Source organism: Patella vulgata, chromosome 8, assembly GCF_932274485.2.
Source record: "Patella vulgata chromosome 8, xgPatVulg1.2, whole genome shotgun sequence".
In the NCBI taxonomy this organism is placed as follows: Eukaryota; Metazoa; Mollusca; class Gastropoda; family Patellidae; genus Patella; species Patella vulgata.
Genome location: NC_065886.2, coordinates 7,238,764 through 7,378,426, shown reverse-complemented (window position 1 = coordinate 7,378,426; position 139,663 = coordinate 7,238,764). Strand labels below are relative to the sequence as shown.

The window sequence follows — 139,663 nt, the reverse complement described above, 5'->3', positions numbered from 1 at the left end:
TATTTGTCTTTATTCCACGGATGTTTGTTTCTTTCCATATTCGCACATATCGGTCCGTAACCTCCTAGATTATGGACCCTGGGTGTACCAAAAATTACAGTTTATACCCGATTTAAAAAACCGTTTAAATATACACCGTTACACCCTGGGTTTGAATTTTGTGATAATCGGATCGAAGGCTGTGGTCCCTCTAACGATTTGTATCCGGTTTTGAAAAAAACTTAATATTATATGTTTATGTATCGGAGATCTTGGTTTGATGTTCGCGTATAACGGGCCTAACTCCTTGTGACCCCTATTGTACGAGAAATCGTGGGGTTTTTTTTAGCTTGTCGGATTATATGTTCATATCCAAAAGTTCTGAGTTCCTGTCGATACTTCAGACCGTGTCTGCCTGGATGATGACCTCATTTTTTAGCTTGTTCTCTGTCCATCTCTTCCGAAATGTGGGCGTCTCTTGCATGGCAACCGCTTTTTTCAAATATATTTCATATTGAAATTCACACTGTATATCAAAGTAGCTAAGTCTTTAACTCAATATCATCCACAGTCTTCCGGCATTGAAAACACGAATTATTTGTCAATTTAAATGAACTTTGATGTCGTGATTTTACCAGGAAAAGATAGGCCTATGCTTATGATATCCAAATTGTATAGAAGCCTATAACTACCGTTCATAATTTCTACTTTTTGTCTCTTCAAAACGCGAAAGTCAAAAAGTAGAAGTTACGACAAAATGAGAAGGGCTGATTCATCTTCTTAACAATGAAGGGTTTTCTCTGGATCCGCTCACTGCTAAAAAAAAAAAAACACTGTGCAAGAAAATTATTGCGTTAAAAATGTAGGGTATGTTGGTCCAGAAATGACCTAGTTTGTGTTGAGTGGAAGTTAAGTCTCAGTTCTCTCTCACTTTTTTCTCTCTCTCTCTCTCTCTCTCTCTCTCTCTCTCCATTTTATTGGGTATAAAGTAAGAAATATGTCAGTAAATGAGGTCAGTGTTTAAGAGTATTTTGTTAATGATCTGTTAACTCACCTGACCGTTATAACATGGGATAACTTACAATAGAATGATAAACAGTATGATATATAGATTATAGCCCTCAACTTCGTCACTCCTGCCAACTTTTAACAGCAAAATCACTAAAACAAAAGTCTGCCATTGAAAAAACGAACAGTCACCATCACGTACTTACCCCACACCGAACAAAGTTATGGGCTTCGTCTGTACTTCCTTTTTTTTCCAGAACAGATCTAATAAACCATTTAAGATATGTTTATGAAACTTTGTTCCCATCATCCTATTATAGTATTTGTGTCATTTTTTTTATACGCCCACATTGAAATGTGGTCGTATATTGTTGTTAACTATTATAGTGAGAACTGCCAGCTCTTTATCTAATCTCCCATAATGTATGTTTAATAGTGTAAAACATAGAATATTGGAAATGAAATGAAATGGAGTTTAACGTCCTACTGTTCTGCTCCTAACCTGGGCTAATGAAGACGGGCATACGCCATACAGTGTGCTATGAGAGAAATTTTGCCCGGACAGCGGCACTACGGTCTACTCTTATATCGAATTCCAACTGCCAAGGGATCTTTTACGTACACGCCAATGTGTACACGGGACCTCGGTTTTTCTTCCCATCCGAACGACTAGACAGCTTTCCTTGTCAGCCCCTCCGTCCTGCATCAGTGACAAGGGAGAACCACGCCGGAAAATATGGATAACCTTTCTCGGCCAATGCAGGGATCGAACACCCGACCTCCAGGGTAGCGAGCTAGCGTCTTACCCACTTAGCCACGTGATCCCCCTAGAATATTGGAGACAGGTGATTAGGGAAATATGATATAGATATAAATGGGGGGTAATTAAGGTGGATTCATTAAAATATAGCTGACTGAACTAAGTAACACTGTGCGGATTAGTACGACGTATTAAACATTTACTATTGGGCTGTAATTATCAATTGTAAGAATAATGCATATTTATAAACGAATTTCACCCTACTACGAGTTCTTGATGTGGAAATTTACACGGAAATATTTATTTATGGCTAGGGATGTGATATCATATCTTTTAGATAAGAGGGTGTGATATCATATCTTTCTTATCTAAATTAGATCCTGATTATATATATATATATAAGCAGGATCTAATTTAGATAAGCAATATATATATAAATAAATATTTCCGTGTAAATTTCCACATCAAGAACTCGTAGTATATATATATAAGCAGGATCTAATTTAGATAAGAAAGATATGATATCACATCCTTCTTATTGTTGATATAATATATATATATATATATATATATATCAACAATAAGAAGGATGTAATTTAGATATCATATCCCTAGCTATAAATAAATATTTCCGTGTAAATTTCCACATCAAGAACTCTGTGGTGACAGAGAATATAAGTAATATTGTTATAATACATTATTGAAGGTGTACTGTTTTGTTGACATTGACAATAAATTCACGTTAACAAAATAGTCTATAAAGTCTAGTATTGATGGCGATATTAGCGACCTTTGATTTTGGCTTGCTGTCGTACTGTTGTCTTGTCGCCTCGGAAGTTGATGTAGTCTCTACTTTCAAGGTCACTTTTCGACTTTCGTGTTTTGAAGTGGCGAAAAGTAGAAATTATGAATGGTAGTTATAGGCTTCCATAAAATTGTAAGACAAAATAAACATTTTACCATTGGTTCACGAATACCTTTAAGTGCCATTTATAACAATGGACTCGAAGGACGAGGCTAGATATATTCCACAAGTAATTCAAAGGGTTACGTCATATTCCTATCTGGAGAGCATGCGCAATAAATACTAAATCGGTTTATGTACATTCATATTACATTATTATTTGTGTTGCGAACCATTTGTGTCAATTTCTAGATCCTAAATATCAGCGATTTAGCTCCTTTAAATAACAAATACATGTAGATTGTTTTGGGGTGACCTTTTCCCTGTATGTAAATAATCAGTAAATGTTCATATTTTTGCACCAAAATAGATAATTTTGGATCAAATTTTCTTTTACTGATAATTGATAAGTTCGTAAATAGTATTGTACGATGGATCAATAGGCCATTAATATTTCGATATTGACCCCTTTCTATAGAAATCAATATATAATTGGCAAGAGTTATACAATCGTAATGTGCTCAACAACCCTTGTTTTACTTATGAATATTAATCTCCACAAGAAAAAGTTCCAGTTCCAAAATCATTTAATTGGTTAACATCAAATTGGTCAAAGTATATGAGTAAAATAATGTAAGATATTTTATACCCTGGTTTAGACAAGCTGCTGTAGATATTACATCAAATTAATAAGCTTATTATTACATTATGTAATATTCGAATCAATTTTTTTTTTATTATACTAAATTGTTATTAAATTTGTTTATTTCTGTGTTTAATTTGATTAGTTTTTCTTATTCTCTTATTCAAATCTCATAGAATCTGATTCCAAACCCATCTAGCTTTAGTTTTACATTCTAAATATAGAGCAGTGTAATATGACACTTATACAATACACCATCTGAATAGATACTAATTGGGCTACAATTTATTGTCTTTGAGAGGTTGATGACAGGATTCTCTTCAACAAATCTTTGAGGTCACATTCCCAAACTTGAAAAAAACTGGCTGATTTCTAGTTGGTCTTAAGACTGAGTAGTGTAGCTTTACGGTTGTGCTAATATTTCTGGATGAAAAGATACAAGGTATGCCGACACAAACTGATTTCAACACTGGTTTAATAACATTTTAACATTTTAAAGTACTTTTCGTCCGTCTTGGGACTATTCATAAATAAATAAATTTCGCTCCTTCTGTCTGTATCAGTATTGTGCTTGCTCACGACAAGAGAATCATTGTTGAAACGCAGCTTTAATAGAAATATAGTAATTGTTATCCATAGAACTGTTGTGTTTATTTTAATGTGTCCAATTACTAAATGCCATTCCAACAGTATATTCATAAACAATGTCATTGTATAAAGATGAACGGTATAGTATATTTATACATATTTACATTGTAACACTGAGGTTTTAATTGGCAATAATCTACATTGTCTATGGTTACAGAGTATATCGTTAACTAATAGCAAACATGTACACACGTGTGTTAATCTGTAGTATATGGGTTTAATTTAGAAACAATGACTGGAAGATAATCCTGGGATAGATTTAAGAAAATTAATGAAGTTAATGGCTAATTGTTACTCATTGACTATTAAGTCAAGGAAAGTATTTTTTTTTAATAAAATGGTTTTCCATTCATTTCTTTTTCGTGGTGTCATCGACTTTCATTTTATAAAAAGGTAAAATTTGGAATTTTACTTGTAGGTGTTGTGCACATCTAAAGATATGTCTATTTACAAATAAGGGCCAATTTTCAATATTACAATCCCGTCGATGGTAATGGTAACGACAAAGGTAATGCTATTATCCGAACTGTCTTTTACTTTAGTAGTTCTCAATGTTTGGATATCAATTGCTAAAGCCTTGTTTATCCCAACTTCTAGTACCTCGAGGGGGTAATACTGTTTCAGTAAATACTTTTTAGCTCACCTAATCTGACAACCCGGAGGTCTTCATCTATCACAATGGTGCATATTTTTCTCGCAATGATTTATACGAAAGTCAGTTCTTGGTATCTGTTTCTTTAGAATACATATCCGTTATGAGGAGGAGCTCTCCCCATCGTTTCACTTGAACGCCCAAGAATGCGATTTGCAGATCGTTCGTTTCAATCATTCTAAATCATTCATTATTTGTTTCAAATCTGCAATGTGCCAATTCGTTCATTTCAAATACAGAATATATCGCCTAGGAATCGTTTCAGCTGATTTTTTAAATATAATCCGTAATCGACGCCATGTTCAATTTGTACAATTGAGTATAGTTTTTCCTCGAGAAATCCCATTGTTACCAAGAATTTATTTGTAGTCAGGATGATGCGTATAGCTTTTAGGATGAAGTTGTTTGAAATTCCCTCATGACTGTATTCAGGATGTTTATCCAACCAATATTCTATGGCCTGAAAGCATAGGTCATGGGAAATGTTGCCATGCATATTACAAACATCCATGGTTACGAAAACGTCGCCATCGTTCAGATTTTGGGACAGTCTATTAACAAAATCTATGCCATCCCGAATAACAGATTTTACATTTGGCACATACGGATATCAACAAGATTTGATAGTCTATTAGTAGGGCAGCACGGACCGAGAATAAATGGTCTGAATGGAAATCGTCTGGTGAATTCATCACTTTGGTGTTTAATAGACTTGTTTTATACTCGAATTTTCGGTGATATTCATGTTCGTTGGCCGTCAGTTCTTTTGTGATCTTGAATAAAGTCGTTTGTTAATCTCATTCTCCTTTTATCATGGTTCGAATCTGTGTGCGTGGGGGGGGGGGGGCGAATGGTTAACACGTGCGTGCTGTGTCACGAGGCCTGCCATTGTGTCAACTGGCGTGGTTTCGAATCCCCGGTTGTACGTGACAAGGAGTAGGGTCGCCTTCCAACCTCGTGGGTTTTCTCCGTGTCCTCTGGTTTCCTCCCACTAATAAAGACCCCTACGCGTAAGCGAATTATCGAAATAAAATTAAACCATATGTTAGTTCAGAAATGACCTAGTTTGTGTCGAGTGGACGTTAAACCCCATCTCTCTCTCTCTCTCTCTCTCTCTCTCTCTCTCTCATCGGTGATTGTATACATCCGTTTGTCTTCAAGTAAGTGAAGGACGTTTCTATCATAATAGTCTACATCCTATATAATTATATATATATATATATGAACAATATTAATTTCCCTGTATTAAACTACATCCGTCATCTCATTATATTGATACTATGTAATGTAATACTTATATACATACACATTTAGAATAAACACTTAATACATAATTAATCATTTTATTGAATTAATCAAAGTTGCCGAAAGCGAAACTTGTTCTATAACGGGAAAAAGACTGAATATGTTCCTTGTTACAGTTTATTTGGGTATTGTCACTTATAGTTTACAGGGTTGGGGCACATTGAATGGTCTATTCCCGTCTTTTTTTAGCTCCAGTCACAGCAACAGTAGGACGTTGAACCGCATTTCATTACATTTTTTGAACACTGAACACAAACCGGGCTGGTGTAACACGCCTTTTCCACTTCCATGCCTTACGTTAACAAAATGATCAGTGTATTTAAGTGGCGAGGAGGGCTAGTAGACATTTTCATTTCTAGATTGAGGTTAAAGTATTATTGTCGCTTCTAGATTGGGGTTAGATATAGTAACTTGTTAAGGGCTTTCGTTTTTTTTAGGATTTAATTAAAAATCTGAATATCCATTTGAAATGAAATGAAATGGGGTTTAACATCCTACTGTTCTGCTCCTATACTGCTCTAATGAAGATGGGCATACGCCATACAGTGTGCTACGAGGGAAATTTTGCCCGGACTCTTATATCGAATTCCAACTATCAAGGGATCTTTTACGTGCACGCCAATATGTACACGGGACCTCAGTTTTTCTTCCCATCCGAAAGACTAGACAGCTGTGCTTGTCAGGCCCTCCGTCCTGCATCACTGATAAGGGGGAACCACGCCGGAAAATCTGGATCAACTTTCTCGGCCAATGTAGGGATCGAATAACCGCCCTCCGGGATAGCGAGCCAGAGTCTTACCCACTTAGCCACCGTGATCCCCACATCCAATTGACGACATTGCGCGCGCTGTTTCATAAAGTCTGTCATTGAGTCGAACGCTAAAACCCCCTATGCGCAAGCGAATTATTGAAATAAAATTAATCCATATGTTAGTCCCGAAATGACCTAGTTGGTGTCGAGTGGACGTTAAACCCCATTCCTCTTAACGTCCTCGGCCAGGTGAACGCGAAGGGGGCCTTGAAAACTGATATCTTGCCCGGGCAGCGACAGTGCAGCCTACTCTTATTTCGAACTCCAACTGCTAAGGGATTTTTTTTTTTACTTTCACGCCAATGTGTACACGGGACCTCGTTTTTTTGTCCCATCCGAACGACTAGACGTAGCCCTCGCCAGGCCCTCGGGTTGATTAAAACTTTTAAGGTCATGAAATTAACAGAATCATTGACGGAATATTCATTATCCTTGAATTTAATCAGCTGTACTCATCAAACAGATCGTCAGAATTGATTTCATTCCATTTATATAAAAATAAAACCAAATGGAATAATAACTTATGGTATTTATTTTCAATAAATTACAAAAAATGTATGCTAAATATCGAAAATACTATTTTATTATCACAGAATCTGTCAGATATCAATATATTTATCTAGAATAACATCATTCTTGAATGGCATTTAGAATGACGTCATCCTTGAATGGAATTTAGAATGTCACCATCCTTGAATTGTATTTAGAATGACGTCATCCTTAAATGGCATTGAGTGATTGAGCACATCAAAAATACAAAAGTGTTGTTTTTCTTAAATAATTATCTAGATCGATAAATTATTACCACATAGACGATCGAATTCATTTTTATCGATATGAATAAAATAATATTTAAAATGGCATGCCATGATGTAAAATATCTAAAATAAGCATGAAAATCTAATTTGGAAACGAACTATACCAAATTGCCGCGTCACATTACCTTGTTGAGGTATATTACAAATATCAAAGTACGTTTAGCGAAAAGACAAATCATATAATTAACAAGAACGAATTACTGGCATCTTTCCAATTTCTTCCTTGAAACTTACGAGAGCTGCTGGGCAGATAGATGCTGCATGTACATCGGAGCGTATCATTGGTCCTTAGGATATGAATACTAATACGTTTATGCGGAAATGAAGACGTATACCCCGCCCTAACACTATCTGACAGCTGTCAATCAACATCTAATCGTGACTACGTAAACCATTGTAGTCTTCGTCTCTACTACACAGTTTGGATGACTGATCTCCCCTATATTCACAGTGGTACAATCGCGACTAATTAACAATCCTTCAATATCTCAACCAATGGCGTCCCAGAGTTTTATCTTGTCATGGTATAACGATATGTTTATAAAAAACCAGCAACAACAAAATTAACAAATAACATTTCAAACATAACAATTATATATAAAAAAATAAAACTATCACATAAGCTTATTAAAGATACATTATGGGAGATTAGATAAATAGCTGGCAGAACTCACTATAATAGTTAAAAACAAGATAATGTAAAGGGAATTTACTGAAAATTTCAGTCAAATTGATCCACTCTGAACTGAGAATTTAGCGAATGAAATTTGGGCCTAGGCTCGATCATCATTACTAAAGTCGGTACGATGAATATATAGTTTCGATTATCCATATTTTAATTTAATCATCAAAGAGCGTTGAGCAGCAGATCGGATTTTAATCCAATAAATATCGCAGGCTAGCGATCACACCGCGAGTTGAGTACGGTCTGGAGAAGTTAATTAATGTATAATTGATAATTTAGATAAAATTTCAAGCCTAAAGAAAGACCTGCAATAAGCAAATTTACCTCTTGGATAATGTATGTTTAAGTAGGTTTTTGTTTTTAACAAAATAGGATTTATTTGTTTATATCTTTGTATCAATACTTAAAATCGATCAGGACTTTACAAGATATCATTACGCGACCGCCATATTTTAATTGTAACTATTGGTCGCTAGGCGATATATATAAAATTGTAACTATTCGGGGCGGACAACAATACTAATGATAATAATATAATACATTTTAAAAAAAAACCCGGAACATTATATAAATAAAAGTGTTACAATAAAGAGTTTGGTGAATATCTTATTTTCATAATAACATGTATAATATCTGAAACGGTCTGACAATGACAGCGCCCAGACGTACGGTGGGATGAAAAACTGAGGCCCCGGGTACACATTGGCGTACACGCAAAGGAATAGGACGTAGCGACGCAACAAAATTTCCCTCGTGGCAAACTGCATGACGTAAGCCGTCCTCATTGGTCCATTCGTAGCAAACTGCATGACGTACGCCGTCCTCATTGGTCCATTCGTAGCAGAATATAGGACGTTAAACCCCATTTCATTTCATTTTTGCGTCGACAAGAATATTGAACCGACACGCGTGACTAATAAATATACCTCGACATTAAAATGGAAAACTATATAATATTATATCAAAATATACGTGTTAACAAAAAATACAAATATTAAAGATGCATTGTGTAGGATTTATATAGTCTCTGTATTATATTAAAGATGTATTATGTAGGATTTAGATAGTCTCTGTATTATATTATATTTAGATAAAGAGCTGACTGCTCTTGCTATAATAGTTCAAAAATAGGGGAGTTGGATGGCTGTATCATAAAGTCTGTCATTGAGTCGACTGGCGTGGTTTCGAATCCCCGGTTGTATGTGACAAGGAGTAGGGTCGCCTGTGCAACCTCGTGTGTTTTTTCCGGGTCCTCTGGTTTCCTCCCACTGCTAAAGAGCCCTATGCGCAAGCGAAGTATTGAAATAAAAATTAAACCATATGTTAGTACCGAAATGACCTAGTTTGTGTCGTGTGGACGTTAAACCCCATTTCTCTCTCTCTCTCTCAGTTCAAAAATAGATAATGAAATATGAATATATTGAAAACTTTATTCCAACTACATTTTTCTGCGCGAAGTTACGACAGTTCGAAGATATAGCGTAGATCGTTCATGATCGTCGCAAGGGTTCTTGCCAACCGAGACTTTTCCTCGATTTTCCATTTTATTAAATGTTTAAATCCATTTCAACCTCGTCCATCCGATGGTTTAGAAAGTTGATTATAAACCTGTCATATTAATAAATGTCAAAAAAATAATTTATAGAATATTTGAAGCCATTGAGTAGACATTTTATAGACAGACCTAGTTCGTATTTAATGCATCTTTTAAACTAACAATATATACCTCATGGTTAACTATCAATATCACAATTAATATCACTACTTGTGGTTAACTATCAATATCACAATTAATATCACTACTTGTGGTTAACTATCAATATCACAATTAATATCACTACTTGTGGGGCACTTTATACAAATATGTACATGTAAATCCAAATCAATTTATTAATCCTTTTATAATTTGTGTATCAAGTTACAGATCATTACAAACCGGACGACAGGGTTTAGACCTTCATTACATTAGCCCAGAAATGTCCAAAATATTAAAAACCGGAAGACAGGATAGTCACCTTATTTTTATATTAGCCCGGAAAAGCCTAAAATATTACAAAATATTCACTTTCTTTAAATTAGCCCCCCAAAAATCCAAAATATTATAAAACGGACGACAGGATTAACACCTTCCCTACATTAGCCCTGAAAAGTCCAAAAAAATTTGATAATTATAAAAGGTGACGCCAGCAGCATCTAAAACTTAATACAATCTCTGAATCAAGATCGAGATCGAGACTTCAATCAAGCAGGCAAGGGGTGTTAGGGGGTGAGGTGTGGGAAGAGGGGCGTTATTTACACCACCCTGCAAACCGATGACCAGCACCTCCTCTTTCTTTGATACCTGATTAAAAGTACCTCGGTCCGATTTGACGATTGGTACATTCTTCTGCTGATTGGACGGAAATTCTATCCAAATATCCGTCTTCACTGGTTTGTTTGTTTCAACGACTGTACGAGTTACATTGATGTCAGACAATGTCCCATTTTCCTTAACAGGTGTCACCTCCACGGTTGCTACAGACTCCGGTAAGTCGGGCATCGGGGGTCCATCAAGAGGGTTTCTGGTTGTTGGTGACAGTATTTCAGGAGGGATTTGATCCATTGGAACTTCAGCTGTATTAGAAAAAAAAATGATTAGACAATTTCAGATTAAACTGTTGTCATTTGCTTTGCTGCAACAAATACTTCAAGGCTATCAAAATAATGTTCAACCATGTATTAGTCCCGAAATGACCTAGTCTGTGTCGAGTGGACATTAAATCCAATTCTCTCTCTGTCCAACCTCTGACTGGTATACAGGATACCTATATATTTAATTCTTTGATTAGGTTTAGTTTCGATTTTCAAAATAAGAAATGTTTTTACTTACTGGGTCGGCCATTGTCACCCAATCTTTCAATGATGCCTTGGCTTTGGTTAACTTTGTTGATCTGCATGGGTGGACCGTCCACGTAGAAGATGGTATTTAATTCTATGTCTCTCTTCCGTCGCCGTCCGAATGGCCCTCTGGTTATGGTGGCGTTACAGGTTCGGTCACAAGGTCGCTCAGTCTTGATGCAGATAAATGCCTCACAGTGGAGGTAAACCAATGGGTAGTTGACAAACCTGAAGGACCGGTAGCGGAACCCTGCCCTTTTGTCAGACAAGGAAACTGTAGTTACTGTTTTCTCAACAGGACAACTAAAAATATAATTTATTTAATTTGTAAATTATAACAAAGAGATAGAGAAATGGGGTTTAACGTCCACTCGACACAAACTGGGTCATTTCGGGACTAACACATGGTTCAATTTTATTTCAATAATTGGCTTGCGCGTAGGGGTCTTTAGCAGTGGGAGGAAACCGGAGGACACGAAGAAAACCCACGAGGTTGGACAGGTAACCCTACAACTTGGCACGTACAAGCGGGGAATCGAAACCACGCCCATTGACTCAATGATAGACAGCCCCCCCCCCCAACTATAACGAAGTACGTTAAATACCAGGTAAACGACTTCGGGATATTTTTAGTTGTTTAGATAAGGGAGCAAATAGACGGAATATCTTATAAGTAAAAGTGAGCGCTAGAAAGAAGATGGGATTTGTCGTCCACTCGACACAGACTAGGTCATTTCAGGACTAACATATGGTTCAATTCTATTTCAATAATTCGCTTGCAGCGGGAGGCCCAGAGAAACCCAATAAAGTTGGACGTCACAGGCGATCCTACTCCTTGTCACGTACACGCGGTGAATCGAAACCACGCCAGCTGATTCAATGACGGACATTATGATTTCACGTGCACTCGTCAAACCACTAGACCCCCACCCCCTCCTTTATAAGTAAATGGGTATATTTCATCAGTAAAAACCCAAGAAACGTTCGCTTGCATTTGCATTTTGAGGACACGTTCGCCATTTATTGATTTAATTTAAAAATGGCGATGCTAGGCAATGTCTCGAAAAACAATCTATGTCAAATATTGTCGAAACTTCATGAGTAATTTTCAATATATTCATTTTGCATTATCTATTTCTGAATTATTATAGCCAGGGCGGTCAGCTCTTTATCTAAATCTTACAACAAGAAATGGAATGAAACGGGGTTTAACCACGCGGGCTACAGTTCTCCTCGTTTTGGGCTAATGAGGACGGGTATACGTCATACGGTGTGCTATGAGAGTCAATAGAGACCTTTGGCAAGTGGGATTTTCCCTAACCGTATCACGTATCCGTATCGTCACGTGATACGTTGCGTCAATGTGGTTTTAGAGTTTTGGCAGATTTTCGCGCCGCGTACGTACATGTAGGCTATAGGTAGCTTCTACCGAACTTAGTTCTATTACAGCATATGATGGCAGTTATCTACCAAGATCAACATCAGTACTAGTCAGGTGCCTAGCCTACAAATTGCTGAACGGAGTAAAGTCGCTCGACAATCGCTGAGCTATTTAAAAACAATTTGAAAAAAACAAATAGTGTCGAATCTTATTAAAAATCTTCGACTTGGACTTGACAGCCTTTTTGGGTTTCACTATCACTAATGTATCATTTCAGAAAGTATATACCTCTTTTACAGATTTGCAAGGCCCCACCTCCCTAAATGTAGCACGTAGATCAGCCAGCATGCAGACAGACAGGCAAAATATGAAAATTCCGCGAAAAGCTCATAAAAAAATGATTTAATTCCAGTCTTTATCATGGTTAAAATCACATCAAATATATACCTTCGTGTTCTAGGATAAACATAGATTCATAAAAACGCTACGGCACAACATTTCCGCGTCTAACAATAAACAATACGGTAAAAAGACAACGATGTTATACGGACCTTTTCCGTATGAAAGCTGTTCGATACGTGCTGCCGTATCCGTGTGCCGTATCACGTATGAGAAATACACACGCATTGATGACGTCACGCGCAAAATCGATACGGATACGCGATACGGACCAGGAATTTACGCTTGCCAAAAGTCTCTATTATGTCGAGACTGTCACGGTTCTTTTACGAGCACGCAATGTGTACACGGGACCTAGGTTTTTCGTCCCATCCGAATGACTGTACGTTGTCCTCCGTCCTACATTACAGAACCTCAGTTTTTCGTCCCATCCAAATGACTATACGTTGTGCGTCCGTCCGTCCTACACCACGGAACCACGGTTTTTCGTCCCATCCGAATGACTATACGTTGTCACTCCGTCCTATTCACTGAGGCACCGTGGGCCATATTTAAGATAAAGCTTAACTTACTTTTCCTCGATTAAAGGGCATCTGGTAGGATCATTTCGGTCTGTAGACGGTGTAGCAACACAGTTTGGTACCAGAAGACGCAACCTTGTATCGTTCGTCTTGAAATCGACATCAACATGAACCCACTCCCCCAACTGGAACACGGCAGGGTATGCTGGTACTGGGATTCTATACGATGAATCGGTAAATATGGTCATATTCACAATAAACCGAGAGACATTTTTCACCATCTGAGTCAATTCCATATTGGTGACATTTCTGAAAACTGTTTGGTTTCGTGGCAAGCAGCAAGCAACCTTTATATTGTATGAATCCGATCTTTGTTTGATGCCACCGGCAATAGCTGGTTGTGTCACACCGTACATGAGGGTGTTGAAGTAGGTTATATGAGTCGCATTACCCTAAAATATCAAATGAAATGAAATGAAATTAAATGGAGTTTAACGTCCTACTGTTCTGCTCGGACTGGGCTAATGAAGACGGGCATGTACTATGTGGGAAATTTTGCCCGGACAGCGGCGCTAAGGCCATACAGTGTGCTATGAGGGACATTTTGCCCGGGTAGCGGCATTATGCCCTACTTTTATATCGAATTCCATCTGCCAATGGATCTTTTACGTGCATGCCAATGTTTACATGGTACCTCGGTTTTGTCAGGCCCTCCGTCCTGCACCACTGACAAGGGGAAACCACTTCAGAAAATCCCGATGAACTTTCTCGACCAATGCAGGGATCGAACACGTGACCACCAGGCTAGCGAGTCTAAAATACCAAAAAAAAACCCAACAATCAGCTGCTTTAAGGTTATCATCAAGACGCCCCCCGTTACGTATTTAGAGGAGGTTTAGTGTCAATTTAACCATGCTTGAATCATTAGAACAGGAGACGCGCCTTGATAATTTCGAGGGGTTTTACTGTCCATTCGACTACACTTTTCGACCAATCAGAATCGAGGAAATTTCTGATTTGCGCTACAATTTATCATCAAACCGTTCGCTATTTGTTGTGCTTTCCTTTTCTACCAACCCGTCTGCTAGTTCTTTCACAGTTGACATGCCCCACGCCGGATGCAAAAATACATATTGTGTTTTAAATGTTGTACTTAATGTCGGGAGGGGAGAGGGAGATTTGTTAGCGTTGTTTCATAAAGTCTGTCATTGAGTCGACTGGCGTGGTTTCCATTCCCCAGTTGTACGTGACAAGGAGTAGGGTCGCATGTCCAACCACGTGGGTATTCTTCGGGTCATCCGGGATCCGCTCACTGCTAAAGAACCCTGCGCGCAAGCGAATGTCTGTATTGAAATTGAAGCATATGACCTGGTTTGTGTCGAGTTGACGTTAAACCCCACCTCGCTCCCTCCCTCTCTCTCTCTCTCTCTCTCTCTCTCTACTTACTGTCACATTTGTACCACAGTTATTATAAGGTATCCGCAAATTAATATAACGAGGAGTTGCACTCTTCACAAAGTTACATCCAGGTAGCCTTTGGAAACTTGGATCCGCAAAAGTCAAATGTTGTACGTTGAGATTAGGGTCCTTAGATCTATCAAACTCGACCAGAATTTCATCTGTGGTACAAATGACTCTAGGCAATGGATCTGAAAGAAGATATCAGCGCAAACATTTTTATCCTTTTGAATTCTCCACCAATTATATATCATTTGTCACGATCAATATATGGCGACTACAAGTATTAAACAAGCGCCATGATGGTGGTTCATGGGACAGTCGTGAGTGTGGGGATTCGGGTTAATCCCTATGTATGCTAGATCCCGCTGAACCTTCTTGGCCAACACTCAGGTCGAACCCCAAGTCTTCAGGTTAGTCTCAGTGTCTTACTCACTGCGCTACCGTGGCCCCCATCTATAGAGGATTAAAGATGACTAGATCTATTTGTCAAGGCCAAATGCATATTGCCTTAAGGTAGTGAGATGTGAACAGGGTTAGGGCGCGTGATTGTTGGTGAGAATTATTAGAGTTAGAGTTAGCAACCCTGTTTCCCTCGTGACCTCGAGGAAAATATGCTTTTGGCAATGTCAAATAGATCTAACCATGAAAGATACGAAACTTTCTTAACTTACTTCCCTTAGGCCCTTCCGGTGGTGCGCAAGATAAACGCGCAATTTCATTCCGTCCACAGTTATGTTGATAATAGGGATCGTGTTGGCAGTTGTTGATGCTGTTTTCACTACCAGTACAACTCACTTCACTCAAGATGATGGGATTCGACCTGGGGATAACGGTGTAATTCAGTAAAAACTCGGGATGAGCATTTAGCTGTTGATTTCTGAAATATCGGAGAAAAAAAGTGAAATTGGGTTTAGTCTCCCACTTTTCTACACCAACTGGGATAATAAAGATGGGCATACGTCATACAGTGTGTTATGAGGATAGTGCACATACAGTGGCGGGCGCTGCACGCAAGTCGACTGACATAATTTTACTTGATATTGTAGAGGGACGTAACTAGCTCAGAGCAAGGAGGGGGGGGGGGTTCTCAGGAGGTGTTGTAAAATTGACGGACAATGTATATCTAGTGTTTTTATGGTCGACATTTTTTTTACAGTGGGTCCGAAACATTTTGCAAGGGTGGCGAACCCCCTTAGTTACGGGCCTGTATTGTAGGCCTATCCCCTTGGTTGTCCTGGCCATTTGTGTAAGTGATGTGACTACTGACTGCCAATGTATAGGGATTTGGTACAACATTCAAATATCAAAAGTGACCAATAAGCTCATGGGTTTGTATCAGCTCGTGGATCATCCCGTCGTAAGCTAGGTAGTCTGGCAAGGTAAAAAAAAAGTACGACGTCAACTGACAGACTATTGCCTGTATCATTGCAGGCCCGGGACTGTACAGTACAGTGGACGCTTACAGCTGGTCCCCGGAACCATTCATATGATTTGATATTTGTTGTTTATTGTTTGCAATGTCTATGTGGTTTGTTTGGTCCGCGGTTTTTTTTGTCGTTTTGTGTGTCGTGCAGTCCTCCTGCACTTACTATTAGTCAACACGGTCAGACTCGCGACGGGGGGGGGGGGGGGGACCACTTCATTAGTGGACACATGTAGATAAAATGAGAATGATTAAATCTCCATTATTCACGTGGAGTTAAAACTACACGGCATCTACATTTTCCAGTATGGCCAGATATTGGCCTTCTCATTAATTTCATCGGATTTTATAATGATTATTATCTTACGCATAACAAAGCATCCGACAAGCGACTTCGGCGTCTACTTTGTCCCAGGAATTGTCACAGACGTAGCCCCATGTATTATTATGTCGGACTTCCACCAGACCACGATGAGCAGCACCAACCGGTGTATGAAGACGGATTATATCAATAGCAGGAGCACCTGCAAAATAATTTAAGGCAATTGATTTAACGTTATGACCGAACTTTGTGAACCACGGGCCGAGTATGACGCAATCACAGCCATCTTGAATTTGTGACGTCATGTCTAAACTCGCAGTCCTTAATTCGATGCACAGTTTCCGGAAAAACAAGCTTGCAAATTTCATGTCGACCGTTGGCGGAACCATTGGCTTTTGTTTTGATTGAACAGCAGGAATATTACCAGGGGTATGATCGCTTAGAAAATGCATTGCCATGCTCGATACCCTGCCTTCATTATCTGAATCTTCGCCATCCGTCGCTTCTCCGCTGACATTTATATGGAATGTTATACATGCCAATAACATTTAGTAAATTAACTTGAAATACCTAGGTAACAATTTTATGGAATACAATTACTGCTCATTACACGGGTCTAAATTTATTATATAGTTTAGAAATACAATGATAATTACAGTTTGGTATCATCACTGGTATAAGAGGGTCAACAGGGCTACCACCACCAGGGTTTGGGTTGTGACCAGGTTCAGTAAAACATATTACACCGGCATCTTCATTGTGTTTACAATTCCCTAAACCGATGAAAGTATTCAATTTGCATTGGTCCAGGTTGGTTTCAGTGCCAACACACTGAACGTCATCTAACCATATTGGTCCGGTTCCTTGTCCAAACACGGCATTTCTCTCCGCTAACCCACCAAAACTATAATGATAAAGAAAGATAAAATGCGGAATGGTTGATATTTGCATGGATAATTATTTGGTGTCGAATGTTAAACATGCATTATGCAAGAGCAAAATCTGCTTATTACAAGTCTTTCTTTAGGCCTGAAATGTTATCTAAATTATCAATTAGACATTAATTAACTTATCCAGACCATAATAAACTCTCGATGTCAAGGCTATATAGCCTTCGATGTAGGCTGGATTAGATTCCTATATGCCGCTAACGGCCAAAGATAATTAAATCAGAAAAAAGTGGATAATCGAGACTATGCTGTTTATATTAATGATTTTAGTAATGATAACCGAGACTATGCAAAAATTTCACCGGCTTCTTTCTCGGCTCATAGTGGATCAATTTGACTGAAATTTTCAGCAAATTACCTTTACACTATCTAGTTTTTAACTATTATAGCGAGAACTGCCATCTCTTTATCTTATCTCCCATAATGTATCTTTAATAAAGTGAGTAGGAATATTATGTGATGTAAAGTCGGACACACACTGGTTCAAATAAACAAAACAGCATAAAACAATTTGTGTAGCTAGCGTTTCTTGTTACAAAATCATGTTACAAACCAAGTGACTCTAACAGTAACGTTATCTTTGATAGGACCGTGACGCTTATAGTGACGCTAATAAACGTTATCTTTGATAGGACAGTGACGTTAATAGTAACGTTATCTTTGATAGGACCGTGACGTTAATAGTAACGTTATCTCGCGTCTAGATAATTAGTAATTAGTCCGACTTCATCCGGGAAGTTGTAATTGGTGCGACTCCGTCCATTAAGATGCAATTTAAAGAACTTACTTGAATCCGAAAATTCGACAAACGGATCCCGTGTCTAGATGATTAGTAATTAGTCCGACTTCATCCTGGAAGTTGTAATTAGTCCGACTCCGTCCATTAGGATGCAATTTAATTAAAGAACTTACTGCAATCCGAGAATTCGACAAACGACTCTCGCGTCTAGTTAATTAGTAATTAGTCCGACTTCATCCGGGAAGTTGTAATTAGACCGACTCCGTCCATTAAGATGCAATTTAAAGAACTTACTGGAATCCGAGAATTCTACAAACGACTCCTGCGTCTAGATAATCCCATTGATCATCACATACAGTTCCCCAGGTACCATTTATCTGGACCTCCACTCTTCCATACGTATTGTTAGTAGGATCGTTGTTGACTATACGGGTTCCACTGATGATTGCAACTAGCGGGCTGCGGGTAACTGGCTGACCTGAAAGTATAGTATGTATAGGATCAAACAAGATTCTACGGTTACTCTATGAATAAAATAAACCCAAGTACGAACAATCCAAACCATTAGACAAAATAGACAAACGGTATAGGCAAAATAGTTTAAGCAGTAAATGGACTGTTCACCCTGTACAAAATAAACGACAAAAATAGAAGAACGGAGAGAAGAAATCTATGGAAGCCCATATAAGTGATATAGCATAGATATTTTTGTTGTTCAAAATATTATTTTTTAAATTTAACATGACAGTAGCAAATCTCTCTCATCGTCATCGTTATCTTACAACTTGACCACAGTTCAGTAAGTCACATTATTGTACATAATATAGTATACGTGTATGACTTAGGGTACACAATTTATTAAATAATACCCATGAAATGTTCACCTATTAGGATGTTTAAATGGTCTTGCGACTATTTCTTATTCAAAGGGTTAATCTTTGTAAATTTATCTATAATCCCCTTCACATGTTTAATTTCCAAGTAAACTTCTGAACTGATGATAAGGTTTGCTTTATATACGACAGAAGACAGTCGGTCAGTATTCTTACTGTGTCAGTCTTTAATAAACGTTTGAACCTTCATCAGCGTATATAATTTATTTGGAACTCTATATTATTTTTAGATTCCCCAGAATATCCAGAATATACTGTGAGAACGTGAAAGATCCCGAACTAATAGTACACTGAGCTACACCCCAAACTACATAACGTAAATTAACCAATTACTTAGCAAACGGATTCACGTTCTCATAAGTAAGGCATAAATTTATATTTTACAATGGCCTCACATCAGGTCATTATCTAGCATAAAGACGTCGATTTATGACAGCCGATAAATTCACATTCTGTCATGATTGCCTTACAAAGTGCGAAGACGCGAAAAATGACCCTAACGCGCCCGTTGCAGCTTCGCTTCGCTACGATTCAATTTTCAGCTACACCTTAATCAATTTACCTTGCGTTCGTATCGATATGAGGCTATCACCGGATTTCACGTCGCCTTCCTATCTGTATCTTTCATGCGCACTTCTATTGCGAAGGCAAGAATGAGCGTAAAAGGGTATTGATCGGCTTCCATACGACACGTATCATAATGGTGTTATTATATCGAGAAAATGATCAAAAGAAATAGCCGACATAGGTTAAGATTCAATCAAGAGGGCGGGGGGTGGGGGCGCTAATATATCAATCGCCATTTTGTCGACGGTGACAAGATTTATACTAAATCCACCATATAGCACCGTATATAAATCTTTTGTTTGAGAGATAATCTTGTCTACCATTTTAGAGAGAAGTTTGTCTGCTGTTTCACAGAGAATTTATGTCGACCATTTCACAAAGAATATTATGTTGACCATTTCACAGAGAATTTATGTCGACCATTTCACAGGGAATTTTTGTCGGCCACCTTTCACAGAGAATTTTGTCTGCCTTTTCACAGACAACTTTGTCCTGCCATTTCACAGAGAATTCATATCGACCACACACTTTGTGATAGGCTGATAATTTACTGTTAGTGATTGATAATGTTGTTTTAATTAAAGCATGGTTATCGTTGTTAGCGACGATGATAGAAATCATGAATTAAATAATGGTTATCGTTGTTAGCGACGATGATAGAGATTATGAATAAAGGATGCTAGTTCAAAATATTGTATTGAGGAGCACTGTGTAATGTTGAAGCACAATGACATTAAACATGTACAGTGAAACCATAAACGTGAATAGTCAAATACTTTAATACAATAATAACATGTAACCTATAGGTATATATTATACATTTCCATCCATCTCATTATATATGTATTTACACTTATATATGTATGTGTTTGTCATTTTAACTGTGTATATACACCCATTTTGTTCCTTTGTTTTAATACTATGTATGTATATTATCTAGGGAGAGGAGTTTTACATAGGCTAAGCCTGTTCGCCAATCTCATTCAGACATCCCGAATAAAAATATTGTCTATCAAAAAAAAATAAAAAAAATAATAACCCAATAAGGACGTTTTGATATCTCCACTATAGAAGATTTGTTACAATTTCAATAAAAGGGTAAGTTAGTGTGAATATCAAGTCAGTTATTGATTTAGTATCCGCGTCAGTTATTTCAATAAAAGGGTAAGTTAGTGTGAATATCAAGTCAATTATTGATTTAGTATCCGCGTCAGTAATTACGTTCAAAATTGTATATGACATTGAGCCCGCTGAATTGAGTAATACATTTCTCATTCGCCATTCACTGTAAAGTGGCCGACAAAGATACATGATGTAAGATTTAGATAAAGAGCTGGGCCCTTTTTCACAAAAACTTAAATCTCCTTAAAATCGTCTTAAACTAAAATTTCATCCTAACTTAAGATAGATGAGTTTCACAAAACGATTTTAAGCATTTTAGTTAAAATCCACTAAAATAATATTTTAAGTTAAAATTTTATCTTAACTTAAAATAGTGGCTTTTCACAAACATATAAGCTTGGTATATGAATGAATGTCTAAATGATAATCATTATGAGGTATTTGAAACAATAAAAAGACCAGAAATTGGTAGATTTAGCTCTTAGATAATACGTAAGTAGCAGACAGGAGGGCAAACATATTTTCTGACAAAATTCTGTTGAGAGGGCAGACAACAGGGTACACTGTAACAAAAATAAATCTGTGAAAACCCGTTAAAAATTCTGGAAACAAAAATTACCAGGATAATTTTATCCGTATTTGTTTCCCTGTAATTTACAGAAATTTCCTTCAATTTCCATTTTCAAATACAAAAAAAAAAAAAAAAAAATCCTGGTAATTTTTGTTTCCAGAACATTTTCCCTATTTTTGAAACATATTTCAAAATCCATAAACCACAAAATAGCCCCATTAATAATATTTTTATTAAGACAAACGAAAACAATACAAATATTACAGTCTTAGTCACTGGAACTCTTTGAAATCTCATCTGAACACGAGACATTTAACTCTTCGGAGGAGCCACGGTGGCTAAGTGGGTAAGACGCTGGTTCTCTAGCCTGGAGGTCGCGTGTTCGATCCCTGCATTGGCCCAGAAAGTTCATTGGGATTTTCCGACGTGGTTTCCCCTTGTCAACGATGCAGGACGGGGGGGGGGGGCTGACACGGACAACTGTCTAGTCGTTCGGATGGGACGAAAAACCGAGGTCCCCTGTATATATTGGCGTGCACGTAAAAGATCCTTGGCAGTTGGAATTCGATATAAGTGTAGGCCATGGTGCTGCTGCCCGGGCAAAAATTCCCTCATAGCACACTGTATGACGTATGCCCGTCCTCATTTTATTTCATTTCATTTTTTTAACTCTTCGTTTTCTTCACTACTCATCAGTGGGGCCTATTTCGTCGATGATGACAGATCATGCAACTTCTGAAGTTCAATTCTGGAGCCACAGTGGCTAAGTGGGTGTTGGCCGAGAAAGTTCATTGTGATTTTCAGGCGTGGTTTCCCTTTGCCTGATGTGAAAGGCAGGACAGCTGTCTAGTCTACAGAATTCAGATACATAAAAAAATGGACAATTTTATACAGTGTAGACAAATTCTCCGTTTTAATTGACCGACAAAATTCTCTGCAAATTGGCAGTAGTGGTTTAACGCCTGTTTCAACAGAAGTAATATTACATACAACGTAATGTGGCAGACAAAATTCCCTATCCATGGGTCGACATAAATTAAATAAATGATACAAACAATCGAATAAATTAAAGGAAAAACAAGGGAAAATCGATATTTTTGTTATGTCTGCCTGCAGGGTTTTATTTCATGACTTAACGGAGAACGCTAGATCGGAGACGGTCCAGGGTTAAGGTTAGGGGATGGGGTTTAACGTCCACTCGACACTAGGTCATTTCGGGACTTCATAAAACATGGTGTTTTCCCGTCTTCACTAACTAGCCCGGTTCATGCTTAACAGTAAGAAGTCAAACCAAATCAAGACTGTATTCTATTCTTGCTCGGGAAAGTATCAAATGTATCACGGCCAAATCCACGCTATTCATTTTATATAGCTGAATACATATATGGATACAAGCATAGCACAAATTACAATACTATATAGCTAAAACCACTTCTCCACCCTATCCAGCCTCTCGGCTGTCTAGGAACTCAGATGTACCCTCGATCTCTGGAATCTAATGCAAGTCTGACTTACAGGGTTCCCCGGTTTCTTTTAAAGGTAATTGAATATCATGCACAATAACGCGTGATCATGGCCCTGAACTTGTGTAATTAACAAACTGATTGGTTACTTTAAATCAAATGATGCAATTAGAATGATTCCACTCACGTGTAATTCTGGTGGTAAATGAGTGACATATGTTTTCGATAAATAACTCTTTTTTATGTAGCAACTGTCAATTACAGACTAAGTTGATTTAAGTATTTTAAGTACATATCACATATTATGCGAATATGTTATTTCTTAGGAAATATCATATCTATGTAAATACTGAAAGGCAATAAATTTAATCGGATTAAAACAGACCCAGCAATAAGATTTTGTCGAACGTAAATAAGAGTTCGCGAAACCTAAAGATAGCAGTGCACACCATTTACACAAGGAGCAGCATAAAAGTTTTCTGTTTTTTTATATTATTATTGACATTGTATTTACAATATATTTTCAGTTTATTTATGTACGTTGAAGTTTTAAACAGTGAATGACACTAATACATTTCATAGATAAGTAAATCTAAATTTCACATAACATATCAAGATTGCGAGCTTTAATAAAGTTCATATATTTAAATCTAAATTTCACATAAAATATCACCATTGCGAGCTTTAATACTGTTGTTGTTGTGATTAGTGTTTAACGTCCGCTTCCATCGAGGGTGATATCGCAGACAAATCTTTTTTGATAATCCTAGCGCACGCGCATGGGTCTTTCCTGTGGGAGGAAACCGGAGTAAGCCACGAGGTTGAGAAGATGCCACATATGTTCCACCGGGGATCGAAACCACAACCAGAAACAAAGGTGACAGGTCAGCTAGAAGTCGAAGCGCGAGACTCTAGATCACTAGACCACCCCACCCCCCTGGCTAGCCTGTCCCTTTCTGTGGGTTTTATCCACTCGCTACGACACCTTATGACCGTTTTCATACCATTTCAAATTATAAACAACAATAGATTCTAAGAAAATGGAATGCAATGGGGTTTAACATCCTTCTATTTTGCTCGACTGTTCGATTCCCCGGTTGTACGTGACAAGGAGTAGGCTCGCCTGTCCAACTTCGTTAGTCCTCCGGTTTCCTCCCACTGCTAAAAACAACCCTACGCGCAAGCGAATTATTGAAATAAAATTGAACCTTGTTAGTCCCGAAATGGTCTGGTTTGTGTTGAGTGGATGTTACCCTCCCCCTCTCTCCCTCTCTCTCCGACAGGGCTTATAAAGACAGACATACGCCATACAGTGTGCTATGAGGGAAATGTTTGCCCGGACAGCGGGGCTAAGGACAACTCTTATATCCAAATGCCACGGGTTCTTTTACGTGCACACCAAAGTGTACACGGGACCTCGGTTTCCGTCCCATCTACGTCGTCCTATGCCAGGCCCTCTGTCCTACAACACTAAATTCTAAGAAAATAAGAAATAATATATACCTTGAATAAGTGGAACCTCCTGAATCATGACAATAAGTATGATTGCCCCACTCAACATCTTGTAGCAGGATGGTGGCATGGGTTTGCCGTACACTATGCGACAGGTACACTATAATATCAGACTTTGCTGTAAGCGGACAATGTGACGAATAGCGCAGTCTAAGCCCACTAACTTAAACTAAACTGAGCTCGATAAACATCCCCCAATTAAACCATTTATATGAAATGGGGCTGTTGATAACACAACCCTTAGTTGCCGTAAAAGGAAATCGATATCGACCCATTCTAATTTAAAGAAAAGCGACATACACTAATGTCTGATTCAGGGGGCTTTATCACTCTTATGTACGTCCCAATAAGGGCATAGGTAACTCCCCTATAAGTAAAACCGTTCAGGTATGTGATCCTTGCAATGTGATTACGCAGCAAAATATCTAAAGGGGTAATGTTTCCGCCCTCCCTCTCCCTCTCTCTCCCAGGCAACGTGGTTATTTTAGAATGTCGAATTTATAACAAATACAAAACAAAGCTTGTTCATTGTTGAATTGTAATATGTATACAGATATATACTGACCCCCAGGGCCGTATTTAGCGGGGATGCAGGGGGTACATTGCACCCCCAGAAAAATAAGGCGCCCCGAGAAATTGCGCCTCCCACCCCATCCCAAAAAAATTTAAAAAATATTTGACAATCTTTCAATTATAAAATAATACAATTGATTATAATCACACAGTGATGCTCTTAAGGCACTGATCAGTCGATCGGTTTTAAGGGCGCCCACACGCCAATGGGTTCGTTTGCCCTGGTCGAAACTTTCTTATATCACATACGTGGAGGCTATGGCGCTCCACCACTCTGCTGCACCCCCACTTTTAAAATCCTACATACGACCCTGACTGACCCCCACTTGCTTAAAAACATGTATGACGTTCACCATGGAAACCGTGGGATACCGAACTAGTAAACAGACAACTGTACGTCCTACATTTCAACTCTTGTATCCTTCTGCCTCAAAATCATAAATGTTCACCAAAATATGACAGAAAATGTACATTCAAAGGTCCATGATTCAACAAATATCGTCAAAGGGGAAAAAGGAAAGGGGGAGAAAGACGAAAATTGGACGGGATTAAATTCTTAGTAACTAGACGTAAAGAATTGCCACGATGGCTCAATGAGTAAGACGCTGGCTCGCTAGACTGGAGGTTGCGGGTTCGCTCCCGGTGTTGGCCGAGACATGGGGCTTGGCAGCTATATAGTCTTTCGGATGGCATACACGTAAAAGATCCATTGGCAGTTGGAATTCGATATAACAGGTACACTGGATTTCGGTTTTACGTCCGAACGACAGGGCAGCTGTACTTATGAGGCCCTCCGACCTGAACCATCGACATTGGGAAGGTTAACTTACAATTCATATTAATAATTCCAGATTGAATAGACTGATAGAAGAATTATTTCCTTTTTGTTATCAAACTGAAACTAGAATTATATTTGTGTTTGGGGGAGTCATGGTTACATCACATATGAACAGCAACTCGTGTTCTATATGTGAAGGTCTGTTTTCTCCGGGGGTTTATACAGTGTTTTGAGGCAGTCATGGTTACATAACATGTATAAAAGCATTTCTCAGTGCATAAAAACCTAGTTTCTCCGTGAATCTAAACAGCGTTTTGAACAGTCATGGTTACATAACATAAGTCGAAAAAAACTTTCCTAGTAGAGTGTAAAGAAGACACACACCTGGTAAATCTTGGCCCTTTCCTTCTGCTCCCGTAAACATATATAATATATCATAAAACAGGGGAGAGAGAGAGAGAGAGAGAGAGAGAGAGAGAGAGTCTCATCTCGACACAAAATAGGTCATTTCGAGACTAACATGGTTCTATTTTATTTCAATCCATCGCTAGCGCGTAGATGTCTTTAGCAGTGGGAGGAAACCGGGGAAAATCCAAGAGGTTGGACAGGCTACCCTACCCCTTGTCACGTACAACTGGGGAATCGAAACCACGCCAGTTCACTCAATGACAGAACTTATTATACATCACGCATGGGCTAACCATTCGGTCCCCCATCCCTTTGAACCCATCCGATGTATAAAGGATTAAACAATATAATACATCAACAAAAAACAATAGATAGGATTTACGTCCTTACCCAATGACGGCTTTGAGTGATGACAGGTTAACGACATACTAGCCAGTTGATCTTAAAGTGGTTAATTTAAAGATACGTTATGGGAGATTAGATAACGAGTTGGCAGTTCTCACTATAATAGTTAAAAACTAGATAATGTAAAGGCAATTTGCTGAAAATGTCACAGTGAAATTGACCCAATTTGAACCGAGAATTTAGCGATTGAATTTTGGACCATGCCTCGATCATCATTACTAAAGTCGGTACTATAAAAAAAATAATCTCGATTATCCTTTCTTGATTTAATCATGGATGAGCGTTGACCAGCAAATCGGATCCTAATCCATTAAATATCGCAGTCTAGCGATGACATCGAGAGTTGATTATGGTCTAGATAAGTTTATTAATGTCTAATCAATAGTTTAACATTTCAGGCCCAAAGAAAGAACTGCAATAGGCAGATTTAGCTCTTGCATAATGTATGTTTAATTATCTTAAAAAACAGATAATGCAAAATAAATAATATACTGTATTGAAAATTCCATTTAAATCATATGCTATGCAACAATTCTACAGAATTTCTTTTTACCACACAGCAATATTGTCACCTCTCTCCCTACAGAAATATTGTCACCTCTCTCCCTACAGAATTATTGTCAGGCGATACGTTTCAAGTCAGTAGCTTGAAGCGTATATATGGTATTAGTGTCAGTGGCCTGTGGCACGAAGTAACAGTATATTGTCGCATACATAATATATTATGTCAACGCTTGGGCGATATAATATATTATGTCAACGCTTGGAACTAGGATGGAGGTGACTAGGCATGAACTTGCAACGATAGATTTAATTGGCGCTTTGATAACCAATGAATGCTTTGGAGACATATTTTGTCTCCCCCCAAATTCTTAAACCTAACCCTAACCCTAATCCGAAAGAAAAGTGCCCTTTTTTGAAATTCTGACATCACAGGTGCCCTTTTTCTGATAAGGATGCCCTCTTTTATTTACAGGGACACTTTCTATTGTTAAGGGGGTGAACCGGTCCCCATGGTCCAACCCCTGGATCCGCTCTGATGACGCGTACATTCCACTGAGTCTACAGGTCTAATATGCTAACACGCTTGGAGCGTCAACACAATATATTATGTAGCCCAAGCGTTGACATAATATATTATGTATGCGACAATATACTGTTACTTCGTGCCACAAGCCACTGACACTAATACCATATATACGCTTCAAGCTACTGACTTGAAACGTGCAGGGTGTTATTGTCAACTCTTTCCCTATAGAAATATTGTCACCTCTCTCCCTACAGAATTATTGTCAACTCTTTCCCTATAGAAATATTGTCAACTCTCTCCCTATAGAAATATTGTCAACTATCTCCCTACAGAAATATTGTCAACTCTCTCCCTACGGAGATATGTTTGTTTGTTATCGTAACAACGGTGCTGGTTATTCGAGTCTTGGTCTCGCTTCTCCAGTTTAAATTAAATCAATAAATGGCCAAACCGTTATAATCTACTTAAAATCGGAGTCAAGATTTTCCTTTTCATGGAATTGTCCATAGAAGGGACTGAAAGCTGTGTTATGTAGATGATAAAAAAACCCCTAAAAATCGCCGACGGTTAGATGTCATCTGGGAAATGAGTTATTGTTACAGTGAATGGATCCGGGAGTGGGGTTGTACAGTCCCGGGTCGGTAATGGTACAGGTTTTATTCAGAATGTAAAACCGATATATTTCCGGACTATTTGTATGTTTACAGCGTCCAGAAACGTGGAATTGCTTTGTTATTTTATTTGAATGCGATATAAGGCCCAACCCATATAATCCCTCACTTAGGCCAGACTTTGGGTAAAATAGACGTCGTTCAATATATAGCATGTTGTCTTTAGCGTACATGCATACTTTGTCCAATAGCCTGTTGTCGTTAGCGCGTGTTCATGAATACATCGCAAACAATATGACATGTTATTACATCATTGTATCCAAACCTGATAATCTTTAATGAATACTCATGCCGATCCCAAACCCCCATTATAAAGTAGATTAAGAATAGTCATCTATATTTGGTATTGTATACCCCATTATGATTTTCTTAATATTATATTGACCATTTAATGATATAAACGTGAGATTTTTACTTAGGGTTCCCGGAGAAGATATTTCGTCATTTGAGTTAAATCTGTTACGACTTGCTATGAATTAAAGGACACTGTTGATGTCAACCGGTATCGCATTTGTGATATAACTGGTTAAACACATTTCAAGTATAATTCAAACACTGAGATCATTGCTACGATAGATGCATAACGAAGATTTGAAAAAAAAGGGTGTTTTCAGCTCATATAACGACTTTTCGTCTTTAACGGAATTATCAGTGATTATCGTAGCAATGATCTGTGAGTTAAAATTATATTTGGAAAGTGTTTAACCAGTTGTATCACATATGTGATAATGGCTGACACCAACATTGTCCTTTACGTTAATGAAAATGTAAAGTTGAAGATAAGCGCTTACTAAAAGCAGTTGGCCCAATGGTTGACACGTGTAAGTGCGAAAGGGCTATAGTCAATACCATTATATTGTTATCGGATTATTCAAATCAAAGACTGTCGGTAACTGAGTACACCATAAATTGTAAAAGCCTAATCGATAGAATCCACATAATACGTATCAGGGCCGTATGTAGGATTTTAAAAGTGGGGGTGCAGCAGAGTGGGGGGCGCCATAGCCTCCACGTATGTGATATAAGAAAGTTTCGATCAGGGGTTGGGATGGCCTAGTGGTCTAGAGTGTCACGCTTCGACCTCTAGTTGGCCGGTCACCTCTGGCTTGCGGCTGTGGTTTCGATCCCAGGTGTGAGCGTATGTGGCTTGGAGATAGGGGCGCCTTCTCAACCTCGTGGGTTTACTCCGGGTACTCCGGTTTCCTCCCACAGCGTGCGCTAAGATCATTAAAATGAACTTGTCTGCGATATCACCTTCGGTGGAAGCGGACGTTAAACGCTAAGAACAACAACAGGGCAAACGAAGCCATTAGCGTGTGGGCGCCCTTAAAACCGATCGACTGATCAGTGCCTTGAGAGCATCACTGTGATCATAATCAAGTGTATTATTTTATAATTGAAAGATTGTCAAATAATTTTTGTTTGTTTTTTGGATGGGGTGCAATTTCTCGGGGCGCCTTATTTTTCTGGGGGTGCAATGTTCCCCCTGCACCCCCGCTAAATACGGCTCTGATACGTATTAGAAGTTAACTTGTTTATCAGTTGCATTGACTTTCTGTAATGTCATAAATGTCTACGTGCACATACAAGCAGTACGCACCAACTGTGAATCTATATTAGGATTAGAAACACAATAATCAAGTGAATGGATCCGGGGCCCAGCCGTGAACACATTAATCATTTGTTCTTGTTCATTATATTTTACTTTATTTCCTTTGATCAGATCAACAATCGAAATACTTCCTGCGAATTATTAAATCGAAACTAGTATTAATTTTTGAATAGTCGTTTCACGCCACATTGGTTAAATGTTGATAATATATAAACAGATATAGAGACGTCAAGTCCGTGCTGTCATGTTAAAATATCATTAATCATTTTTAAGACTTTTTCATGTTGTTGTGTCATGTTTCTTATTGCATTTTTTTTTTGAATATTTGAACATTATAAGATTTCCGTGTAATTGTCAGATCGAATCCTATCCTGCTATTGGTTTCATATACGGGGGCCACGGGTGCAAGACGCTGGCTCGCTAGCCTGGAGGTCGGGTGCGGGTGTTCGATCCCTGCATTGGCCGAGGAAGTTCCATCCAGATTTTCCGCCGTGGTTCCTCCTTGTCAGTGATGCAGGACGGAGGGCCTGACAAGGACAGCTGCCGAGTCGTTCAGATGGGAAGAAAAACCAAGGTCCCGTGTACACATTGACGTGCATGTAAAAGATCACTTGGCAGTTGGAATTCGATATAAAAGTAGGCCGTAGCGTCGCTGCCCGTGCACACTGTATGGCGTTTGCCCGTCTTCATTAGCCCAGTCGGGGCAAAACAGTAGGACGTAAATTATACGTAAATAAGTACATTTACAAAGCAGAATATATAAATATACATATATATATGTACAATGAACAATAGGGGAGGAGTGACCGAATGAATAGTGCGTGCGCGCTGTATCAAAAGGTCTGTCATTGAGTCAACTGGTGTGGTTTCGATTCCCCGGTTGTACGTGAAAAGGAGTAGGGTCGCCGATCCAACCTTGTGGGTTTTCTCTGGGTCCAACAGCTAAAGACACCTACGCGAATTATTAAAATAAAATTGGGCCATATATTAGTCCCGAAATGACCCAGTTTGTGTTGAGTGGACGTTAAACCCCATTTCTCCCTCTCTCTCGCGCGCGCGAACACAATGAACAGTAATCCTACAATCTCTATTCTGTACACAGAAAGTTTATAATCTGCTAGTTTCACATAGAGATGGGAAAAATGTAAAGATTGATCAATATGGTTAATGTATTCTGATTTAAGCACGTATTTATATTTTATTGTCCCGCTTGTGTTATTTGTCACTGATAATATAAAAGATTGTGCCCAACAGTTACACCCATATCCAATATAACATCACCCGTAAGGTATACTAACTCTTGGTTAATGTCGAGTCAGTAGCTAAAGGGACTAGGACTATCATATGTGAGCTACTCGTTTCTTATCTTTTCAATCAGATTAAAAAACAGATCCTATTTCGTTTCGTTTCTATAGTTCAAAATCTCGGTTTACATGTATTTACTAGACTAGGATCTGAAAGAGTTGTTATATAACCAGTTTTCTGGTTGATGTGAGGGATTAGCAAATGAAACAGTCTGTTAGGGCGAGTTTTTGGCGTGAGGTGCACGGAACTTTGGGTAAGGCACTAGAAACATCAACGCTGATCGGTTAATCAAATGTCTGTCGTATGACCTCGGACGCGACCTTCCACTACAACCAGTCAGATGTAGTAGAGGCCATCGAAATAAGTGTAATTTAATAGCATCGGAGGAGGATTCATCGGTTCCAGTTGTTGACAATTCTGATCTTAACTAAGAAATAATTACTGAAATTATTAGCCACTTCTGAGCCTGGACCACGTGGGCGCACAACAGTTTTTCCTAATATATTGTTCAATGTTGAGAAAAGGGCTTTAGGAATTTTCTTGATATAATGATCTGATTTTGTCTGGCTAAGACATTGGCTCGCTAACCTTGAGGTCGGGTGTTCGATCCCAGCATTAGACCGAGAAAGGTCATTCAGATTTTCCGGCTTGGTTTCCTCTTGTCGATCAGTGGTACAGAACAGACGGCCTGGCAAAGGACAACGCATAGTCGTTCGGATGGGACGAAAACCCGAGGTCCTGTTGACACATTGGAGTGCTCGTAAACGATCCCTTGACAGTTGGAATTCGATATAAGAGCCCCGCTGTCCGGGCAAAATTCCCCTCATACCACACTGTATAGGGTATACCCGTCTTCATTAGCCCAGTAGGAGCAGATCAGTAGGACGTTAAACCCCATTTCATTTCTTTATCTTTTGTGTTGTATTTTATATTTTATGCAACAACCATAATTTTTAATATGCCAATCTACAATGGTTCTGAAACTTATGTGTAGAACGCTTCAGAGCGTTGGTTAGCACATGCGCGTTGTATCATAAAGTCTGCCATTGAGTCAATTGGCGTGGTTTCGATTCCTCGGTTGTACGTGACAAGGAGTAAGGTCGCTTATCCAACCTCGTGGGGTTTCTCCGGATCCTCCGGTTTCCTCCCACTGCTAAAGAAACCTACGCGCATGCGAATTAGTGAAATAAAATTTATATTTATTAGGATGTTATAAACACGAATTTATGTTTTTTAAACGTTTAGTACAAAAGACAGTCGCGTAAATTCATTCATATTGAAAATGGTTGGTCTTCCCCTTTAAACTCCATATGTGTCTCTTGAAAGAAATTATTGCTAGTAATGCCTCAAGTTATGAATACATTTTTATAATCGTAAATTTTTATACATTTTTTTATTTACTTCTTTGGGCTAAATTTATTAGGGTATCTGGTGATAACAATCGAGGGGTCTAAATGGGTTCTACTCTTAGTGCGTGGACGTGTGCCGCTCTATCAGTTGGGGGCATACGCTCGACGTCAATCCGGTTCTTTACATTGCGTTCTTTACGTCGCAGTGTTATGGGCAAGGAAAGAATTCAATAATAAAATTTTTGTGCGACAAAGGCGTGCAAGGTTGGGCTAAGATAATATCTAAATTGAACAGTTCACCGGATTCTGTTGGTAAAGCTGGTAGTGCCCTCTTTGGACACATTTACGCTTGCGGTTCACAAAATTTAGAACGATGATGGCTGAAAAGAACCGGATTGACGTCGAGCGTATGCCCCCAACTGATAGAGCCGCACACTTCCACGCACTAAGAGTACATTTGCAAGTGGTCGTATGGGCAAAATTGGACGAATCTGCATTAGCTCCAACCGAATGGGGATGGGCGAGTGACAGTGGATCTTATGAGCCAGTCCGAACGGACTTTCCACCAGCTCCCGACTCGGTACTCAACTTTTTGAGGTGTAAATGCAAGTCGATCCGGAACCAATGCGGCACAAATATGTGCACGTGCCGTAAAAATGGTCTCAAATGTGTTGATGTATGTGGCGGTTGCCGCGGAGAGAACTGCAGGAATGTGGAAGCAGTTGATCTGGATGACGATGGGGACTAATCGGTGAGTCACGAATATTATTTTCCCGGATTTAATACCGTGTTAAATGAGTTTTTACTATGTTAATCGTACTCAGATGATATATAAACCTGTAAATAGAAATATAACAAGATATATTTAACTTGAAATTGATAACTTATGAGATAGCTGCATTTTGGCCGCCATCTTGGATTTCAATGATGACGTCATATGATTTCTGATTTTATTATCACCAAATATTATTCTCTGATCGTTTTGTGAATTGTGTGCGAGATTTTACCATGATAATTCGTCAGAAAATGTCGAAAATCTATTCATACCGAATTATCCCTCTTTTTATGTGATCACCGAAGGCCAAAATTTCAACCGGCCACAATTTTTTTTCCCCCAAACCGATTGACGGGGTAAATTTTTCTGGAATACTACACACCATACTGGTTAAGAATATATAACAAACATTCATTCCGCATTTAATTCCCAAGAACTGGGAATCCACTCGTTCCACTATTAGGCTATATAGGCTACTTTTGAAATAGAATGGATTTTAGGTGACTGTGCTCATATGAGAGAAATGGGGTTTAACATCCACTTGATACAAACTAGGTCATTTTGGAACTAACATATGGTTCAATTTTATTTCAATAACTGGCTTTCGCGTAGGGGTCTTTAGCAGTGGGAAGAAACCGGAGAACCCGGAGAAAAACCACAAAGTGGACAGGGATCCTACTCCTTGTCACGTACAACCGGGGGATCGAAACCACGCCAGTTGACTCAATGGTAGACCTTATGATTCAGCGCGCACGCGCTAACCATTCGGCCATACATTCCACCTCTATGCTCATATGACTTATGATTATATAAAACACTGTTTAATGACATTTACTTGAGTAAACCCGGGAAACAAGATGGTGGCATTTAGATGTGCAATCGTTTCATTGATAGCTCTGACAGTGGTGATCTATGGCCACTATCCGGGAAGATTGTTAAGGCAATACGTCGGCGCCATTTGTCCTGGTATAATCAACAATGGCTTGTGTTCTCCAACTTGGAGAGAACTTTCAACATGACCATCAACGACAAAGCGTGAGATATCACTCTGCTGTCGAGGTGAGTAGATATTACGATAAAGAGAGACGAAATTGAGATTTAACCTCCACTCGACACATACTATCATTTCAGGATATCATATATGGCTTAATTTATTTTTCATCGATTCGCTTGCACGAAGGTTTCTTTAGAAATCCACGAGGTAGGCAGTAAAGAGAGGGAATTGGGGTTTAACGTCCACTTGACACAAACCGGGTCAATTCGGGATTAACATAATAATATGGTTCAATTTTATTTCAGTAATTCGATTACGCGTAGGGGTTTTAGCAGTGGGAGGAAACTGTATGACATGGCGAAAACCAACCAGGTTGGGGGACCCAAGGTGACGCAGTGGGCAGGACGTTGGCTCCTTCACCTTGGGTCCCGTGTGTGATCCCTGGTAGTTGGCATTTGAAATAGGGTAGGCCTTAGCGCCGCTGTCCGGGCAAAATTTCCCACATAGTACATGCCCGTCTTTATTACCTCCCGACACCACTTCTTATTCAAGGAATTAACATAGCTAACTCACTTTGGTCCTGCTATTGTAATTCTAGATGTTTTGAATATAATAATACCACATATAATTCACTTTTGGACGCAGAATGTTTCATTATTTTGAGAAAACAAATAATTAATCAACGTTTTTCTATTATCTCTTTTGCACGAGTCTTATTTATATTTATCTAATCTGCTACTTATATGATGTAAAGAGTACAGCTATATTTTTGTGACTTGTAGAAAGAGACCAGTCGACATCTCGACGTTACGACAAAAATAACACGATGTTACGACAGAGTAAACTGTCGTGATGTCGTGTTGTCGCGTTATGAAAAGGGCGACATTTAATATGGCCACTATCAGCCACCATAATAGACATTTGTTATGTTCATTGCGACTTATCGGCGTGGTTTTATCTTTTCCGTGGTGGAGAATGACGGACCTGGCAAAGGATAACGTATATTTGGCGTTCACGTAAAATACCCCTTGATAGTTGGAATCCGATATAAGAGTCGGTTGACCGTAATGACCCTGCCCGGTCCAAATTTCCCCCAAAGCACAATATATGACGTATGCCCACCCGTCTTCATTATCCCGGTCGGTGCAGAACACCAGGGCGCTAAACTCCATTTCATTCGAGATGTAATTTGTACATCTTCCCACGGTAGGCATGATACATTCAAATATAATTGACTCATAGGTGATGTCTGTCGTTTCGATATCTGTAGAGAAGGGGCGACGTGCAGCAAATCAGTTGACACAACAGATTTTATGTGTGAATGTCCAGCCGGATTCAGTGGGAAAACTTGCAATGGTGAGTAAATTTAATGTAATAATAATAATTGAATCAAACAACTATTCAATACACTGGGGAATGCTCTAGGAACCCGAAAATGTTTTCACGTTGGATTATTAATGATAAACAAGTTTTAAATATTTATAGTAATCAGATCATTTGAGGCCTTGTCAGTAAATTTACTTTTTTAAGTATCTGTCTTCTTACAGAAACCTCAAAACTATTTTGAGGAACCGTCGAAATGATTTTCAGGTACTCATGCTAGATAAATTACACCCACTTACGACGATCATGAATAATGTTGTGCATTTTGTTTTACAGCGCGTGAACTTCCTTCCTGTGAAAATGACGGCGAACTGATACCTGGCAGTGATCCTTTGAAGTGCACGTGCCCGTATGGAATTATTGGTACTTTTTGTAGTTGTAAGTTTGGTTATTTTATCAAAGCTCTGTCTTTGAGTGGGGTGGATAATGAGCAGTTTCGGCTCGGGTAAGCGGAACGATAAACAATTTGATTGGTCGAGACTATGGAGCCAGTGGCGGCGCCAGGGGTGGGGGGGGGGGGGGCAAGGACATTTGCCCCCCCCCCCATTAATCTGGTCTGCCCTCTGTTTGCCCCCCCCCCCCCCAATAATTTTAGAAAATAAAAAAAAGTATTTGTGATACGTTTCGGTAATCAATACATTCTTCGGTGAATAAATCACACCTCCCCACTGAGTCATAAACTTGCATGTTGTAGAGCATTTCCGACAGTCTATTTTTCAAAATTTTCTTGGCGAGGTCCCCAATGGACTCGCTACTTTGGCGCTCACAAGGGGAATTCGTTGAGGTTCGCAAGTCCATTCGTTTGATATTTTGTTCTCTAGTCTGATATAAACTAGTGATCAGGCGACGAACGGTATCTGGGCAGATCTATTTATCTCGACGATCGGTGCCTGACAGAATACTGTAAGACAGCATTACCGGCAGTCTATTTTTCAAAATTTTCTCGGAGAGGACTCCCTACTTTGACGCTGGTGAGTGGGCTTCGTCGTGATTCGCAAGTCTGTTCGTTTGACATACTGCCAGGCTGCATTTCCGGCAACCTGTTTTTCAAAATTTTCTGGGGGAGGCCCCCTAACCCTAGTTGAAGCTCGTGCCTTTGCCCCCCTTAACCTTGGACTTTGCCGCCACTGTATGGAGCTCGAGAACTTTGATTCTAATTGAGTTAAAATGGTGAAACTTCGTGTACATGTATAGTTTCATTACATCAATACCTTAACAAAGTTCGATGCTTGGCATTTACTGTTGGGCAAAGTAGGGACTTTGGAACGCAATGAGGTAGAATGTCCAAGCTGGGTGTAGGTGTGTCTATTAGGTAAATATCTTGACAGAGTTCGTCATTCGTTCGTTTCTGGAGTTTAACGTCCACTTCCAATTTGATTGGTTGAAACTGTGGAACACGATAAAGTGGGTCCTAATTGGATGAGACCGATGAAACTCCGATTATAGATTCATGATATCAATACCTTGATTAAGTTCGATGATCAGAATTTTCTGCTTAGGCTAAGTCTTAGTAGCGATAAGCCGTTTGATTGGTCAAGACTTTAGAACATAACATCACTTATTTTAATTGAGGTAAAATGTTCATTAGGGGAATGTCTTGATTAACATTTCCCGCTAAATTTAAGCAAAGCTAAGCAATTTCATGTTTTAGGATAAGATAAATTTGATTCTCACTGATGGAGAGTGGTTAAACTCAGTGTATAATTTCACTAACGAGCAGTGGCGTAAATAGTGGGGAGCAGAGGGGGCACATCCGGTTGAGGTGGGTCGCCTGGCGACAAATAGTTAATAGTTAACTCCGTACCTCTTACCAAGGCCTTCACGTAATACCCGGCATATTTCGGCACTAATTTCGATTGGGTATTCATCAAGGTCTTGAGCTTTCCAGCTAAAATGTCTACCTGTGATAATCGAGTTGCAAAGTTCAAGGTTTGTTCAATGCCAAGGTTTCCGTGGAAGTAGCCATGGATGATTTGGTTGTGTTAGGTAACAACTTCTGATTGGACTCCATTGATCTCGTGTCTGCAGTGAAAGGGGAAGACGTACCTGTAAGTTAGGGAACTGCAAAGTAATCCAGAAACGTCCAGAAGTTATAAAACTCGCAGCCGTTGCTTCGGGAACATGGAAGGGCCCTTGAGCAACGCTGGAGTACCCCTTGTGAAAGTAATTGAGCCCATTCTACGTGTGGGCATAGAGGCCCACTCGTCGATTTATATCGGGCCGAATACTCATCTATATGGACCCAAGCGCCAAGGCATTACCATGGGGCCATTTCGTCCATCTTCGTTGGCCGGCACATGCGTCAGCAATGGGGCCTACCCGTCACACCATGTGCCGCTGCCCCTTAATCAAACCAGGACCATTTTAAACAGTATTGAAGCAACAGTTTACAGATTCCCATTATAAAAACCGGTTCCATGATGACGGCACTGATGACGAACCACACGAAATAAATGATCCCATATATGTTTCCCGAATGTTTCTAATTTATATAGAATATTTCAATGGTATCCTATTTATCTGGGAAGAGTCATCTACAACAAGAAAACCTTTTAAATTTTAGTGGTATCTTTATTATCTGGGAAGAGTCATCTATAACAAGGAACACTGATTTTAAAAGTTTAAGTGGTGAATTGTTTTTACGAAGCAGCAATAATCGCACCGACGGTTTTTAATATGTACATAATCCACGGGTCCAGCTTTTTGGATTTTACCGTGAGACCTTCGCTTTTCTACATAAAACAAGCGGATTCTTTTTGTTCAAGGTTTTTTTTTTCTATCTGCATTGATGGCACCCAAAATCAGTCAGCTGGGCCTCCTGTTTGAAACTTGTTATGATTATGACAAAGGGAGAAGATGACCCACCCTCACTTCTCACGGGCGAACTTTTAACACCGTGTTTTAAAGTGACATTTTGATATACAAGAACTTATTTTTGTCCCCCGCCTTTCAAAGAAAGCAGGGGACTATTAAAATGGGTTCGTCCGTCTGTCTGTCTGTCCGTCACAATTTTTGGGACACAATAACTCTCTTTCTAATTGAGCTAGAATATTTAAACTTGGTATAGATGTTTATTAGGTTGATGCCTTGATGGAGTTTTCGAAGATGAGCATGTTCTGATTAGGGTAAGCAGAGATAAGCAATATGATTGGTTGGTGCTTTGAGACACGTTAACTTTAGTTCAGAGTGATGAAACTTGGTGTATAGTTTCATTACATCAATACCTTGACTAAGTTCGATATTGAGCATTTTCTGCTCAAGGTAAGCAGAGCGATAAGCAATTTGATTTGTCGAGACTTTGAAACACAATAACTATCCTTCTAAGTTGAGGTAGAATTTTCAAACTTGATGTAGGCGTTCTTTAGGTTAATGCACTGATGGAGTTCGAAGATGTAGGCGTTCTTTAGGTTAATGCACTGATGGAGTTCGAAGATGAGCATTTTCTGCTTAGGGTAAGCAGAGATAGAAATCTGATTGGTGGATTCTTTGGGACACCGTAACTTTGGTTATAATGAAGTGAGAGTGATGAAACTCTTAATATAGATTCATTATATCATTACCTTGACTAAAGCAAAGGGACGACAAGCAATTGAGCTAGAACGTTTAAACTTGATGTAGTTGTTCATTAGGTGAATGTCTTGACTGAGTTCAATGATTAACATTTCGAGCTAAAGCTAAGCAGAGCTAAGCAATTTCATTGGTTGATGCTTTGGGACAAGATAACCTTGATTCTGTCTAATAGAGAGTGATGAAACTTAGTGTATAGTTTGATTGCTCGATACTTTTGAAAAAAAAACAAATGTGCGATTAATTATTATGTGTCATCTATTTATTTTTGGATTTCGGCTGGGGACATCAGCCTCACTGTTGGCTTGTTTTTTTATGTTTTTATCCTTGTGTAAATAAATTAATTAAATGAACATGTCTATAATATTATATCCTAATGTATTGCAAGTCAAATTTGTAATAAACAACAACAACGAGCCCGACGCAAGATGAGCGGAGCGGTCCTTCAGCAGGTTAAAGCTGATTTGAGAAGCATGATGGTTGAATGGGTCACAACGGGATGAAATTGCTACCACTGCCACTGAAAACTGGTCAAGCCACTGCTACCATGTACTTCAAAACCTTGACTGAGTTTGATCGTGAATATTTTACGCTTAGAGACAGTGTCTGATTGCTCGATACTATGACCGACATAAGTCATATGATTTCTATATATTAAAAACCAATGTTACTTTTCTCATTTTGGTAAACATATCTTTGACAACATTAATATATTTTAAATATATTTTATTTACCTAATTATTTCTCAAGTAAGATACGTGTTGAATTAAACAGACACTGGCATGAGTGATATATTGTTCTTATAAAAACACATAGTCAATTAACTCTTTACAACCAAATACCAACTGGCCCCTGGGTTACAGAACCTTATTAAACCAGCCACTGGCTATTACGCCAGATATAATACTGGCTATTACGCCAGATATAATACTGGCTATTACGCCAGATATAATTTAGACGAAGCATTACAGTCTAACCGATGGAGGGATTAAGTATTGGTCATTAACCAAACTCTCTATAGAATGAACTATTGTTTTAGATTTCAACTTAGAAGCAATATTTTATAGTTTAATTGTCAATGTGTCATAATTGTCTATTATATATTTTGTAGAATTGTATTTCAAACTGAGAGTGAGGTATGGTTTAGAAAGGATCGGATTTCTCTCTTTCTTGTAAATATTTGTTGATTTATCTATGTTTAATAAATCACATAGAAGTTACTTCGACTTAGGCTTAATTTTATAAGACCAGAAATAACGTGGTCACAATACTTTTGATAAGATAAATGTGCAATTAATCAATAGATGTCATCTATTTGTTTTGGGATATCCGCGGGGACATCAGCCTCACTGTTGGCTTGTTCGTGCAATGTCTGTGTATGTTGTCTTGTCCGTGGGTTTATCTTGTAGGCTTTGTTTTGTGTGTTGTGCGGTCCTCCTGCACTTATAGTTTTTCCATATTGTAAAAGATTTGAATAGTAAGTGAGTCTTTATAGCTGAAACTCTACATATGAATGAGTGTAAAATACATACTCCATGCAAGATGATGATGATTACTTGATAATTTCTTGTATTTCCATATAATTCTAGTGGATTTGTGTGCCTCGGGGCCGTGCCGAAATGGAGGCTCGTGTGTGCCAGAAGATGGTGGGTTTTCATGTACATGTGCCGATGGATTTACAGGTGATTATTTCGAGGGTAAGTCCAGTTTTGAATACTACTATAATATAACCAATACTATATCCTCTACATGTATGAAGTTTTGTTTTACGGGGGAATTTTAGAAAACTTATGTGTTAGTCTTACGCGTCACTTGCGTGTGTTCGGCACCGCAGAAAATCGCAGACTGGCTGTAGACACCTTTGTTCCTGAATATACAAAATTTTCACCCGGTTTCTTGCGGCTGATCTGCGAGCTACCAAACCCTACGACCTGTGCGTATCGAAACATGTACTGCGGGTTGTAGGCTAGGCTTAAGACATCTAGCAGTTTACCGGATATTCCAAAGAGATAGAGAGTGAGAGAGGGTGGTTATTTAAAGTACGCTTGCGCGTAGGGTTCCTTAGCTTGTGGGGTGGGGAGGACCTGGAGGAAACCCATGAGGTTATACAGGCGACCCTAATGGCATACCTTGTACTCAAACGCGCAAGAATTAAACCATTCAGCAACTCAACCCCTTTCACAGGTAAAGCCCTACAACGCTCCTGAAGCTAACTGCAAAACAACATTGTAATCGCTGGCTTTAGAGGGCCCACAAACGTTTATAATTCACAAGAAGTTGCGGCCTGAAGCAGACAAAAATGAATTGAACTCTCCAAACATCGCTTGGTCCTTAACAACATAAATATTAAGCTTCATTTAAATTGAACCAAAAATTGTGAGCTCTAGAGGTTCGTCATGAGAGGACGAACACGGTAGGGATTATATTTAAATTTGATTACCATGGAGACAAAGCTGTTGTTTGGGCGTGGTTATCATTGATGTATTTAACTATGGTAAATATACAGGTTCATGTACTTTGTTTTACTGTAAGCTATATCTGTATTGGTGTGCCGTAGCGGTGGTTCAGCTAGTAAGACGCTGACTCGCCATTCTGGAGCTCCGGTATTGGCCGGGAAAGTTCCACCGGATTGTCTGGCATACTTTCAATGCTTAGGAACAATGTATAGTAGTTTGGATTTGACGAAATCCGAGGTGCTCGTAAAAGATCCCTTGGCAGTAGGAATTATATGTAAGACTAAGCCGTAGTGCCGTTGTACGGGCACAAATGTCCCCCTTGGCACACTGTATGGGTATTAGCCCAGCCAGTGCCTACAAGTAGGACGTTAAACCCCATTTCATTTCATTGCATTTCATTTATATATGTTTCCCCCCAAAATAATGTTCATAAACAAATTATATCTATAGTTATAGTTGACGTATGTATGCCCAATCCTTGTAGTAACTGCGGAATGTGCAGACCTGTTACGGATTCGAGTGCGATTGTTTGGATCGCATTTCTGGGCCTACTTGTGACGGTGAGTAGATCATTATATATTTTAATATGACTATGGTTCTGGCATATACTTGATTATATATTTTAATATGACTATGGTACTGGCATATACTTGATTATATATTTTAATATGACTATGGTACTGGTATATACTTGATTATATATTTTAATATGACTATGGTACTGGCATATACTTGATTATATATTTTAATATGACTATGGTACTGGCATATACTTGATTATATATTTTAATATGACTATGGTACTGGTATATACTTGATTATATATTTTAATATGACTATGGTACTGGTATATACTTGATTATATATTTTAATATGACTATGGTACTGACAAATACTTGATTATATATACTATTCAAAAAAAGTAGGGGATATTTGATTTTGGGGGCATAATACTAAAATATGCAAATGACTACGAAAAAAGTCACTAAGGAACCTAACAGAAGAAACATTTCCAGTTACATGTGACGCCCAAACGCACCAATAGCTACCGCATGGAATGCAGGTGATGCTTGGGATCATCATGGGGGTCCAACCCAAGATTTGCACGACTCTGACTTTGAATGTTACAGTCATTGTGGCATTGAATTCCAGGGTGGAAACATCAGTTTAATTGTTTTAGTGACCAGAAAACAAATTTTGATATGCGTCGGCCTACCCAAAATGAAAGGTTACGTGCCCTTGGCATGCTACAGATCGGCACAACACAGGCGGTTGTGGCGCGGACGATGAATGTTTCTCAATACACAGATACACAATCTGTACAGGACAGACCACGCTCAGGTCGACCAAGGGCGACAACTCAAGCCCAGGATCGATTTATCCGTACCTTGGCCTTGAGAAATCGTGTCATCACAGCAAATCAGATCAGCGCTCGTCTTCAAACAGACACTGGTGTGAGAGTGAGTGGCCAGACGATTCGGAATCGACTGCATAGGGGTCACCTTCGCGCCCGACGTCCTCGCGTGATCCCTTGTTTGAGAGATCATCACATTCAGGCAAGACGTCGTTGGTGTAGGGATCGTCAACACTGGGATAATCGACGCTGGAGCAATGTGATGTTTTCAGATGAGTCAAGGTTCACTGTTGATTTTTTGGACAGACGTAGGAGGGTGTGGCGTCGTCGAAACGAGCGCTTCCAAGACGTTAACGTCATCAGACATGATCGATTTGGGGGTGGTTCTGTTATGGTGTGGGGAGGCATCACTGTTGCTGGAAGAACGGCTTTACATGTTGTTGCAGGGCGTGTTACAGGCCAGTACTACCGGGACAACATCTTGGCAGTCCATGTTGTGCCGTTCGCACGACGTCATGGCCGCCGTTTCATCTTCCAGGATGACAACGCAAGATGTCACAGGGCCAGGATCGTTACAGGTTACCTCCAACAACAGAACATCACCACATTACGTTGGCCAGCACTGAGTCCCGACCTCTCCCCCATCGAGCATGTCTGGGACATGCTTGGACAGAGGTTACGTCAACGTCAACAACGTCCTGCCAATGTCCAAGAACTTGCTGCTGCGTTGCAACAGGAATGGGACAATCTGGACCAAAATGACCTTAGACGTCTCATTAGGAGTATGCCACGTCGGATCAATGCTTGTTTGGCAAACAGAGGAGGATTTACCCGTTACTGACTTGGTTGTGATGCTGTGGTAACTTTGCTGTTTGACCCCGGGTATCATTTTACCCTTATAATGGTCAGTCTGTGCCTTACTTAGTCTAACGATCATTTGGAATAAATCGATGAATGTGAACTTCATTTCATTTTGTCATTTGTTTCTTCGTCAGTTTCATTAGGTGACTTTAATAACACTTAAAAATCAAATATCCCCTACTTTTTTTGAATAGTATATTTTAATATGACTATGGTACTGGTATATACTTGATTATATATTTTAATATGACTATGGTACTGGTATATACTTGATTATATATTTTAATATGACTATGGTACTGGCATATACTTGATTATATATTTTAATATGACTATGGTACTGGTATATACTTGATTATATATTTTAATATGACTATGGTACTGACAAATACTTGATTATATATTTTAATATGACTATGGTACTGGTATATACTTGATTATATATTTTAATATGACTATGGTACTGGTATATACTTGATTATATATTTTAATATGACTATGGTACTGGTATATACGTGGTTATACATTTTAATAGGACTATCGTGCTGGCATAAACGTTTTAGAAATGTTGGAAAGATACAGTTTTCGTCAATGGGTATATCACGTACGACCTGCTAGTGCCGTTACTGCACACGGCGTACTGACCATGTGGTTTGTAACATAATCCATGTTTTCTTTCTTTTTAGATGTTGACAATACTATTGTTATGAACCGTTATGATCCATGCCCACTTTTGGAACGAGTTAGTTACCTTACATCATGTCGAATACAATGGAAGTCAGTTCCACTGCTCGTAGTAAGATTTATAGATTATTCTATTGTAATATTTTAATTTCATATGTATCTAAGTTAATTATTGTTCCATTTCATAATTATTATCTAATATGTACTATTTATGCGTGGTTAAGCTGTCACGTGACTCACTAGCATATAAAAGTACGTTTGGTCGGGAAATGAAGAGAAGTCGTGATGCGTCTGTGGCGGGCACTGTAAATAGAGAATATATAATAAAGAAAAGAAAATGTACGTTGTTCTTCGCCACCTTTTGGCTGGCTACCTGACCCTCCGCTGTAAAGAGAAGCTACTCTACCATTTAGGGGCTATAGCTGGGCCCCTGTCCGTCTGTTCACTACATAGTGTACGTCTTTTTGGTGGCAGAGGTGGGATGAATGCGATTTTGTACAGATGGAACAACAGGACACTGACGACGGAGAAGTATTTATTACGAACAGAGATAAGTTACAGAAATTACTGTCGGAGAAGAGAGATTTAATGTCCGATATGGCGAGTTCTCCTGGAAATGAGCAGAGCCAAGGTACAGCAGACGACAAAGAACAATAAATGGAAACTCCGTTAGCGAATTATCAAGTTTTGGGAGAGGTCTACGGAGACCAGATATATCTAATAGAGACCCATTTTACAATCGAGCTTACGGTGCTATACCTAAGCGCCGTATGACTACCTATGATGATGACCACAGCGATCAGGAAAAACTGGAGACTCCTCCAGTGAGAGCTGAAGGGGGAGTTGAAAATGCACCTCGAAGAAATGAGCCAAATCCTATGCCAGGGAGAACAATGATAAAGCCTCAGCCCTTTGTTGGAACCACTTCTTTGTTAGATTACCAGATATATTTTGAGACCTGTGCGAAGTTGAACCAATGGAACCCGATGGACAAAGCCCTTCATCTAGCAGGAGTTTTAACCGACAATGTGCAATTAGTTTTGCCGTCGCTAAGGCCAGAAGAGCGAAGGAATTATGATTTACTTATGAGTGCCCTCAGAAACAGATTTTTACCAGCTAAACAAACCCAACTATTTCGCGCAGAGTTGCGAGTCAGGCGTCGTAAACCGAGAGAAAGTCTGCCGGAATTAGGACAGGCGATACGCCGGAAGGTCAGTTTTTCACATCCGACGGCTACGCTAGAACTACAGGATACTTTAGCGTGAGACGCTTTTTACGGTGCTCTCCAATCGGACAGAGAATTGGTTTGGAGAGTCCAGCAGTCTAGGTCAGTAAATTTGAAACAAACAATTCAAATAGCCGTTGAATTTGAAGCATTCATGTCTGCTAACAAACATAATTATGATCATGGTTTCTCGAGAGTTGTCGAAGGAGAGGATAAATTAACCAAGCTACAAAGAGATATAGAAGACATGAAACATATAATAAAAGATATGGACGTGGTACTGAAAGCTGAAAACAGACAATGGAGTAATCAAAGTAATACATGGAATAACCAGCGCCAACGATAGAGTGGTGGGGGTAATAAAGAAAGAGTATTTACACCAAGGAAGTTTCAACAAAACAGTCGAGCAAATGAAGACTATGTGTGTTATTGGTGTGGAGGAAAGGGTCACATAGCAAGAAACTGTGGCACACGTGGAAATAATTTCCGAGTCATCAGAGGGAAACGCAATACGAGACTCGCGTCTAATGTATTTGACAAGCCAAGTGAGGCAGGGCTTCACATTAAAGCAAACATATATGGTGTGGCGAGTCATTGTTTGTTGGATACGGGCGCGACTCTAACAATAGTATCACATGAACTTTACATGTTGATGTCGAAAGGTGATAGACCGCTTTTGCATCCCATAAAGCAGACGTTAAGAGCAGCAAATGGACAATGTTTAAAGACAAATGGAAAGGGTACATTCATGTTTAATATAGATGGCTCCATATACGAACACGAGGCCGTGGTAGCAGAAATAGGGTCACAGTGCATCATCGGTCTGGACTTCCTCCAAAACAATAATTGTACAATCGATGTAATTGGAAAAGTCCGTTAAAGTCGCGGACAAGAAATATGACGCTCACTTAGAAGGTAACATTGGCATTTGTCGAGTAAGTTTAGTTGAAACAGTTTACCTGCACGGCACGAGAAAATCGTACCGGCTTTCCTTTAGACGGGTCAAAAGAAACTATGGCTTGATACGCCAGGAATGGCACAGCCAACGGAAGTCTATTGTATAAAATGCTGTGCTCTCAGCTCATGTATTGTTAGAACCGAAGGAGGAGGAACGTAAAGTTATGATTAGAATAATGAATCCGTCTAATGATATGAAAGTTCTTCATAAAAATGTGGTGCTAGGGAATTATATCCTAGTTGATATAATGGATCAGAATTCAGGTAATACAGTAGGAGCTGAATCGACTTTAACAAACGAGCTCCCAAACCATCTTGGTAATCTCTATAAAAGAGCTCCCGATGGATTAAAAGATGATGAAGCAAATGTGATTAGAAGATTGTTACAACGGCATCATGGATTGTTTGCTAAGACCTCGGCAGATTTGGGGCAGCCGAGGCTTGTTAAACAAAAGACAAGAAGAGTGCTAATTCACCAGTTATAGAACCATCAACAGGTCCATGGGCCAGTTTCATGATCTTACAGAGAAAGACGCATACCCGTTCCGAGAGATTAGACCAAACTCTAGATTGCCTCGGTGGAGTTAAATGGTTTTCGACCCTTGAAGGTTGAAGTTAAAGACGAAGATAAACCAAAGATTGCATTTACCACATAGTATGGATTATTTCAGTTCCTAGTAATGCTGTTTGGATTGTGCAATGCCCCTCGCACATTCGAACGGTTAATAGTAAATCTTAGCTGGTATATAGTGGGAAGTTTGTCTAGTTTATCCCGAGGACTGAACATTGGTGAGCATGCGTATGTCAGACTAAAATATAAAGTTTCAAATTTAATGTGAAACATTTTGTGAATGAGGGGATGAGACCAATTGATTTTCCCCTGTTCTTCGTCCAGCTCTTGCAAAATGTGGGCGTATCTTACATGGCAACCGCTTGTTTTCTTTCTCAATAGTTAGTCGCTTACATTATTATTTTACCAGATTTGTAACGGAAAGAATGACAGTGATCCGGTTATTGGCAAGTATTGCGGTGACACTATACCACCACCCATAGTTTCTACGTCCAACTTCTTGTATATTACATTCCACACAGACTCAAGTCAAACAAGAACAGGTTTTAACGCTACATACAGTCAAATAGAGCGTAAGTTGGTAATTTGTATACTTACACAATCGAGAGTATGATCAAATAGAACGTAAGTTTGTAATTTGTATACTTGCACAGGTTTTAACGCTACATACAGTCAAATAGAGCGTAAGTTGTTATTTGTAAACTTGAGAGTATATTGTGGTCACCTCTGTCCGTTCACAATTACTTTAAATTTCTTACATATACTGAGCGCCATGGAAAACGCATCACTTTTTTTCCCCAAATATTTTATTACTAGGTGGTTGTATGTATAATATTATGCAATACTATGAACTATTGTTTCACACAATGCTCTCAAACGCAAAAAATATCGGCCCGTGTGCACAAAAAAAGAAATTGCACGAGATGCACATGAAAAACCCAATATTCACGTGCAGCATTGTGTGTGAGCCCTTTAAAAGCATGTTTTCAACTTAATGTGCAGTACATGAACTGTGAAACGTCAATCTGTCGTAATTTGTTGTTGGACGTGTGAAGGAATCGAGCTAGAGATGCCGAGACTTACTGAAAATCAACGGAATGAAGCCATGGGAATGTCCAGGGCTGGCATGTCTACACGTTCTATTGCCAGACACTTCAATTGTCATCAGTCCTCTCCGTCTTCATTAGCCCTGTATAGGAGCAGAATAGTAGGACGTTAAACCCCATTTCATTTCATTTCATCAGTCCTCTATTGTAAGGTTGGTGGAACGTGTTCGAGTTACTGGATCAACACGTGACCGTCAACGTCCTGGTCAACAACGCGTTACAACCCAGACTCAAGACCGCTACATCCGGGTCACTCATCTGCGTGACAGATTCCGCCCAGCGGTCGTCGGAAGACAAGGACCAGTAAGTGCCAACACCGCAAGACGTCGTCTAAGAGAAGTAGGACTCCGTGCACGACGACCTTATGTTGGAGCTTTCCTCAGGGATCATCACCGTCAGCGGCGTTTGATATGGGCTCAAGGACACCAGACATGGAGAAGAGTAGACTGGGAAAGTGTGCTCTTCAATGATGAGAGTCGCTTTCATCCTTATCACGCTGATGGCCGTCAATGTGTGTGGAGACGTCTTGGGGAACGTCTTGCAGACTGCTGCGTCTTCGAAACGAATCGATGGGTTGGGGGAAGTTTAATTGTTTTGTGGAGGCTTCACATTTCATCACCGGACCGATAGAACATGTCTGGGATGAGATTGGACGCCGCCTGTATCGGAGACCACAGATGCACACCATTGCTGCTTTATAAGCTGCGCTTGTCCAAGAATGGAACAATTTTCCCCAGGCCTTCTTTCAAACATTGGTAAGTTCCATGCGACTTCGCTGCACAACGTGCGTAAGAGCCCGTGGAGGACACAAGCGCTACTGACATCTGTGTAGTACTTTTGGTTTTGACCCCTCTGACTTTGTACCGTTGATTACAGATTAAACATACCGTTGATTACAGATTAAACATCCATAAGTGTACAAATGTGTTGTTATTGATGTGTTCCCATTTGAATGTGGTTCACAATAAGAAGCAAAATAAATAAGATATGTTTACAGGATCATTTTGTTATACGAAAAACTAAGTGATGCGTTTTCAATGGCGCTCAGTATATCAAAGCATTTGATAAACATTTTTTTCAAGCTTGATTTCTTTGTTTGGCAGGACCTATCGAGACACGCATTGAATGCTACATATCACGTGATGCATGCCGTCGTACAGGGGCAAAGAGTTGGGGAGCATACGCGTGACCAGTAACCGATGGGCAATAGTGGAGAATATTTCCTTTAAGCAAGGCATGTCATCGCGCCAAATGGCCTAGTTTCGATCCCAACAATATACACACCAATTGTTGGTCGCCTCTCCAACTTCGTGAATTTCCTCCGAGTCTTCCGATTTCTTCCGACTGCTAAAGTAGTTATTGAAATACAGAGAGGGAGAGAAAAATGGGTTTTAACGTCCACTCGACACAAACTAGGTCATTTCGGGACTAACGTATGGTTCAATTTTATTTCCATAATTCGCTTGCGCGTAGGGGTCTTTAGCAGTGGGAGGAAACCGGAGGACCCGGAGAAAACCCACGAGGTTGGACAGGCGACCCTACTCCTTGTCACGTACAACCGGGGAATCGAAACCACGCCAGTTGACTCAATGACAGACTTTATGACACAGCGCGCACATGCTAACCATTCAGCCATCCACCCCCCCCCCCCCTATTGAAATACAACTGTGTCATATGTTACTCCCGAAATGACCTAGTTTGTGTCGAGTGGGTAGAAGACATTGTCCAAGTGGTTATTTATTACTGGCGTTAGTTCCAGATCTATTATCTGTCAAATTATTGATAAGAATTATTGCAGTTTTCTACTTATATATTGCTCAGCGGCATGCACAGAACCGTCTACAAGCCAGTATAAAGTTATAGAAGGGAGACAACTCATGTTAGCTTGTTTTGCTAATCAATTACTACCATCCCCTGGTTACATATGGCATAAGAATTGTGTATCGATCACAACAAAATCTGTATATAGAGTAAATTCAACAGAGAGATCAGATTATGGAAATTATACTTGTTCCGTGGTTGGATATGGCGGTCCATCTACACCTATACATTAGCCCAGTTCGGAGTAGAACAGTAGGACGTTAAACCCCATTTCATTCAGTTCCACATCTGTTAATCTGTCAATTTAATGATTGTACTTTTTCTACGTGTATATTTCTCAGGGCCACACATAGAGCCATCGACAAGCCCGTACAGTGTTATACAAGGGAGACAAATCAGGCTAGCTTGTTTTCCTAATCAATTAATACCATCCATTGGTTACATATGGCATAAGAATGGTGTACAAATCACAACACAATCAGTATATAGAGTAAATTCAGCAGAGAGATCGGATAGTGGAAATTATACTTGTTCCTTTGGACCTGGTACGACATCTACACCTATTCAAGTTGATGTTTTATATCCACCTACTGTATCAACACCATCAACATATCAAGTAATAGAGTCAACTGATCTAACCTTACAGTGTACAGCTACAGCTAATCCTGGTAATATCAACTATAGATGGACTGGACCTGGTAATCTGGACTATACTAGATCTAGTTTAAATATATCTAATATAGGTAAAGACAGGTCAGGTGTTTATACATGTACAGCTACTAATAATATGAAAACCTACAACCGGACCACCAGAAACAGGTAGAGGAACTAGTACAACATCAGTTAATGTATTGTATGGACCAACAGTTACTATATCACCTGATGACGTCACTATAATATTAGAAGATTTTGACCATAGATTAACTTGTACAGTTCAGTCTAATCCTACACCAACAATCTTTACATGGTATCTACCTAATGGAACTAGTATACCTGGTGATAGACAACTGGTTATATCTAAGAGAGATCAGAGTGGTATATATAGATGTGAAGCTAATACTACACTAGTACCAACTATTGGTGATCCTATAACTAGATCTAATAGTACTACTATAAATATTACTGTACTGTGTAAGTATAACTATAAATATTACTATTGTGCTATATATATGGAAGGGTATCGCTGCCAATATTAAATGCTCTGCGACAATGTCTTTTCCATTGATTATATGTAAAAAGTACAATGTACAAAGTCCTAATACTGATAATGATAAAGTCAAAATACCTCTTAGGCAAGAGTTCAATGTAAAACGTTAAATGTTACGTGTTAAATGACAAAAGTTTTGTGGGAAAATGCTTTTTTTGACGTGTCTACATTTGACATTTCTCTCATTACATTTTACATTTGCGCTCTGCCACATCCCATTTGTCCTTCACGCTTTCTACATAGCAACTTTTGCACAGCATCAACTTTCATATGCAAATGTAGGATATCACGTGACTTATTAACATATACGGAAACCCGGCACACTATAAACCAGCACACTATAAGGATATTCACCGCACGATAACATTTACTGCACGAGTTGAGTAGCCTACTTTGATCCATTAAAAAACAACAATATATAAGCATTGTGCCCAACAAATAAATAATATATTTAAAGAGAGGAATGACTATAGTATGGACATAAGAGAATTTTTGATTAAGCCCCGTATCTTTAATTTAGTTTAGCCCCCCCACCCTTCCTTCACTTCAATTTTAACTTTAATCTTATTTTGTAACGTTAAGCAAATATGAATGTGCCAGATAATCATTTGCATATTTGAAAAGAGCAATCAGTGATACGTAACATGGTATCTGTAATTTCGTATTTAGACCAAATATTTTTACTTGAATACCCCTTTAATACTTTTTATTGTGTGCTAGGCTGATTTCCTATTAGTGTCGTGAATATCCTTGTTCTGGCTTATAGTGTGCCAGGTTTCCGTATATGCTAATAAGTCACGTGATATCCTACATTTGCATATGAAAGTTGATGATGTGCGAAACATGCTATGTTGAATGCGTGAAGGACAAATGGGATGTGGCAAAGGGCAAATGTAAAATGTAATGAGAGAAATGTAAAATGCACTCGTCAAAGAAAGCATTTTCCGACAAAACATTTGTCATTTAACACTTAACATTTGACGTTTTACATTTAAATCTTGCTTTAGAGGTAATTCTGACTTGATCATTGCCGGTATTAGGCCTTTGTACATTGTACTTTTTACATATAATCAATGGAAAAGACATATTGGCAGCGATACCCTTCCATATATATCTGATAGTACAACTATAAATATTACTGTATTGTGTATATATGATAGCACTACTATAAATATTACTGTATTGTGTAAGTATAACCATGTACGATCATCATTAACAAGCTTTATCAAGCGAAATTACTATTCCGGTAAAAAATGTTGGGGTCCCAAATAATGTTGGTCAAATGGCAAAATTTACCCCGAGAGTGGGGTAAGTTGTTCCACCGTATGAGGTAATTTGACCAATGTCACCAAGACGTATTGATATAAAAAAATTATTTCACAAAATTATAAATGTTTATTCAAGTTGTTGTTCCAGTTGGTTAAAGGACATTAAAATGATATATTGTACCATTCACATGCAACTTGCTCATGCATTAAGGACCCCTACACAAAATGGTTGACGAGGCAATGGATTCAGTAGCGCTGAATTGTCGTTTATCAGAGTATTGAAAATCTTAAAAATAAACGCATCGTTATAGGCTTAATAAGCGTTTTATATATATCTACTGAATACAAGGTACCATAATAACATCAGATAAAATCAACCGGGTAAGTTCAACTTCCCCCTTCGAAAATTGCACAACTTTCCCCGAGGTGAATTTTACAATTAAGGAGACCTCAGCATTTTCACACTTCAAAACAAAACATGCTAGAATTACAACCATACATAGTGGTTATCATTTGCCAATTAGTCTTTCAAGGAAGTCAACTCGGTTAATGAAATAGAAAACAAGAAATCCGCTTTGGGGTTAAAAATTAGGATTTTCGTACGTAGCTCCTTTGTTCTTGATGAAATTGACTTGTCCCTTACACCAATAACTATCATTTACTACTATTGAATAGATGGTCCCACCATTCGTGTACCTTTACTTATACAGGCTTGGGAGGGCGTGGCTTAACTGAAACCCCGAAGATTCACTTACCCCCCTTCTACCCTAGCTGTGCACATGGTAACTGTATCATCTAACTAGCCGTTATATCTTTTTTCTTTATTTGTTAGTCGGTCCCATGGTAACTGTATCAGTTGATTCTGTAACTAAAACAGAGAATGATGACCTTCAGTTGATCTGTACCGTTGAATCAAATCCACCACCAACAACGTTTAAATGGTATAAACCAGACGGTAGTAGTGTTGATGTATCTTCTAATGGACGACTTGATATAACTAGAATTACCAGGAATCAGGGTGGTATATATAGATGTGAAGCTACTACTACTCTAGTACCAACTGATGGTAGTCCTATAACTAGATCTCATAATAAAACTATAGATATTACTGTACTGTGTAAGTATAAATAGATCTCACAATAAAACTATATATATTCCTGTACTGTGTAAGTGTACCTAGATCTGATAGTACTACCATATATTACTGTACTGTGTAAGTATACCTAGTGTACCTAGATCTGATAGTACTACCATATATTACTGTACTGTGTAAGTATAACTATATCTGATAGCACTACTATTACTATTACTGTAACAATGAATCTCGAAATGAAGATATCAATGTTTGTTTTATTTACAGTAGTGACTTCGCCATCATCAGCACTAACAACAGGTTTAATAGCTGGAGTTGTTGTAGCCGTTTTGATTATTATTATTATTATTACCGGAGTAGTTGTACTGGTACGCAAGTTGAGGAAAAGAGCGAATGACGAAGGTTTGTTTTATTTAACGTTAAAGAAGTGCAGGGTAAGGACCCATTGCATTATAGAGGTCTAGGTTTGGATGTAGTGATGGTAGTATTCAGATGTATGAAAGTGGGTTACGGGTCAGTTTTATTAAAGGCTCAATACCACTCTTGTTGTAACTGAATAATATGTCCCAATCTTCATTCTGGTCAAAAAAATGTACTATTTTACAATATTCCAATTAATTGATGATACAAATTTCATCTTAACACACCTAATTTAAAAAATTGGAAAAATTCAACTTAATGATTTGAAAAGCCTAACGTAAACCTTTTCAAATGTGACTTGGATTTAAAAATATTTTCGAACCCTCTGGTCAAGTAAAATAGGATGTAATGGATAATTTACACAACAGGTAGGACACTAACACATCTAGTACTTAGAATAAGGCTATTTTTTATTTTCTGGAGCTGTCAAGCCAGCAAGAGTGTTATTGTCCCTTTAAAGGGGTTAGGAATCAGTTTTATTAAAGGGAGAGGGGTAGCAATCAGTTATATTAAATGGGGGTAGGAATCAGTTATATTAAAGGGGGGTAGAAATCAGTTTTATTAAAGGGGGTAGGAATCAGTTATATTAAAGGGGGATAGGAATCAGTTTTACTAAAGGGGGTAGGAATCAGTTTTATTAAAGTGGGGTAGGAATCAGTTTTATTAAAGTGGGGTAGGAATCAGTTTTATTTAAGATGGGGAGGAGGGGGGTAGGAATCTGTTTTATTAGAGTGGGGTATGAATCAGTTTTATTAAAGTGGAGGGGGGGGGTAGGAATCAGTTTTATTAAAGTGGGGTAGAAATCAGTTTTATTTAAAGGGAGGGGGTAGCAATCTGTTTAATTAAAGGGAGGGTAGGGACCAGTTATATTAAAAGGGGGTAGGAATCAGTTTTATTAAAAGGGGATAGGAATAAGTTTTATTAAAGTGGGGTAGGAATCAGTTTTATTAATTTTGGTAGGAATCGGTTTTATAAAAGGGGCTAGCAATCGAATGTATTAAGTGAGGATAGGGATCAGTTGTATTTAAAGGAGATAATGCTCAGATGTATTACAGAAAAGCCATAATCGTTATGCTGGATGATATTTAGAAACTGAAAATGGATCAGTGTAACCAACAACCAAGTTACACGACTCGCCAGCCGTAGATCACTGATGATACCTACATACACATTCCCTTGCAATCAGGAGTCACGGTAGCCCAGTAAGTAAGACGCGGGACGGTTAACCGACTGGCTCTTCCCTCTGTCAGTAGTATGCAGGGAACTCGTGTACATATTGACGTGGAGTTGGAATTTGATGAAGAGTTATCTGATCAAAATGAACTGCATGGCGTTTTACCGTCTTCATTATCCCATATATTATATATTGTAGGGGAATCATCAACATACGCCGGTTTAGATATGGGTACAAGAACAGCTACTAGTGTAAATGATCCAACCTACCAAAGTTTACAACATTTTAACCTTGTACCATCATCTTCAGCTGATATCCCAAGTTTAGAACACTATGATAATCAGCCACCATCTTGTTCAGAAGCCCAATCTGGTGGACCTGGAATCTATGAAAATCTGACATCATTTGGAAATAGCCAGAGCCATTTAAACCGAGAAGAGCCAAGGGCTGCAATAGATAACAATACCGTTGGCAGTAAGTTCACGAATTCGTGTCCTTTGAGTTCTATCCTGTTCCGTATTCCTTTAATGACGAGTTAGAACTTTTGGGGTACTCACCGGTTGGTACAAAATAAATTTTAAATGTACAATTACATCGGACATGTTCAAAATTAAATGTTGTGCAAAATTCGCGGAAACACACTGTTGATAAATACTTTACTCTAAGGTGGGAGATAGGTAGCTCAGTGATTAGGAGGCCCAGTGTTCGATCTCTGCGTTTGCCATGACTTTTCCAACGTGGTTCCACCTGGTCAGTGGTGTAGGACGGGGATCTGGCAGGGAACAACGTATAGTCGTTCAGATAGGAACCTGAGATCCCGTGTTCTCAATGACGTGCACGTAAAATAACAACTGGAATTCGAAATAAGAGTAGACCACAGCACCGCTGTCCGGGTGAAATTTTCCCCATGCCCTTCTTCATTAGCCCAGTAGGAGCAGAAAAGTAGGGCGTTAAACAACATTTCTTTTCTGTAAGTTGGTCAGCGTTTGATTTTGTTTTATATAGTTTACATGTCATATTGATGACGGTTTTTCAAAACGGACAAGTACCGGATTTTTTGCTTAGCAGTAACTTAGTTCGGTTTATTTTTTCAGATATTGAAAATCTGTACGAAAACATACAGATGACCAATTCTTGAGCTTTGGCTTGACCCAGAAAGAAATGCAATCCAACTCTACTTGCTAGGCTGCAAATTACATAGGAGTCAGTGTGGATTGTGACGGTACGACGATTCTCCCAGGGAATGCTTGTAGAATATATTTTCATAATTTTCATTCATAAATTTTAATCATTTTATTACATACTGAATATTGTCATAGTTTCTATTGATTATCTCTTGGGGGTTGGATGGCAGAATTGTAAGCACGTGCGCGCTATATCATAAGGCCTGTCATTGAGTCAACTGGCCTGGTTTCGAATCCCCGGTTGTACGTGACAAGGAGTAGGGTTGCCTGCCCAACCTACGCTAAAGACCCCTACGCACAAGAAAATTCTAGAAATAAAACTGAAACATATGTTAGTCCCGAAATGACCTAGATTGTGTCGAGTGGACGTTAAACCCGCTCTCTCTGTCACTCTCTCTCTCTCTCTCTCTCTCAACGCGATAGGTTTCATAAAAATATGTTACATGTCACGTCACACTCACTTGTTTTGTCTGTCTGACTGATAAATTTCAAAACAATATGTTACACGTCACAATAACTTGTTTTGTCTGCAGGACTGATAAATTTCAAATCAAAATGTTGCACACGATGCAGTGGCTTTTTATAAACATAAACAATGTCTTGGATATCAAACACACAGTATTCCAGGTTCTTCTAGCCCAACACGTGAGTTATGTTATGATTTTATTTTCGTTAAACATACATTATGCAAGAGCTAAATCTGTCTATTTCAGGTCTTTCTTTAGGCCAGAAATGTTATCTAAATTATTAATTAGACATTAATTAACCTATCCAGGCCATAATCAACTCTAGATGGCAGGGCTAGCCTGCGATCTTTAGTGGATTGTAAGCCGATTTACGGCATAACTTTCCTTCTCTATTAAACGATTAAATGGATAATCGAGACTATGCTGTTTATCGTACTGACTTTCGTAATGATGACCGAGGCTTATGGGAATTTCAGTCGCTTAGTTCTGGGTTCATAGTGGTTCAATTTGAATGAAATTTACACCAAATTGCCTTTGCATTATCTAGTTTTTAACTATTATAGTGAGAACTGCCAACTCGTTACCGAATCTCCCATAATGTATCTTTAAGGTTGGGTGATCCAATTGTCTAACCTGTGGTCTTAAGAGAAAAGGTCTGTCTAACCTCGTACGTTTGCCCAACACCCTCTCCCTCCCTCCCCCTGTCACTGCTATTGTATTAGTGAAATAGCTTTGTAACATAGATTTCGACCGATCAAGATTATATCAGGACGGGACAGTCGGTAATACACATAGGTTTCGACCGATCAAGCTTCTGTTAGGGCGGAAACCTTTTACTCTATACTACCCAATACCACTACCCGTACTAACTCAATATTGTGAAAATCTAACAGTATATTTTAATTTTATATATATAAAAAGCAAATTGGGTTAATTTGTGAAAAACTTTAATAAAAAAATGTACAGCAAAAATGATGGCCAATGTCTCAATGTTCCAGTTACTACCCTTGATCACCGGATACTAACTAATATTAACCCAAACTATCAGGAATCAATACAGATATTTGGTCATATTTGGCTGGACTTTCAGACGCTTGGCATACAGGGTACTGATACTATAAATAGATTTTTCCAGTTTTACGTAAAAAAATGTTGCTTTTCCGCTAATAAATTCATTTTTTTTTTTAAATATATATAAAATTGAAGTATTATGCTAGTTGTTCACAATAATACCGTAGTATGTGGTGGAATTTGGTAATATTTAATTGGTAGTGGGTAAATCGTTCTACCGCTTCTATCATATCGTTAGATTAAAAAAGCCAAACGCCCTTTGCCCTACCCCTAACCCAAGTCAAACAGGAAACCTGTAATAGATAAAGAATTGATGAATGATAATATTTTATTTTTGATTGACTGTAGAGAAGACTTTTTAATCAATAGGATAATGAATAATAATAAAATATTAAGAATGAAAAGCGTTTGCTTAGCAGTTAAAGAGTTTTTGGATACAATCGACTACGAACCTACGCCTATAGTAAGAAAACAAAGCGTGTTTGATATTATTAATAACAACTGTATAAATATATATAAAAAATCACTAGATAAGATTAAAGCAAAAGACATTTATTCAATACGAGTAGATTCTAAATACAGTAAACCATTAGCAATAAGTAAATGGGAAGAAGAGAATAGTTTTATACTTGAAGAACGTGAAACCTCATGTATATTCAATTTGGTCTATAAAACGAGCACTGATACTAGATTACAAAATTTTCAATTTAAATACCTCCATAAAATTATATATACAAACGACCGTTTATTTAAAGTCCAATTAAAGGAGTCTTCATTGTGCGATTTTTGTTATTCAAATATAGAAACCCCGGAACACCTTTTTATATACTGCAATTACGCCCAGGTAATATGGAATGATTTACATGAAATCTTCTCAACTAATGACATTTCATTACAATTACAACTTACGAACATTCATTTCGGTTTTCTGAAAGAAACAGTTTTTAAATCATATCGTGAATTCTTATTTGTAATTCATTTAATATTTTTAACAAAATACTACCTCTACAAATCGAAAATAGAAAATATCAGACCGACAATTATTAATTATCGAAACTACCTAAAAGGTAAACAACAGATAGAAAATGAATTAAACGAAACCGTAGAAAATAAATGGGATTATACCATATGAATATTATGCATACCTCTAGTATTCCATTCCTAGTATTCCAACCCCTTAATACCTGTAGCTATCTCTGTATTTTTTTGTTTTTTTGTTTAGTTTTTTTATTAGATTTTATTTTCTTTGTGAATATATTTGTTCTACTCAATGTAATATAGTATAGCCTTCAACATTAAACCGACGCTATCTGTATGATGCTACACACTGTGATTGTAATATGTGAACTATGTACTATGCTGTTATTGATTATTTGAAATAAAGATTTAAAAAAAAAAAAAAAAAAAAAAAAAAAAGTCAGACAGGAAAGACGTAAGACGAGTCTGACGTATTAAAACAGACTGTCCAGTCTATTGACACGCCGAGCACTGTGGGACAGCTCCTTCAACTTCCAGCGCATATTAAAAGATTGTGGGTCTCCTGAATAATGTAGCAGACTGACACTGTCTGTTAAGGGACAACCAATACAACTATTTCAAATAATTACTATTTTATTTTAACCTGTTTTGACAATCTAAATATCTAAAATAAAATACATATACATGTACAATGAAATACAACACAGTTTAAATAAATTAAAATATTTACATACTATTTGTGAAACCCGTACCAAAGATGTTTTTGCTATATTTATACTGCAAGACAACCAACAGATAGCCTTAATTGTTGTTGCGATAGTCCTACTGCAATAACTATTGGCTTGATAACTCTACTGCAATGTGACCAGGTAGTGCTATGAGATAATTTACTGGGCGGATCGAGTCTCGCTTGTACTGAACTGTCACTACACCTGGTTACCCAGTCACAGTTTTCTCAAATGCCCAAGAATATTTGATTAAAATACTTTTTATTGCTTGTGTTTCTGCCATAACTTTATAAACAAACAAAAAATATCAATATAAAATCTTTAGATAGAAATTTTATATAAAATGCAAAATTTTTGTATCTTTTATAGAACTGAACATTTTTTTTTACATTCCTAATATATGTTTTCACCGAAATAACATAAAACGAAAGTAAAAACAAATTGTGTTTTTTTCTAAGTAATTTTAATGTATATTTTTTGATCAGTGATCGTTTTTATTTTAAATTAATCAGGGGTCTTTAGCAGTGGGTGGAAACCGGAGAATTAAACTCCATTTCATTAATAAAATAAATCAGCAGAAAGCTAGGGAATTAAACTCCATTTCATTAATAAAATTACCAGGTGTGGATTATATACAAACTAGAACACAAATAAACAGCGAGATTCACCTGAAAGCACGTGCCAAGAACGATAACCCGTAATAACTTGTTGAATATCACACATATTTTAAGGTTAAACCTTGACACTAATATTGGCCAATTCACTGTCAATCTTAATTTTAAATATTATAAATATTGGTGATCGGCACATTAAAGATGCGTAATGTAAGAGCTACATCTGCCTTTTGCACGTGTATTCTGGATTCAAATGTTATATAATTATTTTTTAGACAATTATAATCAATTATCAGGACCATCGGTGGTCGAGATAATCATTGGATTAGAACAACCGTGCCATTTAATAACGTTAAAATTAAATGGATAATCGAGACTTTGTTTATAATCGTAGCAATGGTACTAGACAATCTAGATTATTTAGTCTTAATATTATCAAAACTTCAAACATTCATTACTTTATTCCAATTAAAAATAAATTGGCTGCAATTTTCAATATATTCATTTGATCTATTTTAGAGCTATTATAGCAAGAACTATCAGCTCTTTATCTAAATCTTACATGATGCATCTTTATCGGAGAATAACCTTAACCTTTAATGTATGCTCCATAAAATACTGGCAGTTTAGTATCTTCTCTGTTAATGCGTAAAATGCGACATTCACAGCGCATTGGTTTCTTAAGTTACGGTATTTGTTCATTATTTACAGATCGTTCAAATAAAAATGGACGGACTATTGGTGTTATAAGACAAAATGCATGCACATGAAATGATATGAGAGGTATATCACGCTTATTCTTAAATTACAAATAAATTAAAATCGTATATTGAATGCCATCTTATTATTACACAATAAATTAAAAACGTATATCAAATCATTATGTACAATCTTATTAAAACACAAATCATATTTCGTTTCGCTTTATATAGTTCAAAATTTCTTTTTAATTGTATAATAAAAAAACGAAACGAAATATAGCTCCTATTTTGTTTCCCATTTTGTATCTCAAATTACGTTTTGTTTGAAAAAAAAACCGACTAGAAATATAAATCTGTATTTTAATCAGATTTGCTTACGTTCCAATGTCCTGAAATTAATAATAATAAATACACAATCAAACGTAAAGTATTGATGATATGTCTGATATCATTAAACTGGAACCCTAATAATTATTTACCCTAGAGTAGATAAAACTCGGGGTATATTTGGTGGTCCAGTAAAAAAAGGAGTACTATGTTACTATGTACAACTTGAGTATAAGACTAGAAAAGCCAACAGACGCTTGCAACGTGGAAATCTCTATGAAAAATACCATACATTAAGTTGTGACTAAGTATACAGGCTAAAGTATATTACAGCCATTTTCAGAAGCGATATTGTCAAATAACTGGTCTGAAACCGATGCTCTAATTCAGGGGATATAACTCGTCTGAAACAGATTCTCTCAGGTGATGATATTTTCCATGTTGCCACGCCTGTGGAGAAGCCTAATCGAAAACGTCACTCCGTGCCCTATGCATTCCCACTTAAATTACAAGATGTCATTTCAATAATTTAAAATACAAGATGAGTTAAAAATAGTCTTGTGTCGGGTAGAAATTTTAGAGTTTGCGTCTTTAGATCCTAAATTCTACAGCACGACCAGATGCTTCTACTGCTATAGTCTTCCACAACCTTCAGTTTACGAGTGTAGGTCTCCCTTCTTTCATCTAATCACAATGTCTAGGTTTTCAACTCATATAAGTCCCGGTACTAGCTGACAAGCTAGGTAGTATAAATGAACCGTATTGGCTGCTAACGAAACCACGGTTAAACACGCACTAGCTCCGTGACATCTTCGGAACGTACGATAAGAATTCACATATTCCGGATTTTTCTTCAACTCAGGGACGTTTGCGTAGCCGACGATGTCACCCACACCGGCCTCGACTTCCATCTGAAATGTTTTCAACATGGCGCTGACTATAAGTGGAGACAGAATAATGGAGTTGACGGCTGCTGACATAAAACCAGCTGACAGGGCGTAGATCTGTATAAGAAAAAAACAGGAAACATTTAAAAAAAAATATATTTGGACAGCAAAACATTATGTTGAATACAGATTCGGGGTATTATCCCTGGCAACATGGGAGCCGTGGTGGCTCAGCGTTTAAGGAGCTAGCTTGAAGGTATCAGGTTCGTTCCAGGTGTTGACCGAGAAAGTTCCTCGTGATTTCCCGGTGTGGTTTCTCGTTGTGATGCAGGACGGGGGGAGGGGGTTGACGTGGTCAGCTGTTTAGTCGTTCAGATGGGACAAAAATGCGAGGCCCCGTGTACACATTGGCATGCACGTTAAAGAACCCTTGACAGTTGGAATTCAATAAACGAGTAGGTCATATCGACGCTGCCTGGGCAAAATCTCCCTCATAGCACAATGACAATGTATGGCATATGCCCGTCTTCATTAGCCCGGTCGTAACAGTACAGCAGGACGTTAAACCCCATTGATTTCATTTCTTCAGCCTCGGCCCAGTACCACACAGACGACTTTGACTCTCAGCTATAGCTGCGCAACTACAAAGAGCTGCCACTGAATTCTTACTTAAACATAAAAATGACAAACTCACCTCGACGTATTGCGAATAACTCCACGTGTCTACTGGATGACGTAGAATATGTGTTGCCATGACAATAGCTGACGTAAGGAGACACCAGAAAAAGAACATCGGAAAGAGTCGTTTTTGAACCTGACCAAACATCCTGCGGGGTAAACTACAAAACATAGTGATACCTGAAACATGAAAATAAAAATACAGTAGATTTTTAAAATGGTCGAGTACTAAAACTAGCTCGGTAAAATAATGAACCTAAGTATAAGTTTTTATTTGGATGTCTAAAGATACCACAAAACCTACGTAGGCTACAATTTAATGCGTGGCAGATTTAACAATTAGGTATTTTCGCTTGTAGGCTTCTCGCAAAATCTACATGGTGTTGCCACTTACTATTAACATGGCGCCGTCACAACAAAACACTGATTTATTTTTAGACCGTGGGCTGGAAGGTGCATCTTCCTAAAAGAAAACTTGGGACAAGATAAAGGTGAATCTATGCTTACCAGCGACAAGAGTTACCCACAACTGGGCGCCATATTGAGCGGCGAATGTTCCAAGATGGAGTAAAGTCAGGAAGGTGGATGTAGGCTCTACGCGCCTTCTACCAGGAAACAGAATAAAACTCAGGAATATAACCATCACCATGACAGCTAAATACTGAATCTGACCAACTCTAAAATTAAAATACACAATAATTAATATAAAGTTACGAATTGGTCTATTTCTAAAACCTATCAATGAGCATAGAATTTATGTCTGATAGACATCAAAGGGCGTAATTGTGCTGGGGTTCATGAAACGTCCTTCTCGGTATTTTCTGGTGCGATTCCCCTTGTCAGTGTTGCAGGACGGATGGCTTGACAGTGACACGGTTCACATTGGCGTGCACGTAAAACAAGCGTTGGCAGCTGGAATTCCAAATAAGCCTTAGCCCTGCTTTATGGGCACAATGTCCCGGGAATAACACTTTATACCGTAGGCTACCCTCGTCTTCATTAGCCCAGTCGCCGCAGAAAAAATAGATCGTTAAACCCCATTCCTCCCCCAGTTATAAAAAACATCGTGATTTATAATTAACCCCATGTTTGTGCTAGATCACTGGACTCTTTGCATCGTTTTTAATATTGTGTCCTTGTCGTTTCACCCTGTGCTGTACAACCATATATTTAGAGTTGACGGAGCCCAGTAAGAGGCTTGTGCCAGATCGCTGGACTCTTTGTTCCTATGGAGTCCTTGTCGTCTGACTCTGTGTTATACAACTATACGTGGTGACTACTATATATTTAGTGTTGACGGAGCCCTGGAGGATGATTGTGCCAGATCGCTGGGCTAGTTATTAACCTTGGTTTCACCCCGTGTTGTATAACTATACATGGTGACAAGTAGGATAATATCAGATATAAAACTAATATAGAAGCTGATATATCAACATCTGTTAATCAAATCAATGTCACAACTATATATAATTATAGTATAATATAACCAACAACATGGCAATAAAATTATATACAATCCATAGATTATTGATCCAAGTTCTTTCATATCCTACCATAATAAACCTTAAAGTACATTTAAAATTGGAGCCACGGTGGTTAAGTGGGTAAGGCGCTGGTTCGCTAGCCTGGAGGTCAAGTGTTCGATATCCCTGCATTGACCGAGAAAGTTCATTGGGATTTTCCAACGTGGTTTCCCCTTGTCAGTGATGCAGGGCGGAGGGCCTGACAAGGACAGCTGTCTAGTCCTTGTCAGTGGTGCAGGACGAACCGCATGTACACATTGGCATACACGTAAATGTGTACACAGGACCTCGGTTTTCCATCCCATCAGAAAAACTTACATAACCATGACATATTAAAATTCGAAAATAAAATTTACAATTTAAAAGTAATTTACTCACCTTATTTTTTCCATGTTTAAAACCGCCATGATGAGTTTCAACATCAACCAATTGGTGAAATTTTTAATAAGTCTTCGTATAACAAATTGTATCGTCTGCTTCTTCTCCGCACGTGGCTGTATATTTATAGCATCACTTTTACAAGGATTCGTTTTCATTGGCTATTGATGACGACTTGCCTCCCCGTCCAGCCAATCAGATAGTGGGAAATGTGACGTAATAAAAGAAGGCAGGGTAAAAATTGAACGCAGACTCTGACGGGTATACGTGACGGATATCATGGTGTCGATTGATTCAGTTATAGTACAACTCTTTTGTAAATAGAAACACACCACCACTCGACACATTACGTGTACATCAAAGAATCATTTCACCTATATATGTGTATGATTGTCTAAACATTGAGTATGAAAGTCCATGTGTGTTGGGATGATGACATCGGGAGCCCTCGGCTATAAATGCTAGAAGCCTCTAGTGTAATCTTGTAAGATCAATATACGGTGATACATGCTGCTACAGTACTGATATTGAATTGATTAGGTACGAGGGAGTGCATGTAAATAATACAAGGGTTACTCGGAGCATGTGAACATGTTGATTTCCGCAGTCGATCTTTTGTCACCAGACCATTCCCTTTATTTAAAATAAAAAAATGTTCCAGACTGCATGCATTTAAGCATATACTTGTCGACGAGATTTTATTGTGCATCTTCAGCTGAACAATGCGGTTTGGAGATGAAATTGGGTTTTACGACCTACTTGTCTGCACCGCCCGCGATAAAAAAAAGACGGTCATACGATATGCAGTGTGCTATGAGGAAACACTTTGTCCGTGCGGGCCCCTGAACTGTGGAATAAGCTCCCACTTACTCTCAGAAGTTCTACCTCTTTATCGAGTTTTAAATCGCAATTGAAAACACTTTTATTTAAACAAGCTTTTGATTTACAGATTTATTTTTCCTTTTTTAATTTTATACAATTATTATAGATTTTTAAACGTATGTTTTAATTTTTTTATGTAATGTATATTGTACAGCGCATCTGAACACATTTTGTGAAAGCGTGCGCTATATAAATGATGATAATAATAATAATAATAATAATAATAATAATACAGAAGCAGTACAGCCCGTTCTTATTTCGGTTCGAACTGTTCGGTGTTCTTTTACATCCATATCAACGTGTACACGGGACCTCGGATTTTTTCCCAGCCGCATGAAACCATACAGAGCAACAAGATGAAAGGGGGTACATTCTACAAAAACTGTTGTTGCCCTGTATGGTTTCATGAACTGTTGTTATAGTTTTTCTGTATACTGTATATACATGTTTATAGACCTCATAATTTTTGTATTACTGTATTAGCTTGATAACGTCGAGAGAATACTCTTCGAAACGTCGCCCAAATAAATAAGTAGCTGTTTTTGCATAAGTATGTGTTTTTGTGTATTGCTCCACAAGACGACTATTAAGATATAGATAAAAAAGTATTTGGAGCTTCTCTTCTTCGGACTTTTTTTGTCCAATCCATACGACTACGCTAATCTTATTTGCGAAACAAATTAATACAAAAAAATAATAAAATATATGAGTTACATTTTATTCAAGCCTTGACTGTAAATAAATGAAATGAAATGGAATTGGGTTTAACGTCCTACTGTTCTGCTCCTAAACTGGGTTAATGAAGACGGGCATACGCCATACAGTGTGCTATGAGGGAAATTTTGCCCGGGCAGCGGCACTACGGTCTACTCTTATATCGAATTCCAACTGCCAAGGGATCTTTTACGTGCACGCCAATATGTACACGGGACCTCGGTTTTCGTCACATCCGAACGACTAGACAGCTGCCCTTGTCAGGCCATCCGTTCTGCATCGCTGACAATGGGAAACCACGCCGGAAAATCTGCATGAACTTTCTCGGCCAATGCAGGGATTAAACACCCGACCTGGTTGTAAATAACTAGAATATTGTAACAAGTTGAATATCTATACGAATACCATTCTCAGTATTTTTAAAGATATGATGAATTAAAAATTTCGCAACATTCGCTGGTGGATGTCTTGTGGTTTAACGCGTACGCATGGCATCGCAAAGTCTGTCATTGAGTCAAGTGGCGTGGTGTAGATTCACCGCTTGAACGTGGCTAGGAGTAAGGTCAACCCTCGTGGGTTTTCTCCGGGTCCTTCAATCCCCCCCCCACTGGTAAAGACCCCATGGCGTCGCGAATTATTGAAATATATAATTGAACCATATGTTAGTCCCGAAATGATCTAGTTTGTGTCGAATGGACGTTGAACCCCATTTCTTCTCTCGCTCTCCCGATCCCCCACTCTCTCCTTCCCCCTCCCCTCCGTAGACCTTATAAACAAGTCAGTGTCACATATAACTGTTAATAAAACGTATTTAATGCGAATTAATATATGTCGAGGCATAGGCTGCCGTTGATATCTTGACTTTGTTTGCTTAAGCTATCTATTTGAGTTTATTTAAAGTTGGTTTGAGTCGTGAAAAATTAGATATTATCCGTGAAATATTTGTTATTGTCCGTGGAATATTAGATATTTTCCGTGAAATATTAGATATTTTCAGTGAAATATTAGATATTTTCAGTAAAAATTATATATTTTCAGTAAAAATTAGATATTATCCGTGAAATTTTAGATATTTTCCGTTACAAATTATATATTTTTCGTTACAAATTAGATATTATCCGTGACATATTAGATATTTCCAGTTAAATATTAGATTTTATCCGTGAAATATTAGATATTATCCGTGAAATATTAGATATTTTCAGTTATATATTAGATATTGTCAGTGAAAAATTAGATATTGTCAGTGAAAAATTAGATATTTTCAGTGAAAAATTAGATATTATCCGTGAAATATTTTATATTTTTCGTTACAAATTAGATATTATCCGTGAAATATTAGATATTTCCAGTTAAATATTAGATATTATCCGTGAAATATTAGATATTATCCGTGAAATATTATATATTTTCAGTTATATATTAGATATTGTCAGAAAAATACAAATGACAACCATTGACCTTCAGTTTAATTTTAAGTTGAGTTAGTTACTACGTCGACAATTGACTTTGAATCATCAAGTTATTCTAGTGACGTTTAATTACTAGTTAACAATTAGGTTAAGTGTGACATAGATTCGAGCTGTAAACATCTTTAATTGGAGCAGGAAATAATTAATTATGGAAAATCTAGAAATTGCCTTTAGAAATATGATATTATCGTCACTTATATAGGGTGGATACTCATTTGAAATTGTAATTATTCGTTTTTTGAAATGTTATATGCTTTTGATTTACTTTTTTCAATTACGTGAAATGTTTGACGTATGTCGTCGATTTCACGCCTAAGTTGAAACGGGAATAAGTAGCTGTCAGAGCTGGCGTTATTGACAGCGTAACAGGTGTCAATTACTATTTGAAAATTAAATAAAATGGGGTTTAACATCCTACTGTTCTGATCCAACCGGGATAATGAAGACGGGCATACACCATACAGTGTCCTACGAGGGAAATAATTATTTTGCTCGGGCAGCGGCACTATGGCCTACTCTTATATCGAATTCCAACTGTCAAGTGATCTTTTACGTGCACGTCAATGTGTACGCGGGACCTCGATTTTTCGTCTCATCCGAACTATTAGATAGCTGTCCTTGTCCGGCCCCCCTTCCTGCTCCACTGACAAGGGTAAATCACGTTGGAAAATCCCAATAAATTTTCTCGGGAATTACTAATTGATCTATTCCACCTATTATTAAATAAAATAAAATGAAACGGTATTTAATGTTTTACTTTCATGGGTCGAATGAAGACGGGCTAATAAATATTATTAAATGGAATGAAATGAAATTAAATGGAGTTTAATATATAACTTATATTCGTCGAATGAAGGGGGCCATAAGCCATGCTGTTTTCCAGGAGGAAAATTGGTTCTCGGACAATGGCGTTACCAAAGAGTAATTTTTACTCCGTGGCGTTACGCCGCACAAAGGCCGTAAATAACAATAAATCAATTTATATAAATAATTTGTTTCTTGTCTTTTCCTAACACTTATAAAACGACTCTAAAAATCATATTATATTTGTTGAGGCAACCCTCAATAAATAATGTATTTCGTTTATTTTCCTTTGATAAGTCAAATATCAATAACTAATGGATTCTAATAATTACATTATATTTGTTGAGGCAAAGAGGAACTTGTTGAAACGTAGTATGAAATAAAATCAGTGATTGTTTTCCATATAAATTTGTTTTTTTATATAATAAATAATTTGTTTCGTTTCTTTTCCTTTGATCAGTCAAATATCAATAACCAAAAAATTTTTAATTGATTCTAAAAATTACATTATATTTGTTGAGGCAACCCTCAATAAATAATTTGTTTCGTTTCCTTTCCTTTGATAAGTCAAATATCAATAACGAAAAAAAAATTAAATTGATTCTAAAAATTACATTATATTTGCTGAGGCGACCCTTTTATCATTTGACCGTCTTTTTATCTACAGATACGTGAAATATTTCATGTAAAGTATTACATGATTACTGTGATGTAATAAATTACTCATGTTCTAAGCGGATTGGTTATTGATTAAGGATAGGAACTATAAATAGAACGATCCTACTGAGGCGCAGTCTGCATAATAAACAGGATATGCAATAAAGGAACTTTACGGAGAATGGAAAAAAAATACTGAACATGTATTTCATAATGCAAGTTGTAATACATGCTAATCCGTGAGTAGTCGTCACACCCCAAAATAAAGTTCAAAATTAAAACCTAAGTGGGTAAGACGCTGGCTCGCTAGTCTGGAGGTCGCGTGTTCGATCCCTGCATTTTCCGACGTGATTTCTCCTTGTCAGTGGTGCAAGACGAAGGGCCTGACAAGGACAGCTGTCTAGTCGTTCGGATGGGACGAAAAACCAAGGTCCCGTGTATACATTGGCGTACACGTAAAAGGTCCCTTGACAGTTGGAATTCCTTATAAGAGGCCGTAGTGCCGCTGTCCGGGCAAAGATTCCCTCAGCACACTGTATGGCGTATGCCCGTCTTCATTATCTCAGTTGGAGCAGAACAATAGGACGTTAAACCCCATTTCATTTCATTTTCATTTTCAAAATTAAAACAGGTATGAAAAACAATTTACATGGAAATCAATCGCTGACGTTTCGACAAATGTTTTTTTTATCGTTCGTAAGTACACATTAATAACAGTTAGAAACAGGCCCGTAACGAGAAGGGACCCCCCCCCCCCCCCTGCAAAAAGTTTTGACCATCAAAAAAAAAATAGATATACATTGTCCATCAATTTTACAGCACCCTTGAGACCACTTCTCGCCCCCCTCCCACCACCTCAGTTATATGTGACAAGGGGGTAGAGTCGCCTGTTCAACCTCATGGGTTTTCTCCGGGTCCTCCGGTTTCCTCCCACTGCTAAAGACCTCTACGCGCAAGCGAATTATTGAAATAAAATTGAACCATATAATAACCAGAGCATTGTGATTATCTATGTGTTATCTGTGTTTCTGTTATATCGGGATAGTGTTATCTTCTCTTCCTTAAATAACATGTAAATGTTCTACTGACATCGTTTTAACTCGTATCTCAGGTGGTGACCTACAATCTGTTTCATCAACCATTTCAAGGTCAGCAAGGTCACGGTATAGTCACATTCACAGTTGACAGGTACATGTTTTATAACACCTGAACGGCGTAGTGGTTGATACAGGTGAATACAGGTGTATATATGTCAAATATACAGGTGAGAGTGTGACATTTAAAGATCAAAATAGAAATATTTTTTCTTTCCACACCGCGTTCGTCACACTACAAATACTGTTTTAATTTGCTATAATGCAGTTTTGTTGCACAATTTCTCTCACCTTGTCAGTTTAATTCCATCTCCATTGGAGCCGTGTTATTTATTTGGAGAGAGAGAGAGAAATGGGGTTTAACGTCCACTCGACATAAACTAGGTCATTTCGGGACTAACACATGGTTCAATTTTATTTCAATCATTCGCTTGCGCGTAGGGATCTTTAGCAGTGGGAGGAAACCGTAGGACCCGGAGAAAACACACGAGGTTGGACAGGCCACCCTACTCCTTGTCATGTACAACCGGGGAATCGAAACCCAGCCAGTTGACTCAATGACAGACCGTATGATATTTATTTGGATTATAGAGTAGAATTCAGGGGTGGATACAGTAATTTTTCTAAGGGGAGAGGGTTCTGTGAAGTTTGTTGCCGAGCGAAGACTACAAAAATAAATTGGACCCTTTTCTTACCATTTTACCAAGAATAAACCCAGGGCAAGTGATATAAACAGTGCAATTTTTTTTAACACTTAAACAGTTTGTGGCATTCTTATTCCCACATTCCCATGGGGAGCCACGGTGGCAAAAAGGGTAAGACTTTGGTTAGCTAGCCTGGAGGTCGGGTGTTAGATCCAGATTTTCCGGCCTAACAATGACAGCGCGGATGGGACGAAAACCAAGGTACCGTGTACACATTGGCGTGCACGTAAAAGATCTCTTGACTGTTGGAATTCGATATAAGAGTAGGCCGTAGTGCCGCTGCCCGGGCAAAATGTCCCTCATAGCACACTGTATGGGTATGCCCGTCTTCATTAGCCCAGCCGGAGCAGAACAGTAGGACGTTAAACCCCATTTCATTTCCAAATGATCAGTCCACGCACCGAGCGGTTTTTAAATATCGTACTTAAAATCCCTCAAATACGAATATAACCCAATCCACGCCGTTCCAAAGTTCAGACCAGTCGATTAAGCGTGGTATTTCGACGTAGAATTACAGGAACGCCAAATAAGGATAATTGTAAGTTTATGGAGAATTGACAAATGAACCGATGACGTCAACAGTGTCAATTTTGAGAAAAAGGTTTTATTGTAGAGACGGTATATTTTTTTAAAAAGAATTTACCCGTAAAACGGGAGGGGGTAAGGTGATTGAGGGTGCGCATCCCGATGTCTCGGGTTTAAATTCCGGTGTTGTTCTACGAAGTCGACCAGCAAATGGTTCCTAATTCATAGGATTGGGTTTACCATTCTCGTGACACAAACTATGTCATTTTGGGACTAACACATCTTTCAATTTCATTTTAATAATTCGCTTGTGCGTACGGGGTATTATAAATAAGGTCGATTCAAGTATATTACAAATCAACGTGGTTCCGGTTTTACTGTGAATTATAAATCCATGGCATGGGAAAATGGTCAAATGCTGGTTTTACAGATCTTGTGGTATAAAGCAATGTTGTTGGACTCGATGACGGGGGAAATGAAATCTGAGATGCGGAAAACCTTAATAACGGTCTGTGTTTCAAATTCTTAATAAAGATACTACGGTCTGTGTTTCAGTCGGACTAGACTACACGATCCTCCGGACACTGTTTGACGTGACACAAAGAGGGGGGTTGGATGGCCGAATGGTTAGCACGTGCGTGCTGTATCATAAAGCCTGTCATTGAGTCAACTGGCGTGGTTTCAAATCCCCGGTTGTACGTGACAAGGAGTAGGGTCGCCTGTCCAACCTCGTGGGTTTTCTCCGGGTCCTCCGGTTTCCTCCCACTGCTAAAGACCCCTACGCGCAAGCGAATTATTGAAACAAAATTAAACCATATGTTAGTCCCGAAATGACCTAGTTTGTCTCTCTGTGACTCAAAGAATACGGTTAAATATGGTACAATTTGTTATTTCATTTCGCTTTTATTCGACCAGACAAACAGTGCTTAACAAAGGCTGGTATATTTGAAAGGGATATGTTTCTGTATAATTATGAAAAAGATTGTCTAAAATAGAATTAAACCACCACGGAATTCACTTACCAAACTGATGACGTAGAATGCAAAAAAAGGGAATCACCTCGTTCTCGGAACGATAATCGAATTTAGGTTATATATAACAACTGCACTCTTTTTAACCTGATTATAATACTTGGTGTAAAAAAAAAAATGCACAAGACGATAATCGACTTTAGGTTATATAACAACTGCACTCCTTTAACCTGTGTAGAGTGCCACTTGGTGTAAAAAAAAGGCTACGTGCCTTAGGTCTGTCGACAAACCGAGTAGCAATATTACACACATGGTAATGATTTTTACGGTGTTATTCCTTCCATTATTATGGACTACCACCCATACTCACCTGTTACCTTTAACTAAATCTGGTTTTATACAGACCCAAATAGATCGGGGTAGACATCTGTTGATACACAGCGTGTCATTTAGTTAAAATATATTACACCAAATGAATCTATGCGTTCTTTCCCGGTATTATCTTAGATTTTCAGTTTTTGCGAATGCCAAGAAAAAGAATTATTTTTTTTAAACATACATTATGCAAGAGCTAAATCTGTCTATTGCAGATCTTTCTTTAGGCCTGAAATGTTATCTAAATTATTAATTAGACATTAATTAACTTATCCAGGCCATAATCAACTCTCGATGTCATCGCTAGCCTGCGATAATTACTTTATTACGATCAGATTTAATCATGAAATGGATAATCAAGACTATGTTTTTCATCGTACCGAATTTAGTAATGATGATCGAGGCTGGGCCGAAAATTCAATTGCTAAAATCTCGGTTCAGGGTGGATCAATTTGACTAAAATTTTCCGCAAATCCCCTTTACATTATATAGTTTTTAACTATTATAGTGAGAACTGCCAGCTCTTTATCTGATCTCCCATAATGTATCTTTAACTAACATAATTAAGGGTCTATCCGATTAAAATATAGATCTATATTTCGTTTCGTTTTTTTTATAATTTCGACGACTGCACTGCATTAACATCTGAACGGTTATAGTGGAAGTTCGCGTCAGGAGTCATACGAGCGACTCTTGACCCTATGACGTCAGTCAGTTGATTAACTAATCAGCGTTGGTGTGTCTAGTGGGATACCCACCGTTAACAAGAATTCGCTGTAACAGACCGTTTCATTGGCTCATCCCTCACATGAACCAGAAAGCGGGTTATATAACAACTCTTCCAGATCCTAGTGTAGTAAAGACAAGTAAAACGAAATTATGAACTATAAAAAATTGAAACGAAATAAGATCTGTGTTTTAATCGGAAATGAAAGGAAATGGGGTTTAATGTCCTACTGTTCTCCTCCGACTGGGCTAATGAAGACGGACATACGCCTTACAGTATGCTATTCGGGAGATTTTGCACGGGTAGCAGCACTATGGTGTACTTTTATATCGAATTCCAACTGCCAAGGAATCTTTTACGCCCAGTTCGAACGACCAGAAAGCTCTCCTTGTCAGGCCCTCCGTCCTGCACTGGGAATCAGGTCGGAAAATCCCAATGAACTTTCTTGGCCAATGCAGGGATCGAACACCCGACCTCCAGGCTAGCTAGCCAGCGTCTTACCTCCCTCTTAGCCACCGTGGCTCCCAAATTAAGGGTTGAAGGTACCAGATTACCTCGTCATATTCACGTATCATATTTTATCGTTATATTTAATGATGCACTATGTACGAGGAAAAATGGCTACTGTAGATCTGGCTTCAAATTGAGTCGGCAAACTCCGGATTTAATTGTATGGCTTTAACGAAAATATTGACACTAACAAAAGTATTCAATCTTGGCTTGTTACAATCAGAGCTGGGGAGCTAGATCATAGTATATTATCACTCACAGTTTAAACCTACACAACATAAACACACCTTGCAATGCTCTATTTGGACATGTATACAGCAATATTTTCATTTGCGCATTAATATAATTTGATAGCGTAAACGCCCATCATCAGTTTTCAATTCCGGTAACCTCTAGAATCTCCACAAGGTTATAGGACAATAAAATAAAATTCAAAAAACGCCATTTTCGTGAATATCAATGTCAAATATATACATCAACCATTTTTTTTAACTTGTAATATTTCGGCGCACATCCAAAGTAGTTTCAGCTCACTTAATACCAACTATCCTGTAATCTTTCTTTTACGTCCACACCAATATGTATGTATCCGGGGCTTCGTTTGTATTATGTCTCATTCGAACTATCAGACGTTGCTTTTTACCAGGTCCTGTCCAACCTCGTGGGTTTTCTCCGGGTCCTCCGGTTTCCTCCCACTGCTAGAGACCTCTGCGCGCAAGCGAATTATTGAAATAAAATTAAACCATGTGTTAGTCCCGAAATGACCTAGTTTGTGTCGAGTGGACGTTAAACCCATTTCTCTCTCTCTCTCTCTCTCTGGGGTAATCTAAGACCCCAGACATAAATTGGTTTATGGATGCATAATTTTATTCAAAATAAAAACTGGAGAATAATCAAAATCTGCAAATAACTTAATTGTCATCTCCATGTGGAATCTTCTTTTGATGGGGTTGGTAGAGTACCTAGATTTGTTTTCAAATGACCAACACAATATCATTAGTAAGAACGATTCCAAATACAAAGCTGGCACCGCGCGCAGAACAGATTAGACACATGTAACCAGCAAAATGTTTAAAAGAAAGGGGAGGGGAGGGGAGTCCATTAGACCCCTTGTGTCCGATAATGTAATACGCCTAGTTTCTTGTCAAATGATCCGTTCTATTTACAGCATTATACCCGACGTTAAATCGCTCGACAATTATGAACCATTCCCTCACAAACGTTAGGGATATGGTTGTAGGGTCCCAAAATACCCATTGTATACGCACAAGGGTTAACATATTGAATTGGGTAGATCTAATTCGATATGTTGATTACTGGACTAGCTCTGTGCTATTAAATTTGTGTTTTAATTTCAGTTTACCTTTCGAAATATTAAATCAATGTATTCAATATGTAAAATCTATAAATAAAATCAATATATTATGAAATCAATACATTATGAAATCAATAAAATCGATATATAAAATCATTTTATTCAATATGTAAAATCTATATATAAAATCAATAAATAAATTCAGTTGATTCAATATGTAAAATCTATATATAAAATCAATAAATAAATTCAGCTGATTCAATATGTAAAATCTATATATAAAATCAATATATAAAATCAGTTGATTTAATATGTAAAATCTATAAAATTCAACGAAACCGACAGATGTAGTTTTTAGTCGTCAAATCATTTGAATGCATGTTTTCTATGGGCGTCAGTGTGTATATGTCATCAGAATTTGTATAGTTTATAATGTGTACGTAATAAACTATTGCACTTCCTTTCCTTCTGTCTCAACTATTTAATAAAACGAACCATATCCTCACACGTTTCCGTTATATTTATTGTTTCCGCACATGAGTAACTCTTACTGTGGAAGTATGTCGAATCGTAATCTTAGTCGTAGCCTGCAGTGAGGTCTCGGGTTCAAAATGTGATCTAGAGTAAAAAGTTAAAAATCAAATGTAAAAGAAAAAAATTCTTATTGGAACAGTCACGACGGATCTTTATATAAAATTGAAATTTTTGTGGTGGATTGATCCTTTCGTTTGGAATTAGATCACGCGACAGCTTCTGCATAACACTAGATCAGTTGTTGTTATGTTTAACGTCCGCTTCCACCGAAGGTGATATCGCAGACGAGGTGTCTTATTTTCATTTGTGTTATCTTAGCGCACGCGCACGGGTCTTTGATGTGGGAGAAAACCGGAGTACCCGGAGTAAACTCACGAGGTTGAGAAGGCGCCCAAGACACATACGCTCACACCAGGGATCGAAACCACAAGCGCAAGCCATAGGCGACCGGCCAGCTAGAGGTCAAAGCGTGACACTCTAGACCACTAGGCCACTACACCCCCACCCCCTACCCTAGACCTGAGACGCTTACATTTTTAGGCTGTTTCATCCAGAAAAAAATTCTAAGAATATTAATCTGGATGCGTTGTCAACATTTGAGAATAATAGGCCATTGGCTAGATTATCCGGTCTTTTACATTATCACATGTTCCTCAAGCAACGACCGCAAGTTTTACAACATCTAGTCGTTGCTTCAATACTCGTTGTGTTTACACGTGACTAATTAGCAGTGTCCAATCAGAGGTCGTGGCACATAACACACTGTAAACAAATATGGCGGCCTCCATAGGAAAAGAAATAGACAAGTTTACAGCCTTTGTTGATCAACCATGATTTCCAGCAACCTTGACATTGATCGAACCTTGAACTTTGCAACTCTATTGTCACATGTAGACATTTTAGCTAGAAGCACGAGACTTGATAATCGTAACCATATTTTTAACGAAGGAATCTGATAGGATCACAAGCTGGGCTTATACCCAATCGAAATTAGTGCTAAAATATGAGGGGTATTACGTGAAGGGCTTGATAAGATGTACGTAGTTAAGGCGAGATCAAGCCTTCTATTGAAGATGGAGCAGAACAGTAGGACGTTAAACCCCATTTCATTTCATTTCTATTGAAGATGACATTATCATAAACAAAGTCTACGGGAGGTAACTAGTCCTAAAACAAGATGTCGACGTCGATGAAATTAATTTAAGAGTGCCCTTTCAGAAAATCCATTTAAATGTATTGCCAGTTCAGTGTCCAACGATCTTACTTTTTTTTTGTAAAATTTCTCTCTTCATGGGCCGTATCTATGTTGGTTTTTTTTAAAAATTAATCCTAATTCGTCGTCACGATTCATATTTGTTTATATTAATGCAAGAATTATAGGATTTTTTGCAGGAATTTGCGTAACTCTTATTTGATAATCAACCACATAAAAAAAACGGTTAAGCATGGTTACGCATGGGCAATGGAACATTTTGTCAAATATTGACAACGGACCCAGACCCTCCGTACGTTGAAGACTCTGGGTGACCGAAACTGTCACATTTTATGGCAATAGGTTGATATAGGCGGTTGTTGTAGTCCAACATTTCTGCACCGACTGGGCTATTGAAGACCGGAGTATTGGGCACGATTTTCGATTATACAAAACTCTTGCTGATCAATGAGAGAGGGAGAGAGAGAGAGAGGGAGAGATAGAGAGGGTTAACGCCCACTCGACACAAACTAGGTCATTTCGGGACTAACGCATGGTTCAATTTAATTTCAATCATTCGCTTGCGCATAGGGGTCTTTAGCATTGGGAGGAAACCGGAGGACCCGGAGAAACCCCAACAGGTTGGACAGGCGATCCCACTCTATGTCACGTACAACCGGGGAATCGAAACCACGCCAGTTGACTCAGTGACAGATTTTATGATACAGCGCGCACGCGCTATGACGGTAAGTGATATGTACCTAAACCTATACAATTGCAATGCGGCACCGGTTTACTTATTATGAAAAGAAGTTCTCAAAATAGCGTGGTTCGAAGGGTGTGTAGAATTTTCAGTGCAAAGTTGGCCTTGTTTGAAGACAATCGGATAAACTTGAAAGAAAAACAGCTTCAAACTTTGAAAGCTTTGTCTGATAAAACATTCTTCAAATGCGTCGTCATGGGCAAAGCCGTTGCTAATTCGGGAACTTGAAAGTAGTTCCAATGGCGGACTTTGTCATACGGACACGAACCACCAAATATTCCTACACCCACGAAACAAGGGCCAAAGCTATTTTTAGTCTTCCTCTCACTTTTCCGTTTTCCCCCTTTTGCATGGCGATTTTTGTGGTGTAGAATCGAAGAAAGGGGTTTGAAAATACATTTTCTGCCATGTTTTGGTGAATATTCATAATTTTGATGCGGAAGGATACAAGAGTTGAGAGGTTGGTTAGGTTGAAATATAGGGTTCAAAATTGCCTGTTTACTAGTCTTTACTTCCAGCTGGTGTATCTCAAGTTTTCCATGAAGAACCTCATACGTGCTTTTGGACAAGAGGTTGTCACGTGTTGCTCCATCTGTGGTAGAAGGCGTTCTACCCAACGAAAATTTGGGGAAAAGTTAGAGCCGGTCTAAGATACGAGAATTAACATAAAAGTCAATGGGGAAATCGTTAGTGATCTGTGGCCATACAGCTAGATGGACACAGCTAGTTTCGGTCACTCAGAACCCCCTAGTCTTCACCATACGGAGGGTCTTGGACCGTTGTCAATTTTTGACGAAAAATCCATTGCCCATGCCTAACCGGGGATTTGATTTTTTAACGTGGTTGATTATCCAGTATCTTTGGCCAAATCAAGTAAGAGTTGCACCCCTTTCCGCAGTAAATCCAATATTTCTTGTATTAATATAAACAAACATGAATCGTGAACACGAATTAGGATTAATTTTAAAAAAAAATAACATAGATATGTCCCATGAAGAGAAAAAATTTTACAATAAAAAAAAATTAAAAGTGTTGGATATTGAACTGACAATGCAATCAAATCGATTTTTTGAAATGGCATTCTTAAATTAATTTCTATCTGAATCAAAAATATGTCTATAATGCAATTCTTCGGATGAAGATAACTTCCGCTTTTTCTTCTCTTGCCCATCTTACTCAGCTATTAGAATCGAACAATTAAATTCATTAAAGGTATTCACAGAAACTATTAATCTAGATCTAATTTTAAATGGCTCCACAGATCTTTCGAACACCTCGAATATCTTGATTTCTGAAGCAGTCCATTATTTTATGTGGCCAGATGTAGGGTACTGGAATCTGCTGAGGTTTGCTAAGTGATTAGTTGGTATATGCTTTTAGTCCAAACATATCATCAAATCACATTTTAAATGGAGAGGAATCTCTAAAGTAATATTGTACAAACTTGGTTAATGTCGAGGGAATATGAAAAGTGGGAAGTACATTATTTTTTGGTTAATTGCATACGTTATACTAGGTTTCCACCCCGACAATATCTCTTTTAGATAAGAATTTTTTGTTTTACTTTTGTTTTTCCACCCTTTACTGCCGATCGTAGTAACCTGATACCCCCCCCCCCCCTAGAATAATGCCTGCTTCTGTAAATCTTAATGGATTCCACGTGATGCAATTAACAATTTGTATTTTGTAATTATCGTTATTTCATAGAACTTCTGCATGGGCTAAATCTATTTGTTAAGACCAGCTCAACTTTTGTCAAGGTCGCTGAGATGTAAATAAGGTTAGGTCACGTGATTGTTGGCAAGATTGTAGGTTAGTGTTGGGATTAGCGCTAGATCTATGACCAAAAATGGAGCTGGCCTTATCATTTAGTACTAACCGGATTCTGCATATAAAAGTATGCATTTTTGCTGCAAGGTACGAAACGAAACAAAAAAAAATTAAGAAAAAAAAAAATAATAAAAGAAATGAAATTAAACGAAATGAAATGGGTTTTAAAGTTTCTGTACAAACCCGGCAACTGAAGAGTGTCATTCGCCATGATAAAAATTTTATCTGGAAAACATCGTTGCAGTATACTCTTTATTGAATTATGTGTACGTCAATGTGTACACTATACCCCCGTTTTTCGTCGCTCGACTTGGCACTGTTCCTTGCCTGGCGCCGCCCCCCCCCCCCGCCCGCACCACTAGCAAGAGAAATCTAGACACTACCTCCTGCACCACTAACAAGAAAAAGTCAGACTCTCCCTCCTGCACCACTAACAAGAGAAAGCCAGGCTGGACGATCCAAAGAAACCCTTCCGGTCAACACCGAGTAGAATTGTGGCAAGATATTAGTGACCTTACAAACAACTTTTCTCAAATATAACATTTGAAAACTCTGATTCCAAAATTAGGTGACAACCAAAAAAACATTTATTAACATTACAGATGGATCGTGTAAGAGCTAAAACTGCCTATTGCAGATCTTTTGTGACGGGCTTCAAATGTTAAATAGATTAATACTAAGACATTTATTCGCATGGCAAGCCAATATTCAACTCTCCAGACCATCGGATGGTCGAGATTCAAATGGATTACAATACCCGCGAGATTTAAAAATATAACAATAAAATGGTTAATCGTGACATAATACTTGATCTTGGAATCTGTAACACGTATAGAACTAATCCCTTTCTCTACATAAAATCTCCCTTGTGAGGAATCCACTTGGTTAACAGTGATATTGAATTTAGAAAAGCGAACATGTATAAAACTGTTGACCGTTTCTCCACACACGTCTCCCTTGTGAGGAATCCACTTGGTTAACAGTGATATTGAATATGATGCCATGTTGGAAAAGTGAACACAAATAAAATTGTTGCTCTCTCTCTCTCTTGTGAGGAGTCCAAGTGGTTAACGATGATATTGTATGTGATTTCATTTTAGAAGAGTGTACACATATAAACTTATTGACACCCTTCTCTACACCACGTCTCTCTTGTGAGGAGTCCATATTGTCTTTGTTAACAGTGATATTGAACATGTATAACTCTCTACATCACGTCTCTTAATCATAGTTTTAACAACGATATGAAATGTGGCTCTGTTTTGGAAAAGTGAACAAGGGTATAAACTTGTTGATATCCTTCTCTGCATCAAGTCGCCATCTTGGATTTTGTTGTGCTATTATATTTAAAACACCTATATTTCATGTTGTGACTTTCTTGGGTCTCGTTGTACAATTGTATCTAAAGACACTAACATTTCATGCTTTGACTTTCTTGGGTCTCGCTGTGCAATGGAAACTACAGACACAAACATTTCATGTTATTCTGGAAAAGTGAACGATGGTATAGACTTGTTGCTACCCTTCTCGACATCGAGTCGCCATCTTGGATTTATTTATAGGTGGACAAATAACAGAATGAATCACAAATAACTGTCTGATGATATTTTATTAATATGTTCCAATGGAGCTGGTTTTGTCTTTAATTTATCTTGTCGTTCATTATACCAACCAATGAATAACAATGTTACAAACTCGATTACTTCAATCACCGATAAAACACTAGCTCCTATAAATAACCCCATCTGACCTCCCAAATCACCTGAAATAAATCAATCGATAAATTATATCATCTGGCCTCCCAAATCACCTGAAATAAATCAATCGATAAATTATTCCATCTGACCTTCCAAATCGCCTGAAATAAAACAATCGATAAATATCCCCATATTACCCCCAAAATCAACCGAAACAAATTAATCGATCATATTTCATTAACAAGAACTGTAGCCTATTTACAGGTTTTTGTCAATTCGTTCACATAAACTGGCGAAACGTAAAGCATGGCGTGTATGTGTTCAAAATTTACGATCCAAACATTTTGAAATTTGATAGAATTATTTGTTCTGTCACTATGGGCAACCTTACCAAGGTGTGTATCATATTTACGATTTCCTAAATAGGAATATAACAGGGGAGATAACCACTTGATCAGTATACTTATTAAAGCTTTCACACTGTTCATTGCAAGATTGACTAAGAAATTATAGTTTTACCCTGAACAACTGATTTATAAGTTTTGAAGTTATGTCTGTAAATCTACAGCCATTACAGACATTTAATCAGTGAGTCTCGGGACTAACATATGGTCCAATTTTATTTCAATAATTCGCTTGCGCGTAGAAAATGACGGATCCGGAGAAAACCCACGAGGTTAAACAGGCAATCCCACTTCTTGTCATGTACAACCGGGGAATCGAAAACACGTTAATTGACTCAATGACAGACCTTATGATACAACGCGCACGCGCTAGACATTCGGCCATCCACCCCCTCCCCACCGGTACAAACAAGCTAAATCCACATACATGTAGATACATGGTTATTATCCAGTAACGCATTCTACAGTAGATATCGCTTGTCTCATAACTTCAATATTCTACTAAGTGTAAGAAAGGGTTGGGTGATAAATAAAATCTTCTACTTGTCTTTTTTTTTAAAAAAAAGAAAAAAAGAAATATCAAAACTTGTCAATAAAGTAAAAAGAAAATAAAACGACAGAGCCTCGAATTTTTACATTATCTAAAAATATTCGTAGTAGATTCTCTATTTGTGACAAACTACTTCCACTTCTGTTATATTAGTGAATCCAAATGTTCACTAAATTTGTAAATTGAACCCCGTTTAAAGCGAGAATTTCATATTTTCTAAGAAAGTCAAAACATAATTATTTCTATGTCTTTTGCTCAATAGGTTGTCAACTCACTATTATACGATCATAGGTATCATTCTCACACTTAAAAATCATTCACCCCGGAAATAACAACACAATTACCTCCCTTGTTTTTCTATTCCCCCCATGGGATAGCTATCTTCAAACGTTTGAATTTGAAGTTGAAAATGATATTTTTGCCAATTTCTCAACTGGCAATAGTGAATTATAGGATTAATAGGATTATTCTTTAACAAGGTAGGACTGTTTATAGATACCATCTATTTTAAGGCTTTATTTTAATACATTTTAAAAATATAACTTAAAAATATGAAATTATCGCTTTAAGACGAATATTCCTCTTCCTGAAGATATTAATCAAACTATAAAAACCAACCTAATATAGTTTCTATGGTGATTTCTTCTTTCTGTTCAGTAACTGTAACTGTTAATGTTTCATAATAAATCCTTAAATCTATCACATTATCACTGAAAGATACAGTAACACATGGTTAAAGGGGTTTCACATTATCACTGAAAGATACAATAACACATCGTTAAAGGGGGCTTCACATTATCACTGAAAGATACAATAACACATCGTTAAAGGGGTTCCACATTCTCACTGAAAGATACAATAACACATCGTTAAAGGGGTAACACATTCTCACTGAAAGATACAATAACACATGGTTAAAGGGGTTTCACATTATCACTGAAAGATACAATAACACATCGTTAAAGGGGGTTTCACATTATCACTGAAAGATACAATAACACATCGTTAAAGGGGTTCCACATTCTCACTGAAAGATAAAATAACACACCGTTCAAGGGGTTTCACATTCTCACTGAAAGATTAAATAACACATTTTAAAGGGGTGTCACATTCTCACTCAGAGATAATAAGCACATCATTAAAGATGAAAGATAAAGGTGTTTCACATTATCACTAAAAAAATAAATAAGACTACGGCCTACTCTTATATCGAAATGCAATACTCAAGGGCTCTTTTACGTCCACAATAATGTGTACACGGCAACTCGGTTTTTCGTCCCACCGAACGACTATATGTTTACTAGGAAACATTATTTGAGATGATAAACTACAATTTTCTTTATAATTACAAAAACAGCTATATCTCAACACTGGCTTAATTTAATATATGGACCTAAACTTTTAAAATTAGACAAATAGAAACTCCATAAATCAAATGAAAACATCACACTTTGCTTCTTGTATTTTTTACCCAAATCATGTCTAGTCATATGTAAGAAATGTAGGCCTGCATGAAATAAGAACCACTTCTAGTATATATGTTTACAATAAAGGTTTATATACATATAGGGTATAGTGACTGAGGTATGAACCACTTCTAGTATATATGTTTATACATTGTACAAAAGGTTTATATACATATAGGACTATCTGATAGATATATAGTGATGTTTATATACCTGATGTATGAACCACTTCTATTTTTAAGTATTCCGTTGTTTACCATATAGTCCTTGGTGAATGTAGAAGCAAAATCAGCCACGGATATTGAAGATATATATTTTTCTTTAACACAACGACTAGGACAAGTACAGTTCTTTAATATATCAGATATGTTGGCCACGGCTGAAAATATTAATTATATTTTAGCAAGTGTTCACTTTATTATATTTATAGCAAATATTTAGTTTATTATGTTTATAGCAAATATTCAGTTGATTATATTATAGTACATTTTCAGTCTGCTCTTTGGGTAAGCCGCTGGATCAATAACCATGACGTCCCGGATTTCTCGTGATTTGTCAGTGGTGAAGCAACTCCTGGGTAGTGATCCAGGGCGGAGGGCTTTGGCAGTGGTGCAGGACGAGGACCTTGTGAGTGGTGCAGGTCGAAAGCATTGTCAGTAGTGCAGGCCCCCCTGGCCAGTGGTGCAGGTTGAAAGGCCTGGTCAGTAGTGCACGACTTCCTGTTTAGTGGTGCAGGGCGAAGGACCTTGTAATTGGTGCAGGACCTAGGATCTCGCCAGTAATGCAGGACGTCCTGGTTAGTGAGTCAGCGACTTATTAACCGAACCACCGCGGTTTTAATTCTACGAATATTAGTCTGGATGGGCTGTCAATATTTATGTTCAGGTATAGTAGACATGGTATTTACCTTTATAAGGAATGTAACAATCTGTTAATGTTCTTAAAGAACAATATTCTTCTTCACCTGTAGAAAGATAAATCACAGAAAGGAGGACCATGGTTAGACAAACATTATAATCACTATATGATGAACCAAACTGAAGTCCGTTCGAGATGCAATGTCCCGTCAGCAAAACATTTCGTTCATTTTGAGACATGTATGGTAATTTTGCGAGACATGTATGGTAATTTTGCGAGACATATATGGTCATTTTGCGAGACATGTATGGTTATTTTGCGAGACATGTATGATTATTTTCATTACTATGGTTACGTGTGTAATTATACTGTAGACAGTATTTACTTGTCGGACTTTTAGATCCAGGCTACTCTTTTTCACCGAACATCTAGACAGACCATACTAGTCGGTTTTGTAGATCCAGACTTTTATGCCACGACCGAATTTGAACTCGGGGATTCTAGTTCAGTTTACTGATTACTCGAATACATCGCCAACTCAACCCATCCGTTCATTTTTGACGCAGCGTCCTGCTTTGTCTGCACCAGAGGCGGATTCAAGGGGGAGCGCGAGGGCCCCCCCCCCCCTAATTTTCGACAGTGCCCTTTTTTACTGCTGAAAGTGCCTTTTCTCAGACCCAAATATGTCCGTTCCCAACCCGTTGCAGGGATCCCAAATGACTCAAACCATCGATTCAAACACACCAGTCTGGTCTAATTAATGCTTCCACTTTCAAACGAATTCTTGTTGTTTAGCTGACGGTGCCCTAATCCTATAGAGTGACTATAGACAGGCATCTTGTGGAATCGGCGGCGTATACACTCATGTCCATCACCGACGCGCATGAGTGCAACTTGATGTAGCATTGTTTCATGTGTGGACAGTACCAAGTACAAGTTACATGGCTTAAATAGTGAAGTGGCTAGGGAATAGATTCGTCTTTTTTCCCATCATAATGCCTCGCTCGCCCTTGACAATTTTCGAGCCGCATGTTCAACTGGCTTTTTTGCTCGATTTTAAGGCTCTTTTTCAACAATTTCCGAACGTTTACTTAGACGAAAATATCAGCCAAATAGCTCTTGGAATGGCTACAGATGCAAGGAAATGACGGATAATGTGTTTTGGGGAATGGGTGGGGGGGGGGTGGCCGAATGGTTATATAGAGCGTACGCATTGTATCATAAGTTCTGTCATTGAGTCAACTGGCGTTGTTTCGATTCCCCAGTTGTACGTGACATCGAGTAGTGTGGCTTGTCCAACCTCGCGGATTTTCTCCGGGTCCTCCGGTTTCCCCCACACTGCTAAAGACATTTGGCAGTCATTGCGTCAAATGGCGGTTTCGATTCGTTGTACGTGTAAAGGACTAGGGTTTTCTCCAGTTCCCCTGGTTTGCTCCCACTGCTAAAGAACCCTACGCGCAAGCGAATTGTTGAAATTAAACTGAACCATATGTTAGTCCCAAAATGACGTAGTCTCTCTCTCTCTCTCTCTCTCTCTCTCCAAAGTTGAACTATTTGACACCCTATCTTACCTTTATCAAATAAACTACAGCAATTACAATGTTTGACGTAATCATCCGTTAAACAGTTCATTGCGCATGTCTGTCGTGTATAAATATAATCTTTGTATCTGTGTAATGGCGTCTTGAAACCAGGTTCATGTGACGTCACACAATATTCAGATCCAAAAGCTTTATACGGTTTACTCAATCCGTCAATCTAAAGAGATAAATAATAAAGTATTTGCTGAGTTATAACTAGATACAAGCTGTTATTATCATCTGAGTAGCCTATAAATAGATAGTTGTTATTATCATCTGAGTAACCTATAACTAGATAGTTGTTATTATCATCTGAGTAACCTATAACTAGATAGTTGTTATTATCATCTGAGTAGCCTATAACTAGATAGATGTAATTATCATCTGAGTAACCTATAAGTAAACTAGATACAAGCTGTTAGTATCATGTTGTGTTTTGGGTGGCCTATAAAAAGACCAAGAGTTCAACCCTAGGCCTACTACAAGGTACCTCTGATTTGATTGAATAACTTTGAGTGTTGATATGACGTAACAATTCCAAGAGGGCGCCGATGACGTCACAAATATATGTTGTAAACATTAGTATACAATAAAACAAAGAATCTCAACAGGAGTAAATTGACAACGGGGCCATGAATTTCGCCTACCCAGGGGATAAATAGACTGATTCTGGGTTTTGGATTTATACATCATGTTGCAATTTATAAAAATCCGGAATTGAGAAGAAATTAAGTCAAATAACAGAGGTAACAATTTTGCTTTACGTGTGTTAGACATTTTATACATTTGTAAATAAGTCAGGTAACAATTTTGCTTTACGTTTGTAAAACATTTTAAATATTTGTAAAACACTAACTCTTTCTTTTTTGATGGTGACGGCAGTTGACGAACCTGGTCGTGCAACAAATCCACTTGATGTCAACATGGCGGCGGAACCTGGTTCATGTAATAAAACCTGGAATATACAATCATCACCGTCATCACCATCATCATCATCGTCATCAATATCATCATCACATCATCAGAGAGAGAGAGAGAGAGAGAGAGAGAGAGAGATAGGGAGAGAGAGAGGGTGGGGAGAGACCCCCCCCCACACACACACACATACACACAGACAGAGAGAGACAGACAGAGAGCCTTTAACTTGATAAGAAAATATAATAATAAATATAACTCCATGTAGCTGTAGGAAATTACTACCACGCGATGTGATTAGATGAATGCCATTCTATTACTAACGCAACTGTGTTGAATTACTGGGAAGAAATTAGCACCACGGGAGGTTTCGTAAACATTTACAGAATAACATGATACCAGGTGTTTTCTAGAAGCCGTAATTTCTTATTGTATGGAATACACTTATTGCTATAGCCAGTACTAGGGTTCTCTTTGTTGTTTGACGTAACGACAAGGGATCTTTTTATCATCGCTTGACGTTACGTCTAGGGGTCTCTTTATCATTGCTTGGCGTTACGACTAGGGTTCTCTTTGTCGTTGTTTGACGTTACGACTAGGGATCTCTTTATCATCGTTTGGCCTTATGTCTAGGGATCTCATTACCATTGCTTGACGTTACGTCTAGGGATCTCTTTACCATTGCTTGATGTTACGACTAGGGATCTCTTTATCATTGCTTGACGTTACGACTAGGGATCTCTTTATCATTGCTTGACGTTACGACTAGGGATCGCTTTATCATTGTTTGATATTACAACTAGGGATCTCTTTATCATAGCTTGACGTTACGTCTAGGGTTCCCTTTGTCATCCCTTGACGCTACGACTAAGGAGCTCTTTATCGTTGCTTGACGCTACAAATAGGGTTCTCTTTATCATTGTTTGACGTTACGTCTAGGGATCTCTTTATCATAGCTTGACGTTACGTCTAGGATTCTCTTTATCATCGCTTGACGTTAGTTCTAGGGATCTCTTTATCGTTGCTTGACGTTACAAATACTGGGTTCTCTTTATCATTATTTGACGTTACGTCTAGGGATCTCTTTATCATTGCTTGGCGTTACGACTAGGGTTATCTTTGTCGTTGTTTGACGTTACCACTAGGGGGATCTCTTTATCATCGTTTGGCGTTATGAATAGGGATCTCTTTATCATTGTTTGACGTTACGACTAGGATTATATTTATCATTGTTTGGCGAGTTCTCTAGTATTGGTTATTGTTTGATAAAAACTTCAGTAACAAACAGTTATTGTTCTCCACAGAATTCAGACCTGTATATTTCAATTTCAACTATTAAATGCAAATGCGATGCACTGAAGCAATTTATAAAATAACGTAGACCTTAGAATAGAGTAGACAGATTAAAGTTTTAGCAAGCCGGGGATTAAACTGTATATTCTCTGTTGTAATCCATTTAAACAGTTTATGAAATACGTAGACAGTCAAAATGAGAATTAATGTCTAACCATGTCGGGGTATAACGTACACGATTTGTAGACTTGATAATAATTTAAACTTTAATTCCTGCCAGAGATATTCGTAGACTTGATAATACAAACCTTAATTCCTGCCAGAGATATTTGTAGACTTGATAATACAAACCTTAATCCCTGCCAGAGATATTTGTAATAATACAAACCTTAATCCCTGCCAAAGATATCTGAGAGAAATAATATTCCGGTTGTTGAATATCTACAATAACCCTTAGTCCACTCATAGAACCTGATCCATATGACGTCATTGGTGACGATCTGTTGGAATTAAAGGTATAACACACACCCATATCGGTGATAACTGTCTCAAAATATTTAGAACAATCAACAATAGCACCTGCCCATATACACACAATAAACATGTCCTCCATTTTATGGGCGGCGTTTAGCGCAAATTTGTATAAATTTTTACCCATATGAGCTTCGGGATCAGAGATGAAAGAAAATTCTGGTGAGCTCCATGCAAAATGCTGCTCAAAGTATTCGCTTAAAACGGACATCTCGCTCATTTTAAAAATAAGGTCTTTGATTTCCCAGTCGTCATTGGGTATTTTATGTTGACGGAATTGGTTGGCGTTACAGATAGTAACTGCTGGAAACTGCATTTCGTGGTTAAACTCCAGTCGTGTATTCGTAATGATAGGATATTCATAATATCTTGTAAACGATTTATACAGGAAAATGACCAAACCAGTGGTCATCACTAGCAACATTATTGTCCACAAATATCTGAAAACAAATAAATATAATTAAGCAAAGATAAAGTAAAGCAAAACTTTATAATGTCTAAAGCACAATAAAATGTACATAAAAGAGAGAGATGGGGTTTAACGTCCACTCGACACAAACTAGGTCATTTCGGGACTAACATGGTTTAATTTTATTTCAATAATTCGCTTGTGTGTAGGTGTCTTAAGCAGTGGGAGGAAACCGGAGGACCCGAAGAAAACCCACGAGGTTGGACAGGCGACCCTACTCCGTGTCACGTACAACCGTGGATTGGAAACCACGCCAGGTGACTCAATGACAGGCCTTATGATACAGCAGAGAGAGGGGGGAATAACATACAGTTCAATTCCTTTGCGCGTAGTGGTCTTTAGGTTGGGCAGGCGACACCACTTCTTGTCACGTTCAAGCGGGGAATCAAATCCACGCCAGTTCACTCACAGGCAAAGTACTAAGATATGTTTAAATAATAATATAAATGAGATATAAGAACTTGTGAGAGAATATTGTTGTCAAAATGTCGTCTTTGAATTCTATAATAATCTTCTGTAATGTATGGGTTTATAAAGTGAAGACATTCTAACATATCGGATAAACCGGTTATACAGGTATCTCGAGTTGCATTCAGACAGGTACTAGCGCAGTCTTCAACCCATATTCTACGTACACATATTTTCACATACTCAAGCGTGAAATATACATGTTATCTCCTCGCATTACAAGGATCCCAAAATCACCCACACACCGCCAGTACTTTTATTACTTAATTTATTGGGACCTGGTAATCTCACCTTCAGTGACGGTTGACCACTATATCCAAACGTTCAACAGACATGTTTGAAATATACCATGGCAACAAGAGTTACGTAGTCCTGATTTGACAAAGGTGGGGGAGCAATGGATACCGTGTTCTAAATTGTTTGACATATTAGGACTAAAATATAAATTACTTTTTAAGGTGATATGTACGTGTGCTCAGTTTTATCATAATCCAATCAAAACCCACGATTTGTTGTCTCGGGTGATTGTGCCGTGTTTCTTGGTCGGCTAGATCTATTTCTAAAGGCCGGCTCAAGATTTCTTCAAGGTCGCTGAGATGTAAATAAGGTTGGGGCGCGTGATTGTTGGCGAGATTGTAGGTTAGGGTTGGGCTAGATCCAGGGTTAGATTTAAGAATTTGGGGGAGAGGTTACGTCTCCACATAAGCCCTGACCTCGGATGATGAAAATTTGGTTCGTGATATTTCCTAGTTTTGTTTATTAAAAATACATGCAATACATTAGATAATCCCTGTCTGCATCTCGTGACCTTTGACCAAACTTGAAGTGGCCAGAAAGGAAAAAGACGTCTATATCATGAACTTACCGTCTAAAAGAATACAGCTGAGGAGACAATATTTTAGGTACACCATGGATGGTTGCTGATCCTTCATACATGTGTAACATTTGTGATCTTCCTAGCCGACATTTTTTACATTCTCTCGCCTTCTCTTTCCTACCACTTTCTTTTTCCTCCATGTTTACAGACAATTTGTAAATCTATCTAACCATACACAGCCTGAATATAAAATAGATGGAGCTAGACTTGATTCATAAAACCTTTCAACTGAAAGTATCAAATACAGGGGTGGATTATCTGTTTTCTAGCGGGTAGAGGAGATCGGATGGGTTGTGGAGGAGTTCATGTCGATTGTGGAGAATAGTGGGATTGGTTGGAGTTCATTATTACATGTTGAGGAGACCAGACCAATTGAGGAAATTAGACGGTTGGGGAGGTCAGGCCTGCTGGTCTGGTAGACTATATCAGGCCAGAATCCATGTCGGTCCGGGGGTGAGAGAGGTTTGGTGTCAGACCGGGTGTGGAGGTCATGTCTATACAGACAATACAGACAATTCTTCTATAATCACTGGATGGCCAGAGGATAGATTCACAGAGAGAGAGAGAGAGAGAGAGAGAGAGGTGGGGGGATGTCCACTCGATACTAGGGGACCCGGAGAAAACACTCGAGATTGAACAGGCGGCGCTACTACTTGGCATGTATACGCAGGGAATTTAAAATGTGTAAGCGTTGTCGGTCGTGTAAGAAGGGGGATAATAGTATTAACTAGCATATAGGGGGAGACTTATGGACGCCTATAACTACCATTCATAATTTTTACTTTTCGCCTCTTCACAACGCGAAAGTAGAAAAGTCGAAAATTAGAAGTTACGACAAAATGTGAGGCGACAACACGCTATACAAGCCAAAATCAACTCGAAAATAGGAAATTAAGAAATAACACACAACGATAATAGCGCCCCTCGTTTTTTCCTAATTTCTACTTTTCGACTTGCATTTTGGCTTGTATATCGACTTTCGACTTAGTCATATTATGCAGTTACAACAAGAGTGGTATTGAGCTTTTAAATAGATAATAAATAAGAATGGTTTACATACCGAATGAAGACAATTGTTGTGATGTCTTTTGCAGTTTTTAATCGAACTGCATAATTTTCCAAAACACTTCAGTTCCCTGAGAGCTATATGTATGCGATGAAAATTGATCTAAATTTTTATCATACGATCGAGCCATCTCCGTTTGGCTGATAACATTATTGGACTTCTTCCAAATAACACTAAGAAGAATTAACTGAAGACTAAAAATGCAACGCAAAAAACATCTGTGATGTATGGAGCGCCATTAAGGCCATATATATATTAAAAAAATCACTATAAGAATTAACTAAAGACAGATTATGTACCGAAAAAAACCATCTGTGATGTATGGAGCGCCGTTAAGACAATATATAAAACATATATTGTATTTTTGAAATGCCGATAAGGGATGTATAAAGATATTATCGCGAAGCCCCCGTGCTTCGAAGCCATGGAATTGAATGACAGTGCAGTGTGGAGATAGGGTGAAATGACGGTGTTGTGTGAAGATGCGATCAAATGACGGCGCAATGTAAAACTACGGTGAAATGATGTGGTCAACATGATGTGAAGATGAGGTGAATGATAGTACGATGTGAAGTGATGTGGTGTACTGATGATGCGATGTGGAGATGTAGAGACATTATGACGCGATGTGAAGATTTTGTGAAGTGATGGTGCGATGTGAAATGATGTTGCGATGTGAAGTGATGGTGCTGTGTGAAGTGATGGTACGATGCGAAGATGTGGTGACGTGAACGTGCGAAGTGAAATGATGGGGCGATGCGAAATGATGGTGCAGTGTGAAGTGAAGTGATGGTACGATGAGAAGATGTGGTGTACGCATGGCACGATGTATGTTCCTGAAGCAACGACTGCGAGTTTTGCAACAAATTGACGTTGCTAGATTACTTTACAATTCCCAAACTTATAGCTACGTTATCAGCAGGCACGAGAACAGTGGCATCCAATCAGGGGTTGTGGCATAGCGACCTCCACGGAAACCTTGACATTGAACGAACCTTGAACTTTGCAACTCGGTTATCACAGGTAGACATTTTAGCTGGAAAGCGCGAGACTTGGCATTCCAGTGGTCGAGGAATCTGATAGACTCTCAAGCTGAGTGAATACCCAATCGACATTAGGACCGAAATATGCAGGTTATTACGAAAAAGGCCTTGATATGATGTGAGGAGGTGAGGAACTGATGGTGCCGTGTGAAGACGCGGTGACATGACGTGCGATGTGACGATGCGAAAAGTGATGGTGCGATGTGACAATGTGATGTACTGACGGTGCGATGTGACAATGTGAAGTACTAACGGTGTGCTGTGACGATGAGGTGTACTCTTCGGCGTGTGTGCAAAAGACAACTAATGAAAGAGGGATATTCGTTGGAGATTACGCAAAAAGCCGTTATCTGATTAACACTTATTCATGCGACACTGCATGGCGTATAAGGGGGTTGGGTGGCCGAATGGTTAGCACGCGCGCCCTGTATCATAAGATCTGTCATTGATTCAACTGGCGTGGTTTCGATACCCCGGTTATATACGTGACAAGGAGTAGGATCGCCTGTCCAATGGGTTTTCTCTGGGTCCTCCGGTTTCCCCCCCCACGGCGAAAGACCCCTATGCGCATGCGAATTATGTAAATAAAATTGAGGCATATGTTAGTCCCGAAATGACCTAGTTTGTGTTGAGTGGACGTTAAACCCATCTCTCTCTCTCTCTCTCATGGCGTATACCCGTCTTCATTATCCCCACTGGTGCACAAAGGTCGCACGTTAAACCTAACAAGCTATTGCATTTCTACACTTTGATTTACACACACTAAACCCATATCTATATGAATGGATACCCCGTAGAGATTCTACTAGTCTGATAGTGGTGAGGAAATAGCTAGAGTAAATATAATAGCGTGTTGTTACTGTGTATCATTATATATTTATTAACACTTAACATACATCCTCAGGTGTAATACCACATGTTCAACATGTTTTTATTATGATAGATATTCCACACAAACTGAAGACATAACTCACGAAATTCTTCTTGTCGAATAGGGGCACCTGTCCAACCTCGTGGGTTTTCTCTGAGTCTTCCGGTTTCCTCCCACTGGTAAAGATCCCTGCAAAGAGAATTATTGAAATAAAATTGAACCATATATTAGTCCCAAAATGACATAATTTGTGTCGATTGGACGCTAAACTGCATTTATCTCTCTCTCTCTCTCCCTCCCTCCCCCCCTCTCTCTCTCTCTCTCTCTCTCTCTTCTAATGTCGTCTTTTCGCCCTAAATTTCGACGGGGCATAGACGTGAAATTATAGACGTGACGGGGCTGGAACAGGAAGATAACGCCCATTTTAGCTTTACTTGATTGTATGTATTACGGCAGATTATCGGCATTAAGGGTAGAGTCGGGATTTTACGTTCATTTGTCGACATACAAATTTAAAAACCATAATCTTTCATACGAAAAATCGAATCGCACAAATCTTGTCCCACCCATTATTCAAGATCAAACGAATTAAATATTTTACTTTCCTCTTAATTCAGAGAGGGTTAATTGCTTTAAGAATGTCTCAGGAGGGATCAGATGGCCGAATGGTTAGCACGTGCGCGCTGTATCATAAGGTCTGTTATTGAGTCAACTGGCATGGTGTCGATTACCCGGTTATACGTGACAAGGAGTAGGGTCGGCTGTCCATCCTTGTGGGTTTTCTTCGGGGCCTCCGGTTTTCTCCAACCCTCTCCCCCTCTCTCTATCTCTCTCTCTATCTCTCTCTCTGGTTTGAATTTGTTTACCTTAACCTTAAATTAACTTGGTATAGTCGGTAATTATGTTTATTTATCAAACGTCTGCATAGGAAGTGAAAGTCAGGTCGTGAATTGATTCTGGTTCAAAAGAAAAATCAAATACAAACAAGCGCTTGTCATGCAAGATATGCCCACAGTTTGCAACAAATGAATGGGGAACAGAAAATCAATAGGATTCATCCTCTCATTGTTACAGGATGTGACTGTCCGATACATGCCAATATCGACAGAAACCGGGATCTTTGGCATATAAACATATGTTTTAATTTTCCACAAAATCGAACCATATTTGTGACCTCTAGAGGGTTAACAGTCTTTGTATTAAATACTTTGCGATATTTGCGTAAAGGGGAGTCATTTTTCACAAAATTGGAATTCAACTGGAATTCTGGTGTAACGTGACACATAGGAACGTTTTGTTTTTTTAAATATCAAACAAGCCAACAGTGAGGCTGATGTCCCCCACCGAAATCCCAAAATAAATAGATGAAACATATTAATTAGTCGCACATTTAGTTTTTTTTAAAAAAAGTATCGAGCAATCAAACTATACACTCTCTAAGATTATCTTGTCCCAAAGCATTGACTAATGAATCTGATGATTAGCTCTACTTAGCTTCAGTTTGAAATGTTAATCATTGAACTCAGTCAAGACATCCACCCAATGAACATCTATAGTTTAAACATCCTACCTCAATCAAAAACAGAGTTGTTATGTTCCAAAGTCTTGACCAATCAAATTGCTTATCCCTTCTTAGCCTAAACAGAAAATTCTCACCATCGAACTTAGTCAAGGTAATGATATAATGAATCTATATGCTGAGTTTCATCGCTCTCACTTCATTATAACCAAAGTTATCGCGACCCAAAGCATCAACCAATCATATTGCGTACAACCTCAATTAGAAGGAAAGTTATCGTGTTCCAAAGTCTCGACCATTAAATTGCTTATCGCTCTGCTTACATGAGCAGAAAATGCTCATTATCGAACTAAGTCAGGGTATTGGTGTAATGAAACTATACACCAAGTTTCATCACTCTCATTTAATTAGAACCAAAGTTATCGTGTCCCAAAGCATTAACCAATCAAATCAGTACCTAATAAGTACCTACACCAAGTTTGAATATTCTAGCTCAATTAGAAAGAGAGTTATAGTGTCTCAAAAAGTGTGACAGACAGACGGATGGACAGAAAGACGGGCGGACGAACGAATCCATTTAAATAGTCCCCTGCTTCCTTCGAAAGGCGGGGGACAATAACAATTGGGACCTTTAGAGAATCCACAATCCAATATAAAGGAGCCTTGATCTTTGGATATAAAAATATGAATAGTCCCAATGGAACCCAGTTAATGGCGCCATCTGGTAGCAAATTGTATAAGCTTTCTGTGGAACACTCAATTTCAGGTAAAACTGATCGGAGTTACATCGAACCAAGGCCCTTCGGAAATGGCCTCCCGGACATATACGTCCATCATATCCTTTATTTGACCTTAATTTGGCTGAAAAATGGAAGTCAGTTGTTGTACTGGTAATTATGATTCGTATTAAACCCGCTCGTTGTTCTGTTCGCATCAAGCATTCTCGCCCAAAAGTCTGTTTTGCCTTTTATACGAAAAGACAAAAATGTGACTTAGATCATTCTTCCCCTGGACTATTCATATATTTTAAGTTTCACTAAAATCGGATAAACGGTCCACACGCTACTAACTCGTACAAACCATAACGTTACGGTCCGCTACATTCCAATGTAGACAGGAACCGAGGTCTTTGGTACAAGTCAATACCATTCCTTTATTTTTTTTAAGTCTACTGACTCATCAAATAACATATATACACAAATATTATAGTTAATTACAAACAATATATCCCTAGCACGCAGATACAAACAGACAAAGGTATGGGAGTAGGGTGTAGATAAATTGTGTCCACTCGACACAAACTAGGTCATTTCGGGACTAACATATGGTTTTTAATTTTATTTCAATAATTCGCTTGCGCGTAGGGTTCTTTAGCAGTGGGAGGAAACCGGATGTAACAGTCAAATCAAAGGGGAAGGGGGGGGGGTTACATTTTAGGTAATTTAATTACTATTTAATAGAGTGGTTCTTTTCTTATCTGCAGAAATGAGAAATTTGGCTAGGTTCCGTATTTCGGATGTTGAAGTAATACTTAATAATTGAATTAATTTAAACATACTAGGTTTTCGTAAAAAGTATGGTTTGATAAATTGGTGACGCAATTCATTATAACAAGGGTAGCTTAAAATAAAATGAAATTCGTCTTCTATATCGTTCAGGTTACAAAGTGTGCATTTTCTTTCACTACGTTCTATTTTATTGTATCCGCCCACTTCTATATTTAAATTATGCGCGGATATTCGGAATTTGCTAATAGTTTTTTAATGAAGATAGATTTAACGGGGTTTTTTTTAAAATAGCTCTGCAGCGTAAAGTTAATAGTTAAATGTTGATAAATTATAGCTTTGACGGACGACTTTATTTTTTTCAATGTTTACTTTGGCGAAGATATCGTATAAACTATTTTTTTATAATATGAAACCTACTATTATTAACTTCTTTTAAAATCAATATATATCCAAGACCAATTCTATCTAATTCAGTTTTAATAAATCTAATCCAACTGTCATTATTTAAAATCATATCTTCATAACAGGAGTTAAGAATAACATACTTAGTGTTACGCAGACGAATCCCATATTTAAAAATCCTACATTTTTTTAGCTATAATTAAAGAGCATCTATCGAGTTCATTATAAATCACACTACTACAGGTTGTTTTTCGGACGCGAAGTAATATTTTGCAAAAGAATAAGTGTAATCTTTCAATATCGCTAGCCGAATGTATGTCCCAAATCTCGGCATCGTAATTTAAAATACTTTTGACGTAGGCCTATACCTAAAAGTATACCTAAGTAGTTAAACTCATTGACCGTTTCTAAAACATTATTTTTATAGTACCAAATTTCGTTTTCTTTTATTTTACCAGCATTTTAGTTTCTTCAATGTTTACGATTTAGTCCCACAAATCGGTATAACTTTCAAATGAATCTAATAATTTTTGTAAACTTCGGGAGTTTCTGCAAATAAAATCATGTCATCTGCGTCCGTTAATAAAAATAAATTGATCATTTGTAATTTATCTTGGGGTGGGGTGGGGGGATGGATGGCCGAATGATTAGCACCTACGCTAATTCCCCGGTTGTACGTGACAAGGAGTAGGGTCGCCTGTCCAACCTCGTGGGTTTTCTCCGGGTCCCCCGGTTTCCTCCCACTGAAAAAGACCCCTACGCGCAAGCGAATTATTGAAATAAAATTGAACCATGTGTTAGTCCCAAAATGACCTAGTTTGTGTCGAGTGGACGTTAAACCCAATCTCTCTCTCTCCCTCTCTCTCTCTCTTTCTCTATGTAAATTATCTGTTTAAACTGATCTTTGCAATCGTTCACATACAAAGAAAATGCAAACTCACCTTGAAATAATCCATCTGAACATAAAAACATTGTAGAGAGTAAATTATCGTGTTTGACACAGCACCTGATATTGTCATAAAGTGACTTGATTATGTTAAAAGTATGCCCTTTAACGCCTTTTTTTTACTAATTTGTGCCATAAATTATATCTGTTTACAAATTCAAAAGCCTTCCTATAATCAGAAGTGGTAAAGTCGGTTTATTTTATTAAGATATTTTCTAATTAAATAATGTAGGGAAAAAATAGCATCAGTAGTTGACATATTTTTTCTAAAGCCGAATTGGACGTCTGTAATGCCTCTGTCAGACCAGGGCAGCGTCCTTACTGCGGTGCTCCGACCTTACGGCGGTCAGGATATGCACAAGGTCGCCGGCAAACGTGTAGAAAATAACCTCAAAAATTATAAACTTGAAAAAAATCCCATTCTCACAGCTTTCCGGGTCAGATCGCTGAACCTTGGCGTTTGTTTTGAACATGCTCAAAACAAACGCCGTGACTCAACGATCATTTGCTACCATGGAGACCACAGCACGATATCTGGCGTTTCCACCACGCTTTTACCACGCTTATGGCGATCACAACGCGCTCTGAGACCATTTTCCGTCGCCGTAGCAGCACAGTAAGGACGACAACCCGGTCTGATGGGGGTATAATGAGAGAATGTTGTGCTTCAAATTTGATCTGGGTTTAAATACTTGTAAATAATTTACCTAAACAACTAAGTAGCGTTATTCCTCTATAGTTGTCGGCGTCGTTTACATCTCTCTTTTTAAAGACTGGGACAACTTGTGGGAAAATAGCCCGAATCATAAACATTATTAAATAAATTCTTAAGACAAGGCATCAGGGTGATTTTACATTTAATTAGAAACTCATTTAATATTCCGTCTAATCCGCAAGTTTTATAAGTCTACTAGGTTTCGACAACATTCTACGACAAAACTTCCATCCTTTCAAATTTAAATTGTCAATCACGCACGATGTTAGCCAGGACAGGGTTCCCGCGGCTTCGTCAAACATTTTTTCAAGGATATTCAAGAATAAATATAAGTCAAATTCAAGGATTTTCAAGAACATTTTTTAGCCTAAAGTTACAATTTTTCATCTTAAAAATAACCAAAACATTACCAACTATCGTTATAATCTCATATTTAAAAGGAATTGAAGACATTTGAAACAAAATTAAGGATCTCAACTGAAATTCAAGGATATTTTCCTATTTCCGCGAAATTCAAGGATATTCAAGACCTTGAAAATGAAATTTTAAATTTAAGGATATTCAAGGACCGCGGGAACCCTGCAGGAAAGTTCATCGGAATTTTTCGTCGTTATCTCCCTTTTGTCAGTGACAACGTATAAATTATAGTCATTCGGATGGGACGAAAAACCGAGGGCCCGCGTGCACATTGGCGTGTACGTAAAAGATCCCTTGACAGTTGGATTTGAAACAAGAGTAGGCCATAGTGCCGCTGTCTGGCGAAAATTTCGGACCACAACAACTGTCAACTTTTCACTTTCTTCTGTCAACTTTTGACGTTAAACTACAGAATTTCTACCGCAGATATTTTCTCCAGTAGATATATCCATTTAAACTCCAGAATGTCTACCACACATAGTTTCTCCAGTAGATATATTTGTTTGTAATATGTTTATATCAATTTAAACGGGGGTGCTGTGTTATATCACATAGCAAAATATGCCCACATTTTCCCAATGCATTACATGGAATTTAAAGAAAAGAAAGTTAACAACTTTATCCTATATGGCGGTTTCATGCTCTCCAATTCTTAATTCATCACACAAAAGAACCCAGAAACTACAGATTTGCTAATGCCAGGTTCCCACTATGACGATTCGTGCTACGATTGAAATGAAAATAAAATGAAATGGGGTTTAACGTCCTACTGTTCTGCTCCTAACCTGGGCTAATGAAGACGGGCATACGCCATACAGTGTGCTATGAGGGGAATTTTTCCAGGGCAGCGGCGCTACGGCCTACTCTTATATCGAATTCCAACTGCCAAGGGATCTTTTACGTGCACGCCAATGTGTACACGGGACCTCGGTTTTTCGTCCCATCCGAACGACTAGACAGCTGTCCTTGTCAGGCCCTCCGTCCTGTATCACTGACAAGGGGAAACCACGCCGGAAAATCTGGATGAACTTTCTCGGCCAATGCAGGGATCGAACACCCGACCTCCAGGATAGCGAGCCAGCGTCTTACCCACTTAGCCACGTGATCCCGAGCTACGATTGAAATCGTGGTTTTAATCGTGGAGTAATCGAGGTGATTCTATCGGGTTTTATCGCATACTGATATCAGTCGTAGCAAATCGTGTCGACTGTATCCAAAGGTATCTGCACGTAGCAGATCAGGGACCCAACCTGGCATTAAAGACATGCGTAATAAACCAGGATGTTCCGGTCTGATACCACCTAAACTGAACCCATCCGAGATCTGTTGATCCTTAACACTCATTTTAAGTTTCATCTAAATCGTACAAAAAACTGTAGTCTCTAGGAGATCCACAACCTTGTCAAATAATTAACGGGGATGGGCAATTTCAACGGGAAGTTAAGGTCTAGTTTCCGCCAAACAAATTCTAAAACTTGTGACCTCTAGAGTCTCCTCACGTTATGCAGGTGATTTTTCGTAATTAGGGGCAATAATCCAGGATATTTCCGTCCGATACATACCAAAATGCAACCGATCTGATATCTTTGAAAAATCAACTTATATTTTAAAGTTACAATTTCATATTTTTAAGTTATATTTTTAAAATGTATTAAAATAAAGCCTTACAATAGATGGTATCTATAAACAGTCCAGCCTATCCTATTAATCCTATAATTCACTATTGCCAGTTGAGAAATTGGCAAAAATATCACTTTCAACTTCAAATTCAAACGTTTTTATTAACTTAATTCCATGGTGGGGAATAGGAAAACAAGGGAGGTAATTGGGAGGTAATGTGTTATTATTTCCGGTGTGAAGATTTTTATGTGTGAGAAAGATAACCTATGATCTTATAATAGCAAGTTGACAACCTATTGAGCAAAAGACATAGAAATAATTATGTTTTGACTTTCTTAGAAAATATGAAATTGTAACTTTAAGTTTCATCAAAATTATGATCTCTAGAGTGTACACAAAATAAAGTGAACGGCATACCTGATATACAGACGCCCTGACAGTCGACACAACATAATACGTCCAAATAAAAATGTAGGTGTATAAAAATAACGAAAGTGCACATTGCACAATAGCCTACCTCTGATGAACATTCTTTAATATGGAGCCCAGTCTTCACTTCTTGAGAACGGGGCAGTTTTTTTGCACATTTGACCAAATTTCCCGAATCTGGGCCCCGCAGCTCACCAATGGACACCAGGGTTGCCTGGTGTAGCTATTCTTTCATATCCTGTAGCTGCAATGTATTCATAGCCTGTAACTTTGGGCCCACAAATTGGGCCCCGCATTTTCTAGAACTGACCCGAGTTGGAAGGGGCATGTAGAAGTGACTAGAAAGGGTAATGACCCACGCTGGTGTGAAGGAAAACTAAGGTTCACAAATTAGCATTGTATTAAAAACCTTTCCCAGGTTGAGAGGCAGTTACCTGGGCAAAGTCCCCCCCCCCCCCCAGTATCACAGCCCTACCCTGTAACTTTGTCCAGTGGTGAAATGAAACGAATGGAGTTTTAAAATGTCCTACTTGTACTGTTCTGCTCCGGACAGCAGCGACCCAACCTACTCTTACGTGTATATTGAATTCCAATTCCAATTCCAAAGGATCTTTCACGTGTACACCAATGTGTACAAGGGCGAGAGCAATGGGGTTTAACGTCCACTCGACACAAACTAGGTCATTTTGGAACTAATATATGGTTTTAATTTTATTTCAATAATTCATTTGCGCATAGGGGTCTTTAGCAGTGGGAGGAAACCAGAGGACCCGGAGAAAACCCACGAGGTTGGACAGGCAACCCTACTCCTTGTCACGTACAACCAGGGAATCGAAACCACACCAGTTTACTCAATGACAGACTTTATGATGCAGCGTGCACATGCTAACCATTCAGCCATCCAACCCCCCTGTGTAGAAGGGACCTCAGTTTATCACCCCATCTGATTGTCCCTGTCCTGCATCAATGTCAATGGGGGAACCACGCAGGAAAATTACAATGAACTTTTTCGTTTAACGCCAATGTTAAAACACAGATCCTATTTCGTTTCGTTTTTATAGTTCAAAATTTCGTTTTACTTGTCTTTACTACACTTGGATCTGGAAGAGTTGTTATTTAACTCGTGTTCTGAATGGTGTCAGGGATAAGCCAATGAAACGGTCTGTCACGACGAGCTTTAGGCGTGTTTTGCACGGAACTGTGGGTAATCCACTAGTAACATCAATGCTGATTGGTTAATCAAATGTCTAACATCATAGGGTCATAAGTCGGTCTTTTGACCCCTGACGCGACCTCCCAGTACAACTGGTCAGATCTTCATGTAGTGTAGGCCATCAAAAGTATAAAAAAACGAAACGAAATATAGATCTGTATTTTAATCAGATTGGTTTAACGCAGGGATCGAACATGAGACCTCCAGGTTAGCATGCCATCTTACTCATTGAGCCACCATGAGATTAGAAAATTAATCAATCCCCCAAAAAAGGCTTGATTAAAGATACATTATGGGAGATAAGATAACGAGATGTCAGTTCTCGCTATAATAGTTAAAACCTAGATAGTGTAAAGGTAATTTGCTGAAAATTTCAGTCAAATTGATCCACTATGAGCCGAGAAAGAAGCGGGTGAAATTTTTGCATAGTCTCGGTCATCATTACTAAAATCATTAAAATAAACAGCATAGTCTCGATTATCCGCTTTTATTGATTTAATTATCAATATAGGAATCTAATCCAGCCAACATCGAAGGCTAGCCTTGACATCGAGAGTTTATTATGGTCTGGATAAGTTAATTAATGTCTAATTGATAATTTAGATAACATTTCAGGCCTAAAGAAAGACTTGTAATATGCAGATTTTGCTCTTGCATAATGCATGTTTAATTTATTATCAACAGATTCTACCATATATGTAGACATACACACTAGAAGTAATTTGTACTATAATTCTATATCTACATGTAGATAATACACAAAATATACAAACAATATACAAAATATACTCATAAACATGGTTAGAACTATTTGATAAGGCCAACTTCAAGTCTAGTCAAAGGTCACAAGATATAAATGAAATGAAATGGGGTTTAACGTCCTGCTGTTCTGCTCCTAAACTGGGCTAATGAAGACGGGCATACGCCATACAGTGTGCTATGAGGGATATTTTGCCCGGCAGGGTCACTATCGCCTACTCTTATATCGAATTCCAACTGCCAGATCTTTTACGTGCATTCCAATATGTACACGGGACCTCGGTTTTTCGTGTCATCCGAAGGACTAGGCAGCTGTCCATGTCAGGCCCTCCGTTCTGCACCACTGACAAGGGGAAACCACGTCGGAAAATCTGGATGAACTTTCTCGGCCAATGCAGGGATCGAACACCCGACCTCCAGGCTAGCGAGCCAGCATCTTAAACACCTAGCCACCGTGGCTCCACAAGATATAAAAAGGCCTAGCGCTAATACCAACCCTAACCCTGGACCTAGCCCTAATGCTTACCCTGACCTACAATCTCGCAAACAATCACATGCTCTAATTACATCTCAGCGACTTTGACAGAAATTGAGCTGGCCTTAACAAATAGATTTAGCCAATCAAACTGTCACCATGGGGATACTTGATTAAAGTTGCGGAATTGAATACTCCCGATCCCCAAAATAGTGACAATCAAGTGAAATTGGGTATTCCTGCTACAACACATAAGACATTGTCTCAACCAATTATGATTGCTAAAAAGAGATGCTTACGTCAGATTCTACTCACACCATCTCCCTAATCAGAACTGTGACAAGACTGAATTCCGAATTTCAGTTCAGGACTGACAAGCGATCAGCCCTATACATGTACTTATAAACACAAAGATAACTCTAAACTTTAGAGTGAGAGAGGGAAATGGGGTTTAACGTCCACTTGACTCAAACTAGGTCATTTCGAGACTAACACATGGTTCAATTTATTTCAATAATTTGCATGTCTGTAGGGGTCTTTAGCAGTAGGAGGAAACCGGTGGACCCGGAGAAAACCAACGAGGTTGGATAGGCAACCCTACTTTTTGTCACATACAACCAGGGAATCGAAACCATGCCAGTTTACTCAATGACAGACCTTACGTTACAACAAGCACACACTATTCATTCGACCACCCAACCCCCCCAACTACCTTTAGAAATATTTTGATAAGATGCAAGATTGTTTTCATTGGGGACGTCGCGAATTAACAGAATTGCGATTGAGTGACATTGAATTCAGTTCTGGCACAGTTCTGTCAGTCCCGACAACTGAAGTGGTGTGAGTAGAATCGTGATGTAATAAACGCAACCAATGTTTCAGCTGTCATGGTTGGTTCTCATATTTTCTCACGCAGTTGGTGCAAGCTTTGTAGCCCGAAATATCCCCCTTTCACTCGCTTTTCACTATTTTTGGGATTAAGAGAAATAAAATGAAACAGGGTTTAACGTTCCACTGTTATGCTTTGACTGGGCTATTCATGACCGGTGTACACCATGACGGAATTACAACTGCCAAGGGTTCCCCCTTGTCAGTGACGCAGGACGGAGGGCCTGACAAAAACTGCTGTCTAGTCGTTTGGATGAGACGAAAAATCAAGGTCCCGTGTACACATTGGCGTGCACGTAAAAGATCCCATGACAGTTGGAATTCGATATAAGCGATGGCAGTAGTGCCGCCGTCCATGCAAAATTTCCCTGTATGGCATATGCCCGTCTTCATTAGCCCAGTTCGGAGCTGAACAGTAGGACGTTTCATCAGAACGACTATACGCTGTCCCTCGCTAGGCCCCCTTTCATGGACTGCACCACCGACAAGCGGAAACCAATGCCGGAAAAAAAGGGATTGAGAGAACTCGACACCAGACATTCATTCAATCCACTAACCCCAAATAGTCATCATTACTGAATAAAATAAAATTTGAAATAAATCTATGTGATATACTATTTTGTAGTACAACATATAACATCTTTATAAAACAACAGTTCAAATAACATGATCCAAATAAACATTACCACATACTTCACAATGTTCAAAGTTGCTTTTGATTAGGACAAAAGGGAAATAACTCATTGCGAAACCCGGCGGGCAATCTACATGTAACTAATTTGTTTTACTACTGCAGGGGTAAATCTGGCACAGTTATTCCCATTTTTGCCAACTTTCGTGCATGTGTTCGTAAATGCTTTTTAAGGCCAGAATTGTCATAGAAGGCCTTTCCACAGGTTCCACAAATATAAGGCCTATGTCCAATATGGCGTCTCATGTGAATCTGAGCTTCACCACTTTGACTGAAGCTTCGTTCGCAAACTCCGCATTTAAAAGGTTTCTCGCCGGTGTGTGTTTTTGTGTGACGCACCCTCTCCGTGCTCGAATAAAACGCCTTCTCGCAATAATCACATTTATACGGCTTATCCCCGGTATGGGTGCGAATGTGGCGCTCTAAGTCATTGTTTTTATTGAATCCTTTGCCACATGTTTGACAAACGCAGGGTTTGACGCCAGAATGAGAGCGAAGGTGGGATTGAAGACCGTCTTGACGACTGAACGTATTTCCACAGATTTCACATTTGAATGGCCGCAATCCGGTATGAATGGTCATGTGTTTCTGAAGATTCCCGTTAATACGAAAAGCCATGTGACATTCGGTACACTTGTACGGCTTCTCGCCGGTATGAATTTTGGTGTGAACTTGCAAATGTCCTCGTTTTCCGAAAGCTTTCCCGCACGTTTGACATTTATAGGGTTTTTCACCCGTGTGTGTTCTCATGTGTGACTGTAGACAACCTTTACGACTGAATGACGCTTCACAGACACCGCACTGATACGGTTTCTCCCCCGTGTGACATCGGACGTGAATTTCTAAATGACTATTCCACTGAAACGAGCGTCCACAGATTCCACATTTAAAAGCCTTATCCTCCTGTTGTGTAGTGGGCTCGTTTTTAATATCATCACTTGACAATTCTATGGAGGGTTGAGATCTTTTACGTTTTTTAGAACGAGGAGGTGTTTGTTGGATATCGGTCACCTCAATATCAACTGGTTCTTCTTTGATTGTTCTTGGCTCAAAAGAATTAAAAGAATCAGGGACGTCTGACTGGGCCTTGGGAGAATCAACTGATCTTGCCTCAAAGGAAGCAGAAACATTCTCAAATGTTGATTCGCATGATTCATCTTTAACAGATTTGTTCTTTTTGGCATGTTTTTCCTCTGAAAAATTTTCCATTGTGGATTTGGGTGACTCATTCTTAACAGAATTGTCCTTTTTGGCAAGTTCTTCCTCTGAAAAAATTTCCATTGTAGATTTGCATGACTCATCTTGAACAGAATTATCCTTTTTTGCAAGTTCCTCCTCTGAAAAATTTTCCATTGCGGATTTGCATGACTTGTCCTTAACAGAATTGTCCTTCGTTGTGGATTTGGGTGACTCATCCATAACAGAATTGTCCTTTTCGGCAAGTTCTTCCTCTGAAAAATTTTCTATTGTGGATTTGCATGACTTAACCTTAACAGATTTGTTCTTTTTGGCAAGTTCCTCTGAAAAATTTTCAATTGTAGATTTGCATGACTCATCTTTCACAGAATTGTCCTTTTCGGCAAGCTCTTCCTCTGAAAAATTTTCCATTGTGGATTTGCATGACTCATGTTTAACAGAGTCGTCCTTTTCGGCAAGTTCTTCCTCTGAAAAATATTCCATTGCAGATTTGCATGACTCATCTTTAACAGAATTGTCCTTTTCGGCAAGTTCTTCCTCTGAAAAATTTTCCATTGTGGATTTGCATGACTCATATTTAACAGAATTGTCCTTTTCGGCAAGTTCTTCCCCTGAAAAATATTCCATTGTAGATTTGCATGACTCATCTTGAACAGAATTGTCCTTTTTAGTGAATTTTTCCTCTGGAAAAGATTCCATATTTGATTTGCATGATTTATCTTGAACAGAATTGTTCTCTTCAGCAAATCTATCCTCTGAAAAATTCTCCATTGGCAGTTTACATGATACATGAACATCTTCAACAGAATTGTCCTTATCTTGAAATTCATCTTCTGAAAAATTATCTTTTGTAAGTTTGCGCGATTTGTCTCTAACCAAACTGTCTTCTGAAAAATTCCCCAATGGCTCAGCTTCAGTTACATGCTCATCGCATGTAGCTTCTCTCACATCTCCAAAATTTGTATTTTCGTCTAAAGATGGCGTTGACGTTGAGTCATCTGAATCGATCGATTCTTCTTCATCAGTAGAATTTTCAGTTTCGTCTTCATTATTGGATAATATTGATGCTGTGTCCATTTCTTCCTCGTCAGAATCTTCAGAGGCTGAACTACTGTCCTCCATTTGTTCCTCGTTGATGAAATGCTCTTTGTTTGTCGACGTTTTGGTGTCACTGTCGGATTCCGTTTCTCTAGATTTTAAACGCAAACTGATGTTACTCAATATAGTTGATATAATGCTTTTTGAATTTGACGAGTCTTGATGAAAGTTCTTGCGCTCCCGTATTTGATGCGGCAAGATGACAACATTTCCTGTTTCTTTATTTGAAGGATTGAGATCATTTGATTGTTTGTTAAGCGGACTAAAAGAGCAGATGTCACTAGAAGCTGCTGAAGCACCACAGTTGACAGAAGCTGGCTGTGAATCATCGTTTAAAGTTTCAGACACCTTGTCCTCTGAACAATCCCCATTCCCGATTGGTGATACAAGTAGATTGTTAAACTCCATGGCTTTGACCAATAAATGCCTAAAAAGATAAAAAAAAAACATTTCTTAAATTCTACTTCTTAAGACAAATCCACCAGTGATAAGGAGAATATAATATAAATATAATTCTCCTGTAGCTGTAGAAAATTACTACCACGGCGCAGAGAGAGAGTTTAACATCCCCTCGACAAAAACTAGTTCATTTCGGGACTAACATATGGTTCAATTTTATTTGAATAATACACTTGCGCTTAGGGGTCTTTAGCAGTGAGAGGAAACCGGAGGACCCGGAGAAAACACATGAGGTTGGAAAGACGATCCTACTCCTTGACACGTACCAGTGACTCAATGACATACCTTTTGATTCAACATGCACGCATTACCCCCTTATTCCTTCCCCTCCCATCAACTTCAGAACCTTAACCCTTTCACACTTGGTACATGTACATGTAAATATTGACTACAACAGCAAAGTGATATAGGCCTACATGTATTAATAGAGGTACCTTGAAGACAATGAGAGAAAAGTGATATAATAAAACTGGTACATGTAAAGTTGTTCCTAAAGCGGTGGACACGCTAGCTGAATCATTCGACCGATTCATCAGTCGATTGCATCACCTTTCACGTCACAGGGTTAAAGTGGCGACAACCTGAACGTACAAGGCGCATGTAATGAGACCTACGTTCAGAGCCAAACTTTATAGTCCTATGATCCAAATCTTATATTTAGACTAGGCAAGATCCATGTACCATTTATTCCAATAAATTATCAATAAAAGGCAATGTCTTTCATATAAATAACTTTGGTACACTCTAAATCATGATCCAGTGCTAAAAATAATCTCAAACATGAAATGATTAAATCAATGGTACTTTTTTTTTCTTTTTTTTTGCAGCGCTTAAAATCAAATTTTTGCCATATATATTATAAGAATTGTCTTCATCTGGTCAATTTTTTAACATTTAAACATGAAAAAATATTTATTGCTCATTTTCTCTTAAACCAGATAAAGTCAAAATCGATAGGCGTGAGGATGACTGCATTCTTTTGTTCGCCGTCCTCCATTATTGACATAGTCATAAACATAATTGCAGACATTTATTCAATTCAAACTATAACCGAGGAATGGGCAATAAAAAACCATTGAAAGCTTGTATCTCTAGAAACCTTATAAATAAATATAGCCCGTGTTTCTTATATTTATCGCTGTTCATTCCGATTCGTTTCAATCAAATCCGACCAAAGAAACTAGTCCAATTCAAGGACTGATGATGAATGGGTCAGACGAATCAGTTCGGTAGAAGTATAGTATTAAGTTTACAATACACGGGTCATTTGAAATGTTAAGTTTTAAACTTACTAACTAAGTTGTGGTGAATTTACATCTAAATACAAACAGCTGTCTTCTAAAATCGTGCAATTTCGGCTAATTTATGTACTATTTTCATCGCTCTCAAATTATTTACGCCATCTTGAAAGATTTACTTCCGCTAAATAGTCAAAAAAGGAGACGTGGATCAAACGGACTGTGATATTTATACATGCTATCCCATTTGACTTGGCTTGGATTCTGATAAATCAGAGAAAAATCATCACTATATCGTTAAGACTCGTATTATGAAAGAGACGCGAATGTGATACATTATAAGTAAGAGCAGGAGGACCACACCACCCATAAACAGAAACCCACAAGACAAACACGCGGGCAAGGCAAACAATTGCATTGCGGGCAATAAAACGAAATGAAATGAAATGGGATTTAACGTCCTTCTGTTCTGCTCCGACTGGGATAATGAAGACGGACATACGCCATACAGTGTGCTATGGTGGTAATTTTTTCCGGGCAGCGGCACTACTGCCTACTCTTATGTCGAATTCCAACTACCGAGGGATCTTTTCTGTGCACGCCAATGTATACACGGGACCTCAGTTTTTCCTCTCATCCGAATGACTAGACAGCTATCCTTGCCAGGGGAAACCACGTCGGAAAAGCCCGATGAACTTTCTCGGCCGATAGGCAATGAAACACAAAGCAGATAAATCTAGTGAATAGATACAGGGTCTCACCATTAGCAGGGATCATTTTAAAAATTAGATTTTTCAAATTAATGACATACAACTTGATAAAGTAGGTAATTAAACATCGCGTATAAAATAAAAAAAAAAACTGTCTCGAGTTCCGGGGTTCGATCCCCATATTTGCCGCGAAATTAACTCGGATTTTCCAGTGAGCTTTTCCCTGGGCAATTGTGCAGAACGGAGGACATGGCAAGGAACAGAGTCTACTCGTTCGTTTGTGACGAAAATCGAGGCGCGTCTATTATACTTTGACGTGCATCTAAAAGAACGCACATGTCATTTGGAATTTAAAATAAGAGTAGGCCGTAGCGTGGCGTGTAGAAAAGTAGGACGTTAAACACGATTTCATTTTCACCTGACTACCCATTATAAGTAACTGACAAGAACAGCTGTCTAGTCGTTCGGATGGGACGAAAAACCGAGGACCCGTGTATACATTGACGTACACGTTAAAGATCCTTTGGCAGTTAGAATTCGGTATAGGAATACGCCATAGTGCCGCTGCCCGGGCAAAATTTCCCACATAGTACACTGTATGGCGTATGCCCGTCTTCATTATAGCCCAGTAGGAGAAGAATAGTAGGACGTTAAACCCCATTTCATTTCATTTCATGTCATAATCAGTAAGTCCCCCCCCCCCCCCCCAAACAAAAAAAACCCCCAAAAATAATAATGTTACACGACAGTTTTACCGACTAATATCAAACGGGTGTTAGACATAATAATTCACCAAATGACGTTCTACATGTGCCCGGTAATCTAGAAAAAAACATGTTACATGGCAGATTAAAAGATTGGCGTCAAACAGGTTTAAGAGACGACCGATTCACCTACTGACAACATTTTTAAAACCTAGTGTCTAATTACCAAATATCTATCAAAAACAGCGTGGTTGGGTGCATTGGGTATTTGTAAACTTATCCAAACCCTATGACTTGGCATTTTGCACACGGAGAGCTATCTACTTTGACAGTAGACCTCTGCCCTGAATAGCCGTCATATTTAAACAAATAGTATACTACGTCTACACTCGGCAAACCCCGGCAGATTCCGTTACTCATGCCTCGGCTGTATGACGGTTATATGTACCTAGGCCTATACAATTGCCATGCGGCACCGGTTTACTTATTAGGAACACTTCCGAGGCGTGTGTAGAATTTTCAATTGTCCTTGTTTGAAGAAAATCGGATATACTTGAAAGAAAAATAGCTCTAGATTTTGAAATATTTGTATGATAAAACATTCTTCAAAGGCGTGGTCATGGGTAACGCATTTGGTAATCCGGGAACATGAAAGTAGTTCCAATGGTGGACTTCGTCATACAGCCTAGGCTAGATGTAGGGTACTGGAATCTGCCGAGGTTTGCCGAGTGATACGTCTAATCCGTTTACATCTTTCATGCACACAAAGACTAAATAAACATTTTCTATTTTATTAAATGAGAATAATTTTTTTAAAAAAAATAATTCTTGAAGCTTTGTTCATTGTTAGATTTTTCGACTGAATTCGCCGATTTATGAATTAAAACGTCGGTCATCCAGCATCGTGTCTGTTTTCAAGCGGAGCTAATACAGCGTAAGCTTCGTATGTTGAATTAGATGACTTGATTATCTTTGGTTTGGTCCACTTTATTACAAACATCTGTACATGGAAAATCCTCTATACTGTTTATTATTATTATTTTATTATTTTTTTTTTTTTTGGGGGGGGGGGGGGGTGTATGTGTGTGTGTGTGTGTGTGGGGGGGGGGGGCGAATGGTTAGCATGTGCTCGTTGTATCATTAGGTCTGTCATTGAGACATTTGGCGTGGTTTCGATTCCCGGTTTGTACGTGACAAGGAGTAGCGTGTACATCGCCCGTCCATCCTCGTGAGTTTTCTCCGGGTCGTCCGGTTTCCTCCCATTGTTAAAAAAACCCTACGTGCAAGCGAATTATTGAAATAAGATTGAACCATATGTTAGTCCCGAAATGACATAGTTTGTGTCGAGTGGACGTTACCCCCCCCACCCCTCTCTCTCTCTCCCTCTCTCTCGTACCAGAAACAATCATTTGTTAATTTCCGACTCGACTTCCATTTCCCCTACAGACGTTCTATACATAAAAATAATTACACAATACAAGTTGTTGATTGCACCACGTGGGTGTCATAGTGATATCTTAAGATAACAGGAGCAGACATTCTAAAGGCGGGGTTCCATTATATTTAAACACACAAAAACAGACATACAATTCTACGCACTTACACATGTTGCAAGAGCTAAATCTGCCCATTGTAGGTCTTTCTTTAGGCCTGAAATGTTATCTAAATTATAAATTAGACATTAACTAACTTATCCAGGCCATAATCAACTCTCGATGACATCCGATTTCTCCGATATTAAATATATTAGAACAGTTGAGCCATATTTTGATTTAAGCTAAAACTGGAGGAGCGAGACTTAGCGTCGAACAACCACTACGGTGGTTGGAATTATTGCACACGTCTTGTCAAACCTTCAAAGGCTAATATCTTCGCTCGCAGTAGAGTAATTTGAATGAAATTGTCAAATAATTCAATTTGCAATTATCTATTTTCGAACTGTTATAGCAAGAAGAATGACTGACTCTTTATCTAAATAAAACATTGTATACAAAGTTTTTTGGAAACATCCCCCGCCTTTTCGAGGATTATCTCCCTTATTTTGAGCTTACTTACATTTTGAGTGAAGTCTTATCACTGCAGGACCGAGACTGTACAGCACAGCGGGCGCTTATGACTGACCCCGGGGTTGGATTAACCTTTAAGCCAAATTAGCTCGTGCTTAGGGAATCATGGTAATAGGTGCACCACAGAATGTATGCTCAATCTGATTAAAATACAGATCTATATTTCGTTTCGTTTTTTTTATACTTTCGATGGCCAACACTACATGAGTTAAAGGGGATGCTCGATTAACAGTCCGGAACGTCCCGAATTGACAGAATTGCAATCGAGTGACGCGGAATTCAGTCCTGTCACAGTTCTGTCAGTCCCGACGACGGAGGTGGTGTGAGTAGAATCGTGACGTATTTAAAAGGTTTCGGCTGTACGGTTGGTTGAGATATTTAATTATTCAGTCGACGCATGCGTTGTAGCCCGAAATCCAACTTTTCACTAGATTGTCACTATTTTTGGAATTGAAGAAATTCAATTCCGTAACGTTCAATCGAGTACCCCCAAAGACAAGTTAAACGAAATTTTGAACTATAAAAACGAAACGAAATAGGATCTGTGTTTTAACCAGATTGAATGTATTCTTTGTTAAATGCCAAATTTAAAATATTAAAGATACATTATGGGAGATTTTAATAGAGAGTTGGCCATTCTTGCTATAACAGTTCAAAAATAGATGATAAAAGAAGAATATATTGGAAATTTCAGACAAATTACTTTATTCTGAACAAAGTTATCACCATTGTAATTTTTGACTAGAAATAGGAGTCAAATCCCTCTTCACCGCCTCCGAGAATGCAGGCCGTTTGATTGACAGGCGTTAACTCTACCTACATAATCTCGATTATCAAGTAACGTTTTCAATTCGTATCACATTTATTTTTACTACAAATTAAAAATAGGACTTTTATTATATAGATAAGAAGCGAAAGTTTTAAAGGAATGAACCAAATCAATGAGGCATAATTATAGCCAACTTCTTCAATCTTGTTAGCCTGTGTGTACTCCCGAAGCAGACAAATTGAAATAGGAAACATTGATCCAATGGGGCTGCATGGGCTGCAATTCAACTGGGGTGATGTTAGCTGCGATGTTTATCAATTTCCATAATTTTTCTGTAAACGCAAGTGACAAAAGAGCGTATAATACCGACATCCAAACTCTCATTTGAACCACAAATAAACATAATATCAAGGCCGTATATATCGAACTTTCAATCAAATTGACCGACATATGCAGCCTCGCTCAACAGCGGCCTCGCTTCGTACACTCTATCATTCAGCCTCGATCTAAAATTTCCCGGAGTATGACGTCAACGTAACGGTTAATCTCAGCTTACGACGCCATTTAAAAATTTAATCAATCAATGAAATCCTGTTTAAATCCAAGCGAATCCAAGCCATCCGTGGGTCTACAGAGTTGATTTTGTGCTTGTTGTGTAAATAAAGATCTAATTTATAATTTCTATGACATCTGAAGCCTAAATAAAGACTTGCAATAATCAGATTTAGCTCTTGCATAATGTATGTTTAATTTAATCTAAAAATTAATTAAGAACTTTCAATTAGGTTTTCGTTGATTTTGTCTTTCCACGCTGTTTCCTGTTTTGTCGGAATTAAAAATGACCTGTATAAAATTCTAAAAAGTTCTGATCACGTGTTTAACCGTTGTTTGTGGTTTATTATTATTTATATTTTAAATTACATAGGGGGCACCAAAATCTCTAAAGTGCTTAGGGCCTCTGTGGGTCTTAAACATACATTATGCAAAAGCTAAAGCTAATTCTGCCTATTGCAGGCCTTTCTGTAGGCCTGAAATGTGATATAAACTATTAATTAGACATTAATTAACTTATCCAAACCATAATCAACTCTCGATGTCATCTTATGTTTCGGATTTTCACTAGATTTGAATCCGATCTGCTGCTCTAATGATTAAATCCAAAAAAAGATAATCGGGACTATGGTGTTTTTTTTTTTATCGTACCGCCTTTAGTAATGATGATCAAGTCTAGGCTTAAAATTCAAAAGCGAATATCTCGGTTCAGAGTTGGACAAGTCAATTGGAATTTGCAACATATTCTACTTACGTTATCTATTTTGTTAACTATTATAGCGAGAACAGTCAGCTCTATATCTAATCTCCCACAATGCCTCTATAACCTAATCGGGCCCTTACTGTCGCCCCCACCCCCCGCTCCACTCCCACCTCAATCTCTGTTCGTTTTATTTCGACATAATTATACTTTATCTAATCTCCCATAGTGCATCTTTAACATAACCCGGCCCTCACTGCTCCCCCCCCCCACCGCACTAATCCCTCCTTAATCTTTGATCGTTTCATGTCGATATAATTATACTATTGTGATTGCTACATTAGAGAGCGCGTTGTCATTCCTGCATTAGAGAAGGCATTGACATTTAATAAATTGCCAGTTTGCGTGGAATATTTATATAAAAATGCAAAACATGTTCGACAGGTTGAACAGGCGTTATTACAGTTGATCGCGTAGTTTAACTGTTAATAAGTCTATAACGGTACACAGTAACAACACTCTGTTATATTTACTGTAGCAATTTTCAATCAACTGTCAGACTAGTAGAACTTGTTGGTGTTTTTCTTCAGTTGTTTTTTCTGTGTTATTTGGAAACCGTCCAATAAATCTATTGGCTCAGCGGATGTTAGCTTATTAACAGTAGCTTTGATTCAGATAACGTTTCGTCACTGAACATGTGGGTAGCGTGGAACTGAAGTATTTTGTGAAATAATACAGTTAGATTAGGTAACTGGAAATAAACAGATAATTCGGTATGTTTTTAAATTTATATCTTAAATTTAAATATTGTTTGGATAAGACTGTAATTAAACAAACATGTTATTGTCAGTATCGATTTTATTTTGATGATCGATTTTATTTTTAGGTGAGTCTAACTTTATCTATTTGAGTTGATCTTTATTGGTTCTAACGTTAAAGATTTGAGTTGATCTGTATTGAAATTCTAATGATAAAGATTTGACTTGATTATTACTGGTTTCTAATGTTAATGATTTGATTTGATCATTATGGGACTATAACGTTATCGATTTGATTTAATCATTATGGGAGTATAACGTCATCGATTTGATTTAATCATTATTGGGACTACAGAAGTCTGGAGTTATCGATTTGATTTGATCCTTTTTTCGTGTTAAAATAGGGTTGATTCCGGTGTTTGTACAAGGCAGAGGGCTTTACAATGACAGCGCTTGAGTCGATCGGATGGGACGATAACCGAGGTCCCGTTTACACATTGGCATGCACGTAAAAGATTCCTTGGCAGTTGGCATTCGATATAAGAGTAGGCCGTAGCGCCGCTGTCCGGATAAAATTTCCCTCATAGCACACTGTATGGCGTATGCCCGTCTTCATTAGCCCAGTTGGAGCAGAACAGTAGGACGTTAAACCTCATTTCATTTCATTTCAATTTGTTTCCGCTGTTTTAAATGATGTATAATAACGTCCATCTGGCACAATCATTTCAATTTGTTTCCGCTGTTTCAAATGATGTATATTAACGTCTATCTGGCACAATCATTTCAATTTGTTTCCGCTGTTTCAAATGATGTATATTAACGTCCATCTGGCACAGCCTTTCAAAGGCAATCAATGTAATATGGAGTTGAATCGTTTACAATACAACTTACAAACAGGTCAAATGGAAAATTAGATTAAAAAAAGTAACACAAAACAGAGTTTTAATATTCCGTGTTGTGGATAAATTATAAAATTATAATACACGTAATTTAATAATACCCGATAGAACGTCCCGCAGATAAACAAGTTATCCTTATACTAGGTACGTTATCTCAACCTGGGGCGAGGGGGGGGGGGGAAGGGGTGGCCGAATGATTAGCACATGCGCGCTGTATCATAAGGCCTGTCATTGAGTCAACTGGCGTGGTTTCGAATCCCCGGTTGTACGTGGAGTAGGGTTGCCTGCCCAACCACGTGGGTTTTCTCATGGGAGCCACGGTGGCTCAATGTGTAAGACATTGGCTCGCACACCTGGAGGTGCTGTGTTCAATCCCTGCGTTGGCCGAGAACGTTCATTGGGATTTTACGTTGTGGTTCCCACTTGTCAGTGGTGCGGGGCAGAGGGCCTTGCAAAGGACAGCGTATAGTCGTTCGGATGAGACGAGAACTTGAGATCCCGTGTACACATTTACGTGCACGTAAAAGATCCCTTGACAGTTGAAATTTGATATAAGAGCAGGCCGCAGCACACTGGATGACGTATGCCCGTCTTGATTATCCCGGTCGGAGCAGAAGAGTAGGTATGCGCGTCTTCATTAGCCCAGTCGGAGCAGAAGAGTAGGTATGTCCGTCTTCATTAGCCCAGTCGGAGCAGAAGAGTAGGTATGTCCGTCTTCATTAGCCCAGTCGGAGCAGAAGAGAAGGATGTTAAACCACATTTCATTTCATTTCATTTCTCAATCAACCTGACACCCATCGGTCCAACCCCCACAGCCTGGTTTATTCATCCGACACGAACCCCTTCCAAGCCTGATCTCTTCAACCGGTCCGAGAACTGTGCGTTTCACCCTTGCATCTGATACGAGTGGTAGGTTGGTTGGTTGGGTCACAGGGTCCGTCAATTGAGTTAGGTGGCGTAGTCTCGATTCCCCTTGTTATTTTACTCCGGTTCCTCATATTCCTGAAGCAATGACCCGAGAAATCCCCCTCTGGCCATTGCTGGATTGGCTTCTGATACTTTTAAAGGACAGCCCTTCTTTTAGTCTGGGGTCTTCCCTAAACCTTTGGACAATGATTTAAGGTATTAAAACCGATGAAAGCATTGTTCGTCTCCAAACAGTATTGTTCACATTGTATCCATTTTGATAGCCTCGTTTGTCACGCAATTAGTTTTTCTACAATATTCTGCTATGCACTGGTTAATTGGGCGTAATAAAATCGTAATTTAAGTCATGACGTAACGTTATGTAAACATATTTCGTCCAATTTGGAGCTCTGTTTCAAGCGTAATGATATTGTTACGCAGCAGTTAGCTATTGGTTGTTAATCTGACTATTAACCAGTCATAATTTGGATCAGAAATTTGCTTCCATTACAGCAGTGTTAAGTGGGATTAGCTCTAATCAAACGAAACACCGCGAGGAGTATGCCGGTTATTCTGGTTTTCTCCGACAAATAAAGATGCCTACGAGTAAGCGAATTATTGAAATAAAATTGAACAATATGTTAGTCCCGAAATGACTAGTTTGTGTCGAGTGGATGTTGAACCTAATTTTTCTCTCTCTGTATTTGATACTCCCGTTTTAAGGTTTCATGAATCAAGTCTAGCTCCATCTATTTTCTATTCAAGGCTGTAAAGGTGTGTATTTTATTCAAGGCTGTAAATGTGTGTATGGTTAGCTCCTATTTTCTATTCAAGGCTGTAAAGTTGTGTATGGTTAGCTCCTATTTTCTATTCAAGGCTGTAAATTAAAGGCGTGTATGGTAAGCTCCTATTCTCTATTCAGCGTTTAAATTCAATTTTTTCAGAAAGAATTACAAATTGTCTGTAAACATGGAGGAAAAAGAGAGTGGTAGGAAAGAAAAGGAGAGAGAATGTAAAAAATGTCGACTAGGAAGATCACAAATGTTACACATGTATGAAGGATCAGCAACCATCCATGGTGTACCTAAAATAATGTCTCCTCAGCTATATTCTTTTAGACGGTAAGTTAAAATAACCTATACGCCATTTTCCTTGCTGACCAAGAATCACGGCGCATTAATACCGGACAACAATCTGTGGATTTTGATTGGATTGTGATAAAACTGAACACACATACATATCACCTTAAAAAGTAATTTATATTTTAGTCCTAATATGTCAAACAATTTAGCACACGATATACAATGCTTCCCCCATCTTCGTCAAATCAGGACTACGTAACCCTTGTTGCCATGATATATTTCACAATATCTGTTGAACGTCTGGATATAGTAGTCAACCGTCACTGAAGGTGAGATTATCAGGTCCCAATAAAATAAGTAATGCAATCCTGGGCGGAGGGGTGGTGTTTGATCCTTGTAATGCGAGGATATAACATGTACATTTCACGCTTGATTATGTGAAAATATGTGTACGTAGAATATGGGTTAAAGACTGCGCTAAATAAATATTAGTACATATCTGATTGTAACACGAGATACCTGTACAACCGGTTTATCCGATATGTTAGAATGTTGTCACTTCTAGAACACATACATTACAGAAGATTATTATAGAATTCAAAGACGACATTTTGACAAGAACATTCTCATACATGATTTTAAATTTAATAAAAATTAAAGGTTATTTAAATATATATTTAGTGCCTTGGCATGGTCAAAGCTGGGGATATTTCTTCATAAGACAAATAGGTTAAAAAAATAAAAATATATTTGTCGAACTCCTCATTTGGATCAGTAGTGGACATTCGCTAGGCCGCTACAATCACTGACAAATAGCACACTGATCAGCAGTGAATATTCGCTAGGCCGCTACAATCACTGAGAGGGATGATATCGGTGCGGGTTAATTAGCTTACAATATTAACTTTGCTCTTTCTGCAAATTAAATTCTTAGAGTTTTTGTTTTTTTTGAAGCATGAAAAAAATAAATAAAGGTGTTGGAAGTATATCTGGGTAGAAATATTTCCTATTTAGTGTAAATGGGCATAAAATGAGTAAAAGGCATCATTCTGCCCGGACCAGTTTACGCTACAACGTCTTATATAAACAATACACGCGCAGTGATCGACCCTGTGTGATGTGACGTCACATGTAGTAGTCATTTTATAAAGAGTTATAAAAAGACTTTCACAATATCTGTCATTGACTTGGGGGGTTGGATGGCCAAATGGTTAGCACGTGCGCGCTGTATCTTGGGGCCTGTCATTGAGTCATCTGGCGTGGTTTCGAATCCCCGGTTGTACGTGACAAGGAGTAGGGTTGGCTGTGGGTTTTCTCCAGGTCCTCCGGTTTCCTCCCACTGTTAAAGACCCCTACGCGCAAGCGAATTATTGAAATAAAATTGAACCATGTGTTAGTCCCGAAATGACCCAGTTTGTGTCGACAAGCCATCTAGAGGCCGAAGCGCAACATGTAGAGGCCGAAGCGCAACACTCAATGTGTGGCGTATAACCGCCATTAGTCAGACACGTAAGACGTTAAATCCCATTTCCTTTATGCATTTAGTATTTATAATTTGTTGGGATTTAGACATTACTTTATTTTACTTTATTCTCCAAATCAAATACCACCTTTCCTTTGTTTATGGAAATACAAATACCCCCTTCCTTTGTTTATGGAAATACAAATACCCCCTTTCTTTGTTTATTGAAACACAAATACCCCTTTTCTTTGTTTATACAAATATAAATACACATTTTATAGAAATACAAATACACCTTTTACTAAAAAATCAAAAAGTTTTGCTTTACTTTATTCCTCACGTCAAATATTATGTTTATTTGTTTACAGATATTTGTGGACAATAATGTTGCTAGCGATGACCACTGGTTTGGTCATTTTCCTGTATAAATCGTTTACAAAATATTATGAATATCCTATCATTACCAATACACGACTGGAGTTTAACCACGAAATGCAGTTTCCAGCAGTTACTATCTGTAACGCCAACCAATTCCGTCAACACAAAATACCCAATGACGACTGGGAAATCAAAGACCTTATTTTTAAAATGAGCGAGATGTCCGTTTTAAGCGAATACTTTAAGCAGCATTTCATCAAAATTACCTCTGTTGTTTATTCAAGTCCAATTTCAGTGCCCGAAGCTCACTTGGGTAAAAATTTATACAAATTTGCGCTAAATGCCGCCCATAAATTGGAGGACATGTTTATTGTGTGTTTATGGGGAGGTGCTGTTGTTAATTGTTCTAAATATTTTGAGACAGTTATCACCGATATGGGTGTGTGTTATACCTTTAATTCCAACAGATCGTCACCAATGACGTCATATGGATCAGGTTCTATGAGTGGACTAAGGGTTATTGTAGATATTCAACAACCGGAATATTATTTCTCTCAAATATCTTTGGCAGGGATTAAGGTTTGTATTATTACAAATATCTCTGGCAGGGATTAAGGTTTGTATCATCAAGTCTACAAATATCTCTGGCAGGGATTAAGGTTTGTATTATTATCAAGTCTACAAATATCTCTGGCAGGGATTAAGGTTTGTATCATCAAGTCTACAAATATCTCTGGCAGGAATTAAGGTTTGTATTATCATTAAATCTACAAATATCTCTGACGTGAATTAAAGTTTAGATTATCAAGTCGTGTACGGTATAACCCGACTTGGTCAAATGTGAACACTTCTACTGTCTACCTTGTTTGATAAATGGTTGCCATTTAGTAATTGAACGGGAAATACATAGAATACAATTCTATGGAGTGCGATTCCTGTTGATTAATTTACCAGAGTTTCGAATATGATTATCTGTTATTTGTCCCGTGGAAGTAATTTCTTCACAATAATTCAACATTCAACACAGTTGTTGGAGAATGATCGTGATCTAGCCGGGGCGATCAATAACAAGATGCAGTTATTACTACAATCTCATCCCGTGGTAATAATTTCCTACAGCAGTACGGGGGGATTGTATTGTTATTTTAGGTTTTCAATCACTTTAGAAACTTTATCAGTTTTTGTGGAGGTCTAGTTACATTTTATTTTTTCCTGGCAACCCAACTTCGCGCACTTAAATCATAATATATGTCGTCGTCGAGACAAATGATGTGTCTTCAATCTCGGGCATGTTCGTTAGGACGATCTTCGTGGGTCCACACCCTTCCCCCGCCTTGTTTCTCCTATTGCTAGAGACTCCTACGCCGAGAGAAGTTTTGAAGAGACAGCAGATTCTCGTTAAACTCTCTCTCTCTCTCTCCCTCTCTCTCTCTCTGATGATAATGATGATGATGATGATGATGATGATGATTTTGTATTCCAGGTTTTATTACACGAACCAGGTTCCGCCGCCATGATGTCATCAAGTGGATTCGTTGCACGACCAGGTTCGTCAACTGCCGTCACCATCAAAAAAGAAAGAGTTAGTGTTTTACAAATATTTAAAAGGTCTTACAAACGTAAAGCAAAATTCTCAATTCCGTTTTTTTATAAATTGAAACATGATGTATAAATCCAGAACTCAGAATCAATCTGTTAAGATTCCTTTTAATAATGTTTATAACATATATTTGTGACGTCATCGGCGCCATTTTGGAATTATTACGCCATACTGGAAGTTCGACAATCAAATCGGAAGTACCTTGTTCATAGTAATACGGTTTGATCTCTTGGCCTTTCAATGCCTTATTTATACAGAACAACCATAGTTCCATGTCGATCGCACTGACAGAGTGGCAGAGGCACAGGCTTTTGTTTTGAAGAACGTCTTCGAAACGTAAAAAAGGATGATCACTAGGTGTGTGGTACCAGCTCCTCCAGGCAACAAAAAGATCTGATTATAATAACATATTATTTCCTGTTTATTTACATGTTACATGTTTCTCAAAATGTCAAATGATACAAACAGCTTCTAGTTTATTTATAGTTTATTCAAGTGACAACTATCTAGTTATAGCTAGGTTACTCAGATGATAATAACAACTTGTATCTAGTTATAAGCTACTTATATGATAATAACAAATATCTATTTATAGGCTACACAGATGATAATACCAACTATCTATTTATAGGTTACTCAGATGATAATACCAACTATCTAGTTATAGGTTACTCAGATGATAATAACAACTATCTAGTTATAGGTTACTCAGATGATAATAACAACTATCTAGTTATAGGCTACTCAGATGATAATAACAACTATCTAGTAATAGGTTATTCAGATGATAATAACAACTACCTAGTTATAGGTTACCCAGATGATAATAACAACTATCTAGTTATAGGTTACTCAGATGATAATAACAAATATCTATTTATAGGCTACTCAGATGATAATAACAGCTTGTATCTAGTTATAAGCTACTTAGATGATAATAACAACTATCTAGTTATAGGCTACTCAGCAAATACTTTATTATTTATCTCTTTAGATAGACGGGTTGAGTAAACCCTATAAAGCTTTTGGATCTGAATATTGTGTGACGTCACATGAACCTTGTTTCAAGACGCCATTAGACAGATACAAAGATTATATTTATACACGACAGACATGCACAATGAACTGTTTAACAGATGATTACGTCAAACATTGTAATTGTCGTAGTTTATTTGATAAAGGTAAGGAAATGTGTGAAATAGTTCAACTTTGGAACAAAACAGTTTCATTAAAGCCATATACTACAGGGAACCAATAATTTATGCGCTACCAGTGTAAGGTTAGTGCTAAATGATAAGGCCAGCTCAATTTTCCGTCATTTGTCACGAGATGTGACAGGGCTAGCGCTAATCCCAACCGTAACTCTAACCATGGACCGAGACCCAATGCTTACCCTAACCATAACCTACAATCTTGCCAACAATCACATGCCCCAACTCTATTTACATCTCAGCAACCGTGACAAAAATTGAGCTGACCTTAACAAAAAGATTTAGCCACCAAAGTAAAGAACATCGTCGAGTCGATCTCGCTCGGGGTTAAAGCCAGGGGCTACAGGGACCCAATGCCTGAGTAAGGAACAACGACCAGTTGTTCGGATGGAACGCAAGACCAAGGCCCCTTGTCTTGTACATGTTGGTGTTCTCGTGAAAGGTGGTGCCTGCGAGACGGACAAGCCAATTGTGTGTAGTTGTTCGGATGGGACGAAAAAAACCCAAAACAGAGGTCACGCCATATACACCATAAGTTACCCATTTGTGTCTCTCAAAGTATGGTGTTGACGAGATATTAAAGGCTCAATACCAATCTTGTTGTAACTGAATAATATGTCCCAATCTTTATTCTGGTCAACAAATTGTACTATTTTACAATATTCCAATTAATTGATGATGCAAATTTCATCTTAACACACCTAATTTAAAAAATTAGAAAAATTCAACTAAATGATTTGAAAAGCGTGACGTAAAGATTTTCAATGTGACTTTGATTTAAAAATATTCTTGAACCCTCTCGACAAGTAAAATAGGATTTAATGGATAATTTACAAAACAGGTAGGACAATAACACATCTAGTACTTAGAATAAGGCTATTTGTTATTTTCTGGAGCTGTCAAGCCAGCAAGAGTGTTATTGTCCCTTTAAAGGTGAATTATTGTAGATTAGATAAAGAGTTGACAGTTCTCGCTGTAATAGTTAAACAAAATAGATAACGTAAATAAAATATGCTGAAAATTTCAGTCAAATTACTCCACTGTGAACCGAAATATTAGCTTTTGAATTTTAGCCTAGCCTCGAGCATCATTGCTAAAGTTAGATGTTAAAAAACAAAGTGTCGATTATCCATTTTTACATTTAATTATTTTTCCACAAAATGCATTCCAATCAGCTAAATATCGCAGGCTAGCGATGGCATCGAGAGTTGATTATGGTTTGGATAAGTTAATTAATGTCTAATTAATAATTTAGATAACATTTCAGACCTGAAGAAAGACCTGCAATAGACAGATTTAGCTCTTGCATAATGTATGTTTAAACACTATTAATTGCATCTCGAAAGTATTGTTTTGACGAGATTTTACACCACAATTCAAGTGGACCTGATTTTGATTCATCATATATTAATTATAATGTTTGTCTAACTATGGTCCTCCTTTCTGTGATTTATCTTTCTACAGGTGAAGAAGAATATTGTTCTTTAAGTGCATTAACGGATTGTTACATTCCTTATAAAGGTAATATATTATGTCTACTCTACCTGAACTCTTATTTGATTATGTCGTTTATTTAATATTAGACCACGTCTAAATTCTAACCGAAATCGTGGTGGTTCACTAACCCCAAGAAACCGGTATCGAACCCAGAACCTCTTGGTTTGTGAGTCAGTATCACACTCACCGAGTCACAGTTGAGCGCGACTTTTTAAAAGTAGTATACTTATATGGATAATACTAAATATTTGCTATCAATATAATAATATGAATATTTGCTATAAACATAATGAAATCAATATTTGCTATAAACATAATGAATATTTGCTATAAACATAATGAATATTTGCTATAAACATAATGAATATTTGCTAAACTGTAATTAATAATTGCCAAAATATAATTAATATTAGTAACGATAAGATTAATATTAGTAACAATATAAAATGTCATTAACATTTGCTAAAATGTCATTAACATTTGCTAAAATGTCATTAACATTTGCTAAAATGTCATTAACATTTGCTAAAATGTCATTAACATTTGCTAAAATGTCATTAACATTTGTTAACATCTCATTAACATTTGCTAAAATGTCATTAATATTTTCTAAAATGTCATTAATATGTTCTAAAATGTAATTTATATTTCCTAAACTATAATTAATTTTAGCAACAATATGATTAATATTTACCATAAACATAGTTTATTAATATATGCTTGCTGAAATGTCAATAATGTCATTAATATTTGCTAAAATGTCATTAATATTTGCTCAAATATAATTAATATTTGCTCAAATGTAATTCATATCTAATATTTTTTAAAAATATAATTAATATTTCTTAAAAATATAATTAATATTTCTTAAAAATATAATTAATATTTCTTAAAAATATAATTAATATTTCTTAAAAATATAATTAATATTTCTTAAAAATATAATTAATATTTCTTAAAAATATAATTAATATTTGCTAAAATATGATTAATAATATGATTACTATTTGCTATAAACATAATTTATATTTGCTTACTCAAATGTCATTAATATTTACTAAAATTTCTTAAAAATATAATTAATATTTGCTAAAATATGATTAATAATATGATTACTATTTGCTATAAACATAATTTATATTTGCTTGCTCAAATGTCATTAATATTTACTAAAATGTCATTAATATTTGCTAAGATATAATTAATGTTAGCAACAATATGATTAATATTTGCTATAAACATTATTAATATTTCCTAAACTATAATTAATAGTAGCAACAATATGATTAATATTTGCTATAAACATAATTAATATTTGCTTGCTAAAATTTAATTAATGTTTGCTAAAATGTCATTAATATTTGCTAAATGTCATTAATATTTTTTTAAAATGTAATTAATATTTTCTAAAATGTAATTAATATTTTCTAAAATGTCATTAATATTTTCTAAAATGTAATTAATATTTTCTAAAATGTAATTAATATTTTCTAAAATGTAATTGATATTTGTTAAAATATAATTAATATTTCCTAAAATATAATTAATATTTTCAGCCGTGGCCAACATATCTGATATATTAAAGAACTGTACTTGTCCTAGTCGTTGTGTTAAAGAAAAATATATATCTTCAATATCCGTGGCTGATTTTGCTTCTACATTCACCAAGGACTATATGGTAAACAACGGAATACTTAAAAATAGAAGTGGTTCATACATCAGGTATATAAACATCACTATATATCTATCAGATAGTCCAATATGTGTATATAAACCTTTACTAGTCCTATATGTATATAAACATCACTATATATCAGATAGTCCTATATGTATATAAACCTTTACTATACATCAGATAGTCCTATATGTATAGAAACCATTAGTACAATGTATAAACATATATACTAGAAGTGGTTCATACATCAGGTAGGCCTACATGTATATACACACCACTATACACCAGGTAGGCCTACATATACACACCGCTATACACCAGGTAGGCCTACATATACACACCGCTATACACCAGATAGTCCTACATGTTTATAAACATTTATTATACACGTGTAAATGAATCGTGTGAAAGTGTTTGTGACCGTGTTGTCGTATGTGCGCTTTTAGATTATAAGGTTTATTATTATGACATGTTGTGGGTTGCATTCTATTCTTATTTCGACCCCTCCCCCCTTTTAACGATGTATCTTTCAGTGAGAATGTGAAACCCCTTTAACGATGTCTTATTGTATCTTTCTGTGAGAATGTGAATCCCCTTTAACCATGTGTTATTTTATCTTTCAGTGAGAATGTGGAACCCCTTTAACGATGTGTTATTGTATCTTTCAGTGAGAATGTGATGCCCCTTTAATGATGTGTTATTGTACCTTTCAGTGAGAATGTGATACCCCTTTAACGATGTGTTATTGTATCTTTCAATGAGAATGTGAAACCACTTTAACGATGTGTTATTGTATCTTTCAGTGATAATGTGAAACCCCCTTTAACGATGTGTTATTGTATCTTTCAGTGATAATGTGATAGATCTGAGGATTTATTATGAAACATTAACAGTTACAGTTACTGAACAGAAAGAAGAAATTACCATAGAAACTATATTAGGTTGGTGTTTTACCGTTTGATTAAGATACATTATCTAAATCTGCCAATTGCGGATGTTTTTTTGGCTTCAAATTAAAACGTTAATTAGACATATATTCACATGTCAAGCCCATAATAAACGCTCTATGTCATCGGAAGGTTGTGATTTGCAACTGTAACAATGACAGCCGAGACATTTGACAGAAATCTTCAATTGTATTCATTTGTCATTTTCAATTTTCTAACATCTAGCTCTTTATCTAAATCTTACATAATGTATCTTTGATATTAGTATGTCTAAAATGAATCTCTGATGCAGTAATAACAGCCGAGACATTTGACAGAAATCTTCAGTATAGCCATTTTCTAACGTTTAGGCTCTTTATCTAAATCTTACACAAAGCATCTTGAATATTGTTATATCTAGAATGAATCTCTGATATTAGTTTAATCCGTGGAAACTGCATCGAATCATGTGGATTGGATTTCGTAGTAAGTTAGGTTTGAATTAATGCCTACTATCAAGGATTATAAAATAGTTGCACAGGACGAAGCGCACAGCTGTACAGCTACGTGCAGGTATACTGGTCTGGTGGTTATCTCCCTTTTGTCGTGTATGTATATTTATGCAGATTTCGTCAAAGTTGCGAGATGTAAATAGGATGAGAGAGAGAGAGAGAAATGGGGTTTAACGTCCACTCGACACAAACTAGGTCATTTTGGGACTAACATGGTTTAATTTTATTTACATAATTCGCTTGCGCGTAGGGGTCTTTAGCAGTGGGAGGAAACCGAAGGCCCCGGAGAAAACCCACGAGGTTGGACAGGCGACCCGACTCCTTGCCACGTACAACCGGGGATTCGAAACCACGCCAGTCGACTCAATGACAGACTTTATGATACAGCGCACGCACGCTAACCATTCAGCCTTCCAACCTCCCTGTAAATAGGGTTAGGGCGGGTGATTATTGAAAAGACTGTGGGTTTGGATAAGAGCTATGACAAGGGTTAGTGTTAGCCCTAGCCCTGATTACATCTGGTGACCTTAATATTCAGACATAACCGTGTTTGTATAGAATCGTGTGAATAATACTCACCTTCGTAAGGTAAATGGGGTTTAACGTCCTACTGTTCTGCTCCTATGGTGGGCTAATGAAGACGGGTAACGCAATACAGTGTGCTATGAGGGAAATTTTTCCCGGGCAGCGGCACTATCGCCTACTCTTATATCGATTTCCAATCCAAGGGATCTTTTACGTGCATTCCAATGTATACACGGGACCTCGGTTTTTCGTCTCATCCGAAGGACTAGACAGGTGTCCTTGTCAGGCCCTCCGTCCTGCATCACTGACACGGGGGGGGGGGGCACACCAGAAAAGCCCGATGAACTTTCTCGGCCAATGCAGGGATCGAACACCCGACCTCCAGGCTAGCGAGCCAGCGTCTTACCCACTTAGCCACGTCCCCCCCCCCCCTATGGATTCTGAACATCCAATACATTTTCATCAAAATAGTATGTACAACTCCTATATTTGACGTCGTTTTAATTTAATTTACGGCTTCTGATTGCTTATGGAAACTGCCATCTTGGCACTATTTTGTGCTTCCGTCGGGTCTATTTGAGATATAAATCAACGCGTATATTAATGTTTCTAATTTTGGGATTCACTAATACTTTACTTAATTTATGTCAGTTCTGTATAAATATTTCATACCTTAACGCATGCAATTCTGACTGGGATTATTGAGCAAAATGGTCATTCTTTGCATACGAGAGAAAAACAGCTAGATCGATATTTAGTTTTAGAGCGATAGATACATATGGTTTCCTTATTGTGGAACATGAAAGAATTCCACCAAATTTTAAAAGCTGTGTAACGGAGGCAAAAGATATGATAAACAAACCAGTCTCAGTTAAGAATACAGTCTGCATTGTAGTAGATATGTACTTAAAGGGGAAGACCAATAATTTTTGACAAGGTTTCCATAAATCGGATATGTGTATTTAACTTTATCAAACACATAATTTCATATTCATAATATCCCAATAAACAGCCCATTTGATATGATTTTTGGCTAAACGTAGACGCGTGAACAAAATACGACAGTAAAACGTATGCCAAATCTGTATGCTTACTATAGAGATCGGTGAGCATGTTGAACCAACTACATCACTTCCGGTTTGAATAAAAATTAATTTCTCGCTTACAAAAACTTTTTTCCTTGTGTTACAGAGGGTATTATTTCTGAAAATATATTTAGTATATATTGAAACATGTTGAAAATCGTTGGTCATTCGCTTTAAGCAGAAGTCAGGCGGATCAGTTGATCGATTGATTTATTTCAGGTGATTAGGGAGGTCATAGAGTAATTTATCGATTGATTTATTTCAGGTGATTTGGGAGGCCAGATGATCTAATTTATCGATTGATTTATTTCAGGTGATTTGGGAGGTCAGATGGGGTTATTTATAGGAGCGAGTGTTTTATCAGTGATTGAATTAGTCGAGTTTGTAACATTGTTATTCATTGGTTGGTATAATGAACGTAAAGATAAATTAAAGACAAAACAAGCTCCAATGGAACATATTAATAAAATATCATCAGACAGTTATTTGTGATTTATTCTGTTATTTGTCCATCTATAAATAAATCCAATATGGCGACGTGATGTCGCGAAGGGTACCAACAAGTTTATACCCTCGTTCACTTATCCAGAAAGTCATAACATAAAATATTAGTGTCTTTAGATACAAATGCACAACAAAATACAAGAAAGTTACAACACAGCATATTAGTGTCTTTATATATCATAGCGTAACAAAACCAAAGAGAGACTTGATGTAGAGAAGTTTATACCCTTGTTCACTTTTCCAAAATAGACGTGATGTAGAGAATGGTATCATTATTTTTATATGTGCACACTTTTCCAAAATGGAATCAAATTCAATATCACTCTTACCCATATAGACTCCTCACAAGGGTTAACCATATGGACTCCTCACAAGGGTTAACCATATGGACTCATCACAAGGGAAGCGGCGTCGTGAGTTCTAGAAATAGTGTGTATAACCTACCACGTGCACAACATTCATTTGTCCAATAGAAATGTTATCAATTTTCGTGATCTACTACCGGTATTCTCACAATCAAAGCATTTATGTTTTACAATTTTATTTTCCAATCTTGAACCCCATTCAAGGTCATTGTTAACTATGTGGCCTCATCAAAGAGACGTATAACAAACAACAGGTGCAGTAACATAGCACGTTAAACACGACTTCAATTGTGATTAACATTTTATGAGTATGCAACAAATACAATACGGATTACCCGCTTTCTCCTATGTTCTCAAAAAGAAGTACCATGCGAAATACACATCGTATGATACATCGCAGTGTTTAATATGCACACCATATGAAACATCGTAATGTTTAAAATGCACATATATTGTGTAACGATGCACATCATATAGTATATCGCAGTGTGTAAGATACACATATTATGATACATCGTAGTGTGTAACTGATCATAGATCGTATTATGTAATGGTACATATTATGTTACATCGTATTGTGTAATGGTACATATTATGATACTTCGTATTGTGTAATGTATCATCGATCGTAGTGTGTAATAGATCATAATAATAATAATAATAATCGTTTTCTATAGCGCTGAACATTCAGTCAGTCTGATCGTATTGTGTAATGGTACATATTATGATACATCGTATTGTGTAATGTATCATCGATCGTATTGTGTAATAGACCACACATCGTATTGTGTAATGATACATACTGATGTTTAAGATACACATTATGTACCCATATACAACATTCATTGTTCCTAAATTGTACCCATATACAACAGATTAACACACGTATATACATGTTTTCTGCTCGTTACCTATATACTATGTAACCATACACAAAGGTAACTATAGCCAATTAAAACCACAGTGTTACTATGTAAATATGTATAAATATACTATGGTGACTATCTCTATGCAATAACATTATTTATGAATAGTTCCACGACGGACGAAAAGTACTTTAAAATGTTGTTAAACCAGTGTTGAAATCAGTTTGTGTCGGAATACCTTTTATCTTTTCATCGTTTACCGTGAAACAAAGTAGTGCAGCTTTACGGTTGTGCTAATATTCTTGTATATATATATATATATCAATATATATTATACATCCTATTATGAACATGTATATCCTATTTTTCTATATAAATATTTAATTGTTATACTTGGCGCCAATACTTATCTATAACATATACCAAATGATGTCTTCAATTTGTTATTTTTTGGACGTATGAATGCAATTAATGGGGTTTAAAGTAGCTAAGTCTCTACCTCAATATCACCCAAAGTCTTCGACATCGAAAATACAAATTATTTGTCAATTTAAATCAATAATGCTGTTGTGATCTTCAAGGAAAAGATGGGCTCCTGGTATCCAATAGTTAAGACAAAATAAACATATTTTACCATTGTTACACGAATCGTGTAACACAATGCGTTTAAGCGCCATTTGTAACAAGGAACTCGAAGAAGTGGCTAGACATATCCCACAAGAGTCCTGTCAAACGGTGACGCCGTAGTCTTATCTGGAGAGAATGTGCAATAAATACTAACAGTGTAGACTGGAATAACCAGACGCTAGAGATTTCCATTCGTTTAAGACTTCTGGCGTAACTGATTAGAAATTACAGTAAAGACAGAAACAATATCAGTTTATATACATTAATATTATATTATTATATGCGTTGCGGCCCGTTTGTGTCAAGTTCTAGGTTCCAAATTTTAGCGATTTAGCCCCCTTAACATCCTACTGTTCTGCATACATTAATCAGGATAATCAAGACGGACTTTGGATGTAGTGTCACCCGGACGCGGCGACATATTTTAGAAATTTTCAAAAAAAAAAGTGTATAGTTAAATGGTTTTAGATGTAAACGGCTGGAAGTTGCGACGGGTAAAAATGGTCACTGGCATATATGGCCCATGCCAGTTGAAATATTTATTGAATAGGCCTAAAAGAGACAGTTACACGCCCGGAAGTCTGATTGGTAAACAACTGTTTCTAGACCAACCGGATATAGGTATGTCTGTCGTATACATAAATTGTCTTTGAGCATCTGGCGTAGTGGTCTACAGAGTTGCGCGTCCGGATCTAGCTGGTCGTTGTGGATTCGATCCCTGGTGTTAGCGTATGTGGCTTGGATCACGTGGTACCCCGGTTTCCCCTCACAGGACAAGCGTGCGCGCTTAGATAATTAAAATAAGAATTGTCTGAGATATCAACCTCGGTGGAAGCGGATATTAAACACCAGGAACAACTACAACAACTAGTCAGTAAAAATGAGGACGTTTTTCGCGATTCCCCTTGGAGGCACGGTGTTTCAGTAAATTTGACGTAAACGTAACGTAAATCTAACCATCAATGTTAACTGGGTTGGAGGCACGGTGTTTCAGTAAACATGATACTGATTCACAAACAGTGTCATATGTACTGATTTCTCCCCGGTCACGCCCTGGCAAGGTACATCGCCAAGTATTTCGGACGGGACATTAAACCGAGGTCCCGTATACACGTGTACGAAAACGAACCACTGGCAGTAGGCGGACACTCTATCGTAGCTCAAGTAAAAGACACTTTGAATGAGACGTCTAGTATGCGGACATGCCGCTATCCGGACAAAATTTCCCTCATAGGCCACCGCGTGGCGTATGTCCGTGTTCATTATCCCGGTTGATACTGGCGTTGAAACCAATGCATTTCGATGTAACAATGTTTTTACAGGGTAGGCCAATACTCGTCATGCCTGGTAGTATGTGTTATGCTAGATTCCCACTGTGCGATGCGTTACGATAGGATTGTCCTTATTGTCTCAAGATATCATCCTAGTCGAACACTACGATCGGCGTACCAAAACTTAGCTTGTGTCCCAAAAGTCAAATTAAGATTATTTCGACAGCGATCTTTCCGTATAACTCAGTATCATTTTGGAATAAACTACCATCAGATGCACCGACACTATTGTAATTCAAGAGTTTATTAAAAACATAAATGTTTAAGGAATACTATGGGACATAAAATTGTGGTAGCGCTATGAGCATATACTTAGTGTATGGAGTTTAGCGCGTTAAAAGTGCACTATTATTAATATTATATATTGAGTCCACGATCAGGTACGTGCAGATACGTTCGGATACGTTTCGATACTACCAACACGATTGGTACGACTGACTTCAATATATGATAAGACCTGATAGGACCACCACGATTACTCCACGATTAAACCACGATTGCAATCGTACCGCGAAGCCTGATAGTGTGAACCTAGCATAATGTAATTCATGTGAAAGCGACACCGACCAACCTCTCTGTACTAGCCATATTTATAATTCTGTCAAAATCATGACCAGCCATAAACTGAGAAAACCAAGAAAGATTTTTAACAGCTAATGCATTCCCGATTTTTTTTTATGCAGATACCGCCATTTTAGTTTACTTTGGGTTTCATTTCTCAAATCTGAGAGAGAAAAATGGAGGTAAATGTCCACTCAACACAAACAAGCTAGGTCATTCCGGGACATTCGCATGCGCGTAGGGGTCTTTACCAGTGAAAGAAACCCGTAGGACCTGGAGCAAACCCACGAGGTTGGACAGGCGACCCTACTCCTTGTCACGTACAACCGGGGAATCGAAACCACGCCAGTTGACACAATGACAGATCTTATGATATAGCGAACACACGCAAACCTGCGTCCCCCTCCCCCCCGCGATCAACCAAATCAATCTGACTATCATGAAAAAATATGAAATGTGGCATAGCGTCCTACTTTTCTGCACTTACCGGGACAATGAAGACCCACGAGGTTGGTCAGGCGACCCTACTCCTTGCCACATACAAGTTTTGGATCGAAACCACGCCGCTTGACGCAATAGCAGGCCTCGTGATCTAAAGTGGTGCATTAGATCATTCGGCCAACCAAACCTCTCAGCCCAAAAACACTTATGCGTCTTACTTACTAGCAAATAATAAAAATAGTGTCGGATGAAGATTAGGTAAGCCCAATCTATAGCCTATCTTACTTTTCTGTGGTTATGGTTGGGTTGGCATCTATAGTAACGTTATATTGTATTACGTCCTTTTTATGACTTTCTTTTCGTTATATACGTTTATAACACATCATGCATCGGACCTTAATGGGACACTCAAATCTCTTCAAGAGTTAACAAAATTTTTAAAAACAACTTTATTGTTTATCATAAAGACCTTGAAGGAACATACATTGTATTGTATTGGACATTGTCTTGTGTTGGAAGTTGGAGATATTGCATCATTTTACAAACAAACAAAAATGCCAAGACAGTTCTTGATTCGGAGATGTGTACGAGGCGAAAAGATTCAAAGACTTTCAAGAAGGGGATTTACAGGTAATCGTAATATAGATTTTCATTATTTTTAATTCATTTTTAGAAATGAAAATGAAATTACTATCCTGTTTAGTGTTATGAATATTCATGATCCTTAAATAGAAAGTGACAATTAACGTATCAGCCGGTGAACGTGTGGACTTAACGTGCGTTACTATGGTAAACAGTATTGTTAGGTAATTAACGCCCACCCAGCGCCGTTAGTTACGTTCACCATCTCAGAGTATTTCACCATTGATTAATCAAATAATGCAATATCATGACTGGTCAGAAATAAATCCTGAATTAATAATCAAGGATGTGAATAACTTCACATCTCAGTAAGTGTATTGGTTTAACTTCCTACTATTCTGCTCCGACCGAGCGAATTAGGTAAATTTCACTGACCAACTCTTAATACGAATTACAACTGTTAAGGGTTCTTTTAGGTGCACACACATGTGGTCACGGGACCTCGGTTTTTCGTTGCCCCCTTGACAGGCCTTTCGTCCTACACCACTGACAAGGGGAACCGCGCTGTAAAATACCAATTAACTTTCTCAGTAAACGCAGCAATCTAACGCGGTACCTCTGGATTAACAAGCCAACGTTTTTCTCACTAAGCCAACGCGGCTCCCTATACAGTAATACACTCAAATGCTAAGAATTGGCGTAAATTTTTACATGCTAACAGCTGCCTGGTCATCAGTTCATTTTTCCGAATATTGCTTTTATTAAACTTGATGTGGTTATAACAACTGACTTATTTGCGTACCATGCCGGGGAGAGAGGCAGAGAGAGAGAGAGAGAGAGAGAAAGAGAGAGGTAGAGATGTGTGTGTGGCGGGTGGGGGGTAACGTCAACTCAACACAAACTAGGTCATTTCGGGACTATCATATGGTTCAATTTTATTTCAATATTTCGCTTGCGCGTAGAGGTCTTTAGCAGTGGGGGTAAACCAACAAGGTTGGACAGGCGACCCTACTCCTTGTCACGTACAACCGGGCAATCGAAACTACGCCATGTGACTCAATGACAGACCTTATGATACAGCGCGCAGGTCCTAACCATCCGTCCGTCCAACCCCCATATGCTTGGAAGAAGAATCATAATCAATGACCATAACATGGTTGCATGCTAATGACACGGAATGCTGCCAAAGTCATCTGTCAATATAGTCTCTTCGATAATGAATAACATAAATAGCAATAAAATATAGGAACATTAATAGTGGTTTTCACGGAGTTCAACAAACGGTCGTACAAAATGATTTTCTCTAATAGTAAGTGCAGGAAGACCGCCCTACACGTAAAACAAAAATCTACAAGATAAACCTGCGGACAAGACAGAGAATAGACATTGCACCAAATAAACAAATATCAAATCAAGTGAATGGATCCATGCTTGGATTTTAGATGAATATGTATGAATTTATCTCCATGGTGAAAGTTATAATGGGTCTTTAAACGGGTAAAACTAAACGAAATAGGGTTTAACGTCTTTTCTATTTCTACACTAATCCAATCTGATTAAAAAATATTTGTCTGTACTACACTAGGATCTGGAAGAGTTGTTATATAACATGCTTTCTGAACAGCGTGAGGGATTAGCCAATGAAATCATCTGTTAGGCGACTTCTTGGCGTGCCATGCACGGAACTGTTGCTAAACCACTAGAAACGTCAACGCTCATTGATTAAACGCTGATAGGGTCAAAAGCCGTTCGTACGACCTCTGATGCGACCTCTTCCTACAACCGGCCAGATCTTCATGTAATGTAGGCCATCGAAAGTATTAAACGAAAAACGAAACGAAATATAGATCTGTATTTTAATCTATTTGACACTAAACGTGTTAATGAAAACAGACATACGTCATGCAGTGTGCCCGGACAGCAGCAAATTCTTCATCATTTCCAACTGTCAAGGATTCTATTTCGATGATTCGTTTTTGTCCGAGACACTGTTCCTTGTAGCCTGCAATCCTGTTCTACTGCAAAGGGGAACGAGGCTGCAAAATGCCGAGGAACGTTCTGGGCACATACCGAGTGAACGAACTTTGAAACTTATGTCTATGAGCCAGAGTCTGATGTTTGTTAAAAGAAGGCTTTATTAAAGTTCAGATACACACCATTTAAATACAATATAAAATATTAACATCTAAAATAAGACCACTACACCACGGACCTAAAGCCGGTGTCATTTTGTTTTGGGTTTTTTTTTTGTTGGTTTTTTTTTTAAAAAAAAAAGGTTTTATTGAATTTCAGATGCACACAATTTAAAATATATTTAAAAAATAGATGTTAAAAAATATAAAAGACAAATGTATCACAGACTAAAGGCAATTGCTTTTCTATAATAAGTTGATAATTATATATACCAATAGACGCTGTGTCTGGGACGGGGGGAGGGGCGAATGGTTAACACGTGCGCGTTGGATCAGGTCTGTCATTGAGTCAAGTGGAGTGGTTTCGATTCCTTGCTTGAACGTGACTAGGACTAGGGTCGCTTGTCCAACCTCGTGGGTTTTCTCTGGGTACTCCGGTTTCCTCCTGCATCTAAAGACCCCTACGTGCAAGCGAACTATTAATAAAAATGAACAATATGTCAGTCCCGAAATGACATAGTTTGTTTCGAGTGGACGTCTCTCTCTCTCTCTCTCTCTCTCTCGCTCGCTTAGTTTGTTTATGAACCAGCGTTTAAGAATATATTACTAAGATTTAGATACCCACAATCAAAAATACCAGATAAAAAAAATTAAGATGTGAGAAACTATAAAATACAAGGGTTATAGTATAAGTTGATAATAAGCGTGTAACAATATACGCCGTTTCCTGTCAGCGTTTGTGGTTTTAGTTTTAATTGTATACATGTTTCCGTTCTCTTGTTATGATTTGTTAGTTACTACTAGAGCGCATCAAAATCTCACAGCTCTCATCACATACTTCATTCATAACAAAAAAAAATAAACCGTTATAAACAGAAACTATGAATGAAATTTAATGCCGCCATTTTGACAGTTATTGCTTACGTTAAATAAATGCCTACACACCGTGTCCAACCATATCGAGAGAGCTGTTGAACGCTTGATGGATCTGGCGTGTCTTTTTATATTTTTAACAAGTTTATGCGATCGGAATTTTGTGGTCTGGCTAACTTCGTGGGTTCTCATTGGGTCCTCAGGGTTTCCTCCACTTCTAAAAGTAAGAAACATTGTGCGCAAACGAATTATTGAAATGTGTCTTATATTTGTCCGGAAAATGGCCTTATTAGTGTCTCCATTTTCCGCCCTCTCTAATTACAACAAGTTAACCAAAAAGATAATATTACATAAGTAACATTCAGCTTTTGATAAAAGGGGGTTTAGATAGCTGAATGGTTATTCGATGGCGCGTAGGCGACAGTGCACGTAAATGAGCCCTTGGCAGTTGGATTTCGATGTAAGAGTAGGCCTTAGTGCCGCTGCCCACGCAAAATTGCCCTCATAGCACACTGTATGGCATATGCCCGTCTTCATTAGCCCAGTCGGAGTTGAGCAGTAGACGTTAAACCCCATTTCATTTCTATAACGAGTGGCCTATCCCACCTGCTGTATAGATCACAGTTATTTATGCTGATAATAGATTCTACATCACATGCATGTGAACGGCAGGACTTCCATACAGATTGCATTTGGTCCAAGATCTCGGATATGAGAATAGAAAAGACTTCATGTCATTAACATATTCGTTTCAGGTACTAAGGAAGTCAAGGGATTTGTAGCGTCGCCTGGTGACATTGGAGAAAGGCGGAACCCCATGGAGACTCACGATTCAACATGGCATTTTAATCCCATTCAAGAAGCAAACAGAGTTGGTCAGGAATTGACTGACAAATTGGAAGTACCGTTCAGGCGAATGTCATCAACAATTCCCAAGATAGAAGTGACCACGATCGAAGATACAAAGGACGAGCCCAGGGCTGACGACGTTGTCCTGGTCCACAGTTCATCAACAGCCAGCAGAGCTCAAACTACCTTCCACTGGTCTGTCACCACAGAACTACACTGTGGTATTCCCGATAATATATCGCCCAAATCCGCTAACTCCGTTAAAGAATGGAGTCCATCTTATCCAGTCAGTGCCAATGTTCCTCAAAATCACACCACCCCGTCTCCCGGTAACCCTATCAGTGAACATAGGGTATTCTCTTTTGATAGAGCAGCACCGCCCCCTGGACAAAATGAATTGTTGATTTCAACTAGCGTTGCATCTAATAAACAAAGGGAACACCCACAGAATATATTCTGTACCAGTAGAGTGGAAGATTGCCGTACTGACAAACCAAATACACGATATACTATTCACGAAGAAATACAGAAATGTGGATTACCGACTCTCGCATATGGACGTGGATCCAAAGGACAGGTTACAGCTACACAGTCGACTACAGACCCAAGCACTCATATCCGAGGGACTTATGAAAATCCTGGAGTGGTGGGAAACGTATATTGTCAGAGATGTAACGCCGAACTCGGAAATTCGCCTGCTGGAACATGGCAGTTGTTCCGGAATGTAACGCCTACTTTACCTAGACGTATAGCTAATCCACCGGTTGTAGAATCCTTAAGATCACCC

At 38.1% G+C, this 139,663-nt stretch overlaps 5 protein-coding genes across 8 annotated transcripts; 1 reads left to right on the top strand and 4 right to left on the bottom strand.

Moving 5' to 3' along the window:
* Positions 1–7,219: 7,219 nt before the first annotated feature.
* Positions 7,220–24,583, bottom strand: LOC126829676 (deleted in malignant brain tumors 1 protein). The gene is made up of 9 exons (XM_050559701.2): positions 24,406–24,583; positions 18,581–18,764; positions 17,254–17,501; positions 16,643–16,799; positions 15,524–15,729; positions 14,838–15,040; positions 13,443–13,843; positions 11,083–11,393; positions 7,220–10,826 (listed from the first exon to the last, which is right to left on the bottom strand). Exons 1-9 carry the CDS (start codon positions 24,482–24,484, stop codon positions 10,414–10,416), a joined length of 2,202 nt encoding a protein of 733 aa, XP_050415658.2. The 5' UTR covers positions 24,485–24,583; the 3' UTR covers positions 7,220–10,413.
* A 26,063-nt stretch (positions 24,584–50,646) lies between these two features.
* LOC126830582 (acid-sensing ion channel 4-B) lies at positions 50,647–130,373 on the top strand. 2 transcript variants are annotated; one of them, XM_050560982.2, is made up of 13 exons: positions 50,647–51,430; positions 53,607–53,891; positions 54,135–54,269; positions 55,660–55,935; positions 56,556–57,290; positions 118,737–118,913; positions 120,705–121,293; positions 122,198–122,296; positions 123,309–123,495; positions 124,990–125,046; positions 126,579–126,744; positions 127,547–127,638; positions 130,059–130,373. In XM_050560982.2, the coding sequence occupies exons 6-13, from the start codon at positions 118,762–118,764 to the stop codon at positions 130,235–130,237; spliced, it is 1,521 nt and encodes a 506-aa protein (XP_050416939.1). In that variant the 5' UTR covers positions 50,647–51,430; positions 53,607–53,891; positions 54,135–54,269; positions 55,660–55,935; positions 56,556–57,290; positions 118,737–118,761; the 3' UTR covers positions 130,238–130,373. The 2 variants fall into 2 exon arrangements, with proteins under 2 accessions (XP_050416939.1, XP_055958898.1); XM_056102923.1 differs by lacking the exons at positions 50,647–51,430; positions 53,607–53,891; positions 54,135–54,269; positions 55,660–55,935; positions 56,556–57,290 and adding an exon at positions 115,898–116,002.
* Positions 59,777–65,088, bottom strand: LOC126829687 (transmembrane protein 205). The gene is made up of 4 exons (XM_050559778.1): positions 64,998–65,088; positions 63,604–63,773; positions 63,113–63,276; positions 59,777–62,535 (listed from the first exon to the last, which is right to left on the bottom strand). The coding sequence occupies exons 1-4, from the start codon at positions 65,039–65,041 to the stop codon at positions 62,242–62,244; spliced, it is 672 nt and encodes a 223-aa protein (XP_050415735.1). The 5' UTR covers positions 65,042–65,088; the 3' UTR covers positions 59,777–62,241.
* LOC126829681 (acid-sensing ion channel 4-B) lies at positions 80,458–92,374 on the bottom strand. The gene is made up of 9 exons (XM_050559766.1): positions 92,235–92,374; positions 91,163–91,354; positions 89,218–89,800; positions 87,478–87,576; positions 86,613–86,799; positions 85,091–85,147; positions 84,397–84,562; positions 83,336–83,427; positions 80,458–81,828 (listed from the first exon to the last, which is right to left on the bottom strand). The coding sequence occupies exons 2-9, from the start codon at positions 91,312–91,314 to the stop codon at positions 81,650–81,652; spliced, it is 1,515 nt and encodes a 504-aa protein (XP_050415723.1). The 5' UTR covers positions 91,315–91,354; positions 92,235–92,374; the 3' UTR covers positions 80,458–81,649.
* On the bottom strand, positions 103,369–109,905 carry LOC126829674 (zinc finger protein 502). Of its 3 annotated transcripts, XR_007683489.2 has the most exons (3): positions 109,787–109,905; positions 104,215–108,458; positions 103,369–104,096 (listed from the first exon to the last, which is right to left on the bottom strand). XR_007683489.2 is itself a non-coding variant. In XM_050559700.2 (2 exons), the coding sequence occupies exon 2, from the start codon at positions 108,437–108,439 to the stop codon at positions 105,833–105,835; it is 2,607 nt and encodes an 868-aa protein (XP_050415657.1). In that variant the 5' UTR covers positions 108,440–108,458; positions 109,783–109,905; the 3' UTR covers positions 103,372–105,832. The 3 variants fall into 3 exon arrangements, 2 of the variants coding, with proteins under 2 accessions (XP_050415657.1, XP_050415656.1); XM_050559700.2 differs by having other exon boundaries at positions 103,372–108,458; positions 109,783–109,905; XM_050559699.2 differs by having other exon boundaries at positions 103,372–108,458.
* Positions 130,374–139,663: the final 9,290 nt, after the last annotated feature.

Bases quoted from the DNA above. Each gene is read 5' to 3' on its own strand.
- LOC126829681 (XM_050559766.1), bottom strand. From the start codon at position 91,314: ATGGAGGAAAAAGAAAGTGGTAGGAAAGAGAAGGCGAGAGAATGTAAA. The intron at 87,577-89,217 runs GTTTGTATTATT...TGTATATTCCAG, and splicing joins TATCTTTGGCAGGGATTAAG to GTTTTATTACATGAACCAGG. The intron at 81,829-83,335 runs GTTGGTTTTTAT...GATTTATTTCAG, and splicing joins CACCATAGAAACTATATTAG to GTGATTTGGGAGGTCAGATG.
- LOC126829676 (XM_050559701.2), bottom strand. From the start codon at position 24,484: ATGCCACCATCCTGCTACAAGATGTTGAGTGGGGCAATCATACTTATT. The intron at 15,041-15,523 runs GTAAGTTAAGAA...ATCTTCTTTCAG, and splicing joins ACCGGAAGGGCCTAAGGGAA to ATCCATTGCCTAGAGTCATT. The intron at 13,844-14,837 runs GTAAGTAGAGAG...TTGATATTTTAG, and splicing joins ACTGTGGTACAAATGTGACA to GGTAATGCGACTCATATAAC.
- LOC126830582 (XM_050560982.2), top strand. From the start codon at position 118,762: ATGGAGGAAAAAGAGAGTGGTAGGAAAGAAAAGGAGAGAGAATGTAAA. The intron at 121,294-122,197 runs GTTTGTATTATT...TTTGTATTCCAG, and splicing joins TATCTTTGGCAGGGATTAAG to GTTTTATTACACGAACCAGG. The intron at 122,297-123,308 runs GTTAGTGTTTTA...TTATCTCTTTAG, and splicing joins TCACCATCAAAAAAGAAAGA to ATAGACGGGTTGAGTAAACC.
- LOC126829674 (XM_050559700.2), bottom strand. From the start codon at position 108,439: ATGGAGTTTAACAATCTACTTGTATCACCAATCGGGAATGGGGATTGT.
- LOC126829687 (XM_050559778.1), bottom strand. From the start codon at position 65,041: ATGTTGAAACTCATCATGGCGGTTTTAAACATGGAAAAAATAAG. The intron at 63,277-63,603 runs GTAAGCATAGAT...TTCATGTTTCAG, and splicing joins GTGGGTAACTCTTGTCGCTG to GTATCACTATGTTTTGTAGT. The intron at 62,536-63,112 runs GTGAGTTTGTCA...TTTCTTATACAG, and splicing joins GTTATTCGCAATACGTCGAG to ATCTACGCCCTGTCAGCTGG.